We start from the raw sequence: 125,672 nt of genomic DNA on the forward strand, positions 1-125,672 counted from the left end.
CACACAGATTCATGTGATGAAGTTCAGTCAGTCAGGACTACACGAGATAAACCAATCCCCATTTCATACACGCCTTATCTGCATTCATGTTGTTGAACAATGCAGCATTAGTGTGCAGCAATAGGAAAACGAAATAAAGAGCTAGAAACTGCACAATAGCATATTCCATTGAAACTGAAGGGACAAAGAACCTGGAAAACAAAAGGCTGAGACCTCATACTTGCTCATGAACATGCTTTAGATATATAGCAATGATCAAAAATAAGACCCTTACTCTTAATGCTTCAGATAGATACTGAAATGAGGAAAAACTGTTAGTTTGAAACCTAGACGCTCAGAAAAAAAGTTACAAAGCTGTCATTGGAGCAGTATACGAAGATACAAAAGCTAAAAGGTATTTATTTGCACCTTATTTAACCCTAAATGGATCATATTTGTACTTTAAAATACATATTAGTACCTAAAGTGTACATAGTACCCTTTGAAAGGTTTCTGAGAGTGTAAATATGTCCTATTCCTCATCCAGTAACAAGAGATCAAGCTATTATTACACATTCAATGCAATTTATTCTCCCTATAACTGAAAATGTGATTACTGAACCTGTGTCTTTTCTCTTTTACTCTGTGTTATCTGCTGGCCTAACCCGATTTCTGACTATAACTGATTTTCCATTTTGACTGATCTAAACTGGAGCTTATTCTGGCCAAGAACCACCCACATAGACAGTCTGTCTGACCAACATGCAAAGTGACTGGCAGTTTGTTTGTACATGACTTTAGGGTCAGGAAATACCCAGAATATCAGTGTTGTAAACAAGACCATCTAAACCGAGACCAAGTCAAGAGCAAGACCACTGCACAGTCCTTTTTGTCGGCAACCATCCATTACGTTAATAAGCAATCTGAGCTACATTCAAGAGTGCTTTTTGCTGCCCCTTTTGACCCAAGCACATCAGTGAGGGGTAAAAACATTCGAAGGCACCTGCTGCAGAATCTCTTTGACATTGATGCAACAGAAATGGGCAGAAAGATTTGTTTTTAAGCTTTTGTCACAGATCGTGGAGCCAACATGATCAGTGCCTTACGAGGATACACAAGACTAAACTGCACAGCACACATACTAAATGTGTCTCTGTCCAGTGCATTTGGTCCTGCCATAATGGAAATGTCTCCAGAGATCGCTGGGCTTCTAACTGATAAGCTAAAAAAGTCACTGAAACAATCCGTAGAGACATGGTGGAACTCTAATTTTGACATGCTAAATTATATTTTGGAACAGTACAAAGACATCGCATCTGTGCTGACTAAGAGCAATAATTACGACAAAATCGGACGTATAAGCGCCAGCACGCTTAAGGTACTAGGATAATTCCTAAAACCCTTCAAAAACTTGAAAACCGACAACACAGCTCCAAGTGCCTCCCTGGTTCTTCCATGGTCTGTGTGGTTAATTGAGCACTGTGCATCAGCCACAAAACCCTTTATTATTAGTTATTATTGTTGTATTTATACATTTTCTTTCTTGTTTATTTCCCCGTCTACATACTGTAAAGCTGATATAGAGCCACCCAGCTTTATATCAAGCTGATGTAAAGCTGCTTTGACACAATTTGCATTGTTAAAAGCACTATACAAATAATAGTGACTTGACTTGACTTGACTTTTGTAGGAGAGATGTTAAAATCGACGTCTGGACATTCTTCTCAGGGATATTACATTGTTTGGTTAAAAAGTGTTAAAATGGCAACAAGCCAACGGTTTTGTGCATATTTTGCGTATCGTTTTAAATGACAGATCTTGTATTTTTTTTTCTCAGCGACACTTTTCCTACTGTGTTAACAGAAAAATGTTAAATTTTGCATTTTGAATAAAAATAATAAATAGGCTACGATTTTTGTACGACCTACTTTTCTTTTTTTTTTCACTGCGACACTTTTTCCTATGATGTCGACAGCAAATTGTTAAAAGTATCTTGAAAAAAAAAATAAAAACAAGAAATACTATTCTTGTTCAACCTACATTTTTATGTTTTATCTCTGTTTCGGCAGTGGAAATTGAAATGTGAGATTCTGGAAACGAGATCTAAATAGCGGGAACGGTCGGGTCGGGAAGAAAACTATTCTAAGCGGACACTGGGTGAACAAAGAGTGAATATATAGCAGGAGCGGGACTAAAAAAACAGTCCTGCGCAGTCCTCTACATAGAAGTATGATAGCCATACCAATGCTTTAATCTCACACCGTAGTATCACACATTATTCACATATAAATTATACAACACACTTGTGAGCAATTATTTACATAACCTCACAATGATTACAGTCACTACCACCTGATCTCAGTGGATCTTAGTTTTCGTTGCAAATGTTTTTCATCACATTGTTACAACAGACAATGAAAACCTAACATTAAAGTACAAGAGTCAAGAGCCCAACTAAAGCAAACACTAATCACAATAATGGTGGTTTGTTGAAATTTCACAATTTTTTCAGCATTAATTGCGGGTGCAAATGTGATTTTGATTCAATGCAATAAACAATGACCAATCAACAGTTTTTAGCATTGATTCAATGGTTGCTTGCTGTCAGGGACTAGAGAACTGGTAGGTATTTCAGAGAGCTGCTCGTATACAATGCAAGGCATTAATGTTTGCCTACAGAACCACCACTGGCTCTGCACCCCTTTACCTAAATTCACTACTTCAGACTTATGTGCCTCTAGAAGCTTGCCTTCTGCAGGTGAACGTCGCTTCATTGTTCATCCTAAAGAGACACACAATCACTTTCACAGACTTTTACATTAAATGTTCCCTCCTGGAATAACCTGCCCAACTCAATCCGAGCTGCTGAGTCCTTAGCCATCTTCAAGAATCTGCTAAAAACACATCTGTTCCATCTTTATTTGACCCTCTAACTCTAGCACTCTGTATTCTAATTCTATTCTTTAAAAAAATCAAGAAATAAATATTTTAGACTTGCACTCTATTCATTTACTGCTTGTTTTCTTAAAAACAAACTATCACTAGCATCTCTATTCTCTGTGTATTCTATGTAGGCCTATTGGTTTTCTTTTTGTTGATTATACTACTAACAAAAAGCAACAAAAAAGGCTTGTAACACTAGCTTGCTCTTCTTTTTCTATTCTATCTGTTTTCTTTTTATTTAGCATATCATTTTTAAAAACTACCTTGCTACGTGTACTGCGTTGAGCTAACTGAGACTTGTTATAGCACTTGCATATCATTACTCTTTTGTTGATTTTGATTGCTTCCATTGTCCTCATTTGTAAGTCGCTTTGGATAAAAACATCTGCAAAATGACTAAATGTAAATGTAGCCTAAATGTAAATGTTAAAAAGGAGATAATTTGTTATTCAAATAATAATAAATTCTTCTCTGAAATCTTATAAATCTCAGGTAAATCTAGCTTATTTTAAGGATGTTTTGATATTTACTACACAACAATACAAAAACATTGTTTATGTAGCATTTGTAGTCTATTTGCAAGGAAATCTGTGAATGTGCACCGTGTTCTTACAATCATAAACACAGATAAATGTCCTGTCCACAGAACATCTCTGCTATGGGTAGCTCAGAACACCAATAACAAACAACACATGGCTGAACAGGCGCATAAATGTGATTGAGTGCTGAGGTGATGCTAATGTCTGGCTGAAAGCATCTCTCTCTGTAAGGGATTATGCCTTTATTCAGAGTCTACAATTAATGTTCAAAATAACATATTACCATACTACTTTTACTATTTCTGAAGTATGCATGCATGTGTAATGTGTACATTATGAATATTTTCTGTATATGCATGAAATATCCAGATGGCCTACTAAAGCCTGCAGTGACAATAAATATTAGTGAGATTGTAGAACAGCAGTGAACATTAACAGATGAGTGGATAAAGCTTTCAAGTGCCCTGTGAGTCCTGAGAGATCACAAACACAGCAGACTAAACTGAGCAGAGCTGTGTTTTCTGAGAGGACTTTAACCGTATGCAGCAGGACGCAGGAGGTGTAGAAAGTTGTCAATAGGCTTTTTACTGACTCCAGAGTTTAGACTTTTCCTAGAAATCCCAATATATTCCACTTTGTTTTCTGAGTTGTGCTCGTAAAATTGTCTTATTTTATAAATACAATTTTTTCTCTATATTTATATTATTATTACAACCCAAATTCTGGAAATGCTGTTTTTTTTAAATTTGAATAAATTGAAAACTAAAAGAATTTCAAATCACATGAGCCAATATTTTATTCACAATAGAACATAGAGAACATAACAAATGTTTAATTCCAAATGTGATGCCTGCTACAGGTCTATATCTGGCCTGATATAGGTTTCCAGCTGCTGAAGAGTTCGTGGTCGTCTTTGATGTATTTTTTGTTTAATGATGTGCCAAATGTTCTCTATAGGTGAAAGATCTGGACTGCAGGCAGGCCAATTCAGCACCCAGACTCTTCTACTACGAACCCATGCTGTTGTAATAGCTGCAGTATGTGGTTTTGCATTGTCCTGCTGAAATACACAAGGCCTTCCCTGAAAAACACGTCATCTGGAGAGGTGCATATGTTGCTCTAAAACCTTTATATACCTTTCAGCATTCATAGTGCCTTCCAAAACATGTGAGCTGCCCATGCCGCATGCACTTATACACCCCCATACCACCAGAGATGCTGGCTTTTGAACTGAACGCTGATGATGCTGATTTAGCCCAGAGGACATGGTGTCTGTGATTTTCAACAAAAATGTCAAATTTGGACTCGTCTGACTATAGAACACTTTTCCACTTTGAAACAGTCCATTTTAAATGAGCCTTGGCCCACAGGACACGACGGCGCTTCTGGACCATGCTCACATATGGCTTCCTTTTTGCATGATAGAGCTTTAGCTGGCATCTGCAGATGGCACGGTGGATTGTGTTTACCGACAGTGGTTTCTGGAAGTATTCCTGGGCCCATTTAGTAATGTCAATGACAGAATCATGCCGATGAGTGATGCAGTGTCGTCTGAGGGCCCGAAGACCACGGGCATCCAACAGGGGTCTTCGTCCTTGTCCCTTACGCACAGAGATTTCTCCAGTTTCTCTGAAACGTTTGATGATGTTATGCACTGTAGATGATGAGATTTGCAAAGCCTTTGCAATTTGACGTTGAGGAACGTTGTTTTTAAAGTATTCTACAATCTTTTTACACACTCTTTCACAGATTAGAGAGTCTCTGTCCATCTTTACTTCTGAGAGACTCTGCCTCTCTAAGACATCCCTTTTATAGCTAATCATGTTACAGACCTGATGTCAATTAACTTAATTAGTTGCTAGATATTCTCCCAGCTGAATCGTTTCAAAATTTCTTGCTTTTTCAGCCCTCTGTTGCCCCAGCGCCAACTTTTTTGAGACCTGTAGTAGGCATCAAATTTGAAATGAGCTCATTTAGGTTTATAAAAGTGTAAAATTCTCTGTTTAAACATTTGTTATGTTCTCTATGTTCTATTGTGAATAAAATATTGGCTCATGTGATTTGAGAGTCTTTTAGTTTTCATTTTATTCAAATTTAAAAAATGTCCCAACATATCCGGAATTCGGTTTGTATTATTTTTTAAGTGCACTCCATTCAGTGTTATTTTAGTATCATTGAGATACTATTATAGTTTTTATGAATATTTCTAATCAGTTATATCATTTTTTATTTTAACTTTAGTTTATATAAGGTTTAGTAATTTTATTATGTGTTTTGTTATTTTAATAGTTTCAGAGACCTGTCATGCCACTTTTCAGAGCTTCAAAATGGCATTTATTGTTTTATTTATTTATTTTTTTAAATGCATGTTATCTGAGAGCTGAGATATTTGGTGAGCCCAAAATCGCTTACTTTCTGAGTGGGTACTACATTTGAATGTGAACCTACTTCACAACCCCTAAAAAAGTGTGTCCTATATAGCATGAATATGAGTAGTATGAATGAAATCTGGATACATCTGCCATGTTGTTACTGTCACATGACCTACCTGCGTCAGTTTCCATGAGGTGCGTTCGACTTCATGCAGCACTTAGCAGACCGATCGGCGGCTGACTTGAAGCAGTGCATGCCGGTTAGAAATTTAGTCCGACTTGAACCGGCGCCGACCACACGTCACTGTCACGTGTGGCATCAAAGTACCGCGATAGCGTTTCGAGAGCAGCCGGCTGACTCAGCCGGCGCAATTTCTCCAGAGCGACTGCGGGAGCGCTGATGACGACACAGCTGTTTCACGATTGGCCAAATTCACCACATGACAACAATGACGTGTATTTCGGGTTTATTCTGACAACTTCAGTCCCACTAATGCTCATATACGGACTTAATTAAATTAACTTTTCATGTAATCTTCATCTCGTAAGTCATGTTTATTAAAAGATTACAATTATTTTTACTCCAATCATTTTTTTGTTAATTCGTTTATATAGGTTTTGTGCATAGGTTTATTTTGGACCTTTTTCATACAGACCCTTTACAGTATTAAGCTGCATAACCTATTTAGATAATAATTTTGTTATGGAATAAATCAAGTGTCAATCTTACAGACTTTTAATATAATGTGGTCATCATGGATTCTGATTGATACTAATTGTCTAGTTGCTGGGTTCATCCATCTTCACTTGTGATTACTGCCAACAACTCTGGCTGGATGTCAACTTAATACAACATTCAGATCACTTTCATAAGCTGGTATAAATCATAATAGAAAGGCAAATAAATTGGGCTTATCCGTAGGCCTGTTCATGGTGTTCACGTATGAATGTTCATGGTGTTTTGTCTTACTAAAATGTGCTTACCTAACTGGAGAAATAGCAAAATAAGTAAACAAATATGTAACATCCTAATTCTTTTATCTGTAATGAAAACCACATTTAGTACATAAAATTATTATCTTCATATATTATTTTTATTAAGTTGCAGTAGCAAAAACACACATAATGAATCATACTGCACAAGTCAAATTTTCAATATGTTCTGTTTATTTACTTAAAACTTGTTTCTGTCGTGATGACACCCTTTCAAAATATTACATACATCTTAAAGGTTTATTAAAACAATACTTATTACATTGAACCTTTACTCACTTTCGTTGCTCATTGTGCTCAATTTCATACAACAATAACGGCATTTCTATAGCTTCCAGTTCGTCTGCAATAAAGCAAGCAAACGCCACGTGATCTGCCATGACTGAGGTAGATGCAGCAAACTACAAGAGCCCCGAAGTGTCCGACTTAACGACTCCGTTTTCAACTCCGCCCTTGACTGCAAGCGGCTACTCTCGTTGATCGCCGTCTGTAGCCGTGCTTCAAGTCGAACGCACCTTTCAGCTCCAGAGTCACATGACACTTATAGCTCAGGTGACTGGCTCAAAAACAACTGTCCAGAACTGCAGGCCATGAATAAAGACGGACGGATTTCAAATGGCGTGTCAGCAACTGAACAAATTAATAGATTATTCAACTTTGGCGAATTATATTTGTATAGAAAATAAATATTAATAATATAATTCAGCTAAGTTGACTAAACTGAATTATATTAAACCATCATAATCAGTTCACTTGAGATGCAATATCATGTTTATTTCCATGGCTGTGCTAAAACATAAAGCCCAGCACTCCCATGCTAATAGAGCAATCCCGCTCACACGTTATTATGCATATTTCAGTTGTCCTAGAAAATAGTGTCTTGAAAGATCTCTCACTGATCTAATGGGGAAAACCAGCATTGCACTTTATTTGGATTTCTTAACTGATTGGTGATGCATAAACCTGAACATATACAGAATTGTGTGTCAAAAACATAACAATACAAGCTCTTCCCTGCTGAAAAATGCTCCTTTAATCTGGTTTACAATGATCAGGCTGGTCTAGTCTGGTGGTTTTAGAGGGGTTTGGGGCAGTTGTCAGTTGCTCGGATGGGAAAATCATCTGAACAGCAGCTTGGTAAGCATGCATTACTTTCATGATATGACCATGATATGCCCTATGCTTTTTGGATATGTAAGCATGGGTAAGTGCATACTAATTCAATCTAAATTCAGATTTTACAGTGCTTACACTTGTAGTCTTAAACTAAATGCATGCAATTTAAGCACTTGAAGGACCTCGTTTAAACCCTGTTGAAGCCAACGCTGACTGGATCTCTACCAGTCTGTCCCTGGGCTGCGACTGAGCACAAGCCCGTGTGATCTTCCTCTGCTCAAATTGGGGGTTGTGTGTCATATGGAGCTCATGAGTTACCAGTGTTTTTGAAAAGAGGATAGACATGTATATGTTAAAAGTATCTGTTAAAGGGTTGTTAGGCTGCATTAGGTCAACCAGAACCAGGAACACTTCCCATAACACACAATGTACTTGTTACATCGTAAAAAGATTGACATCTACGCTAATATTAGTCTGTTTCTCTCTTATTCCGAGGTCAACGTAGCCACTCGATCCGGTCCGTATCCAGCCCAGATGGTCACTGCAGTCACCAGATCCAGTTTGTATCCAGATCAGATGGTGGATCAGCACCCAGAGAAGACCTCTACAGCCCTGAACGTCAGCACAGACCTGGACACCTAGATGAGCCCCAGAGACAGATCCCCAGTGAAGACACCGCCACTTAGACAGCCACTGGGAAAAGACCACTGAAACCAGTTGAGCCCTTACAATCTAACTTTGCTGTAGTTGGAATTGAACTGCTGGTTCATCTGGCCAGAGGAGAACTGACCCCCGACTGAGCCTGGTTTCTCCCAAGGTTTTTTTCTCCATTCTGTCACCGATAGTCTTGGTTCCTTGCCGCTGTCGCCTCTGGCTTGTTTAGTTGGGGACACTTCATTTCCAGCGATATCGTCGACCTGATTGGAAAGACACTATTTAAACTGAACTGAGGTGGACGATGACATCACTGAATTCAATAATGAAATGCCTTTAACTGAAAATTGAGTGTTTAATCTTGTCATTTTAGATTATTGACACACTATTTTCATATTTTGATATTGTGCAGTTGCTTTGACACAATTTGCATTGTTAAAAGCGCTATATAAATAAAGGTGACTTGAATTGACTATGCTGGAGGGTAAATCCCTGGCAGGCCTGGAGCCAGCAGAGATGCTGGATTATCTCTGCAATCTTCTGGAGTGAGTGACTGCGCTCTTAAACACACACACACACACACACACACACACACACACAAATGACTGCACCCAGACTCTAATCCTCTGCTGCATACAAACAGACTTCAAACCCACACACTACAGTGCTTATTATAGAAATTATTTCATATAAATGCAGCAGGTCTTTGCCATATCCCAGCAATGGACTGGCCGTGTATGCAGTCATCCAGGGAAAACAAACAGATAGACAGATAAAATATTTCAGTCTCAGAAATCCAATGAAAGTAGGACTATATCAAATTCTCTGCACACCTGGGAGGACTGTGTGAGAAGGGTTTGAGAATAAATGTTTTCATCAAACCTTTCTGGCATTCTGGTTCACTCTCTCGGCATCTGTAGGTCCAGAGCTTTTAGTATCTAAGTATCTAATCTCTGTACACAGTCCACGTGTTATATAGTGGCCATATCAGTGGAGTCTACAATGAAGAGATAAATATAATGGAAAAGGAACATAAGAAAATAATTTTGAGCCAGTAGAATTATTTAGAACATAAAAAAATTATTTTAAATGGTCTTTCTATTCTTTATGTACAAATAATTCCTAATAACTCCTATATTTTATCTTTTTAATTTTCTAGTGAAATGCAACCAAACACACAAAAAAATCTTAAAATTAACTAAAGCTGCTAAACGCAAATCAGTATATTAGAATGATTTCTGAAGGATCATGTGACACTGAAGACTGCAGTAATGATGCTGAAAATACAGCTGCAGATCACAGAAATACATTACAGTTTAACACATATTCACATAGAAAGCAGACTTGTGTTTTGCAAAAAGTGTTTTATGAAACTGAACACTGAGTCAAAATCTGCAGATTTGGTGTGTGCTTCTGCTGTTTGAGTGTCAGCTCTCAGAAATAGTGTGACAAGGAAAGATTTTGTGTGTAAGCAGCTGAAAAACAAACCCATAAATAGTACAAATATTACAAATCTTACCGTTCAAAAACTTTTGACTGGTTGTATGTGTAGGCTATGTATATATATATATATATATATATATATATATATATATATATATATATATATACCTTCAGGATATTAAAAAAAAATGTATATCCTGAAAAAGTTTTTTTTTTTGTAATTTATTTCAAAAAGTGAAACTTTCATATATTCTAGATTCAGTACACGTAAAGTAAAACATTTCAAAAGTTTTTTTTTTTATTTTGTTTTAATTTTGATGATTAGAGCTTACAGCTCATGAAAGTCAAAAATCAGTATCTCAAAATATTAGAATATTTACATTTGAGTTTCAATTAATGACCATCTCTAAAGTATAAATTCTGGGTATCTCTTGTTCTCTGAAACCACAATAATGGAGAAGACTGCTCACTTGGCAATGATCCAGAAGACGAACATTGACGCCCTCCACAAAGAGGGTAAGTCACAGAGGGTCATTAGCTGAGGCTGTTCACAGAGTGCTGTATCAAAGCATATTAAATGCAAAGTTGACTGGAAGGAAGAATTTGGGTAGGAAAAGGAGCACAAGCAACAGAGATGACTGCAAGCTTGAGAATACTGTCAAGCAAAGCTGATTCAAACACTTGTGAGAGCTTCAGAAGGAGTGGACTGAAGCTGGAGTCAGTGCATCAAGAGTCTCCACGCTCAGACATCTTCAGGAAAAGGGCTACCAAGCCACTTCTGAACCAGAGACAACTTCAGAAGCATCTTACCTGGGCTGTGGAGAAAAAGAACTGGACTGTTGCTCAGTGGTCCAAAGTCCTCTTTTCACATGAAAGTAAATTTTGCATTTCATTTGGAAATCAAGGTCCCAGAGTCTGGAGGAAGAGTGGAGAGGCACAGAATCCAAGCTGCTTGAAGTCCAGTGTGAAGTTTCTGAAGGCAGGGTTGATTTGGGCTGCCATGTCGTCTGCTGGTGTTGCTCCACTGTGTTTTATCAAGTCCAGAGTCAATGCAGCCATCCACCAGGAAATTTAGGAGCACTTTATGCTTCCATCTGCTGACAAGCTTTATGGAGATGCTGATTTCATTTTCCAGCAGGACTTTAGCACCTGCCCACACTGCCAAAACCACTTCCAAGTGCTCTGCTGACCATGATATTACTGTGCTTGATTGCACCACAGGAGTGAGAGCAGAAAGAGAAGAAAAGCACGTAAACATTAGAAGTGGGTCTTTATTATGGCAGCGGCAGGTATGCAATACAATTTTAAAATGTGTATTATAAACAGATATATATCGCGTATAATTATATACGACTAAAGCGCGTATTTTACTATTTTTAAACAATCAAATAATAAATAGGATTATACATTATAAAATTTGTTTGGAATAATAAGAATATATTTTACATAAGTGTTTTTAAATACATTTTACACAATAATAAGAATAAATTTGTAAATAAAATTCATTTTATTTACGGCACACAATCATGTGACTGGCCCCGTGAGCAGCGTGTTCTCTGGTTCACAGGATCACTGAACTCACTCCTCCTCTGGCAATAAATCACCATCAGAATCCATGAGTTTGATCACTGAGGTGATATGTAAATTACTGTTTACAGACGTCCATATGAGAAACAATTACCATCCGAATCGGGCTTATGAGATATTTTCAAGAGAAAGATGAGTAACAGTGGATCCAACAGTCCAGACGAGCTGAAGACTCAATAGTGCCTCAGCAGAGCCACAGGCTGAGTTTGTGCTAAAGGAGCCCTGACCAAGTATTGAGTGCATAAATCAACATACTTTAAAGATCCTGAACTTTTCTGTTTTGCAAATCCTTACTTTGATTGATTTTAGGAACTATTCTAATATTTTGAGAGACTGGATTTTTGACTTTCATGAGCTGTAAGCTCTAAAACTTTTGAAATGTTCTACTTTACATGTAATGAATCTAGAATACATGAAAGTTTTACTTTTTTGAAACAAGTTACAAAAAAAAAAAGATATATTCGAATATACACGATATTCAATTTGTTTGAGATGCACCTATGTATATGTATGTGTGTGTGTGTGTGTGTGTGTGTGTGTGTGTGTGTGTGTGTGTAAAAATAATTCATAACTCATATATTTTGTCTAAAATTTCTAGTGAAATGTAACATTTTTTTTTTGGTGAGATTCAACCAAAAAAATAAAAAAATCCTAAAATGAACTAAAGCTACTAAACACATTTGAGCTCTTATCACTTTATCATTTAAGCTCTCTGTATCTGGCTGTGTTTGTTGAGTAACAAGCTATGATTTCTGGCCAAATACCTTTGCCTTGTTGCAGCTCAAATATTTGTAAGCACATAAAAGCGAGCTCCTGCACTGGAGGTGGTCTTCAGGGCATCTAGTCCTGCAGGAGTCGGGTTGAGTCCTGACTGCTCCCGTGGGCTGCTTTTCCTTCAGATCTCTGTGTGGGTGTGTGACACGGCTGAGATGGATCGTCTTAAGATCACTTTGTCCACCCACTCGTCACTTTTATAGCTTACATCTGTTTCTTGCAAGACAGACAAATGTGTCTGTAAAAGAAAATGACTTCAGGAGAAAGCTTGTGCATCAGAAAACAATTCCTTTCACTTTTCAGACGGGCATTCTTGGCTATGCGTTTTTCTAAAGATTTATACACAATAAGTGTTTTTTAAAAGCTTTTTGGTGAGCCTTATGATTGTTTCCATCATTGTTTTTGCAGACCCCCTCCGTTTGCTGACCGTTCTCACCTCTATCAATAATACAGTCTCTCTGCCGGGGAAGAAGCTGAGCGCGGCTCTCACCAGGGCTTTGAACAGAAGGTCAAGCTCTCGAGGTGGTATTAATTAAATTCCCCCTCCTGCCCACTCGCTAACACCCACCTGCAAACGCAGCATTCATTAGCCCTCTGAGCCCAGCGGTGGCCTCACCTCTCCAACCTCCACAAACAAACACACCACCGTCAGACCCACACATGTGAGGACGCTCACAGCTGGACACAATCACAAGATACGCCTGTGCTATTTCATCTCAAGATTGGCATAAACCTGCAAACTCCAGACCAGTGAAAAAGGTGATGGATTTCTTTGAATAAGCAGTTGAAACTCATGCTCACAAGGCTGCATTTATTAAAATGCAATAAAATACAATAAAATCCGTAACATCCTGAAATATTATTACAATTTAAAAAAGCTGTTTTCTATGTGAATATATTGTCAAATGTCATTTATTTCTGAATTACTCTAGTCTTTAGTGTCACATAATCCTTCAGAAATCATTCTAATATACTGATTTGCTGCTAAATTATAGTCAGTTATTTATTTATTTTTTTGAGGGGTGGGGGTTCTTTGTTCAATAGAAAATACAAAAGAACAGCATTTATTTGAAATAGTTTTGTAACAAATGATTTTACTGTAAATTTGAATAATTTTAATGCATTTTTGCTGAATAAAAGTGTTAATTTCTTCCCTTTTCCTTTCTTCTCTTACTCTTTCAACTAGTCTCACCTGTGCTCAGTTTAGTCTCTTGATTTCTTTTATAGCATTTGTTTCTTGTTTCTAATGGACTGCCTTGTGTTTGCATTTGCCTTGTTTGTATTTTGATTCATTTGTTGTTTTTCATTACATTCTTAATAAACATCTGCTTGCATATAGTAGATCCTCAGTTTAACTACATCTTGTCTCTAGCAAAATGTTATGATTTTAAACACTATTTTTATAATACAGGTGTAAGACAAAAAGAAAATGCCATCAAAACCTTTCTGAAGACAGTCAGTTCCCTGCAGATATCCACTCATATAATGCATATGAATATATACAAACAAATTTCCAGAAGTGAATTTCTTTGTTATCTAACAGCACAAGTTATCAAATTTATGGACGACAAATAAATTTTTAGACTTTCTTTTGCTACTAGCTGTGTTTTATTTTGAGTCCTCTGGAGGATGCATATATATAATTGAGTCTCCGTCATATTCTGGCCTCTGGACCCCTTCTTCAACGCTGTTTCCCTTGGAAAGCATCACTAATATCTCAGTTGTCATGGAGTGGTACATTTCCCAGTGTTTGGTTAAAGCTTGCCAAACACAGTGTACACAAATACCGGGCTAAAGAGTGATCCACTGCAGATTTCAGGATAGGACTGCCTCTCGCCGCTGCCCGATATTCAGCTTCACAAACTAAACACTAGTCAGCTCTCTCAAAGCTATTCATTCCTATATATCCATAACAACATGCATCTGCTGATATTTCTGAAATGAAAATGAACCCTGTTGTCACATTTAGTATGAAAACCATTGCCGCAGGCAGGCAGGTATTTAGTATTAATTGCTTTCTGCGTGGACACATTTGCTCAGGCGTCTATTCTGGTGGCTGCGTGGGCAGATCGCTTACAGAGTCTATTTTAGTGAGAGAGAACATGAGAAAAGCCTTCTGTATAATTACTGTCATCTCGGCTGATGACAGCAGCTCCCACCGAGCGACGGATAGCTGGATTCATTCACTGAGGGAAAATCAGATCCTGCAAGAAGTGAAAAACACAGCTCATACAGACTTCTTCACTTCGACATCAGAGCATTACTTATCTAGAAATGTTTTCAGCTGCTTCCACACTAAATCTTTCCTTGTCACACAGTTTCTGAGAGCTGTCACTCAAACACCAGAAGCACACACCAAATCTGAAAAACCAGACACTAATTCTCAGCCTTTCACTCGGTTTTCAATTTCATTAAACACTTTTTGCAAAACACAACACGCAATTCTCTCTGTAACACACAGAAATCTAACAGGAATTAATATTATGGAAAAGGTGTTTGCAAATGTTTGCATGTTTCCAGTGCATGTACTATAATTCAGTGTGAGGTGCTATATATTTGGCTGGGCACAACTGATCAACAAATCTTGTCAGGAATCAGAAAGAGTCTTAAAGATATACAGTATTTCAGCCAAAAATAAAAATTCTGTCATCACTTATGTTGTTCCAAACCTACGGAGCCACTAAAGAGACATGGTGATGGTGAAATGATGAGATGGGAGGAAAGAAATATATTTCAATGCGTTTGTGTTCAATTGCAAAACTTTTGTAATGGAATTAATAAGAGGTGGGAAGCAATGCATTTCATTTGTTTCTTGGGGGAACACTATAGTTTTGCATGAAATGTTTTGCACAAGAAAGAAAATGTTTAGTGAGAGAATGCAAAGGTCCTCGGGGGAAAAAAAGAGAGAAAATTCATCATACATTGAATAAGAGAGAGAAATATGAAGAATAAGAGAGACAAACTGCGTCATGTATTAAGAATAGGTTCAGAAGTCTCAGCAGTGTCAGGGTCTGGGGAAGTTTGGGACGTTTGCCCATGTCTTATTACACATGCACCATTAAATCATCCTGATAGACACTACTACCGGCAAACAACACCACACAAGACTGCAAAGCCCCACAGACAGTGATACGGTCAGCATTTCCCACAAAGCAGGACGAGAATAAACAATCATTACGGATCTCAGACACGTGAGCGGCGGTTTCCTCTCACTGCTGCGGACAGAAAAACAAAACCACAACCTGAGGGCCAACATTACCCCCAAACACAACATCATGATGATAGATCTGTATAACTGCTCTTTGTTACTGTGTTTGCTTCTGGATTCACATCACAGTTCACCACAACAGACCCAGTGTAGAAATATCTGATCTTACTTTGCCTCATCTGAATATAATAGAGATGACCGAACAGATTAACCTCATGTCTGAATATACTTCTCAAAACATACAAAAGAGACAATGACAGCAGTTTGATGAGCATTTTTGAGTATGTAAACAATACAAAAATGCAAAGAATATTCATAATGGTAAATATCTGCATTAGGCCTAAAAACATATGAAAAAGATGATATGCAAAAGGGGCTTGATGGAGGAATTAACTGTAAGCTCTGTACGAGGTACTGTAATCTGTTTTGCCATTTGGATTATTATTCAGTGCAATGGCTGGAGTAAATCTTAAAGGGACCATTCACCCAAAGATAAATATTTTGCATGTCATCATTTATCATCCTCATGTCAGTCCAAACTTGAATGACTTTCAAAATATCACAGAAAGATATGTTGAAGAATGGTGGTCACTACACAGAAACTCAGGTTTGGAAGGAGATGAGGATGAGTAAATGATGACCGGATTTTCTTGTTTGGGTGAACTGTCTCTTTAAATGGACAGGCGTTCCAGAGAAGCAGAGAATCTGGCCATCTCACTACGCTTTAAATCAAGCAGCGGAGTGGAAGTTGCCTACAGTGTGGTAGCACTCTCTACATGATGACGAGCTTAGTGAGGGCTTCAGGATATCTGTAATAAGATCAGGAGGATGAACATGAACTTTAAGAGGAAACAAGAGAGAAACTATGCAGTCAGAATCAGTGGGGTTTCAGTGGGAATCAAACAGCTGCTTTTAACATGCTTGATATGTATTCTGTGGCCAGTTGGGATTGGATTTCCCTTAAAGGGATAGTTCATTTCCCAGGTGAAAAACAAGTGCACTTCCATAATGTACTTAAAGTTATTCCAAACCTGTATGAATTTCTTTCTTCTGTTGAACACAAAAGAAGATAGTTTGAAGCAATATTGGTACCCAAACAGCTGATGGTCCCCATTGACTTCAATAGTGTTTTTTTCTCCACACCATGGACGTCATTGGCTGTTTGGTTACTAACATGCTTCAAAACATCATCTTTTGTGTTCAGCAGAAGAAAGAAACTCATACAGGTTTCAAACTCAAGGGTGCTGCAGGGATGATGTATTATTGTAGGCCAAAACCTGGAAATGAGTTCAGCATGAGTTCACTGAAATGTTTTTGAATAGATTTTTGGTTAAATGCCTGAAACAAGGTCTGTGATGAACAGAAGCTCCAGGTATTTTAGTCTAGGGCATAAAATACACCAGTAATACCCCATTGTGATTTTTATAGCTTATACTTGTCATGAAAAAGGTGGTTGCTAGTGGCTAAATGGGATTACAGAGTAAACTCATCGACTCACTATAGTCACTTTAACAGCCTTGTTTTGTTAATAATCATCCTCTTACAAACTGTTCTAACCCAGCAAGACTAAAAGAGCTGTCAGAAGATGGAGACATTAAAGTCATTTCACCGCTGTGTAGTTTATTCTAAACTTAAATCGTATAGAAGAAGCATGGTCTGAAAGCACATTTACCAAATGTATAAAGGTTTGTTTAGTACATTGTACAAAAAAACTGAAGAAAATTTCCTTTGCATTTTTTAAGAAGTTTCATGTACAGACAACAATGCTTTGAAAATGATCCCCATTCACTCTGATCAGCCAAAACAACTAATAATGCTTTATATTTCCTGCCAGGCCATGGCGAAGTCACTATGTAGAGGAACATCTGTGCACATACACACATATGCCTACGGACTGAACACATAATACACCTCACTGTTTTCACAAATTCACATTTTTGTGGTTTACACAGGCATGATAACGGTGTCATTTTCAAAAACATAAACCTTGAAACCCATTTTTGTGTTTTCAGGCCCATGAATATCCGAGTCTTAGCTTTCCTGTAGCTCAAATAGTAGAGCACGGCGCTAGCAACGGCAAGGTCATGGGTTCGACTCCCAGGGAAAGCAAGAGTTGATCAAATGAAAGAACTGTAACTTGAATGCAATGTAAGTTGCTTTGGATAAAAGCGTCTGCTAAATGCATAAATGTAATGAATGAATGCATAAAATGTTCTTAATCTTTAGTTGAATGTAAATGTAAATGGTCCAATCAGCTGACTGATGCTTTAACCTAAGTCACCAAAGCTAAAAGTGCCTTATATACAGGGATGCACATAAGTGGTCCGCATGCGCTGTATTAATAAGTTCTGACAATGCATTTGTGTACTGACATGGATGACAGCTGTTAATGCACAATTACAATTTTAGATCGACAAACTGTACTCTTCAGATTTCTATTCAAATTGAAAGCATAAATCTAGGCTACCCGCTGCTGTTTTCAAAGCACAATGTAAAATTGTGACATTTCATTCACTGATGCTCTTCAATCGGCAGCGCTAAACCCCGAAGTGCATATACTTACTTGTCAGCAACCCGCCAGAATAGGCTCTATGCGCGTCACAATTCCGGATTGGCTTATACCGGCTGACAAACTTCCGGTTACACTGACCGCGAAATTCTAGCTTTCTTGACCGACAGCTGGTAAACATGGCTCATTTTTACACTCGCTGTCTTCAAGACCTACCTCGTCTGAATATCAATGATGTGGACCGACTTGTCAAGAAGTCATGCCCCACTCCCTCCAGCAAACGGGAAAGGGGATTTAAGATGTATATAGCCAGCTACATCGATAACTACGAGGGTAAGTCGTTAAGTTTAAATGTTATTATAGCAGCTAACGTTACAGTTAGCGTTAACTGAATGATTAGATGGCTGACGTTAAAGTTAGTTGTTTTGTTCGACTATGACTGACAGACTTGTCAGCTAACTTTCGATTGTGAGTTTGTGTGTTTTATTTTATAGAGATACTGTCAAGATACTGTGTAAAAATGTAACGCTACAGTCTCAAATTGTGTCTTCGTCATCCTTCCTCACAGTGTCAGTGAAAGACAAGGTGACAGGAGAGGTCAGCGTGAGGGCAGTCTGTCATAGATCCATGAAGAAAAGTGAAAAGCCACACGACTTGAGAGTAGGGTTATTGTTAGGGAAATGGTTAGGCAAGCTGATAAATTGCCTGTCCGCTTAATAAAAGTAACATTATCTAAGCAAAATAGGCCTGTATTACATTGTTACAAATTAATACATTTTCATATTTTGTCTGTGAGCCTCAGAATACAGCATTATGTTTCTTGTTAATGCTTTATCTGCCAAGCAATATCTCATCTAAGCTTCTATTTCTCCCTAGATGATGTTAAAGCACTCAAAACCTGTTGTTTTGGTGAGCAGCCATTGTTCCTGTGTGGCGGGCTGTGCCTTATGTAATCATTTGGTTGCACTACTTTATCAGACTGCCCACTATTCGCAGCTAAACATTCCTGCTGTTCCCCCGGTGCACAGACACAGAGCAGATCTGGCATAAACCAAGGACCCTGGTAAGTCATGTAACATGTGAACTGTACTATTACTGTGCATATATTTAGCTATTGTGATGCCATGCTGAATGTGTCTCTGATGTTAGGGTGTTAGGCCAGGCCCAGTTGGAGAAATGGAGTTTCGAAAACCCAGAAATTCAACAACAGACTGTGTAAGGTGAGATTCTTTACTTTGTATCTCGGAGTGGTTTTTGCATGTAACCCATTTTATGTATGTTGTGGCAGAAATTTGGTGTAGTGATTTTTTATTTAATCCTTATTTTTTTTTTACTGGTAATATTTTTCAGAAGTTCTCTCTACAAGGCACTGGATGGGGAACTGCCAGATCTTGCCATGTTGAGAGTATCAGAGGTGTACAATGACTTTCCCCCTTCACTTGCACCCTTGGTAACAACAATGGGTATGTCAGCTGATGTCCCGTTAGTCCAGTCTGCTTTTGGAGCTGTCCAGGCAGGGAGCGTGCTGTCATTTCAGCATAAACCACCAGCACTGAGGGAAGTCATCAACATCCCATCTGCCCCTGCCTCACCCTCCCTTCCCATCCACAGCTACAGGCTCGAACCACCATCCTGTGCCTATGTTCTATCAGAGCAGGAACATCTACACCTGAAGTCTCTGGAGGTGTCATTCAACATGGCCCACAGGATAGAAGCTGCAACACAAGGGCAGAGTTCGTGCCAGGAGTGGCATCGTTTGAGAAAGATGAGAGTGACATCTACTCGTTTCCACGAGGTATGCCATGTTCGTGGACATACATCTGCAGAGAATCTGGCTGAGAGAATTCTCAGGGGGACTGGCCAGACCACGCACATGAGGAGAGGTATTGAAATGGAGCCACTCGCTGTTAAAGAGTACTGCACTCTTAAAAACGTGAACTGTTCGCCCTGTGGGTTCATTGTACATCCTGATGCTCCATGGCTAGGTAGCTCTCCTGATGGAGTCATCTTTGATCCATCTGGGAACCCACCATTTGGTCTCCTTGAGGTCAAATGCCCCAATATCCAGAGCTATGTGGACTGCCCCTATCTAAAAATGTCTGGTGGTGCTTTGAAACTCAGGAGGCAGCACAAGTACTACTGGCAAGTTCAAGGTCAGATGCTCTTGACAGGGCTAGAGTGGTGTGATTTTGTTGTTTGTGCTCAGGAAGACATGTTAGTTGAGCGAATTTATAAAGATCTTGATGTAATGCACACCATTAGAGACAGAGCAGACCATTTTTTCTTTTACCACTACATACAGAAGTGTTTGCAGTAAGTCACTCCAATGGCCTTGGGCATAGTACCTTTCAATAAATTTAATCAGTTTCAATCGGTTCATTAATCAGTTTCAATCAGTTCAGTGAGTTCAGATGTTATTGTTAATTTTTGCAAATCTATACAATATCTGAACTGATCTGTTGTTTATGTTAGCAAGTCTATACAAAATGGAAATTGTTACTTTGTATACAGAACACATACTGTTATTGTTTTACTGTTACACTGTATACTGCTGCTGTTCACAGATATTTTTATACTGTTACATAACTGTCAATGTAAACTAGCATACAATAGTACAGCTTTTCCCAAAGTGCCCATGGACCATCAAGTTACTGTTGATGTGCTCTGAAAGGGATTTTGTGTACATATTTATTAATTTATTTGCTTTAATAATTGTGAAGGAATGTTGTAGGTAACTGTCATAATAAATGTAATTCATAAATATAACTTATGACTCAACATTTTAATAAATAGAAAAGACACTTAAAAATACTGTATCTTAGTCATGTCTTTCACCATTGTAAATAAAGATTTGAGCAGGTGGCAGAAGATTGACAGAATTAGAACTGTGTTGCTATTGCAGGTTTAACTATGGCTGCTCTAACAAAGGAAGGAGGTCAAAAGTTGGATTGTAAAAAAAAAATTTTTAATGAACCAACTGATCAAGAAGAATGTTAATTATCAGGTATCAGTAATGAAAGAATGTTGGTACGAACTATTTGTGGTTAGTCAAAAGGCAAGCAAAAAAACATCAGGCCATCATAGTAAGAAAATTAGACAGTTTGCAGAAAATATTTACAATATTTCAAACCATGCCTTGACAAGTGGTCCAATCTGATAGTTAACAGAATTATATGTTGCAAGACAAAAAAGATCCCAGAGACAAAAGCAACAAGCAAAAAATCTATTAGCCAATCATAGTAAGAAAATTAGAGTTTCCAGACCATATTTACAACAGTATATTTACAACATTTCAATGTGCCAAATAAAGACTTTAAAAGACTTAGTACACAGACAAGAATGATGCTGTGTAGACTCACTGAGCCCATGCCTTGACAAGTGGTCCATTCTGATAGTTAATGAGAAGACATGACACTGCAAACAGTTGGTTAATGCTACCAGAAATGGACAAGGGGATGACTGCGTCAAACAACTTATGTTCCTTCACCCGCCGGATCAGGCGTTCAACATGCACCCTGAGCCTGGCCACAGACTGAGTGTGTCTCACCACTCCGGCAGACATTTGTGTGCCCTTGGTCACAAAAGCAGGCCTATGGATTTTGCATGGTACCAGATTATCAATTAAGAAGCCCTTGTCCACCATTATGGCCATGTCAGGGGTAAGGACGTCGATGATCCCTGATTGCTTGAACAGCTCCCGGTCACTGATTGACCCCGCATACAGTCCAGAGACAAAAGTTACTGCACCATGAGGTGCCATTCCTATCAAAGCCTTGAAGGTGCAGTGAGACTTGTAGTTGGAAAAGACCTCACTCTGTAATAGTAGAGACGAAGGCGTTTGGCAGCGGAGCTCGGTACAGTCCAGGATGACCTGGGTGTCTCGGAAATTCTCAAATTCCTCTGGCAGGTAGGCTCGTACTCTCTCTTTCGGCAACCAAATTTGCACAGAACCTAAAAGAAAATAGAGGAAGTTCGCCCAAGTGGTTATGATGCGGCTCACTGTAGTCTGATGAACATGAAAGCGATGAGCCAGGTCTTTCTGCTTGAGGCCCAAAGCAAGGTGCATCATGAAGAGGAAGAATTCATCGATTGCAGGAAGTGCCCGAGTCTTCACATATAGCCCAGTCTCCCTGGTGACTTTGGAGCTGGTGACGCGAATCATCCTGTGTGTTGAAGGTTCAATCTGTTCCCAGAAGGCCATCATGTGTTTATAGGTTACAAATCTGAAAAAAAAAGAAAAAAAAAGTTTCCTTTAAAACATTTAAGGCATAACACATGGTACTGTAATTAGGTAATTACTACAGTCTTAAACTGATTCTCAGATAACGAAACTACACTGACTTAGCCCCAACCACCCCTCCTGCTCCCCCTCCCACACAAGCCACATACATACCTCCTGCCCACACCACTTTATCACCTTTACACTTTTGCCCACCCATTCCCACCCCTGCCCTTCACCACCCCCCCCCCCCCCTCCCCCACAACTGCATTTTACATAATTTTTTTGTGTTAATTGCTTACATAACATATGATAATCACAAAATGGTTTTACCTTGTGTAAAAGCGAATATCCTCATCAGACCCCGCGAACCTCTGGAGGCCAAAGCGGCTATTCACCATGGCCTGCTCCAGCTGTTTCCGCAGATCTTCTATCTCTCTCTTCAACTCCTCATTTTCACATAGTGATAAGTCTAGAGCTGCAGGCTCCGGAACTGAACAATAATCGTGTTCGACTGTATGTCCACGATCAATTTCCATTTCGTTTTCCTCCATATCTGATTCCGGTGTAGTGCCGAATTCTGACCCCCGCCAGATTATTACCCCCCTAGTATGGTTTAGGGTTAGGTGTGGGGGAGGGGTTAGGATTAGGGGTGGGGTTAGGATTAGGCAATCAGGTGGCGATTTCAACGAGGGGGGTAATAATTTGGCAGGGAGTCGAAAATAGGCACAACACCGGTAGCGGTGGTCGCTCTTGTCGTTCCCAAACACTTAACCTCGGCGGCTGCATTTGGCGTTCACGGTTCCACTCAAATACTGAAGGGACAGCACCTTTTTTCAGACGCCTCCTACTTGTTCCTCCCACAAAATCATCTGGTTTGAAATGTACACTGCATACCTTTGTGTGTTTCGTGATTTGGAAGTTGATCCTTCTAATGTTTACAATCCATTTTTTCCTGATCTCTTCCTTCACCGGGAAGGAATGAAAACTAGCACAGGAGTTGTAGCGTGAAGACACAGAGCACAGCGGGACACTACAGTGCTCCGAGGCTGCCTTCATTTGCTTTTGACGTCGGAAAAACGTATTTTCCATGGTTATGGAGAAGATATAATATAATATAATAATAATAATAATATATACATATATATATAAACTCGATTTAAAACTACGGCGTTATATTTGTTGTTTTAGTGAGGGGGCGTGACTCTCCCACAGCTGATGGTTTCTTAGTTACCATACAAACCGGAAGCGCCCTTGCCGGTATAACGTATGAGCGGAAATACATCAGAATTCTCGTTGCTTAGAGCCCATAAAAGCCTGCTGATTTTATGTTTGAAAATGATGATAATTCATATATATAAAAAAGCATTTTAATTTTAAGTTTACTATAAAATTTATTTTATTTTAAAATATAATAGCATTATCACACTTCATTATTTTATATATACAGTATATAAAAAAATGAACTAAATTATGTGCAATAATATTATCAATACAGAGTTCTGGCATGAAACTCTAGATGGCGCAGTCCGATAGGTCTAACTCAATCTGACCTAATGACATCATTACCACATGGCACGGCTGATTGGTCCAGTATCAGTAGCCAATGAGCTCGCTGCTCAACATTCAAGTATATGACAAGTGCTTGTTGTAGCAGTTTCTCAGCGTGCTTCAGAAAGCCTCCACCTTCCCCAGCTCCACCTGTATAGATCTGCTACGAGGTGATTAATGTATGCTATATGGGGGTTATTATATATACAGCAGTATTTCTTAAATGCTCACAGCAGCATGTTGTGGATGTGTTAGCAGTAGTAAGTCTCTGTATTTGTTCTGCCACAGCAGCAGCAGAGTAGCAGATCTATTCCACCAAGACCAAATACATTAATATTGTCATGTACATTACCATGACAATCCCTCCGAGAGTTGTCATGACAGAACTATTATTAATGTATTTTTTATAGTTATATTTAATGGGTCACACTATGTGCAGTGTGAGGACCAAAAGCAAATCTTCAGGTTCTCTTATGAGAACCAGGTTGAAAAACTGATGTGTACCCCTGCTTATATACCCCTAAATGGTATTAGTACCTTAAATGTACATATTAGTACTTTAAAAGTGTGCATTGGTGTCTAAAGTGAACATCTTTTGAAAGGGTACAGGCCAAGTGACAGTTTTGTTCCTTTTTTTTTCTGAGAGTATATAATATAAGTTAATGCAACCCCTACTGACTTCCTTGAACTTATTGAAATGAAAAGCCTGTAAGACTCCAAAATAGTCTGAATACAGTGCAGTCATATCCGAGTCTTAACTTCCTCACTAAGAAGTCACATTACTCTCTGCGCCCCTGTGGACTGAGAGGTCTTTCTTCTGCAGCCCTGCTGTGAGCCGCGGCCTTCATTACGCTCCGCTCTCACGCTGGCGACACACAGGGGACGGCACGCTTCTGCAGACCAGCTAATTGCTCCCTTCCAGACCCCGACTGAGCTCAGCTGAGGCGAGAGCAAAACAGCAGTGCTTATCGCCATAATGAAGAACATCTGCTCTCTGTCAGAGCTACAACAAAAGCCTTGCAAATGATACAGAGGCTGCATGCTAATATGCTTACTTCCCTATGTAGTAGGTGAAACAAATATGTTGAAATAGTGTTTGAATTCACAGTATTCATAAAACAGGTAAAAAATATAACCTGATACGGTCCCCAGTGAGATTCTGAAGTGCACTTTACTATCCCGTGAGAGGATTTATGAATGGCAGTGAAGCGATGCAACTCGGTCACATGATAATGACAATATGATTAATGTAGTGCATACAGATTGCTTTCATACTACACACATACACAGTAAACAATAAATCTGTGAAATAACACACATTTCCGTTAATTCTAAAACACAACTCAATAAAGTGAAAATTTCAAAATACAGGCAAAACAACAACAAAATACAGAAAATTTCCTCAGATATAGTACATTGTGCCCTATTTGTGTATATTTGAGTATATATAGCATACTTTTTAATGGTTAGCTATAATGTGCAGCATCAGGTCCAAAGAATAACTAAATCACCGAAGAATATTAAGAGATTCAGTTAAAATAGCCTAACACATCAATTGTTTTTATTTTATTTCCTCAAGTAAATTTATATTATTAAAAAGACTTAAATTGCCTCTTTTACTGAAAAGCAAGATGAAAAATATGGATTTAAAAAGAATTTAGCATTGTCTCATAGTGAGCTAATGCTATTCATTTCACTATATATATGAGTTATAAACAGTGACAATCAATGATCTTGGACACCGTTACTGTGCATTGTGCATGTATGTTAGATATGAATTCTGACACAAATGATGGTAAATTATTTCAATCTGACCACCTTAATATTCTATTGCTTCTCTGAAAAGCTTCAAACTGTCTGTTCAGCTATGTGCACTTTATACCTAAATAAATTAGTAGGCTATTTATTAGCAATGTGGAAAATACAAACACACCGAGGGAATATTTTCATCCATTATACATTTTCAATTCAGTTTAAATTCTAACCCTAAACCTAATCCCAACTGCTTTTCACAAGTTCACACAACCTGGTCTCACATAATTCCCTGTAATGACCACGGACCCTTAGCTCCGAATCTGTGGTGGCATCATGGAATCGCCGAATATTCCGTGATGGGCTCACAGAAGTGATACCAATGTAAGTCAGTGACAGGCATCAGCCGTGGTCCACGCACGGATCCACTGCTTCAATTGACATGTGTGGACCACGTAAAAACAGTGACTCCGATGCAGTTATATTTGTATATAAATTTATACTTTTACTCGAGCACCTAACCCACTCCTACCCTAAACCTACCCACCTCTGAACAATATAAAACACGTAACAGACAAAGATAAGTGCAGTCACAGTTATTTATTGCAAAAACTGACCATAAACAAGCAGTATAAAAGCATTACAAACAAGTCGTGTTGCATTCCAAGAAATTACAAAGTCTTTATGCGAAGAAGGGAGTAAAACATAAGGTTTTAATCAATCGTTTTGCCTCGGAAGACCAACATTAATACTTTTTGAATAAATCATGACGGTAGTTGTGTCTGTCTGTTATATCTTCTTTTTTATTGACAAATGGTAGGTTTAGGGGCAGGGGTTGGGTTACGTGCTCATAAATGTGTAATGTAATATAAATAAAACTGTTGTGGCTGTTTACATTGACAAATCGCACCCCAACATATATGCAATAATGACAATGTTGTTACCCAATATATAATTTAATTATGACTATAAAATTCTCAGTATCGCGTTGGTGAAACTTACATTGGTATCACTTCTGTGCGCCCATCACGGAATTTTCGGCGATTCCATGATGCCACCATAGATTCGGAGCTAAGGGTCCGTGGTCATTACAGGGAATTATGTGAGACCACGTTGGTTCACACTTACATATATTTAGCACAAGTAAGGTAATGCGTATTTGGCGAGTATAGTAATGCGTAGTTGGCGTGCTGTCCTGGGGAAGGGCTCCGGGCACAGGAATGGCCCCCAGAGTACCCCCCATAGTGTGGTGAGAACTCTAGTGATATCTCTTGAGTGGAGAAGGGGTGGTGGAGGGTTGCTGATTATCCGTCAAATTAATAGAGGTATGTCAGCTGCATTTATATCCGTGCATTGATTAACTTAAGTGCAAACCTCCTGTGTTAATTAGGCTAAGTATCTGATGCGCTCCTCCCGAACTTTGTTAGTAAAACATAATTTCAGGAGTTCACACTTACATATATTTAGGACGAGTAAGGTAATGCATAGTTGGCGTGCTGTCCAGGGGAAGGGCTCCGGGCTCAGGAATGGCCCGAACCCAGAGTACCCCCCAAAAAGCAATTGAGTTGGACAGCCTCCAGACTAAGAAACCCCCAAACTGAGATCTGGCGGGAGCTGGTTTTGAGAAGTCGCTTGTATGGTAATCTAATGGGAGGGCTTAAACCAATGCTCAACAATGTGCTCACTGCGTTGGAATGAGTGAGCCGATGGAGGCCCTGACCAAGGGTCCTGAGTTGCCTTGAGTGGAGCAGCTCACGGAGTCGGCGTACGGGCCCTGCTGGCCGTTAGCCCCTGCTAATCAGAGGACAGAGGGCAGGTAGCTGACCGAGAGGGCCCATGAAGCCTCCGACTGGAGATCAAGACTCCGGACGTCGTCAAGTGGGTCCTATCGGCTTGACAGGTAAAAAGAGTTTGGGACGTCCGACAAGGAGGACTCTCGCGACATCCGACGGGAGATCAAGACTCACGGCATCGGATGGATGAGCCTCACTTCCGGGCGGCAAGTATAGGAGCCCAGCCGGGAGAACTCTCGCCGACGTCTGACGTGAGATCAACACTCATTGCATCAGACGGGTAAGTCTCGCCGGGCAGGTAGGGAGAAAAGGAAAACCGGAAGGGGAGGGCTCTCGCAGCATCCGATGGGAGATCAAGACTCAGGACATCGAACGGGTAAGCCTTACCAGGCGGGGGAAAAAATATGTGAGGTTTGGCTCAGAGGTTTCGGACAACGTTCGGCGGGGGGGCGAGACCCATGGCATCAAACGGCTGGGCCTCGCTGACCGTCGGACAGAAGGTAAGGTTGGGTGGCCGCGAGACTCTCACCGGAAGGAGACTCTCGTTAAGCCTCGCCGGTAGGCAGACTGAAAAGCTAAGATTGCTTGACCGGACGGCTGTTGAAGCGTTCAACAGGGGTTCGGGAGATGACGGTGCTGTCGAGCGAGGCGAGTTCGGAGCTTTTCTTAATCTATTAGCTGCCTTGGCGGCTGGAGTGGATATAGGAGTGAGGTTGGCAGGTTTGCGTGGTGAAGAATAGAATGTGCAAATCCGCTTTGTTTACCCTCCGTGAGGACGTTGCGTCGGAATTAATCAGCGTTTGCCTCAGGCTTAAATACGAACCACTTTCCGATCGGAAGGATTGTTGGCACGGATGATATTTGCGTCTGAATGATAAGAGGATGGAAGCGACGCCAGGGGAAGCGAGGTAACCTCGGCATCGAGCATCGGCCGTGGCGAAGCCTGGAGCTCGGCGGCCGTGTCTGGCGGAGAAAGACCAATCATGGGGCCGGCAGATTGGCCGGAGGATCCAAAAAATACTCAGATCTCATTGTTTGGACGGGACGTGTTGAGTCTGTGATGTAATGGTAAAAGGTACAAACCGAATGCTGATTATCAGTCAAATGAATAGAGGTCTGTCAGCTGCATTTATATCCGTGCATTGATTAACTTGTGTGCGAACCTCCTGTGTTAATTAGGCTAAGTATCTGGTGCGCTCCTCCCGAACTTTGTTAATAAAACATAATTTAAAGTTAGGGTCTGAAATAGATTCTATGCAAGTATCAAAATATGTCAGACCACATTTTATAAAGCAACAAATGTATGTAGTATGTGTAAACTGTCTTCTGTAGTTTGGTTTGGGTTTATGTCAACAGCTTTTGTATGCAGAGATAAGAAAGGAAAAGTGCTGTGTACATGTGTGGTGCTGTGTTCAGGTCTGATTGACAAAACAGCATCTGAAGCACTCTACGAGACTCTTAGTTCATTCAGATGTGTGAATCTGGCAGTTTTGCTTCAGCAGAGGAAGGACTGTTAAACTGAGGACAGAAATGTGAAGTGATTTCTCCAGCTGCTCTAATATATTTCCGCTAACTGCTGGCGCAGCGACTCACAGTCAGTCTGAACAGCACTTGCTGAGAGAGCACTGGATTTGTAAATGAGTTTAACACGTCCTTCAGCAGCCTGTCCAATCACCAGCTAACACCCAGAACACACACACACACACACACACACCACACAAACTCATCGTTCCTCCAGCATGCAGCAGGCCATCGCGCAGCTCTGTGTCCAGCTTTAGCAAATATCCCACACAAATGAGCTAGAGGTTTTGGAGACTCGAGATGTGGACTAGAATCAGTTCTGATATTGTTAAGTATCTTTTATCTGCCATTTTTCATTAAATAAATTGTGAAATGATGCAATAACACGATTAAAAATGTAGAGACAGTGAATCAGAATTGAGGCAAAAGCTTCTCAAGCTCAAATAAAAAAAGGGAGAAGCCTGATTTGAAAGAGATGATGATGATTATCTAATTGATTAATCTAATGATTATGATTATAATTAATGTAAGTGAACAGATCTCTACAACACACTCACTTGGATAATATCAACAGTTACTGTCACATATACCACAATACTTCAAAGTTGTAAAGCACAAATGCTGACAATCAAATCAATCAATCAATCAATCAATCAATCACTGTATAAGCTCTTCAGACAGCAGTAGAAAAGCCCACCACTGTTTTAATGAACCAAAAATATTTTACACTTCTCATTATAACAGAGAATTATGAAAACTAGTTTCTACCACATGAAAAAATTAAAATTGAGTTTCCATCTCACAATTGAATGAATTGTGAGAAACAGTTGCATTTTTAATTTCGGTGGAAACTAGTTTACATTTAAAAGATCTTGTTGTGTTTTGCATCATTGCTTTGGAAAGTCAAGCAAAAATCGAAATCTCAATAGAGATTTAATTCAGAAAGTACATTGTTTGTTTTACAGTGGTGTAATGTTTTTGAGCGAATGCAGTTATATATTTTAGTATCTTTTTTGCTGCTTTGCACGTATATTAGCAACGTGTACTCTCTACTCTCTTGACTACATTTCTGAATAAATGTATCTGAATACAGTTTTACTCCACTTCATTTGGAATGAGAGCAGCCTTTATTCATTGCATTTATCAGGAACTGTTTCTGATGTGGAAGAGGCGATGTCTCCATCTGCAGGACACTGAAGCGACTGGATCTTCTGTGTTTAAACACACTCTGAGCGGTCACAGATCCACTCCATGAGTGTCAAATCACAGGTGTTTCAAACATCAGATGAGAACATGCAATTTATCTTTATATTTATTACTTTATATTCTGCTTTACTGAGGCTTGAGTCTGATCCTGGTCACATGGCATTCAGGGATGTTTAAGAGGTTGTTGTGTCCATCTGGATTTATTGAGATGTTCAAAATGTTCTCCTCACAAATCAACTTTTTGATTTTTTGTCTTGGTTTTTACCTGTTATGAGAATACATCACTCATCCTGCATGCAATACAAGCTAGTACCATTGGATATTGGATATTTTAAGGCTTTCACTCAATATTGGCAAAGGTGACTCGTAACTTTTAATTGGAGTCATTGTCATGGTGAGTTTCCACTTTAAAGTCCAGGTACAACACAAAGTCAGTGCAAAGACTTTACTCTGTTCAATGTAGACTCTGAAAATAGGATGCAGCTCTTGACTTTGCTCTCAGAGAGCAGCCGACTGATGCACTGACGCTACGATCCCCCCCTCGATGGTCCAGTGTCCACAATCCATAAAATAATGAGGTGAAACACTGATCTGCTTCACCAGTCAATGGAATATGCATATAAGTATAACATCAATTAACAGTGAGTCATAATCTACTCTCAACACATCATAATCTTTCAGAGTGACTTTGGGAATATGAGATTATAGCTGCATGTTTTTAGATCAACACACACACACACACACGTTTGTTTTTGTGAAGAGTATAGGGACTCTCCATAGGCGTAATGGTGTTTATACTGTACAAACTGTATTTTCTATCGCCCTACACCTAAACCTACCCCTCACAGGAGACTGTGCATTTTTACGTTTTACTTAAACAGTGCCACAAAGTGAGACGCGCAGAAATGATATACATGATATACATATAGCTTTGCTTCACTGCACTCTTCAGAGTTCAGTGTCAGCATTTTCCATTCTTTGTTCAGTTTCTATACTGGAAAGGGCTCTTGGTAAAAGCTATTGAAGCCTGAATCTAACCTTGAAAGGACTCTTTTTCTGTTGACTTTGTTATTCTTCTCGTTAATGAACCGGAGGTCCTGCCCATAGGCTTACTTCCACGTTGAAGAAACATTTGGTTTCATTAATGTCTAATTTGTGTAAGTTAATGAAGAGTCATTCTAAAACACTTAACATGACGTCATGCATTAAAATAGTGTTTAAAAGACCAAACTCAACCTGGTCTGTACATCGTATGATTTATTAATAAGGTTTATTGCGTTTTAAAAACACTGTTTTGCTTCATTAAACCACATTAAGCATTTTCCTTATAATGGTTTCTCTGGGAGAAAAACATTTATTAAAAGCGCTGCATTCTTCTTCTGGACTCATCTGCTTGTCTGTACATTATATACTCTCTTAATAATGTGTTTACGGAGTTTAGTCATTTAAAAACAATATAGTCTTTAATAAGCCACGCTAACGGTTTTCTATGAGAGGAAAACGTTTAAAGCTTAATTACGTTAAAAAAAAAAAAGTTTGTCTAGACAGACTTTGATGTTGGCATAAGAAAGCCTAACCTGAACATTTAATTGTACACGCTTGAAGTTTAAACATATATCTGTCTAAAACAGTTTTAAAGTTTAGATAGATAGATGATAGATAGATAGATAGATAGATAGATAGATAGATAGATAGACAGATAGATAGATAGATAGATAGATAGATAGATAGATAGATAGATAGATAGATAGATAGATAGATAGATAGATAGATAGATAGATGATAGATAGATAGATAGATAGATAGATAGATAGATAGATAGATAGATAGATAGATAGATGATAGATAGATAGATAGATAGATAGATAGATAGATAGATAGATAGATAGATAGATAGATAGATCCAACAGAAGCTCTACACACAGAATTCTGCAAAATGATTCTAAAATTACAAAGGAGAACACATTAGAGCACAGCCTCACTCCGGTCCAGTTAGCGGCGGAGCTGGAACCGCAGAAGAAGAAGAAGCGGAAGAAGAGGCGTGTCTGTGACGTCACGCGCGTATCGTCCAGAATCAAGTATGGCGGAAAGGTAGTGGCTACTCACACTTTACCGGTAAAAGCGACATCGGGTAGCAGATATCTGCACGATTCATCATTCTCCGTCTTCAGCTCACGCGCACACATCCCATCTCCTCGCGCAGTCTCTCTGATCTCCGCGGAACTGACAGAAACATGCCTAATATCAAGATCTTCAGCGGCAGCTCGCACCAGGACCTGTCTCAGAAGATCGCGGACCGTCTCGGGCTGGAGCTGGGGAAAGTGGTGACGAAAAAGTTCAGCAACCAAGAGACGTGGTGAGTCGTTTATGGAAATCATCCGAGCGTGTTTTATGTTAGTACTTAAACATGTGCCGTTGTTTTTCCCGGGCCGCTGGGAGTTGTAGTTCAAACGGTGGCTGCCAGCGCTCCACGTGGGATTCAGAAAACTACAACTCCCAGAAGCCCGTGCATCTGCACGCGAGGCGATGTCTGTGTGCCTCAGTTTGGACGCACATTTTGTGACTAACATTGCCAATAAATAGCATTTAGACACGTATGTAGGAATGGAAATATATAACTCCGTCGATAGTTTATTATACCTTTACCAAAAACAACCTTTCAGTCATGCTTCACTTATGATCGCTTTAATGATAGTCTGGTCAGTGGAGTGTTTAGTTTGTCTTTATTATTATTAGCTGCAGGGTTAAAGGGAAGAATTACTTCTCTGGATTGATCCCGAGACATTCCCCGGTTATCTGATCAAGATTAAACACATACAGTGATGTTATAATGTCTCATCATAATACACATCGCAGGTTATCCAGCTTAATGTAATACTGTAACTATTTCAATTAATTTATTAATGTAACTGATTAACTTACTTTGATTACAAATTTCTAACGAATGTTTTCATCTGTTAATTATTTTCTCATTGAAGGTGAAGAGGGTAAAATAACTAACTAATAGTTATCACCTTACTATCCTTGTTGATTGATCACATTCATAATTGTAAACATTTTTTGTATTACAAGCTTTCTAAAATGTTAGGTTTAAATATGCAAATGAGGCATTATTTAATGAAATATGTGCTAATTTGCATACATTTCTAGAACAAAAATCTAAGCACTGGATGAAGTTGGTTTCAAAATTCTTGTTTCATTTTATTGACATAGAGTCCAATGTTTTTAGACTCATTTCTGTCACTCCATAATTCAGAAAATACTTAGAACGGACAGAAAACAAGATATTTTCACAATTTTTGGGGGGATTAAAATGTTGTATATAATCAAGCAGACAGGAATAAAGATGTAAGTTTGGTGTGTGTAAGTGCTGCTGAAGTGGAGATTTATGGCTCAGTGTAGGACAAAACACTCATTTTGAGGAAACGGCCTTTAAAAATATGTATTGTAACTGAAATCTATTGACACAGATAGATAAAGTGCTATAGAAGAAACACTTAACAGCGTCTTTTAGATGTTTTCTTTCTACTAGTCTGAAAAAACACTTTATGAAGAACCCCAAATCTCAAATTTGACAGGCTCAAAATCTCTCCTTAATGCAGGCGGGGTTATATAATAATAATAATAATAATAATATAGATTGTTATAATTTAATTTTAAAGCACAGCCACCACAAAATCAGTCTTTAGCACCTCTTCTTTCTTTGAGATTGTTCTGATGTTAAATACAGATTTATTATCATAAGATTAATAGCCATGAGACTGTTTTTGAAATCAAATCTTTGCACAGCTATAACTGGAAACACCGGCATCTAACAACGCCTTGGGGAAAATAAAGCATATCCATACAGGAAAGAAAACAGTTATTGAATAGGCATGTGTCCTAAACTTGTCATATTTTAGAGCAGCCAATGCAGTTTAGGAAAGAAATCAATCAAACCTGTTTGTGTGTGAAAATATTCAGATGTAACCCTCTTTGTAATCATTAACATTTTTATTAGAAACTGTAATTTAATTACACAATTTTCTCAGTAACTGATTAGTAACTCTTATTTTGTAATTCAATTCTGTTCCATGTAACTAGTTACTCCCCAACACTGGGACAGGAGCTCCAAGATCACATGATATTATAATTAGAGTGCTTTGATATTGTGAAACAAGCGCATCTTCTGTTAGTTATCCGAGTGTTGCAGTGAGAGGATGTAGCGGAGGTGTTCACTAACCAGATGTGCTTCTGCAGCGTGGAGATCGGAGAGAGTGTCCGTGGAGAGGATGTGTATATAGTGCAGAGCGGCTGTGGAGAAATTAATGATAATCTTATGGAACTTCTGATTATGATAAACGCCTGCAAAATCGCATCGGCCTGCAGAGTCACAGCGGTCATCCCATGCTTCCCGTACGCCCGGCAGGATAAGAAGGACAAGGTGGGCTGTCTCTAATCAAATCTGTCAGTGAATGTGAAAGGAGGACAGTTTTTGCTGTTGTTGGGAAGTAGGTGGTGTGGATCATTGTTTTTTTCACTTATTTCCTGCAGAGTCGGGCTCCCATTTCTGCCAAGCTGGTGGCAAATATGCTGTCGGTTTCTGGTGCGGACCACATCATAACCATGGACCTGCATGCGTCTCAAATACAGGTGTGACGCAACACTCACACTATATATCACAATAATAAATATGCACAATATTATCATGCACACTTCAAAATACAGAGGATAATTATTTACTACAAATTATTCTGAATTTTGAATGCATTTTAAGAATGCTTTTCCCATCAACTGGTCACAATGCATTAATCTTAGGTAGATTCAAGATTGTTATTCATCACATACACAATTATACAGAGTATGACCAGCAGTGAAATGTAGGTCAATGTCAGTATTTCCAGTATTTAATGTTGTTCAAATCAAAAGTTGCAGCTGTGTTATTTAATGAGCTAACGTGAACTAAGAGTTGTATTTTTTAAACAAAGATTAATAACTTCTGTAGCAAATACAAATGGCTCATTGTTAATGCATTAACTAAGGTTACTAATGAGATCTTATTGTGAAGTGATGCCTATTGGTCTTTATAATTCTTTTGCACTTTAATCTGTGTAAAATATTTAATAGCATAGTTTTTTTGTGTGTATTTCTTTATTGTATTTACATGTTCAGTTATTTTTGTTAGAAGAAAAAAGTTATTAAACCTGTTATACTGTATTGACAACGCTAAATTTGAATATCGTGATCATACCGTGATAAAAGCATTAGCAATTAATCACATCTTGAAACTTTGATACACGCACACAAAACTGTGTTTTAGAACAATGTGCTGATTACAATGCAAACATGATTTGTTGTTCTTGATGGTGTAGAGTATTGATTTAGATGTCCCGATTTGGTATTTTTATTGCATTCAGTGAATATAGTTTTAATACAAAAGCTATTGATATTTCTAAAAAATGAACAGTAAACATCAGTTTACAAATGGTGAATTAATAAAAAGAAATTAAGAGCCACAGGCCTGTATTTTAAAACCTATTCTTTTTTTTGTAAATCATATAGTGAGACGGCAGAAGATGAAAACACCGCGCGCGTCGTCCGCGCTTTAGTATGTGTGTAGTAAACAAAACAGTGCATCCGCCATTCATTCCACAGATTTATAGCATTACTACAGCATTTCAGCTGAGCATTACGAATCACGCGTATGGCTTTGTTCTTGGTTCTCATCAACAGTATCTCCGTGATAAACACTGAATGAATGACAGGCTTTCTGTTGTAACATCGCTCAAGGTACATAAGGGTGGCATCTAGTGGAGAAGACTAATGATAAGATACACGTTAATCAGATCTTGTTATCAAGGGGTCCTATTGTGCTCTTTTACAAAGTGATTTTGTTCTGGGGGTGTACTAGAACATGCTCTCATGCTTGGTGGTTTGAAAATAGCATTATTTTTCACATAATTGACATTATTACAACACCGTTCTCCCCAGCCTGACACAAACGGCTCGATTAGTTCCAGGTTTGATGAAGGCCTGCCTTCCGAAAAACGAAATGTGTTGTGATTGGTTAGCGGTCCCAGTGCGTTGTGATTGGCGAACAGCTTAGACGGTGTTTCAGTATTGCCCCGCCCCTTGCCAGAACAGCAAGTTCCTCAATATTGCCAAATCAATTTAGACCCCGAGAATATTGAACAAGAGGATCGTGCAGAACCTTTGCACGCACGTATATTGCAAGACATATTAAAGTGGTAACGTTATTTACTTTTATTTTTTTTTTGGCTAAATCACGTTTTAGATGGATGTCAACAAGCGGGAGAGAGCGGGGTATCCCCGGTAACGCTGTACACGAAACAGAGCAAGATGAAAGATGCAAGAATCAAGATGAAATGAAAATGACATCCATGATTTTCTGTAAACAGTCGTTTTCTATCAGAAATACAGGGATAAAAAACACCCGCACCGGGTTTTGATTTTGAAACGTGCAGTGCTCAACTAAGCGTTCTCCCCACCCCCCAACCATTCAGATTTCCGTCGGCGGGATTTGTCTTTGTGATGTCACAAATACAGGAAAACAACTTTGTAGTCCAACATTTTAATAAATAATATACAGTATGTACTTAAATAGAATACATTTAATAGACCAATGTTTAATATTAAAGTTATGAAAAAGTGGTTTGAATGAATGATTCAGTGATTCCCACAAATACTACTTTTGTGTTTTTGAATAAATCTCAGTGACAAATCCATTTTTAACAGTCAGCTGTTATAATCGACTCGAACGTTATCTGAAGCGCCAGTAACTTTCAAATAGTGCCGTCAAACGATTAATCGCGATTAATCACATCCAAAGTAAGTTTGCTTACACAATGTGTGTGTATGCTGTGCATATTTATTATGTGTATATAAATACAAACACATGCATGTATATATTTAAGAGAAATATTTTGTTTATATATAATAAAAACCATTAGAATATAAATATTTTGTATACTATACAGAATGTATACTTGTATGTGTGTATTTATGTATACATAATAAATACACAGTACACACATAATGTAAACCACTTTTATTTTGCATGCGATTAATCGTTTGACAGCACTACTTTCAAAAGATGACTTCCTATTTTGATCACTACCACAGACATCAATGTTTAAATCTGAGCTATAAACTTTCATCCCAGTATTTCTGTGATAATATGAAGGACTGTAAGACAGAAATAATACCGTGTAGCTGAAAAGACTGTTTGTGAAGCTGTTTCCTGCCTAAACATGCTAACTATCTGCTCTGTGTGTCAGCGGCAGTGTGGATCTTCCCGTGTGATTTTCTCAAAGATTTAATGGACTCGGGCGAATCGTTGTCATTTAGTAATTAGATGGTGTGGGTGTTTGGTATTGCGATCTTTTAACGATTAATCGTGCAGCTCTACTGCATACGGTTATTCAGCAATCACACGACCTGCATTCAGTCTCCTGCTCTCCGTGGGAATCAAACCCATGGAGCTACTGCTGTTTGAGCTGCAGGAAGGCATTTCTTGGAAATGCATGAGATGATGTAGGAAATGAGCTTAAAGATCCAAAATATAGTGATTTTGCTTTCTTCCTTGTTAGGGTTTCTTTGACATTCCAGTGGACAATTTATACGCAGAGCCTGCGGTTTTGAAGTGGATCAGAGAGAACATCCCTGAATGGAAGAACTGCACCATCGTGTCTCCGGACGCTGGAGGAGCCAAGAGGTCTGGAGGCGTCCCGTTTACTGCCTGTTTAATAGGGCTGTGCAATATGGACAAAAAACCTATTGTGATTTCTTTGATCAATTTTGATTTTAATCACAATTTTGACACACTCAGACATGCTTTACAGTCAAATGCATTCAATGTGAATTTCCGAAAGAAAACCAATTAGAGCTTTATCAAAATGCTGTCTCTAGAACAGACATAAGGCAAAAAATTGCACACCTCAAATGATGATTTTATGATGATTTCGATTAATTGCACAGCCCCTAGTGTGTGTCGTGGAGGATCCCTGAGCTCTGTTTCTCCACTGACAGGGTGACCTCGATTGCAGACAGGCTCAATGTTGACTTTGCCCTCATTCACAAAGAACGGAAGAAGGCCAACGAGGTGGACCGCATGGTTCTGGTGGGAGACGTGAAAGACCGGGTGGCCATATTGGTGGATGATATGGCAGACACCTGCGGCACCGTCTGCCACGCTGCTGATAAGTAAGAAGCTAAAGAAAATATTAATGAAGTGTTATATGTATCGCAGATTTTGTGCTTCAGCAGCCGTAACACTGTGTGTGTGTGTGTGTGCAGGTTAATATCAGCGGGAGCAGTTAAAGTGTATGCCATCCTCACCCATGGCATCTTCTCTGGACCAGCCATTTCACGCATCAACAACGCCGGCTTCGAGGCTGTAGTTGTGACCAATACAATTCCTCAGGAGGAGAAGATGAAGCATTGTCCCAAAATACAGGTTTGTCCCGTCAGAATGCTTGTTCAACAGGAAACAATGGATTCTGGGTCTGTACTGAATCAGCATAGACTAGTCTCTTTTCACTTTAGTGGAGAAAAAAAAAAAGAGAGAATTTAATACAATAACAGCAAAAGTATTTAGTTTTTTCAGAATTTTTTTTTTTTTTTTGTAATTGTATTTTTGTCTTTTGAAATGTAAGACAAAACAGTAAAAAGTCAAATTTGGGTATTTCATTTATGCAATGGTAAAAAAATTGCATGGGGGGGAAAACTTGAAATTTGGTATTCGGCCCATTTTGTTAAGCTTCGGCCAAGAGTTTTTGTTTCGGTGCATCCCTAATCTATACCATTTTAAAACTCATTAAATATTAGATCACAGAATAAAGTTTGCTTTGCTGCCTGCGATCGCATCAAGAATCAGCCAAGAAACACAGTGCAGTGGTTTAGAGGAGAATGAAAGCAAATGTGCCTTAAACCGTGATGCAGCCTAGAAAACAGAAAACCTGAATGATGTGTGATAAAGAAATGTCTTCTCCATTGGCATGGTGTCACGCAGATTTTCTTTCATGCTAACTGATCTCTGCAGGTCATCGACATTTCCATGATCCTCGCCGAGGCCATCCGCAGGACCCACAATGGCGAGTCGGTGTCCTATCTCTTCAGTCACGTTCCTCTGTAACGACCAAACCAGAGCTGCCTCGTTCATCTGACCCAAAGACAGCCGAGCTGAGGACTCCAGCAAGACCTCTTCAGCTCCGTCCTCACGTCTTTCACAGTCTGTTCTACTCAAATCTGTTACAATCTGAGACTGTGAACGTTACAGAGCTTCCCACGGCCTCATTTATTTATTTACATCCGTTTGCATTCATTCCTTTGCTGGAGAAAAGTGAAGTCACATCATGAAGAGATGGAGAGATGGACATCCTTCTTGAAGAAAATTGGTGGACACACTTTTTGAATTTCAAGGTTTAGTTCCCTAGATGAAAGCGGGTTTAGCTTGTTTTCTATGCAGGCTTAAGAGTAGATCCTTAACAAAAATCTGTTTTATTTCACATTTTGATTTTTCATGAATGTTTTTAATAACTTTATATGAACATTTCTATAAAAAAATCATTTTGGTTACATTATGCCATTCTGATTACCCTCAGATTCCTCCTCTGTGTATTGATTTCATTGATATTCTTGACTGAATCGTTTGTGTTTCAGAATACTAGGCTAAGTTTAATATTAAACTGCTTTGGCATTATTTTGTGTTCACGTTCTTGAAACATTCGCAGTTCATTTATTCTTCTTTTGAATGCATTCTGCTAAAAGGAGATCTGTATTATTTGACAGCAAACGCTGCTTTTGTTAATCTGTTAAGAAAGTAATTTGTGGAAGTGCATGTGCACAGGTTACAGGAAGTAAAACAAACATTAAATCAAGCCATAAAAAGAACCAGAGGTGAGTAAGAATGAATGAATGGTGTGTAAGATTTATAAACGTAATGTTGATTATAGAGGTTTGCAAAGTGCAGATGGTGTTAAAGGGTTCAACTATAAGACACATGCATATATATATATATATAATATATATATATATACACACACTCACACACACACATGTATGTGTATATATATATGTGTGTGTGTGTGTGTGTGTGTGTGTGTGTATATATATATATATATATATATATATATGTGTGTGTGTGTGTATATATATATATATATATATATATATATATATATATATATATATATATATGAATGTGTGTGTGTACATACATACATACATACAGTGGGTGCGGAAAGTATTCAGACCCCCTTAAATTGTTCACTTTGTTATATTGCAGCCATTTGCTAAAATCATTTAAGTTCATTTTTTGTCCTCATTAATGTACACACAGCACCCCATATTGACAGAAAAACACAGAATTGTTGACATTTTTGCAGATTTATTAAAAAAGAAAAACTGAAATATCACATGGTCCTAAGTATTCAGACCCTTTGCTGTGACACTCATATATTTAACTCAGGTGCTGTCCATTTCTTCTGATCATCCTTGAGATGGTTCTACACCTTCATTTGAGTCCAGCTGTGTTTGATTATACTGACTGGACTTGATTAGGAAAGCCACACACCTGTCTATATAAGACCTTACAGCTCACAGTGCATGTCAGAGCAAATGAGAATCATGAGGTCAAAGGAACTGCCTGAAGAGCTCAGAGACAGAATTGTGGCAAGGCACAGATCTGGCCAAGGTTACAAAAAAATTTTCTGCTGTACTTAAGGTTCCTAAGAGCACAGTGGCCTCCATAATCCTTAAATGGATGACGTTTGGGACGACCAGAACCCTTCTTAGAGCTGGCCGTCCGGCCAAACTGAGCTATCGGGGGAGAAGAGCCTTGGTGAGAGAGGTAAAGAAGAACCCAAAGATCACTGTGGCTGACCTCCAGAGATGCAGTCGGGAGATGGGAGAAAGTTGTAGAAAGTCAACCATCACTGCAGCCCTCCACCAGTCGGGGCTTTATGGCAGAGTGGCCCGACGGAAGCCCCTCCTCAGTGCAAGACACACAAAAACACCTGAAGGACCGCAAGTCCTTCAGGTGTTTTCTCGTTTGGCTCTCAGCGAAGGCGGTCGCATTTTTTCTCTCCCTCCCTTCCCTATCCTTCCCTGCTTGCCTCTTCGTGTCGTCTCACTTGAGAGACTCTTTCTGCACTGCACTCCAAACTGAAAAATATGGATTTGATCAACTGGTCTCTCAACGAAATTGACACCATCTTCTCGATGAGAAGCCTGGGATCGGGGAACCTGACTGCCCTGACGGAACGTTCGCAGCTGGCTACACGATGGACGCAGGTCGTGTGTCTGGCAGCTCTTTCCGTGGAGGACACTGAAGACATCTACCTATTCGGAACCACGATAACGGGTTTTCTGCTGATTGGATTAGGCTTTGCTCTGTTATTTTTAGAATTCAGGAGACGGAACAGCTGTCCAAAGCCTCAAGGCTGCCCGTCATGAAGTAGTGGGCAGAGCGGTCAGCACTGTCTGAGACTATTAACCGCAATACGGATACCATCACGGAGAAGCTCACGGTTAAAGGAAAATTGATGATTTGGAGACCAGAAATGGACTAAGAGAGTAGCTGTGAAATTGGAATGCGCCCCTACTCGCCCCAAGACCAAACAATCTTATCTTCTTTGGCTCTCCTAACCAGCGCAACCTCGGACAAGGTCGAAGCTGGAAAATTTCCCCAGGAAGAGCACTGCAGTTAGACTCTCTTGCGTTCCTCCCCCCTTCCAGACACCTGCTGTTGTTGACTCGGTTGGGGTCCTGATCAAGGCTGTCTCCATGGCAACCTGCAGTGTCGCTTTCACAATCTGCGGACTGAGGCAACTTGATTCGAATGCCAGCGTGCCAACTTCCCAGGCCACACATACATACACACACACATACAGATACGCACTCACCTCCCAAACCCCCATCCAACGCCTTCGCCGCTTCGTACCGCCATTCTGATAGGCGGGTCTGACCGGCGCCGGAAATGGCTGCAGGACTGGATGGCTGCTTGTCGGAACTGGATTAACCCCCCCATCCCACGTTGCAAGTCATGTGTCTCCCCTGTTACTATGTGCTTTTTGTTGCTGGGGTGTTTTTTCTGTTCTCACACTGTACTCTCATAAGAATATAGTCTGTGAATTATTTTTTTCTCCCCCCTCTCCTCATGTCAAGCTGTATCTTTTCTATAATTCCTACATTTCACTGCTGGTTATACTCTGTATGATTATGTATGTGACAAATAAAATTACTTACTTACTAGATGGTGAGAAATAAGATTCTCTGGTCAGATGAGACCAAGATAGAACTTTTTGGCCTTAATTCTAAGCGGTATGTGTGGAGAAAACCAGGCACTGCTCATCACCTGTCCAATACAGTCCCAACAGTGAAGCATGGTGGTGGCAGCATCATGCTGTGGGGGTGTTTTTCAGCTGCAGGGACAGGACGACTGGTTCCAATCGAGGGAAAGATGAATGCGGCCAAGTACAGGGATATCCTGGACGAAAACCTTCTCCAGAGTGCTCAGGACCTCAGACTGGGCCAAAGGTTTACCTTCCAACAAGACAATGACCCGAAGCACACAGCTAAAATAACGAAGGAGTGGCTTCACAACAACTCCGTGACTGTTCTTGAACGGCCCAGCCAGAGCCCTGACTTAAACCCAATTGAGCATCTCTGGAGAGACCTAAAAATGGCTGTCCACCAACGTTTACCATCCAACCTGACAGAACTGGAGAGGATCTGCAAGGAGGAATGGCAGAGGATCCCCAAATCCTGGTGTGAAAAACTTGTTGCATCTTTCCCAAAAAGACTCATGGCTGTATTAGATCAAAAGGGTGCTTCTACTAAATACTGAGCAAAGGGTCTGAATACTTAGGACCGTGTGATATTTCAGTTTTTCTTTTTTTATAAATCTGCAAAAATGTCAACAATTCTGTGTTTTTTTGTCAATATGGGGTGCTGTGTGTACATTAATGAGGAAAAAAAAAAGATTTTAGCAAATGGCTGCAATATAACAAAGAGTGAAAAATTTAAGGGGGTCTGAATACTTTCCGTACCCACTGTATAACGTTATATGAATGTGTGTGTGTGTGTGTGTTGATGCTTCATAATAAAATACTATTTGCCGGAAGCAGAGCATCACGTGGGCGTCTAATGCACTGAATAACGGAGGGGCATCTTTCTCGATGATAGAGACGACTCGCATCCGTCAAACTGCAGGCTTTACATTGCTTCTTCATTTATCCGAGTCTGTCAAAATAACGCATGTTTATTGTGAAAGTGACAGTAATTGATTTCCTGAGGACTCGGCGCTGAGAAGCTCGGATTGGAGGTAATAAACGGACTGTCTTTTCTCATTTCAGCCGATGCATCGCAGTTAATCTGTTCTGTTTGTCGTTTTACAGGAAAACATTACAGAGACATTTCCAAAGGTAAGGCTGTATAATAAGGGCAGGATGGGCTGTTTGCGCCGATCAATATGCATCAGGGAGGGATTGTTTTTTTAAAGCCAATGCAGTTTCATAATTTAAAACAGTGTATGCATAAAAAAACAAACACACATTTGCACTGGCATTGTGCTGTTATTGCTCATTTCTAAATCGCTTTGTATAAAACTAAAGCGTCTGCTAATGAATATAATACAGAGAGTAATCTGAACAGAAAGATCAAGAGAAGACGACTAAACTAATCATACAGGCTAATATTCAATACTATCGGCCATACAATCATGTCTCTTTTTGTAAATAATGTCTTTTTATGCAGTTATTGTTCTATGTATTATATTAAAAGCCACACATAATATAGTCTCTTTGTTTTAATTGGACAGACAGAGTCTGGCAGACTAATATGTTTTCAATGTTAGGATTTGTAAAAATTAAGATAACATTTCATCACCTTTTGGAGATCACAGATTTCTTTGCAAACTGATTATGCTCGTATAACTATATAATCAACTAGAATAAATATATATGCATTTTTGCAGTAAAATCTATTCAGTAATTTCCTGTGGCTCCCTCTGGTGGACCACAGCAGTGAAAAGATCTTATTGAAATTCACGAATAATCTTTTCCTCAGAAGGACTTGTTCTCCATATGTACAAAGTTTAGATTCGTTTGGAGTTTGTGCACACAAGATATATGCATATTAGTCATAATGGGCCACACCTAATACACGTGTCAGATCATATCTGCTACAACAGATCCAAATTCTTGTGATCACTTCTTTTCCAGCATGGTCTAGTGCTGACATGTGCTATGTGTGGCCGAGGAGCTACAAAACATAGGGTTTTATCAAAACAGAACAGTTGTGTTTTGTTATAGATAAATATAATGATTAATACAGGTTTGCAGTTATCAGTCAAAATGTAATGTAGCTTATTATAGCATCACCTTTGGCCTGTTTTCACAATTTGATACACACTTGTTTTCACATGATATACAAATATGTCCCATTTTGGACTGGTAGGCCATTCAGAATTTATTAGCTGCTGCTGTTGGCCATGTTTGTAGGTTTATTGATAGATTTTTTTATAGTTGAGTCATATTAGAGGATATGCCACCCAGCAAAGAAGATTCATACCTATTTCAAACTTCACAGATCATTTAGTGACACCATAATTAAGGAATTTTAATTGTAAAGCCCCCTATAGGTGCAATTTCAGTTCAACTTGGCGAGCATCCGCAGAATGTCATATGTGTATTAATATATTTTGTTGGGCTTGAGAAAAAAATATGGTTTCTTGCCCTTATAAGGGTTTCAGAGTTATGATCCAAAATGCAAATTGCCTTCTTATAGCACCTCCTAGCATTAGACGGATGCATGTCTGTGCACATGAGATGATGGGACCATCTAAGACTGACGCATTGACTTCTTTGGATAAAATCCGCTGGACAAACTACACTCATGTTTAGTTATCTCTAGTGTTGCAGCTCTCACTGATGGTGTGATAGGTTGCACTCTGTGTACTTGACATTACATTACTTAAGTTAAAGATTTCACAGACAGATAAATGTGGGGAAATAATCTCAAAGTTTCAGAGCTACAGACATTACAGCCACCGCACTACTAAATAAACAGCTAGAATCTGCCACCTTCCACAACACATCTGTATTTAATTAAATGAATTTATACAATTATTATGGGCCATCTGAAGGCTTTCAGGTAACATGCATACATGAATGAATAAATACATTTGTCTCATAGATAATAGAATTGATAAATTGTATATAATAGTAAGTAAGATAGCCACTGATTTACAGAGTACTTACCTAAGACAGTGCTGGTAAGATAAGGTAACTAAATGGGGTAGGGTTAGTACCTGGTTATTGCCTTATTATTGTAATAACATTAATAAGCACATATATGAGGAACAGAACTGTAAAATAAAGTGCTACCAAATTTTCATTTTGGGGTGAACTGACCCTTTAAGCTTACAAAGCTTTTGGCAAACGCAGGCCAGTGTGTTTATGATTATCATAATAAATGAAAAACAATGTGATAAATACTAGTTTGCAACATCAAGAAGCATAACAAGCTGTTGTACGTCAAAAATAACGAAGCAGATGACCTCTTGTATTAAAATAAGGTGCACAGCAAGAGCAATCATTACTGTAATGTGACTCTGGACCCCTCACTCCCCGCAGTGTCAGAGATGGGAGGCGATTCGCAGGGAGCCGCTCTGGAATCAGCAGACTCTTGGGTCCGGTTTCACAGCTTTCTGCACGGAGGGACGTCGAGTCTGATCTCCACGCTGACCACCGTCATCACCTTCCCTCTGTACAAGACCGTCTTCCGTCAGCAGCTGCACAGCACGGCGGTGCGAGAGGCGGTGGCTCAGTTACTCAGCGAGGGTCCGGTGAAACTGTACCGCGGCGTGTTACCACCCTTACTGATGAGATCCCTGAACGGGACACTCCTGTTCGGCCTCCAGGACACCTTCCTGCAGCGGCTGCGGCTCTGGGGCTGTGTTCCCAGCACTGCTCTGCCGGCTCTGGCGGGTTTGGGTGCAGGTGTGCTGGAGGCCGTGGTCTTTACCCCATTCGAGCGCGTGCAGAACGTCCTGCAGAACAGCAGGAATGACTCCAGCCTTCCTACATTAAGAAGCATACAGCACAAGCTAGCTTCGAGGCCGTTAGCGTCAGGATACTACGCTGCCTTCTTGCCCATACTGGTCCGCAATGCCTTAGGGAGCAGCCTGTATTTTGGGCTGAAGGACCCCGTGTCTGAGACTCTCAGGGCTTGTGGCTGTTCTCCTGTAGCATCCTCCTTCATTACTGGTGTGTTGAACTCAATGGTGATCAGTCTGCCGCTCTACCCGCTCTCTGTGCTGGTGGCTAACATGCAGGCTCAGGTGGACGGAGGAGGTGGAGGGGTTAGAGGCAGCTGGCAGCAGCTGTGGGACGCCCGTCAGCGCAGGCTGGCTCTTCTGTACCGCGGAGGATCGCTGGTCATCTTCCGCTCATGCATCACTTGGGGAATCACCACTGCTATATACGACCAGCTGAAGAGGCACTCCAGATGATCACCAAAACCTCAGCTCAGGTTAATACTCCATGCTGCTTTACAACAAACTTGATGGATTTCAGTTTGGCAGGGATGTTATTTACTGTATCTCCAATCTACTGATGTATGCACTGGTGCAATAGTGATGCGAGATACTGTATAGCCAATGTTAAGGATTGAAGCTGTGCAGTTGCTCAGTTATATTAAAATGTGAAACAAATACATATGCAATTAAGAGAAAACCCGCCTGTTTTGGTTCTTCTCAAATACTTTTTTTTTCTAGAGCCTGTGAAACCTTGTGTCGATTTAGTTTTGAGCTGTTTGTATTGTTTTTAATAAATAAAATTGAAACATATTTCACTTAAAGGAGGTCAAAATTAATTTGTTTCTTCATCAGATTTGTAGAAATGCATCAGTGTCTCAGCAATGGAATGGGTGCCGTCAGAATGATCCAATAATCAATAATCCACAAGTAATCCACACCACTCCAGTCCATCAGTTAACATCTTGAGAAGATAAAGGGTGTGTGTTTGTAAGAAACAAATCCATCATCAAGATGAGTCCATAATAGGTGTCCATAACCCATAATAACTCTTCCTCCAGTGAAAAAGTGCATCTGCTGTTGTCTCTCTCATCAAAATCCACCCACATATTTGTTTAGAGCTGTTTTGGCTTGTAATCGGTGCTTGATCTGTGCAGATTTCTCTCTTGATTCGGACCAGACCACTTTGAGAAAGCAATATTATGAATTTGTGTTTTAGCCGCAAGCAATAGTCTGAAGTTAAAAACATTTTGATGGATTTGTTTGAGCTTTGGTCTTCTCCGGATGTTAACTGATGCACTACAGTGGTGTGGATTACTTGTAATGTTTTTATCAGACTCTCATTCTGACGGCACCCATTCACTGCAGAGCATCCATTGCTGAGACACTGATGCAGAGACACATTTATACAAACCTGATGAAGAAACAAACTCATCCTGATCTTTGATGACCTGAGGGTGAGTGCATTATAAGCAAATGTTTATTTTTGGGTGAACTATTCCTTGAATTGTACTATATTGAAAATATGTGTGATTTTCTACTTTTTTATGTAGATAAAATTAAGTTTTGGTCTAATTTCCATAATAATTTAGTACTAATTTCAAATGGAATCAAAGATTTGAAATAAGGTCTTGTAAGAGAAACAGTGAAAGTCCTGTTGTAGTTTTTCCAGTAGGAAAGTAGAAAATATCAACTGCAATATTTAATATAAATGGTCTCACTTGTCCTCTAGAAACACGTCCACTGCTTTCACAATAATGTTAGTTTATAAGTATTCACACTCGTTTACTGTTACTTCACTGCGCCGCAGGTTCGTCCAATCACAATGCAGAAGCGCTGCGCTTTATCCAATCAGAATACAGTAGTGAGAGATTGAGCCAATCAGAGCGAGCGGATAACATCTGTGCTGTTGTGCAACGGGCTGTATTTAAAGCAGCTGCCCACCTTGAGCAGCACAGAGATTGAATCCAGCATATCTAGTGTACTACAGGTCCGAGACCAGCGCCAGGTGAGGCTCTTTAAAACACAATCATATGTTCATTTAATCTGGGAGAGAGATTCTGCAGTACTGTATCGATTCATATCATATTATTTTACATACTGTTCCAAATACTATTAATGCAGTCTAAATAAAGACGGGCGTTTCTCTTTAAAAGTGTACAGGAACATTATACAATTGATGCAATATGCGTTTAATTTCGTTATACATTTAATACGCATAGTAATATGGAGGGAAATATCAAATCAGGACAGCATATGTTTGTGATCACCTGTGAATGCAGTATGCGTAGTGTGTGTGTGTGTGTAGTGTGTAGTGTGTAGTGTACTTGATTAGCGCACTAGTTTGTGGCGTCGAGCGCTGTGATAAGGTGTGTGTGTGCCTCTGGTTTGCGCAGTCTGTTATTAATTCTTATGGCGCATTAATACGCTATACACAGTTAGACAAACCTAGAATGCGGCGTTTCAAAAATTCAAATGTTTCAAGTATTTGTAAGTGTTGCAAAATCCCAGAGATTTGGCGCGAGTCACGTTGGGTGTGGTGAAGACGGGAGGAATTTATCATGATCATATAAAACATGGCTTCATGCAATAATCATGTGCACACTGCCCTACTAAGATCATTTCTTCTTTGTTTATAATATTTGTGTGTGCATAAGATTGTTCTGATATTCTGTACTGATATCTGCTGATGAAGGTCAACACATGAATAACTTGATTTGCTAAACTAAAATGTTTTCAAAGCTACTGTGTTCACTTATCTCTTTTTTTAATGAGATCAAAAAGTGAACATAATCCGGCCCTTGAAACTATTCAGTCCTGTTTGTTAAGTGATGACTTGAATAAAACAGTTCATTCAGTATATTGTGTGTTGCTTAAAACCAAAGACAGTGTGGCAACATAAAGCAGGCTTACTTTAATGAGAACTTGTCTGTTTACTTGGCAGTAGCTGCACTGGGTGATTTTGTGAAATTACTTCCTCTTGTGCAGATCTCTCTGTAACTTTATCTGTTAAACACACCAGCATTAAGCTCCAGCGCACTCCTGGTTTCTGTAAATATGCAAAAAGCGAGGAAAACCACCCATTTGAGTAGAGTAATTTTATGCCAGAGATTTTACTGTAGCTCTGGCTGATAAGAGCTTACATAAACGCTCACCTGAGGACAGGGTGTGTCGACGTGTCCATACACGGTCACCAAAACTTCAGCTCACACCTTTGAGGAAACGGGTCTTGCGTGGTTAAACGCACTTCTGCTTTTCAGAATGTGGTTTAACCACGCTCGAGATGCCGTTGCATTGCATGCTTTCTATGTCTTGAGAAATATTCGAACAGCTAAAGAATCACAAACACTGGCCAAACACACATTTGTATTGACCGTTATTGCATTAGAATGCCAATAAGTTGATTGATTTGTTTTGGTTCACAAATAGTTTTATTGAGGACGATATAAAGCAAACATTGCCTGTAGAGACGGACACTGCCATTAACATTCAATGACTTGAATTCTCACAGACTCTCCAAAATGAGCGACAACCCTGTTAAAGAAGAAGTGCAGAAGTTCGACAAGAAATGCCTAAAGAAGACGAACACGGCAGAGAAGAACTCTCTGCCCACTAAAGAAGGTGAGCGGGTTTGGCAGCCTCTCCTTCATTGTTCACAGCTCACCCTTGCACAGTCTTGTGCTGATCTGACACAGCAAAGCAAACACACACACACACACACACACACACAATTCTGCACATACTTCAGAGATAAGATCGTCTGCCTTCTTCACCTGCGGCTGAGCTAAAACTAAAACAAAGGACAAAGGAATGGATCACTAAGAAAGCTAGTTATGGATTGTAAGCTTCATTAAGGAATATTATATTATTATAATTCTTAATTATTATAAAATGTATGTAACACTCCTTACAGGTGTAAAATATAACTGCAGGGAATAAGAAGATCAGATCCAGGCACACTCCAGTATATGACTTTGTTTGCTTTCTTCAAGCATTGCCTTTCATATTATGCAGGGTATCATATTATTTCAATTCAGCAGGGTTATTATAGTTTAGTTATATAACTAAAATTAAACCATAAAAAAGACTTGGAATAAAATAAACGCTAACTAAAATTAATAAAAAAAAAAAAAAAAAATTGCGATGTGACACTTACTCCCGAAACGCTCCAGTGCTTCTGCTGCTTCCAGTCGCCCCAAGCCTGCGCCGACTCAGCAGCCTGCCAAGCCAACGCCGGCCACTCCCGAACCCCGACCTCCTAAGGATCGGCAGGAGGGCGTTCCCCCTCAGCAAGACGCTACCCCTTCCCGAAGCGCCAAGGACCCCGGCCCAAGATCGCCTTGGATCCGGCGCCTCCGAGTCTTGCTACCACCGGACCACCCCTGCTAATGTGCCTCTTGTCACCCCGCTCAGCGCTGGGTACAGAGGGAAGTGTGTTATTGGTTCCCCACGCGCTCTAGAGCCCGGGCGTCCGACCTCTGTGATTGCGGACAAAATAAAACGCATACATTTTCAAAAAGAGAGCAAATTTCCTCTTCTGCCTACCATAAGCGTCCTGCCCTTATTCAGCCAGTCTTTAGAGCCTATTCGACCTCTTGACACGCGGGCCGAGGCCTGGCAGGCCATCCCCGGTGTGTCAGAGTGGGTAATGGCTACGATAAGACAAGGTTATTCACTCCAATTTGCTCGAAGACCACCACGCTTCTGCTGTGTGATCGCCACCACAGTGCGCAGCGAGGATGCTCAAGTCCTGCGCGCAGAGGTGATGAATCTGCTGGTAAAGGGAGCCATAGAAATTGTTCCTCCAGCCCAGAGCGAGTCAGTCTTCTACAGCCGCTACTTCCTCGTCCCCCCCAAAAAAACGGTGGCCTGCGACCTATTCTAGATCTCAGACTCCTGAATCACGCCCTGGTAAAAAGGTCGTTCAGGATGATCACATTGAAACAGATCCTATCGCAAATATGCCCAGTGGACTGGTTCATGTCACTGGATCTGAAAGAAGCATACTTTCACACCCAGGTAGCCCCCCATCACAGACGATTCTTGAGATTCACATTCGAAGGGGTGGCATATCAATACAAGGTCCTGTTTGAACCATTGCAATCCACGAGCCTCAGATAACTCTCATTTAAAACCGCCCTCCTGTTAGCGCTGGTGTCGGTTAAGTGGGTAGGAGACCTACAAGCCCTTTCCGTCAATCCTGCTTGCCTGGAATTTGGGCCTAACGACTCCAAGGTCGTCCTGAAACCAAGGCTGGGTTATGTACCTAAGGTGCTCTCCACTCCGTTCAGAGCCCAGGTCATAGCGTATTCCGAGCTTTCCCCTTCGACGGATGACCAGGAATTGTCCCTGCTCTGCCCCGTCAGGGCCCTGAGGGTATACATTGAGCGTTCTGCCTCATACAGGAGATCAGAACAGCTTTTTGTCAGCTTCGGTAACCGCGCTAAAGGTCCTGTTACGAAGCAATTTCCAGGTGGTTAGTGGATGCTATCACCCAGCATACTCCTCCTTGGGCTTGCAGTGCCCCATTGGAGTCAGAGCCCATTCCACCAGAGGCATTGAAATATGTGAGGCGGCCGGCTGGTCCTCGCTGTCCACATTTGTAAGGTTTTACAACCTGGACGTACCTGCCTTGTAGGCCAGAGTCCTTTCTGCTTAGTTCGCCGCCTCCGGCTAATTAAGCAGTCTTATGGGTTCACCTGACCAACATTGTTTAAGTCCCTGCTTCACTTGGACGGTCCATATTATATAGACACCAAGCTTCAACTATACAGGACGAGACCCAGGCCACGGATGACCCTGATGGCTCAGCCTGTGCTTGGTGTATTTTATTAATTCCCCTGGGTCTTACTCCCACGTGAGTCATAGTTTTGAGTCGTTCCCCGTCATAGCATGGCGTGATTGTACTGGTTCCCATACAAGCGCCTTACAGACGCAGTACTCGTTCCCATATCTCAGGGAACTGAGGTTACAATAGTAACCGAGTACGTTTAACTTTATGTACTTAAAACAACAAAAACTGAAGTAAAAATTCCTAAAGACTATATAGACATATACATATAAAAACTCATAAACAACAAAAATACAAAATAATTTCTCAAATGTATTAAAATAAACAGAAAATTAAAAATTGCTTTAATATATGAATAAAAACTACTAAAATACTAAAATAACACAGTCTTCAGGACCCAGATGCTCAGAGCCACATCACCAGATGTAACAATAGTAACAATTTAAAAACTTTATTTCTTTTTTACATTAGTTTTTGATCATGTGTGTGTTTTGTTGCTGTAGGTGCTGTTCTTAATTTGTTTCTGGGATGTTAGGTGTTTTAATGTTGTCTGTAAGATGTGTGAAATAATTATTGTATTGTTTTATTATATCGTTCAGCTCTGTTGTCGTAGCATTGCTCTATAAATAGACTGTAGTGGGAAACATCTTCCATTGGAAACATTCAAATGGTTTCCACAGTATTTGTTTTGTATGTATGTGTTTGACAAAGTCGTCATTTGTTCTTCTCCTGCAGTGGAGGCAGTTTTTACTTCTCACTTTGCATGTACAGTTTCCTCAAAGATAAAAATGAGAAATAAATAAATAAACAGGGAAATAGCTTGCAGATCTGGATGCGCTGGCATTGTAATGATAAAGTAAAGTGCTCTAATATAACTCGTGCTCTCTAACAGTGTCTGCCATCTTGAGTTTGTTCAGTAACGAGACGTTCTGGAGGACTGCAGCTAACAAACACTCTCCAGATCCTGAAGAGCTATTTCTAACATGAATGTGCAAAACATCTTGTTATGCTGCTTCATAATGCATATCATATTATTTTAATTTATTATCATAATCACAAACACACTGGGTGGTAGCAAACAAATAGTTTTACCGTTTATTGCATTTTGTTGTTCTAACGAATCATAACTCTCGCGCATTCGTGGAAAATAGTGTTGAAAAATAAGGTGGATAAACATGAGCTCTCAATATTTCAGTTACTTACTACAAGGAATTACTTTGCATTATAAAACGGAGAGTTCCGGTCCTTGATTCTGATTGGTTGAGCCGTGTTCGAAGCTGTTGTGCTGTAGTTTACATCTGTGTTGCTCGGCAACCACTTTGTTGCAACCTCAACTGTTTCTGATGAACTACGTTGTTTGGTGGAAAAACAATGTTTTTATTAATATCATTGCATTTTATTTGCTCTGTTTTATTTTGTGAAACCTTGCTACATATATGGAATAACCGCAATAAAGCAATTAGCCTCAAGAAGCCATGGTTTACACTGAATTTATAACAGTAAATAATGCCTAATAATGCCCCTTAGCTGTTATAAATGCACTATTAATAAAACACTATGATCTGGAACAGGTAGCATTCATGGCATTTATCATCTCATGCCACGCTTTACCCTGGGTTTACATGTTTTAGGTGTTAAGCTGTAATGAGAGGGGAACAGCACTGCTTCTCTTGACGCTCTCATGTGCTGCTTTCACAGATATCGAGCAGGAGAAGAAGGCTGGAGATGGGAAATGAACGCAAGCCGGTCCGCTCTCCTCCTGGACCCCTGCTCCGCTCCAGCATATACCCAATCATTTATAAATCTACTGGCATTTGTAAAAGCGTGTGAACTGCAGAATCATGTATGTAATTGGAACCATGGATATTTTCGATCTTCTGATCATGTGTGTTTTCGAGAGGAGATGATGATGCTGTGGCAGTTAAAGAGCACATTTCTGTATCTGTCATCACCAGCTAATGGCTGCTCGCATCAATCTGCTGCCATTCTGTGCTGGCTGTTCTTCAAATAACATGTGAGATCATATTTTTGTTTAATAAATGATCATAAAAACTTGTTTTGTGAAAAATTATTATTTTTAGTGTACAGTCCTTGTCAAACGTTTAGAAGCATTATAATTTTAAATCTGTTCTGGGCTGCATTCATGTGCTCAATAGTAAAAACGGTAATATTGAGAAATATTATTGCAATTTCAAACAGCTGTTTTCTATGTGAATATCTGTTAAAATGCCATTGATTGCTGTTGAATTTTCAGCATCATTGCTTCAGCCTTCAGATATCATATCACAGTTTCCACAAAAATATTCAGCTGTGTTCAACATTGATAATAATGAGAAATGTTTCTTAAGCAGCAAATCAGTATATTAGAAAGATTTCTGAAGATCATGTGACGCTGAAGGAAAAACCCATTTAATTACTGGAGTAATGATGCTGATTCATTCAAATTCAGCTGTGCATCACAGAAATAAATGACATTTTAACAGATATTCACATAGAAAACAGCTAATGACAGTTCTCAATTTGACTGTTTTTACTGTATTATTGAGCAGAAGAGATGTCATCAAAAAAAATATGTTTCTTAACATTTGACGAGTACTGTAGATGTTGTTCACCACTCATTGGACTGAGTGAAGGTTAGTATAATTAATACAAATATATTTACAACATTGATATAATACTCATTCACAAAGGATCTATAAGTAAAGAACACATAATCAAACCTGAAAATGTCCACAGTCGATAGAAAGTCACTAGTTCTGAATGATGTGAAGGTCAGTAAATTCTGACCAAATTTTCATTTTCCAGCTGCTTTCACACATTTTCAAAACTTTGCCTCTTTTTCCAAAACGTTACACACAAATCCAAGAATTGCACACAAAATGCCTCACATCTCTTTTAAAACGAATCACTGCATTCAAAACATCACAAACACATCTCAAAAGCAAACATTTGCAAACACCTTTGCTGTAATATTACTTCCTGTTAGATATCTGTGTGTTACATAGAGAATAATGTGTTGTGTTTTGCAAAAAGTGTTTTATGAAATTGAAAACTGATTCAGAATCTGAGAATTAGTGTCTGGTTTTGTAGATCTGGTGTGCTTCTGCTGTTTGAGTGACAGCTCTCAGAAACTGTGTGATAAGGAACGATTTAGTGTGGAAGCAGCTGAAAAAACAAAAACTGTAATAGACTATTATAGCCTTTGGTAGTGTAGAAGATTTTTATTAGTCAAAATATCATATTATTGCATATATGTATTAAGCTATTTTTCCATTATAATCATATGCCTGTGTGTCTGAGGATGAAATGTGCTGACCCTCGAGATAGGACACATATGTAGAAATACAAAGGGGACTCTTTCCATACTATAAACACGGCTCACACGTCGAGGAGCCCCTTCTCTCTAGGGAAAGAACATATGTATAAGGAATATTGCCAGAAAAGGAAAAATGCACATGCATGAAATGTTCTGAACAGACCTCGAGGAAAGACTATTTAAAGAGAACACAGAGAACATTTGGGAGATCTTTTCTGCAGAAAACTTCTCGGCTTTATTCTCTTTTAATAAAGTCTATTTTCTGGCATCAAAACCCAGGCTCTGAGAGTGATTCTTCATAGAAAAGGGAAACCACCACAGTAGTTGAAGGAGTTTGTCAGTTACTTGACCTTGATAGTCCACTTTTATTGTAGCTGTGTCACTAATGTTATTTGATTTAGCACACCTTCACTACTGAACTCCAGGGAGCTCTCACTGATAACTCACAGTCTGTAAGTCATTATCTAACAAGTTTAGAATGAGTTACTGTCACTTGTAGATCTAGAAAAGCAGAAATGCAGGTGGCAACATATTGCAGTCCGCAGGGAAACTAAAGACATTAATCTGCATATTCAAATGTTCCAGATATTCCTCTCTACAGGAAACCGCATGCGCCTGTGCAGCAGAGCTCATCAAACAACACACTGAGAGACAGCGGAAGATAACTCTGATGAACTATTGAAGACATTTGGCTTCATCAGACAGGAATGTGTTTGACAGGCGAGTGTGGTCATGTCTGAAGAGAGCAGGATTACTATCCTATCACAAACATGGTTTTGGCATTCACCTAATATCCATGTGTCTCAGTGCAGGGTGAACTACGCTTAACTTTAACACGTAGAGGTTTGTTTAAAACGGTATCCAAACAGTGGTGACACAGTTAATTACAGGCATTGCTGATATCTGAAACATGAATCTAGTGGAAAATGGTTTCAAGAAAGAAAAAAGGAAAAACTATTTAATTTTGTATGATGTACAGTATACACCACACACACACACAGTTGCTTCACTATCCTTGTGGGGTCTCTCATAGGCGTAATGGTTTTCTACTGTACAGACCGTATATTCTATTGCCCTACACCTAAACTTACCCCTCACAGGAGACTGTTTGCATTTTTAGATCTTCAAAAAACTTCATTCTGTGTGATTTATAAGCTTGTTTACCTATGGGGACCTCAATTTAGGTCCCCACCGTGACACAAGTCCCCATGAGTTTGTGTGTATTCAGGTTTAAGTCCCCACCGGTATATAAAAACAAACACACACACACACACACACAGTCTGTGTCTGATGATGGTTTGCAGATTTGCTATACATATTACAGGTCTTTTTATTTCATTTATGCCTAACTTTCCTGTCCTTTGATTCAGCATTTTCCATTGATTTCTCCTACTTGTGTCTCCTTTGACTTCCTTGAATTTTGCGGCCTGCAGTTGTTTCTGCGGAGCGTGAAGCTGATCGTGACACGAGTCTCTACATGTTCACTGCTCCTGCAGCGTTCAGCGTGATTGATTTTATCTGACTCTGATTATGCCACATCATCATTTACAATGAAGGAGAAATAATGCATATTGTTCACTATATGGGATTGCAACCAAAGGTGGCCCCAGTATTTGGACACTTAAATCCCACATTAAAATGCCTGAATGTATGTATATACAGCGGGTAAAATAAGTATTGAACACGTCACCTTTTTTCTCAGTAAATATATTTTTAAAGGTGCTTTTGATATCAAATTTTCACCAGATGTTGGTAACGAACGTAACGACCCAAGCAATCCATACAAATAAAACAAAACAAGCAAGTAAGTTCAGGAATGAAGTTATGTGTGATAACATGGCAGGGAAAAAGTACTGAACTACTGAAATGTATTTAATACTTCGTACAAAAGCGTTTGTTGGTAAGAGAGCTTGAAGCTGCCTCCTGTAGGAGAAACTATGGCATGCATTGCTCACGTCTTATCTTCAAATCTTGAAGGTTTTGTGGTCTCTTCTATGAACTATTTAGCTCTTATTTTCTATTGGATTCAAGTCAGGCGATTGGCTGGCCGTTCTTGGCTTTATTTTCTTTTTCTGAAACCAGTCGAGAGTTTGCTTGGCTGTGTTTGGGATCATCTTCTTCATCCTGGTACTGTAGGTGTTGGAACTGAAGCAGCTAATATTAATTTCCACTGACGAGGGGCAGGATTGCTTTCTAATTACTGACTGATTTCTGCTGGAGACAGACTTCTTTAACCTCCCTTTCTTCATGTGTTCAATCCGTTTTCCCTGTGTCAGTCCATTACACAGAACTTAATTTCTGAACTTATTTGTTTAGTTTTATTTGTATGTATGGATTACTTGGGTTGTTAATGACATCTGGTGAAAATTTCAAGTCAACAGCACCTTTAGAAATATATTTACTGAGATAAATGGTGACGTGCTCAATACTTATTTTACCCGCTGTATAAAGATGAGACTTTACAAAGTTTGGTTTTGTTCTGTTATGCACATGGGGCTTGAAACACAATCAAGGCTGATTATGTAACATTTAGTGGAATTTTTGTTTGTTTAAATGCATTCAACTAACAATACACACTTAAAGACTCAGACCAGCCCTTGTTTTCTCTGTGTGTGTGTGTGTGTGTGATGAATAGCCAGAAGTGTAATTAGGAAGCTGCTGGGTGCAGTGAGGAAGCTCAGTCTAATTTTGTGCTGGATGTCCTGACCTGTTATAGATTTATGATTGGGTTATTGAACCCCAAAGCCTGTTGTATCATACACTCTAAAAAATGCTGGGTTAAATACATCCCTAAATATTGGACAGAACACATGCTGGGGTGTTTTCAACCAACAGTTGGGTTAAATCTATAACCCAACCTTCTGGGCAGTTACCCTGCCGCTTGGGTAGTCGTTGGGTTCATCCATATTTTACCCAGCGTTGGGTTGTATTTAACACAGCATTGAGTGTATTTAATACACACTTTGATAGTGTAGAGTTTTTCATCCAGTCAAAGCTCTTTTAGTGTAGTTTGTTTCTCTGTGTGTCCTTTTATCTTACACCTTTAACCCTATGATTATAAGGATATCAAATCAAACTCTAAACAGCAATATTGGAGATACTGTCCTTCACGCTTAATGCAGGCAGTCTCTGAAGAGTGGCTTATTCCTCAGACCTTTTGGGAAACTCCAAGTCAATATCAGTCTCTGTGATTCATGTCCCATTGCTGGATGTCCTTCCGTCTTTCCTACTCTGTCATCTTCTTTAATCACTCTTCTCCTTCATTGCTGTAGTGTTGTCTGTTTTATTTCCGCCTGTGGTTTTAAACCTTCTCTTCACCCCCTGTACCCTCTTAGTGGTTAGTTACAGACATTAAGTTTTCACACCTGTTCTACAGTATAAACACAGGAAGTCATGCACATTTATGTAATCTCTACATCAATATCATTTAAAGCATTTTAAGTACTTTCATATTCAAGCATATTTGGCATCAACTCAAAAGCAAGCAAAATAAAATACCATTGAAACCGGTGAATAGCAATATCATAAATCTGGTGTTTTTGGTCTTCTCAAGTATGAGCTATTCTCTTTTATGATATACTATATGAGCCTGATGTATCAAATATGATCCCCAATAAAAACACATGCAAACTTTCTTGTTTAAAGGTTCAATAAACCATCATAAAAACAAAGAATATTCTGACTATTATTTCATATGTCAAGCGTTATAGGGTTAATAAATAAATGTCTACTCTCCAGTAAGACTGACAGCATGATGGATTCATCATAATTCATCCTCCAGGTCCTGGAAGTGAGAAATAATGCCTGCATTTAACCATTTCACTGGCCTCGGTTCAGAAAAAAGGACACTTGGCAATACACATGATACACTTCACACAATTACACAGGCTACTTCCTTTATTCTTGACCTGTGAATATTCTGCATAGACCTACTGCATGTGTCAGAAAGCACCTTTTATAACTACACTCTTGGGGCGGTATGCTTTTATGTACAAAGGTGTATCTTTTGAAAACGTGCCGCCCTGGTGAGCTCTTTTGTCCTAGCTTTTTTCCTGAGAGAGGACACTGACTGCACAAGATATTTTCCCACAATGCAGTGCATTTCTTGTTAAAACAAAAAACATATTCTCCCAAAATGATATCTTCTAAGATCAGTTAAGGTCATGCGAGAAAAACGTAGCACACTATTGTTGAGTTTATTGTTGCATAATTGTTGTGCTGTTTCACATTCCAGGATGCATTGTATAGTGTGCAATATTCAGTAGCTGGTGCACTGGTATGTTTCAGTAGTATGAACGGAGAACACCACAGCCGCTGAGGAAGTTTGTGTCGTGCCTCCATCTACTGGACAGAGCGCGCTACTGCAGCCTTCCCTGCGACGTCATCCAGCAGGCGGGGCTACAGCTCCATATATGGTCCGTGGCGTTACTGCAATGGGCGGGACTTCGCATCCGATTGGCTCAACTGGTGTCCATCACATCTGGTCGATAGCAAACGAGCTAACTAGCTCATACCGCCGAAATACCGTGAAAGAAGCATAGCGGCGAGAAACCCGCGGCTTACTTATTTCAATTTATCTATTTTTATTTATATTTAAACATTAAATCGGTTATTTGCAGAAACCGGGACGGAAGGAGAGGTATGTTGATTATTGTGCGAGTACTAAGTTAATTGAAAGCGCTCAGCTTACACGCTACTAGAGAAACAGAAACATATTAGCTTCATGTAGATGCAAATAACTACACCCAACATTTCTGTGGCATTTAACTCGTTTTGCCTTAACATATTAGTATTGTTTAATGTCTACAGACTAATTAACTTGATGAAAACTTTTTTTCTATAAGTATATCCTTGTTAGTTCAAACAAACCTCATTTGTTTGCTGCTTTGTTTATTTGTTTTGCTAACTTGTGCCTTTGCTTTTGATGAACATTTTGCTAGCGCATAAAATCAGCCTAATATAACCCAGTATGTCAGTTTTTGCTCTATATATCATTATTAACCTTCAAGCTTGTGTAACAGATCTACATTTAACCTTTCTTGAGCATCTCTATAATAACTTATAAAAGAATGAATTAGTAAAATATTAGTGTAACATAATTTTGTGTAATGTTAGATGTAACAACAGCAGTAATTATATGAAAATATGAATACTGTTTAAACTAAAACGGTACTATTTACACAGTTTTTGTATTTAAGAATTATTTTTAATTTATTATCTAGCTTATCCCTTACGTAAATGAAGAATCAGAATCAGAAAGAGCTTTTATTGCTAAGTATGCTTGCGCATACAAGGAATTTGTTTTAGTGTCATAAGCTTCCAGTTCACTGAGACAACAACAACACACACAGACAATAAAAATAAGATAAGAATAAAAACATAAACATATAAACAAAACAAAAATAGAAACATAAATGATTGTATATACAGCTGTGCAATAGATGATGGAATGGGATAGAATAGAAGGAGATGCAGGGATGTACAAGGATGAAGGTGGTAGCAAATAAATATACGGTTATTGCATTGGGGGGTATTGGGGGCATTTAACATAATCCAACATTTCATAAATTGGATTGCCTGGGGGAAGAAACTGTTCTTGTGCCTGGTTGTCCTGGTAATTGTGGATCTGTAGCGCTGGCCAGATGGCAAAAGTTAAAAAAGATGATGACTTGGATGTGAGGGATCCAGAGTGATTTTCTGAGCCCTTTTCCTCACTCTGGATGTATACAGTTCTTGGAGGGTGGGCAGGGGGGCACCGATAGTCCGCTCAGCAGTTCGAACCTTTCTCTGTAGTCTTCTGATGCCTGATTATGTAGCTGAGCCAAACCAGACAGTTATTGATGTGCACAGGACAGACTCCGTGATGGCAGAGTAGAACTGTTTCAGCAGCTCCTGTGGCAGGTTAAACTTCCTCAGCTGGCGAAGGAAGTACAACCTTTGTTGGGCTTTTTTTTTATAATGGAGTTAATGTGAGTGTCCCAATTCAGGTCCTGAGAGATGATAGATTCCAGGAAGTTGAATGACTCCACTGCAGTCAGAGTGCTGTTCATGATGGTGAGTGGGGGGAGAGCAGGGGGGTTTCTCCTGAAGTCCACGATCATCTCCACTGTTTTTAGCGTGTTGAGCTCCAGGTTGTTTAGACTGCACCAGACAGCCAGCTCCTTAACCTCCTGTCTGTAAGCAGACTCGTCACCATCCTGGATGAGGCCGATCAGTGTGGTGTCGTCTGCAAACTTCAGGAGCTTGACAGAGAGGTCTTTAGATGTGCAGTCGTTGGTGTAGAGGGAGAAGAGCAGTGGGGAGAGAACACAGCCCTGAGGAGCTCCAGTGCTGATGGTGTGGCTGTTTGACATGAATTTCTCCAGTCTCACTAGTTGCTTCCTATCTGTCAGAAAGCTAGTGATCCACTGACAGATAGAGCTAGGGACCGAGAGCTGGGTTAGTTTGGTCTGGAGGAGTGTTGGGATGATGTTGAAGGCCGAACTAAAGTCCACAAACAGGATCCTCAAATAAGTCTCTGATTTGTCCAGGTGTTGCAGGATGTAATGCAGTCCCGTGTTGACTGCATCAGCCATGGGCCTGTTTGCTCGGTAAGCAAACTGCAAGGGGTCCAGTAAGGGTCCAGTGATGTCCTTCAAATAAGCCAGAACCAGTTTTTCAAATGACTTCATGACGACAGACGTTAGAGCCACAGGTCTGTAATCATTAAGTCCTGTTATCTTGGGTTTCTTTGGAACAGGGATGATGGTGGAGCGTTTGAAGCAGGAAGGGACACAGCTTCAGTGATCTGTTGAAGATCTGTGTGAAGATGGGGGGCAGCTGATCAGCACAGGTTTTCAAGCAGGCTGGTGTCACAAATCTACAATAAAACTCATTCAGATCTTCAGCAAGTTGTTGATTCACCTCAGTGCTGGGGGATGGTGTCCTGTATTTGGTGATGGCTTTCAGGCCTTTCCACACTGAAGCGGAGTCATTGGAATTTAACTGATCTGAGTAGGTCCTTTTAGCCACTCTAATCTCCTTATTCTGTGTGTTCCTGGCCTGATTGTACAAGACTCTGTCCCCATTTCTGTAGGCGTCCTCTTTGGCTTGACGAAGGCGTCTGAGTTTTGCTGTAAACCTTGGCTTATCTTTGTTGAATGTTACATAAGTCCTGGTGGGAATGCATATATCCTCGCAGTAACTGATATATGAAGTTACAGTCTCTGTGAGCTCGTCGAGATCGGTGGCAGCAGCTTCAAAAACACTCCAATCAGTAAGGACGAGACAGGTTTTTTTAAAACCCGCTCTGTCTCGTTGGTCCATCTCTTTACAGTCTTTACCACAGGTTTAGCAGATTTAAGTCTTTGCCTGTAGGTTGGTATAAGATGAACCAGGCAGTGATCCGAGAGCCCCAAAGCTGCTCGTGGAACTGAGTGATATGCGTCCTTTATTGTTGTGTAACAGTGATCCAATATATTGCTTTCTCTGGTGGGACATGTAACATGCTGGCTGTATTTTGGCAGTTCACGTGAGAGATTTACTTGTTTAAAGTCCCCAAGAATGATTAAAACAGAGTCCGGGTGTTGTTGTGATCAGATCAGTGAGTTTTTGTAAAGCTGTGCTCACGTGCGCTTGCGGTGGAATGTAGACACTCACGAGAATGAACGAGCAGAACTCCTGCGGTGAATAGAATGGCTTGCAGTTAATGAAGAGCGTTTCTAGATCTGAGCAGCACATCTTCTTTAACACAGTTACATCTGTACACCACCTCTCATTGATGTAAAAGCACGTCCCGCTGCCGCGCGATTTCCCCGTTGATTCTGCGTCGCGATCTGTTCTGATCAGCTGGAAGTTCTGAAGATGAATCGCGCTGGAATGGCGTTGTTCAGCCAGGTTTCCGTGAAACACAGAGCAGCAGAGTTTGAAAAATCCTTATTTGTCTGGGAGAGCAGAAGGAGTTTGTCTGTTTTGTTGGGTAGAGAGCGGATATTTGCCAGATGGATGCTAGGCAACGGCATTCGAAATCCGTGCTGTCTGAGCTTCACGAGCGCGCTGGCTCGCTTCCTCCGTTTGCGCGTCCTGCGTTTGATTAGCTGCGCCGCCTACTATGTCTAGCAAAACATCCGAATAATCGAAAACTGGTAGGAGATTTTGTGGCGTGTTCTGCCAAATGTTCAGCAATTCTTCTCTGGTAAAACTGATAGAGTTTGAGAAAAAACAGGAAAAACTAACAAAAAAACGAAAACAACTGGATAGCGAAGCACCATGGCTGCCGTGCGCGGTGCCATCTTATATGAATAAGCATAGTTTTATTGTAGTAAAAGTGTAGTAACCATGTTTTTTTGGCATATTGATTACCATTTGTATAACCACAGTTTTACTACAAATGCTTGTAGTATAAATGGTTAAACTATGGTTAGTGTAACAAAACCATGGTTAATTTGTGGCTACCATGGTTTATCTATAGCAACCATGTTTTTTTGGTTTAATTTAAAACCAAAAACTCTATTCTAATTCTATTTTATCTCTCTGTCTTCTTATTTATCCCTCTATCAATTGCATATTTATTTTCTAACTGCTAGCTTTTCTTGGAAAACTAACACTAGCTTTCTTTTTTCTATTCTATCTACTTGTTTCTTAAAATAAATAAATAAAATAAACACTAGGTTTCTTTTTTTCTGTATTCTATCTACTTAAAAAACAAACAAACAAAAAACCCACCTTTGTTATGTGTCCTGCGTTAGACTAACCTTGTCATAGCACTTGTATGTTGTGGCTCTTTTGTTGGTTTTGATTGCTTCTATTGTCCTCCTTTGTAAATTGGTTTGGATAAATGTAATTTGTAGTAAAACCATGGCTAATTTTCATAAGGGCTACGTCTGTTGAAGATTACTAACTAATGCAAAATGATTAACTGGAGGCATATGTATTGGTGTACATAAAAAATTAAATAAACTGTTAGGCAAAGTCCTAGTAAGAAGCTTTGAGAAATGCACATAGATATGTTGTTTTTCTATTTATTTTTGCTTGCTTCTTTTTCCTGACACGCACATGAACCTCTGTCATTCCAGGAGAATGGTCGTCCCTGATGGTGGAAGTGTCATCCAGCCAGAGGACAGCAGTGAAGCAGACGAGCTGATGTCCAGCTCAGAGCCGGAGTTCGGTCCCAATCTGACCACGGTGGAGCTGGAGGAGGTGCGTAAGCTGCAGGAGCTGGTGCACCGTCTGGAGGTCCAGAATCAAGCCCTGCGCAACAGGGGCAGCAAACTGGTGCTGGGGGCCGCCAGCAACAGCAACCTCTCCACCGGAGCTAGCAGGAATAACCTGCACGGTGCCATGGACACTTCTCCCGGAGCAGAGGATGCTGGGAACCTGGCAGGCAGCAGCAGCAGTGAGGACATGTCTCCGCTGCCCGAGGCCTCCAGGCCGGAGGAGGAGGATGGGTTCTTAGCCTCCAAACAAACACTGGGACGCTTCGACCCGAGTCTGTCTCCGGATCTCTGTGAAGTGGACACGCTGGGAGCGAGTGGTGCGGGTATGGACCAGTCTGCCCTGGACGAGGTGGATGAGCTTGACTTAGAGACATGTGCTCAGGCTGAGGATGAAGACAGTTGGTGGGTTTATTCATCTTTTTATTGTAATCTCACATAGCTAGGGATGTAACGATTAGCGGTTTGGTGATAAAATTCCCCACGGTTAGTATTACCAATATCATATTTTAATTATCGTTAAAACTGTATTTGATTACCACGATTTGAACAACTGAGGATAAATAAATACTGTCCAGCATAAAGCACAGGTTTAAGTAACAGTCTGGCGTGCGCACAGCAGCAGAGTAGTTTTGTGTGAAAACATGGTGGAAAAGTTGGGAGGATTTAAAAGAGTGCTAAGGGAATTATACAAGTGAAATTATATGAATTAATTATATGAATGTACCTCTGAAGATTCTGACTGTCTTCAGAAAAGATTCGATGGATTTTAGTTTTGATCTTCACTCCGTGTAATACCAATTAATCGTGTTCTTAATCGCAATGCTGCTTTATCCATGGAGGTTACGGGAAACAGCTGTAATTCTGCTGCTCCAGAAGCGCCACCTGCTGTCAGAGAGTGGATTTACAGAGACTCCTATTCAGCCTGTGTGCAGTTTCTGTCTGGACGAAAAAAGGACTGAATTTGCATGCCCTGCTGTAAATTCTGACCAGTTGATGGAAAAGCTTATGTGGATTCTACACATTTAAATAATTTGGATAAGGTATCTAAAATTATTAATTGAGCAGATAAAATACATAATGTATTAATCGATTATCATTTTGACTTAACCCTTTTCTTAATTTAAAGGCTGAAATGAGAAGTTTATCATTTTATGACACTTTTGAAGCTTTATTTGAACATTTGGTACGTGTTATTAGATAAACTGTTGTCAGTCATGTTGTCGTTTAAATCCGGACATCATTGATAATGTTATTGTTTTAGTGTTTATGCAAACAAAAAGTCATTTTCTTTATTGTTTGTTGATTATAAATACAAAACTAAACGTGTGTGTCAGTACTTTTTGATCATTTCCAGCACATTTGAACAGTATTATGACAATATTGATAGCCGTGATAATTTAGGTGCCGGTAATCGTGATGAGAAATTTTCATACGGTTACATCTCTACACGTAGCAAAAAATGTCGCTATCACAGTGTGTTTTGTACATTTAGTGAGTGGTTGTGCTATGTTACTTAAAGGATCAGTTCACTTCAAGAATAAAAAAATCCTGATAATTGACTCACCTACATGTCATCCAAGATGTTCATGAAAAGTAATTAAGTTTTTTTTAAGGAAAATATTCCAGGATTTTTTCTCTGGACTTCAGTGGTGCTCAACGGGCCGAATGTCCAAATTGAATTTTCAGTGCAGCTTCAATGAGCTCTACACGATCCCAGCAGAGGAATAAGGGTCTTATCTAGCCAAACGATCGGCCATTAACATGAAAAAACAAACAAAAACATTTATGCACTTCTTAACCACAAATGCTCATGTTGCACTAGCTCTGTGATGTACTTGACATATTGTGTAAACGCATTGGAAAGGTCACACTCGGGTTAGTTCAAAATGTTTGGGTAGGGCGAAAAACTCCATCTGATTTTCTCCTCCAACTTCAATATAGTTCTACATTGTTGTTTTACCTTTTTTGTGAAGGGTGTTTGACTGACTTTCTTTGTTTGTTTGGTAAACAATGGGTCGGTACTTCTACGTCATGCCACTGCGTAATGTTTGAGGTCGAGCTAGTACAAGACGAGCATTTGTGGTTTAAGCATTTTTTTTTACAATGGCAGATCGTTTCACTAGACAAGACCTTATTCCTCGGCTGGGGTCGTGTAGAGCTCTTTGAAGCTGCAGTGAAACTGCAATTTGGACCTTCAACCTGTTGAGCACCATTGAAGTCCACTACATGGAGGAAAATCCTGGAATGTTTTCCTCAAAAACTTTAATTTCTTTTTGACTGAAGAAAGAAAGACATGAACATCTTGGATGACGTGGGTGAGTAAATTTTTATTCTGGAAGTGAACTAATCCTTTAAGGCTGCAGTACACTACACCACTTTTAAAATAGGAACAATCACTAGGCATCGTGCACTTGCACACTTGAAATGGTTACAGATGAAAGCTGAGCATCATACACTAAATGATTGAGGATCACACACACTCCCAGTATTTCTGGTCATTCCCAATCCAACACTACAAAGGCACACAGAAACATGCTTCATTGCTAGATTCATGACAAATAAAAGCAACGCTTTAAAATTGGCTCAAAAGCAGAGTCTGTTGCATTAACACACTACACCGTTTTCTGTGAAATCTGTCAACTCATATCTTCAGATTGGCTCTGACTTTCCGCGTCCACTCGTCCGGTCTGCAAATCGGGACAAAATCTGTACAAGACTTGTGTAATGTATTCCATCGTAAATGATTAGTTCACCCAAAAATGAAAATGAAGTCATCATTTATTCACCCTGTTGTTGCTTAATTTTAGTATCACTGATACCTTTTAGTAGGCTATCACCCATGCGACTCGTGTTCTCGGGTTTGGTGAAAAACAAACCAAATTTAACGCATTATTTAACAAGAAACCTTGACTATTAGTCAGGTGCATTACTAAGATGCACATGGTTTGTTCTTGACTGGCAATTTCTCAAGCACCATTTTTAATATTTAACTACACCATGAGCATGCATGACTCGCTGGATAGACCAGTCCAGCAGCGTTGACTTAAATACAGCTCATAACTATAACTATACATATCTCATAACTAAAAACAGGCTCAGTGAGGAAGAGTAACAGCAAGAAAATTTGGTAACACTTTTACTTACTATTACAATAACAATAAATGATCAGAAGTCAGAAAGAGCTTTATTACCAACTATGTTGTTTACACACAAGGAATTTGGGTAACACTTTCTTGTTACATGTTTCATGTACTTACTATTATAATAACAATAAATTATGCATAATTACATGCAAGTAACCCTAAACCAAATCCTAACCCTAACCATATATTAACCATTAATTAATATTACTCAGTAATAACACTGTAACAAGGACCCCTTAAAATAAAGTGTAACCAAAAAATTAAACGTTTCTAAAACTGAAACCAAAGGTGATCTTATTATTAGTATAATAAATGTAATTATTAGGCTGTAGGCTTAGTTCATTCTGCATTGATTTGTTGAATTTATTACAGAATTTCCAAAAGGCGTTAATAATAACAAGCAGCTAATCTCTGTAATGCAGCTTTAATGTCCATCAGAATAATCCAGCCAGTGATCCTGCAGCAATTAGCCGCTCCATATGTCCATATCTGTAGCGTGAGGTTAATAGCACTGGGGCCGTGTCTGAGGCGGCAAGCGGCTTCTGGTGGATTTAAGCTTCATGTGATACTGCTCAATCTGTGACGCTGAAAAGAGAGGATTGTTATGAACCGGATGGTGACCAGGGCAGTTTTTAATAGGATCTGTTATATAAAGCTGTGGCGTGTTGTTTTGTTTGGGATGCTGCTCTCATTGTCTCTCATATCTATTGAATATGAAGTTAATAAAGTAAATATAAGATGTTCTCAGAGAGACTTCTGAAGACTGTTAAACACTGACGATGCCTGTCTGTAGGTTTAGGCTTAGGGCCTTGTCAGTCTATCCCTTCTGTTAAGGCGGCATCAACTCTCTAGTGATGTTATTATTACTATCCGTTTGACAGGAGGAGCGTTTGAGAGACCTGCTGATAAACAGTCATTATATTTGCTCTTCCATGTGTGGATGCTGCTAGTGGTCCAGAATTAAACATGCAGAATGCAGAGAAGTATAATACTTTAAATGCTGAGCTGTCTCTGCTTTCAAATAGCATCAGGGATCATTTTCCATTATTAGTTTTATCTCTAAAAAGGACCTGGATGTTTGTTGTGTCTGCCTTAGAGAGCAGGGCAGCATTTATTGACACAGCCGCTCATGATGGATGGATGCTTCACAAATGAACTTCAAGCGTTTGTTCCAGTAAACACTGTCCATCCCACATAAAAGAGCGTTTGATTCCTCTTCTATTTACATTTGAGCAACAGTCATGTAGAGGAACGGTTCTGGTGCTGTTTTTATGGGGTAATTAAGTCTCGGTGACGAGTAAACACTGTGCTTTCTTCAGGTGTTCAAGCATGAGTCCAGCTTCATGTGGAGCACAATAACAACATGTGCATTGCTGTAAATGCACAATAATCTGTTATCTCAAACAATAAAACATAACATAATAGTGGTAGATCTTTGATGTAGTCTCATTTCTCCTCCCAAACTGATTTGGCTGTCACTACAGGTTTATTTGCATGACTGAGTTCAGTTACAGGTCTTCATTGTTCTGTAAATGTGTCCTGTTTTTCTCTCTTTAGGTTGTACGTTTCACCAAAGAAGCAGGTTGCTGCTGAACTGGGGCCTGATTCACCGCTCAAATGGTGTCGAAAAGTTCTCGATCATCCCAGTCCAGAGACTGAGGTCGCCTGTCGGACGCTCATCAGCCGGCTAGACCAAAGTAGGGAAACTTTACTAGATTTGTGAATACATTCATGTGCAATAGAAGCAGTATTTTATGTAACTGATGTTTGTTGTATGCACATGAATACAGAATGACTGAATGATTTATGAAGTCAGAGCGCTTTAACACCTCACTGAAGCATTACCGATGTGCGCTTTTCCAGGGAAATAATGTCCTGTGACATGTTTCTGCTTTGCACACTGCTGATTTACTGTATTTTCAGCTTCTGTCACATGAATCTGTCCTATAGAAATTAATACTTTTATTCAGCAAGGATGCTGTAAATTGATCAAAAGTGATGATAAAGACATTTATAATATTACAAAACATTTCTATTTCAGATAGATGCTGTTCTTCTGAACTTTCTATTCATCAAAGAAACCTGAAAAAATTCTACTCCGCTGTTTTCAACATAATAATAAATGTTTTATGAGCAGCAAATCAGCATATTAGAATGATTTCTGAAGGAGCATGTGACTGATGACGCTAAAAATTCTGCTTTGAAATCACAGGAATTACTTGCATTTTTAAATATTTTAAAATAAAAAACTGTTATTTTAAATGGTAAAAATATTTCAAAATGTTACCGTTTTTGCTGTATTTTGGATCAAATAAAAAAATGCAGGCTTGGTGAGCAGAAGAGACTTCTTTAAAAAACTAAAAACCTTACAGTTTAAAACGTTTGTCTGGTAGTGTATGTTAGCCTATAGTTTGAAGTTAAAGATATTAATATTAATAAGGTGAGTCTGAGATGGTTATTTGACAGTGATTTCACATTTCTTGTTTGTATAAAGGCTTAATACAAATAAAAGGTGAGCATTAATTTATTTGTGCTGTTTTTTCCCCCTAAAATATGATATAGTTTTATAGGAGGAGTTCATAGACTTGGCAAATTCATTTTTCATAAGCTTGTAGGTACAGACATCTGTTGTGGGCATTCTCGGCAGTTTTTATGAGGCTTTTTTTAATAGTGTTCATATCGATATCAGATTTATATTGTATCGAACGAAATTAAGAAATATATCGTGATATAAATCGTCCAGCCCTACCCAAAAATGACAATTCACTCGTCGTTTGTTGAAATCGCATTCTTTCTTCTGTGGGATGTTTTTATTGTATTTGACACTTGTATTTTTTGAATTGTTCTTGCCATGAAAATAGCCTAAGATGCTGACATGGCATTAAATAAAAATATACTACTACTACTACTACTCTTCTGTGGGAAGTAAAAGAAAATATTTTTGGAAGTGTCACTTGCAGTCTTTTTTATTGTTTTTTGTTCTATTTATTGATAATTTTTGTTTCTTTGAATCTCTCAACATTTTACAACAGTAGCCAGGTGGTGAAGACAAGAAAAAATAAACTAAACTTGCACTCTCCACTACCTGCGACGTCACTTGCATTCGACACGTGTGGTCTTATGGTTTTCTACGGGAGGAAAACGCTTAACGAGAAACTTTGCGTTAGCATTGCGTTCATATTCTGCTGTTCTGTAGCCACAGATTTGCGGGTCTTGTCTTTTTCTCCTACAGATGACTTGCAGGACCCTGTTCGTTATTGTATTAAATTAGTTTTAATCGTTTAACCACCACAGCGTCTTGTCTCCATTGGCAACGCACACGTGTCGAATGCAAGTGACGTCGAAGGTAGTGGAGAGTGCAAGTGATATTGTAATTTACTTTATTTTTTCTTGGCTTCACCACCTGGCTACTGTTGTAAAATGTTGAGAGATTCAAACAAAAAAATAATCAATAAATAGAACTAAATAAAGAAGACTGCAAGTGCAAGTCTGCAGCCAGAGCCTTCTCCTGCCAGACAAAAAACCTGTGGTTAAACGAGATAAAACGAGCAGACTGGACAGAAACGATCGTCAAAAATGCTTGCGTTTGCAGCGCACACTTCTTATCTTTTGTTGTCTTTTGTTGTTATTAGGTGCGTCTAAAGATTTCTTATGCATCTCAGTACTATGTCGTTTATGAAATAATGTATGAGTGCATGTGTGTAATACAACTAGCTGGCGATTTATATGCTTAATCATTGTGTATACATTGTTATGAGTAATTGTGGCTGGAATAATAGTGTAGCTGTAAAAATAGTTGCCTGCTGAAATTGAAATATATACATCTTCACGACTAGATAGACACGGTGAGTTTGTCTTTACTATAAAAAGGGTCTATTTCCAGTTATTTATTGCTAATGCATTATTGTTTGGTTTGTGTTTTGTAGCGTCTAGGTGGAAGAATGTGTACAGTAGCCCATCTCAGTCCAGTGAAACTGGCGTCTCGGCGTCCTCGTCTGCTGGGTACCTCAAATCAACTAACAAAACACTACTAACCTCTGGCAGCTCAGGTATGGCATTAACCCCATTCACTGCATCACACACACACACACCCTCGCGGGCGTTCACTGGTGTGGACGGAGCGGCTGTGACTGTATGTGTTCAGGACACACAGCAGATGACAGGATCAGATTTCATGCATGAGGTGTTTGGCAAACATTTCTGGCTGGCACACTCCTCTTGCGTTGTCTTCATCTGTGTGTTTTTATGTGTTTACAAACCTGTTTGGCGTGCAGTGTGTGCTTAAGTCACAAGTAACCGCCTCTGCATGAGTTTCTGCTGTTTAATGAACCTCGTTAGTATCTAGAGATAATTGAATTGCTTTGCTGCATCAGTGTGACTCACTTGCAGTATTAGTGCTGTGTGATATGGAGCAAAAATCATATCTCTGTATTTTTAGACAGAATGGCGGAAGAGATTGGACGTAGATCCACTTTTGGATGCAACCCGTTTATAATAATCTTTACAGAGGAAATGGTTTTGCTGCTCATCTGATCTTTTAAATCAGAATAATCCTCAAAGAATTGAACTAGGGCTGCAACTGATTATTCTGATAACTGGTTAATCAATCTATTTGATTAATCAGTTAATTTTAGCCATATTTTTTCTGCATTTATAAAAAAAAAAAAAAACATACATATATACACACTTATTTTACATCCTTCCCAGTGTTTTCCTTTTTAACAGTATACAAATATTAAAACAAATAGTTATTGTATCTACAGTATGTGGGCTGTGCTATACATTATGTGGGGAAAAAAGGGTCAATGAATTTGTTTGTAGAAATGTGTTAATCACCGCTTTAAAGTTACATGACTGGCAAATGTTTTCTGTGCACTGTGTGCAGACACAATTAATCAATCACATTTGTTGACAATTGTTTTAGGTAACACTTTATTTTAAGGTGTCCTTGTTACGCATGTTACTATTGTAATTAGGGATGCACCGATACCATTTTTTCAGAACTGATCCAACCTGATACCAAAACTTCTGAGTATTGGCCGATATTTTCCTTAATGCATGAATGACATTTCACAGGTAGCTATATTCTCCATCTGTAAATGTTAGAAAGCCATGGAAATATTTCCATTTTGCTGTCAGAACTGCATAAGCTTTAGCTAAACTTCACAGACTTCGAGCACACATGCGCGCCAAACAGACAGAGCGCAATGAAATAGGAGCGCAATAATTCTGACTAAAATATATATTTTGCTGAAATATTTGTAGTTGGACAATACATGTGACGTAGAATTTTAAACCTACAAGTGTATTTGTATGATAGCTGTGACTGTAAAGTGACTGTAATGGGGTGATCAAAATAAACTTTTTACTTAATTAGTCTGTGCATTTTTATTTTCATTTTTAGTTTAGTAAATTTAACTTCTGCTTTAAATTTAGATTGCGATGTTAGAATGTATGTGATTTTATACCGTATACCGCAAATCAGCCAAAAAATACTGATATGAATTTTTGCTCATATTGCCCAGCCCTAATTACATGCAAGTAACCCTAAACCAAACCCTCACCCTAATCATATAGCAAGTACATTTATTTAATTAATATTACTTAAATGTATAATTACACTGTAACAAGGGCACCTTAAATAAAGTGCAACCTCTTTTTATTATCCATTATTAGGCGTTGCAGCCCTGTTATTGAGTGTCTGTTCTGTTGTTCACAGGGTGCATGGGCGTTCCCTCTGCTCTCAGCTCACAGTCGTCTATTGACAGCGAGTTAAGCACCTCAGATGACTCCATCTCCATGGGCTATAAGCTGCAGGACCTGACTGATGTTCAGATAATGGCTCGTCTGCAGGAGGAGAGTGAGTATTGTTCACCTGACACGAATCCAGAGCGCGAGAGGTTTCACCGCGGCATGCGTAATGCAAATAAATGTGGGATATGGAAATGCTTTCTGTTCTTGAATGTCCTTTGTTTGTTTTAAACTCTGCTTCAACGGCACGGTCTGACAATGGTTCAGGCAAACTGTAGACTCCTGTTATGTGTATTGAGAACACTTTTGGGGATTAACTAGAGTCTGTTGTGTAACTATTGGGTGAAAGCTCAGAAGTTTCATTATTTGACAAACATTGAGTTTGTAAGGCCCATACGGTTTGACACTCTTTACTTTTTAAAACCCTTTTCTCAGCATTTCCTGATGGACAAAATAAAACCCTGCTTGACATTTTTCCCGTTGAATATCAGTTTTTGCTCAGAAAGAACACTTCACATTTAAAAACGTTGATCTGTCAGTTGTAGGGCTGAACGATTTAGGAAGAGATCAGAAACATGTTTAGCAGAGCTGGGCACCAGAATCAAGAGCTTATATTTACAACAAAATTCATTATCCATCGTAGAGGATTACATTTCTTAAATATATTGTGGCGGGAGGAGCCAACGACAGACACAGTGGGCGTGGCGTCAAGCCTCGGAGAGGTTTTTATTAAACAAAATATTAAACTAAAGTGTCCAAAGGGGGAAAAGTGTCCAAAATAAACGGGGATCTGGTGTCCTCGTTGTGCTGCAGGGCTGTGTAGGAAGGCAGTGTTCAGGAGGGCAGGGTCCAGGGAAGGGGCGGAGTCCGGTGGCCGCACGCGCTCCCCTCTCGGGGCCGGGAGCGAGTGGCGGCGGCGTCTCTGGCGCGGCTTCGTCCATCTTCGGGATCCCGGCACTTCTGGGGGACTCGGCGGCTCGGCATCCTAGCCCGTCAGCCGCCTAACGGGTGCGGCAGTCCTCCTCGACGCTCCCTTCCTGGACCCACGAGGACACCAGCGTGCATGCACGGGGGAGAGACCGGTCTCCCGAGGAGAGGCGCGTTCGGCATTTAACGGCGGCGGTGATGAGGCTCTATTCACGTCAGGTGCGCCTCATCACACGCCGCCAGCCCTGGCTGTTTCAGCGCCCCTCCTCTCTCACACACCCACTCCTGTCGGGAGCCTGGTGAAGGGTGGTGAATATGGGACGGGGTGGTGATGATGGACGGGGGGAGGCAGCCGACTCGTCACAATATATATTTTTTATAATAATAATATGCTAATTTATTAATACAATTATAAATTATATAATTTCACAAATTCTAACAATTTAAGGATACAGATGTTTGAACGGCTAATGATAAAAGCAAAATTGTGATGCATAAACAAATGCTATCAGTTTTATAATGCCATTTATGCTTATTAATAGAGAAAATAAGCTTTCAAACATGACAGATTTGTTTTCACGTCAATCACACATTGTGTAGGTAACTATAAGGTTTACTCTGTTCTTCTCCTTATCAATCAACATGTTCATTATAAAAAAAAATATTTTTTTAAAGACAAATTAAAAAAACGTCAGTTAAATCAAAATTTGACATTAGTCACACAAACTACAAAACTTTATATTAATTATTATTAACAAGGTTAATAATTAATGGGGATCTAAGACCATTAGAAAACACAAGCTATCTATAAAAAAATCTTCATAATCTCTAGATATTTGTCAAATTATCCATAAGATAAGTGCAGCCTACATGTGGTGAATGAAGTTCGAGGTTACGCCGGTCATGTTCGTGTTGCAAATTGTGCATAGTCCTACACCACATTTATTTTTATGAATATTGTCCGTTTCGAAGTGTTTGTATCCAAACAAACAATATTTGTAGATTCTCTCTGCCCCTGTAGCCTATTGTTTTGTGCTTGCACAGCATCATGCAGCGTGTAGACTTTGATCAGAGGCGCCGGCGCCGCTACTTCCGTGGCTTGCAGTTTGTATAAGTGGTTCTCAAACTTTTTACAGCGGCGTACCCCCTGGGGCATTTGAGTTTCTTCTGCGTACCCCCTGGGGCATTTGAGATTCTTCTGCGTATCCCCTGGGGCATTTGAGTTTCTTCTGCGTATCCCCTGGGGCATTTGAGTTTCTTCTGCGTACCCCCTGGGGCATTTGAGATTCTTCTGCGTATCCCCTGGGGCATTTGAGATTCTTCTGCGTATCCCCTGGGGCATTTGAGATTCTTCTGCGTATCCCCTGGGGCATTTGAGTTTCTTCTGCGTACCCCCTGGGGCATTTGAGTTTCTTCTGCGTATCCCCTGGGGCATTTGAGATTCTTCTGCGTATCCCCTGGGGCATTTGAGATTCTTCTGCGTACCCCCTGGGGCATTTGAGTTTCTTCTGCGTATCCCCTGGGGCATTTGAGATTCTTCTGCGTATCCCCTGGGGCGCTTCTGCGTATCCCCTGGGGCATTTGAGATTCTTCTGCGTATCCCCTGGGGCATTTGAGATTCTTCTGCGTATCCCCTGGGGCATTTGAGATTCTTCTGCGTATCCCCTGGGGCATTTGAGATTCTTCTGCGTATCCCCTGGGGCATTTGAGATTCTTCTGCGTATCCCCTGGGGCGCTTCTGCGTATCCCCTGGGGCATTTGAGATTCTTCTGCGTATCCCCTGGGGCATTTGAGTTTCTTCTGCGTATCCCCTGGGGCATTTGAGTTTCTTCTACGTACCCCCTCTCTTCCGCTTAGACTGCAGTCACACCTTTTTTATTAAAGAACAACATTTGCACCCTTAAATTGATTTACTGCTGCATTTTTTTTTACCTTTATAGAGGCAACGGTTTTCTATCCTTATTTTATTGTATGTAATGTTTTGTCATATTCTTAATATTCCATTAAGTGTATTAGTAATATAATAAATAAAACAGTAGGTGGCGGCAAGTCACTGTCTTAATGAGCAAGGCGTCGCGGCGTTCATTCATTCAGTAACGAATCAAAAGGCTGTAGTTATGAAAGGGTTATTAATTAAAGTGACTCTCCATATTAAGTGCGTCTCCAAGTGCTTGGAGACGCACACCAGATGTTGCGGATTTCGTTGGAACTATTATTTCGTTACAAAATATAACAAACTATTTTGATATTGTGTTTAAAATGTAGGCTACGTTTAAAATGTTCACTTAATATCACCTTTTTTGTCGAACTGTTGTATAAAATCAGTCACATTTGCAATCATTTGAATATTCAAGGACAATTGCATTCTTTCTCGTATTTTAAACATGAAAAACAATAACTCGCACAGGGTTATCAAAGAGAGTTACTTAAATCAAACTCAATTTACAGTCGGTGTCAATATTTGCTCTTCATGATATCAGTGCTACAAATCTACTTTAAAGATGAACAGCAGCGTGATTTGCTAAAGCAGCATACTAAGCGGGCATCCTATCACATGCACGGGATGCAGTCAGGTTTGACCGCAAAAGATGAGGTAATTTAATTGGATATCATGTATTTGACCATTTACGGCACTCCCATTTTCCTGTTTTTATATTAGAAGTGACATTTTGAAATTTGACATTTCAGAAATGCATGTTCGGTTTTAATGTTACTTTAGTTTAGGGTAGAATTAAATGAATGCCAAAACTCTTTTATTGGCGTACCTCCTCCATCACCTCATATAGCCTACCCCCAGTTTGAGAACCACGGAGTTAGGCTAAATAGTTAGTCGCAATTATTTTTTAAATGATTTTTAAAGTTTAAATACAGTTCTTATAAAGTCATTATCAAGTCATGCGATTGGAGACTGATTTAATTTAGAGTAGGCTATTCGTTCTCAACTCAAAAAGTCAAGTCATTTTCTTAATTTATTCGTAATCTTTAAATTTGCAAATGCAGTAACTCAAGACCTCCACCTCTGATATTTACAGCTTTTAAAGTGTGGAATGTGAGATATTCATCATAGATTTGCTTCGGCATCTCAATATTACTTTGCGTACTGGCCAAAAAATAAAAAACACAAACCTAATTGTGCAGTCTGTCCTAACACTGAAAGAGGGCAAAATCTAGCGCTGCAACTCGCTAACTGAAAGAAAAAAGAGGTATTTAAAAAAAGATAAACTTTCATGTGCTTTTTTTTTTGTTGGAAACCGGCAGCTGGCTTAGGCTATTCTAAGTCACGGTTGTTGAGAAGCAGCGTTGTTTAAATTAAAGCCAAAATATATTATTTGAATTTTTGAGTGAAAGACACGTAGAAGGGTGGGGGCACACTGGGGGCCAATATCAATATATTTCAGGGGGGGCAAGTGCCCTCATGGCCCCTCCCCTGGCTACGCCACTGAATAAGAACAATATAAAACGCACTAAGGATTATTGATTTGCTGGGTTCATGAATATTAATCAGGTTGTCTGCGTTCGCTCGAACTGATTCGCTGAAATCAAAACAGGGAGGATAATAGGTGAGTGCCAGCCAATGAGATTGCCGTTTGCGCTTTAGGCCCGCCCACTACCGGAAAACTGTTGCAGTTTTGCATGACGCAGTTTTTATAAACAATGTTTATAAACCATGTATGTATGCATAGTTTAATACAAAGGACCGAAAACTATGGATGTAACGATTCACGATTTGATTCTCATGATTTTTTTTTAACAAAATGAGATTGAAGACATTATGCCGTAAATGAAAATGTGTAATTTTATTGATTTATAAAGGTGTGATTTTTTTCATTTTATTTTAAATTCTACAAATATTTTAAATTAATTTTATTTGACATCCCTAACGTGCTAAATTGTAGATACACCTATATACTCAAATACACTTCAAAATCCTAAATACATTAGTTTGCTTTGACTTGTAATAATGATACTGATGTTATACCATCTGCAGTTTCAGTTTACAAGCTGCAGTCCGCATATTTTGCCTCTGTCGCCATCTCTGTGCGGATGAATCTAATGTTTTGTAACCATTAAAAAAACATTTTGTAACCATGTTTGTGTGGATACTGTACTTAGCAATCACAGATTCTAGCCGATGTCTTAGAATATATAACCCAAATAAGAATTTTCACTAGATATTGTCATCTGAACAAGTAACAAGTCTGCCACTTTTGTTCTGAACAACTGAGGGAAAAAAGCATTACAGTAAATTGCGTTACCAATGGTAATTAAATCTAAAGATCAGTTAATTAGCTCATGTCATATCAAACTGTGCATATTATTATTATTATTATTATTATTATTATACTTTGTTCTCAAATTATTAATGATAACAACACCAGCATTGTGTGACTGTGTGTATATAGTGTGTATTAGCATGGAGCTATCAATCTGTATAGTCTAATATCTAATTGTCCATTTGAATTTCATATGAAGAAATTCTTTTAAGCCAAAAGGAAAATTATTCTCCCTTCGAACTGGCTCTCTATAAAATACAAATCTTGTGTAATCCCAGGCTATCTGTAATTAGATGCACAGTTAAAACTGGAATATAATTTAATTTCAGTCACGTGTTTCATAAACACACAATCCTTTCCGGATTACAATCCGGCATCAAAACGAGAAGTTTAATTATTCTAGCTGCTGTGAGAAAAGGCTATAAACGATGCTTCACATGCAGGATCCTCGCATGCGATAGCCTACTAGCCGGGAAAACTTCATGTTTACAGACGTGACGTAATGATGCAGTGCCATGCTCGAATTTCCCGTGGAAACCTCAAAAATTAGAAAACATTATTATAAGTAGGGATGCACGATATTGGATTTTTGCCGATATCCGATATGCCGATATTTTTCAACTCATTTTGACTGATACCGATATTTCCTTTTGTTTGGAAACAACACCAAATCTCTCCTGTGCAGAAATTATAAGCAAAATATTTTTCATTTTGGTTAGTTTTTAACAAGAACTTATTTGTTTATTAAATCGACAAAAATAAAGTTTTTTTGACATTACATTAAAGCGTTGAAAATAACTATAAATAAACTATATGTGACCCTGGACCACAAAACCAGGGTCGCTGGGGTATATTTGTAGCAATAGCCAAAAATACATTGTATGGGTCAAAATGATCGATTATTCTTTTATGCCAAAAATCATTAGGATATTAAGTAAAGATCATGTTCCATGAAGATATTTTGTAAATTTCTTACTGTAAATATATCAACTTCATTTTTGGTTAGTAATATGCATTGCTAAGAACTTAATTTGGACAACTTCAAAGGCGATTTTCTCAATATTTCGATTTTTTTTTTGCACCCTCGGATTCCAGAGATGCAGTGTTAACCCTAACATTTTATTTTAAGATTTAACATTTGTAGATGGTCTAAACCAAAAGAGTTGTAAAAATTCTGAAAATCTTTTAGAGCTCATGATTTAAAAAAAATAAAACGTATTACACATTAATGAATAAATCAGTATATATAAAATTATTTAATTCACAAGTGTCATGTTTGTGATTTTTTTTTTTTTTTTTTTCATGTAAACTATAGTTTCTGAACTTTAAATCAAAACATACTCATTGTTTTATGACATAAATTACTGCTTTATTTAATCAGAAGCACAGTCTAAATGTTACTTGTGTAGGCTATTTTACTTTTAATTTAATTAGAAGTAGGCCAACAGCGCCCCCTACAGATTAAAGCTCCTTACAGAACGGGCGTTAGGACCCGGGGGAGGCTGTCACTGCTGCTGCCGCTGCACGTGCTGTTACTGTTTACTCTTGGTGTGTTCGACTTGAAGCAGCGCTGCACAGAAGGATCACTTTATGACACTGAAGTACCCTGAGAGTGATTCAAATGCATCTCTGCTCTCTTATCGCTCTCACGGAACTTTGATGACGTGATCATTCTGCACAGCGCTGCTTCAAGTCGAATGTGTGTCAAATCACACACCGAACGCGTCATTCTGTACATGCTTTCACTGATTAAATGCAGGATCCAAAATAATTAATCTAATCATTATTCAGACAAAACTTTGCTTCAAGAATGAGCCACACTGCTGACGTGATCTAATCACCAGCACACCCTGAGCACATGTGAGTTAATGTATTCCTCTTATCGGCAAGACATATCGGCATAATTTTTCATATCGGGCCGATATTTACATTTAAAGCCATTATCGGCCGATTCTGATATCAGTCCGATAATATTGTGCATTCCTAATTATAAGCTAACCGTTGTGAATCGGGCTAAAGTAAGGTGATAGTTTTGAACACTGGCTGGTTATGTACTTGCTCAAATATTGATTTTGGATCATTTTTAACCAAAAAAAGTTACGGACTGCAGCTTTAAGCGTTATCTTATACACTGTGACCTGTGGTGGTGTTTTTCAGGTCTCCGGCAGGACTACGCCTATACCTCGGCCTCGCGCCGCAGCTCCTCCGCCTCCCTGCAGTCTCTGCGTCGAGGCACCTACAGCGACCAGGAGCTGGACTCCTACAGTCAGGAGGACGAGGAGGACGAGTGCTGCTCTCTGCCGCAGCGGCTCCAGCGCTACTCCCCTTCACCCCACGGCTCGCCCCGCTGCCTGTCACCCAGCACACTAGCCGAGTACAGCCGCCCGCACATGTCCCGCCGCTCGCTGCAGGGCCCGGGGCCCAGGAGTGAGGGTAGGCCACTGTCCATCACACATGAAATGAAAGGCAAATTTGTTAGGGCAAATTACTTGTTCAACAGAACTGATTGTGATGCTGATTGATGAACTAAATAATGGATGCACTGATCATCCAGTGACCTTAATGCTGTGTTGTAGAACAAAGAATTATCATGTGAAGTGACATACGGCCAAGTATGGTGACCCATACTTGGAATTCGTGCTCTGCATTTAACCCATCCAAAGTGCACACACACACACCGTGAACACACACACAGCAGTGAACACACACACACCGTGAACACACACACAGCAGTGAACACACACACACCGTGAACACACACCCGGAGCAGTGGGCAGCATTTATGCTGCAGCGCCCGGGGAGCAGTTGGGGGTTTGGTGCCTTGCTCAAGGGCACCTCAGTCGTGGTATTGAGGGTGGAGAGAGAGCTGGACATTCACTCCCCCCACCTACAATCCCTGCCGGCCCGAGACTCGAACCCGCAACCTTTGGATTAATGTGTTTTCAGATCTTTACATTATTGGTGCTTTTCCACTGCGTGGTACGACTCTGCTCGGTTCAGAACAGCATGGCTCAGTTCGGTTTGCGTTTCCACTGCAGTTTAGTACCGCTTTTAGAGTGGGTGGGATTATTCATTTATTATGTCGTTATAGTTGCGCCACCTCTACTGCCGTGACTCCTGAAAAACTTTTTAATTCCGCGTCGCTCCATCAAACTCTCGCTGGATCCGCTCCTCGGCTATCAACGAGAGGACAGTCTGTACTTCCTCAACAGACAACGAAACAGCCATTTTTGGTTATTAAAAGAAAGGTGCGCTCATTCAAAACAGTTGCGTTCAATCCTTCGCTGGCTGTGCTGATTTAAATTTAGCGGGTCTGTTGTGTTTCGTGCAGCAAGTTCAATGACGCAGGCAGAGATGATTCTCTCCGGCCAATCAGTGATCAGCAGAGTTTACACGTCACGTTTTTGTAATGGCTCGCTTGGAACCTCGGCCGAGGTGGTACTAAAAATAGTACCAGGTACTGTACCCAGTGGAACCCCCCCCCTCCAAAAGTGTGCCGTGCTGAACTGTACCGTGCCGTACTATGCAGTGGAAAAGCGCCATATATTTCTGAAGTTAGCTAAAGACATTTATGCTCTAAAATGTTCAAATATGTGATCATGGCCCACAAAACCAGTCTTAAGTCGCATGTATTTGTAGCAATAGCCAACAATACATTGTATGGGTCAAAATTATACATTTTTATTTGATGCCAAAAATTATTAGGATATTAAGTGAAGATGATCCATGAAGATATTTAGTAAATTTCCAACCGTAAAAATATCAAAACTTAATTTTTGTTTAGTAATATGCATTGCTAAAGAACTTCATTTGAACAACTTTAAAGGTGATTTTCTCAATATTTAGATTTTTTTTGCACCCTCAAATAGCTGTATCTCAGCCAAATATTGTCAGATTCCTAACAAACCACACATCAATGGAAAGATTATTTATTCAGCTTTCAGTATATAGTGTATACATCTCAATTTCCAAAAATTGATGCTTATGACTGGTTTTGTGGTCCAGGGTCACATATTAGTAAAAAAAAAAAAGATAATTTTCCATCCTCATTTTTTTAATCTCTGTCAAAAGCACTAATTTCAAGGGGCATTAACTCCTTCAGAAACACAAGTAAATGTCTGACGAAATTGAATTGTTAAAACTCCAATTAAAATATTTAGCAACAGTTCACTTAAAGCCGTTATATAATATGCATTATAAAGGTTTTGTATTACTCATGCCTTATAATGCAGTATATGATCTCATGAATAATTGTACCCTCAGTTATAATACATTATAATACTTAATTATTGCTGCACCTTTAGAAAATATAATGCATTAAAACACATGGCAAACAAACCTTTAAAAATGAAAACTTTTAAAAATATTTTAACTTTGTTACAGTTCTTACAATATAAATCTCTTATGTATAAATACAAGGACATTTTGATTCTCCATTTCATGACCCCTTTATCATAGGAAATCAGATGACAGTATCAGAAGTAAATTAGAGTTTAATTTACTTTAAAAACATACTGTAACTCGACTAACTTGAGCTAAGACTTGAAACTCAGCGTAAAAAAAGGCTCATTAGAATGGCCTGAATTTACACCGCAATCTTGCCTGTTGGGTAATCAGAAACTAGCAAGCTGAGAAGCTGGATAGATATTATTATTCCTAAACACTAGGGGTGTAATGGTACACAAACATGACGGTTCGGTACATACCTGCAGGGTTCGTATGGCTTCGGTATGGCAGGGGGAAAAAAATAAACACAAAATTGCTGCTGCTTTTATTTTTTAAATTAAACAGTGGTTTACTGTACAAATTGCTCCTTTAAATCAATTCAATATTAATTACAATTTTCTTAGGGATAAAGATCTTCCTCCGCTTTGAACTATAGTGAACTCTTTTGCATTATAAGGTTACAATTAACAACAGAGCCCAAATTTAATTGTAATTTTATTTTTAAATATAATCAACACTCAACTCAAGTTGTATGCAACATGTAAATTACACAATGCAGTTTTTAGATTAACTTCTAAGTTATAAAATGTCTATTTGTTGTTGAAATATATTCATTGACACAGTGGCAGTCAGAACTTGTTCAATAACAGATTTATTTAAACATACATTAAGAAAGAGATCACCACTAGGTAAAGTAAAATGAGTTTATAGTGTAATATTTAGCGAAATGCTCCTCTCTAGACTTCATTTCTCTTGTGAACTAACAAGCTGTGGACACGGATGACTTGTAAATGAAATGCTACGTGACATTTGGTTCACAAGCTGTTTTATTGACGTCTCTCTGCGATTGAAACACTGGTTGAGCGATTACGTGAGGCATGAGATTTTAAAACTAGTAGTAAAGATGAAGGGATGATCATGCTGCTGTTGGGACTGAGGCGTTTATACAGCGATCTGTCTTTCCACATCAAACTTTTTGTTTGAATTTGAAAGATGAGACTTTCTTATCAAAAGTAACAATATATAAAACTGAAAGTTTCCAGTGAATTTCCACTTTTGCGGTGGCTAAAGCTACGCTGTATTTGTTCGTTACACATGAACCGAAAGACCTGTACTGAAGATTTTCGGTACCGTTACACCCCTACTGAATACTAGAAGAACTAATGATAAAATGGAGCCGAATTACTTGAGTCTGATCTTAACACCTCGAGTGGCACATTTCAGCACAAAAGCACAACTTTTTGAAGATGCTGTTATTGACTGTGTTGGATCTGACAGCAAAGCTGCTACTCGCAGTAAAGCACTGTTACTAATGTCACGTATGAAGAGATCAGTTCAGAAGTCATAAAGGATCTTAAAGCAAAAAACTACTTGTTTAATTCCACGGGTCAGGATAAACCTTATAAGTGGACCTTGCATGATGTGACCCCTTTAATGCTGATTGCACTCATGTGGAGAGGAGAGGACTCTGCATGAGTGTTGTGAGTGTGTTAAGCAGGCCGTGTGTGTGGTTTCAGAGGAGCTCAGGCACAGCATGCCTAACCTGACCCCGCGCAGCAGCCTGCAGTCTCTGGAGGCAGTCAGAAACAGCCGCAGCATGGAGGCTAATTTACAGAGCTCAGGCAACCGCACGTCCCGTCTGCCCCAGTCCCCCACAGGTTGGTACCCCGCTCCTTCACCTTCATTCCTCTTCAGTGCTCATCACCCACAAATTAAAATTCTATCATTAATTCCTCACCCTCGTGTCGTTCCAAACCCATAAGACTTTCATGTTCGGAAAAACGGATTAAGATATGTGTGACCCTGGAGCACAAAAGCAGTCTTAAGTTGCTGGGGTATATTTGTAGCAATAGCCAACAATACATTGTAAGAGTCAAAATTAATGATTTTTCTTCTCAATTTCAAAGCTCAATTTCTAAAATTTTACACTTATGACTAGTTTTGTGGTCCAGGTTCACTTTTCTGATGAAATCTGAGAGACCCTCCATAGACTGCAATCCAACTGAAATGTTCCCAGGTCCAGAAAGCTAGTAAGGACATCGGTAAAACAGTCCACGTGACATCAAGGGTTCAACTGTAATTTTATGAAGCTATGAGAATATTTTGTGAGCAGAGAAAACAAAAATAACTTTATCCACACAAAAAGTATTCTCGTAGCTTCGCAAAATTGAAGTTGAACCACTGATGACACGTGGACTGGACCTGGGAACATTGCAGTTGTGTTGCGGTCTATGGAGGGTCAGAGAGCTCTCGGATTTCATCAGAAATATCTTAATTTGTGTTCCGAACGCGAAGGTCTTACTTGCTTGGAATGACATGAGGTTGAGTAATTAATGACTGAATCTTAATTTTTGGGTGAACTATCCCTTTAACACTCTCTCATGATCACCAGCGTCCACAACCCCCTGCACGTGTGTGTGTGTGTCTGGTTTCTGTGTGATCACTCCCTCACTCTAAACCATTGTTGAACTGACAGTACGCTGTTGGGTCAGTTTCTCCTCCCATCCCATCCTTTCTCTCTCTCTCACGCCGTTAGTCTGTTCCTAAAACCTGTTTAACTGGTCCTGGCAGTTTGAGAAGTTCAGAAGATAGCGTCACTGTCACACAAGTCATGTGTTCAGCAGAAGGTCTGGACTAAATCTCAGCTTTCATTGGCCTAAGAGGCCATCTGACAGACATGTCACAGCCAATCACAGTTTAGTTCAGCGTCATGTTTTGGATAATGTTTAGTCCATGATGGTTTTCTTCTTCTGTGAGGGGGTTTGGCGTCACAACGGTTTTATTTCCAGATGGACCATTAAAGAACGCGACAGGCATCTCCTAGAAATCCTGTAGAATTCATCCCATCAGATGATGACTTTGAAACTCCCAAAGTGTTTCCCATTTTGTGTGCCTTATGCGTCTAACGTTCAGCAAACCATCCATGGTGGAGACTTAGACTAGCAACATCCTGGTTTCCTCAACAAAAACCAAAATGATTTTTTTCATGGGCTTCTGGATTATTGTGAAAAATAAGCTCTGTGAACAACAAAACTTTGATTCTCACATGTTCAGCATAATCTTCACAAATGGAGCTGGGTTTTGACATTTCATGATTCAATTTGATTCTGACTTACAAGCTTTCAATTTGATTTTCGATTCATTTCAATTCAATGTAGATCATTCTGGATATATCAGGTACAGTACAAACCAAATTTTCTCAAGGAAAAAGAAATCTCTTAACTAAAACTGTAAAATATACACGAGAGTCAGTTGGTACTACATTGCTATAACATTAAAAGTTAAAATGTGCTTATTTATATACAAATACTTAAATTACACTCATTGCAGTTTTTTTTATAATAGTAAACATTACATAATTATATTTCTACTCCAATTTGTTTAAACATTTAAGTGGTGGCTGTCATAAAAACAACGGATTTATTCAAACTTAAATTAAACATCGAAGAACAGTAAAAATTACAATTAATATATTATATGGGGCATATATTTAGCAAAATGCTCTTCTCTAGAGTTCATTTCTCGATCTGACTAACGAGTTTATGGTCACAATGTTTTTTTCATATTGTTTAAAAGCAGTTACATTGACGTCTTTCTGCGGTTGAAACACTGATTGAGAGATTATATGAGAGAGGGTACGGATTTCAGCAAATTGTAGTCTTTTATCATACCTTCAGATATTCATTCATGTTTATTTTGCACTGTAACTGCATTAAAGAGATGATCTTTAATGCAGAGGCCTCGTAGTAAATAAAGGCCTTGTAGCTTCTCATTAGCCGCCGGGTTTTTGGCAACAAGGGAAAACAACACACTGGATTTTGTTTACACAACAGTAAAGAACGCTTACAAGGCTGTACCCCGCCCCCACCTCAGGTACTCGGACCACATCACTGTTATGCTAATCCCAGCATACAGACCACTTCTCAAACTCGCCAAACCGGTTCAAAAGCAGATCACAGTATGGCCAGACAATACCACCTCAGCACTACAGGACTGCTTCCAGGACACAGACTGGAACATGTTTAAAGCGGCAGCCACCTACAACAACCACACAGACCTGCATGAGTACACTGAAACTGTGACTGCTTACATCAAAAAGTGCACTGATGATGTGACAGTCACCAAGACCATCACCACACGTGCAAACCAGAAGCCATGGACGACAGCAGAGGTTCGTGGGATGCTAAAGACCAGAGATGAAGCATTCAGATCAGGAGATAAAGCAGCCCTCAAAACAGCAAGAGCCAATCTGTCCTGTGGCATCAAAAATGCAAAATGGTCATATGCTCAAAAAATCAACAATCACTTCACAGACAGCAGAGACACATGGAGCCTGTGGCAAGCCATTCAGACCATCACTGACTACAAGCCCCCGCCACAGGCCTGTGATGAGGACACATCCCTCCCCGATGCACTCAACCACTTATGGTCCTTATGTTAGAATGCTGTTCATTGACTTCAGCTCGGCATTCAACACAATAATCCCACAACAGCTCATAAATAAACTAAACCTGGTGGGCCTTAACAATTCCCTGTGTAATTGGATCCTGGACTTTCTAACCAGAAGACCTCAGTCAGTCCGTGTCGGCCACAACACCTCAAGCACTACCACACTGAGCACAGGTGCCCCACAAGGCTGTGTGCTCAGCCCGCTGCTCTTCACACTGCTGACCCACGACTGCACTGCCAAGTTCAGCTCCAACCACATCAAGTTTGCTGATGACACAACAGTGGTAGGTCTCATCAGCAACAACGATGAAACGCACTACAGAGAGGAAGTGTCACAATTACACAATGATTTTCCTGTGGACCATGCCCCTTTTCTTCTGTCATATATAACAGCATGTGTTTATAGGTAGCTGTCCCTTTAAGACCGAATGCACAGATCCAATATAATGATACACATGCTATTTCTTTCTAACTTGTTTTCGTTCACTGAAGATGAGTGACTGCGTTATCGAGAATGATTGAGACGTCCATTTTCACATAATTCTGTATGTATGCGTCTGTTCAAACACAAGGAAATGCGAATGAAGAATGAACTCGGTGTTCACGCGCGCTTCTAAATCTGTGCGCGGGCGCCGTGTCCGGCAGCTGTGGCCACAGAAATCAGCGCACGGACCGTGAAATAAGTTCTATTCGCCTCGTCTTGCGCTGGAATGGCTTAAAATGTAAATTGGCAAGATAAAACACATACAAATGATAAACGTTCACCGCCTAATTAGCACCAAAACAGCATTTGTTTCAATAGTGTAATAAAATGGTAAGAATGTGAAATCTGAGACTTTTTCTTAGCAAAAACACACCATAAAGCTTTGCTAATTAAAATGCAACTTATTGGATGGGAGGTGTGCTACAATGTTCCGTTCATTAACTGTAAACAGGCTAGACTACTACTATTGAAGAATCAGTAATGTTTCGTAAAAATGAAAATCAATTAAAATCAAGAAATCTATTTTTGACCCAGCCTTATTCACAAATGAGCACAACTTTTTTGTATTTTAAAGCCTAAGTACAATTGCCAGAAGTAACAATGCTAAATGTAGGCTATAAAAGAACACCAGTCACGTGACTTCAGTGTCACCAGCATTAAGGCCCAAGTATACTTTTTTTTTTTTTTTTTTTATGCATACAGTCGTATACATAGCCTTTCAAAGTATAGACCATTTGAGGTGTACATGAATGCAGGCGGTCGACACATACACTTTAAAAAGTGTCGTCTTTCTCCAGTGTCTGCTCTGTTTTTCTCCAGAAGTTATAAACGATCAAAATGTCTGTACTCATTCTTTCATAACTCTCACACAAGCGTTTGCCAATGCTCTGTTGTTGTTGCAGTCGCAGCATCTTTTTAGTTTCGTTTTCTACTGTGAAACATTGGCCTGGGCAAGTGCTGCCACCTTGTGGAACAACTGATTAGTGCAAAACCAAAGTATTGTGCATGTGTGACCTGAAAACTACGCAGTTACAAATGGTGCGCATACAGAGAATGCACATACTATTCTGGTGATGAAATTTGCGTTACGGATACTGTACACTCACCCTCACGTATGCGTAAAAACAGAAGTATACTTTGGCCTTTAAACTCCTAAAAGTGGACTAGTGAGTAGATCAGACCTGTTTGGTATGAAGACGTTTAATGTCCCTACAAACCTCTGTTGTCCCAGTTAGCAACAGCCTTTTTCAAGGCAAGTAAAAGCTTTAAAAAAATCACAAGGGGAATTTACTAAAATAAAATAAAACGCAAAAACATCTTGAGCTTGTGTTTATAGACCTTGATTTAGGCATTTAACCAAAAACTCATTCAATAAACCTACTGACTTAAATACAATGCAAGCAGAAGTGCTAAAATACTAAACTCATTTCCAAATTTTTGCCTACATAATCCCTGTGGCACTCAATATCAGAGGTGTAGTTTGACTTCATCTCTATTACTAATAGTTGGGGTGGTGATGGCGCAGTGGACAAGACACATGCCAATGTGTCCCTGAGCAAGACACTTAACCCCTAGTTGCTCCAGAGGCGTGCGACCTCTGACATATATAGCAATTGTAAGTCGCTTAGGATAAAAGCGTCAGCTAAATGAATAAATGTAAATGTAATAGTTATGTGACATGAATGTGGGTTAGTTTCAGCCTACAGCCAGCTCGTGTCCTTTGGGAGTTTGGTTTAGAACTCAATGCTCAGTGCTCAATGTTTAGGCTCTGATCTCTTCAGTGCACCCAAAGAAGAGTCCATCTTGTGTCTTTCCTCCTGCTCTTCTCTCTGGATATCCTGGGGCTGCTGCGTGTTATCAGGTTTCCTAGCCTCATTGAGTGCCCTCTTGTGAGTGCGGAGAATAAGATCTTTTACACACACCAGTCTCTCCTGGAGGTCGCCCAAAGTTTTCCCTCAGGGAATAATGTCTTCAGTCACTCGCTTTGAGACTGTTGCCTTGGACAGAAGCTTGTTCATCAGATGGCATCCAGCTTTTCTTGAGTATTTCACCACAACCAAGACATCTTCCAGCTCAACGTTTCCCTCCAACGGTCCTGGTCAAAAGTGAGGAACAGATCAGGGTTTATTAAGGAAAACAACTAATGTGAAAATGTTCTCATGTGAACAGCAACTGAAGAAAACTTTACGGCAACAAGTCAACATTATTGAAATAAAAATGTACAGAATCATGGTAAATATGTATTTATTAAAGGCACAAATCATATTAACTGCTTTGTCATAATTGCATCACTGAATTAGATCATGTTTGTGAATTCCTGGAAAATCTCTCACAGACACAGACACATGTCCTCATAAGTCACCTTCTCCTTGTAATATCTATCATACCCATGTCATACAAATTTGTGTCCTCATATGTCACAAACACATGCATTTTCCAAAAGTGTCTCTTGGTTTTCTTGTCCAGTGCTGTACTTCTGAAGCATTAGGGATTTTTGTGGGTTTTCTGTAGATGGATGCACTTGAATATGTTAAGCTGCAAAAAAGGGATGCATTCAGGAACATTTTTAATGCACAATGCCATTTTCTAAATCATTTTTAGGAGCATTTTGGAAACTGTTCTGCACGTCTTTTAAAATAAGGGCTATGTTTCTGCTTGCCTGGGCAGAATAATGGCTTGTGATTCTGTCACTACAGCTATGAACCTGTTTCTTGGATTTTTGTCAGTGTGAAAGTCTCTTACACTTTATGTAAAATTTAGACTGTTGGGTAAAACACACAATCTTGTATATTTTCAATGTTCGTATAATTGCTGTGGGTGTTTGTGATTGGCTGCTCTTGTAGGTGTATCATCTGCGAGGATGAGGGCTGATGGCCAGTCCCCTCTCTATCTGCGGACTCCCATGAAAGCCCTGAGCCCCGTCAGCTCTATGTCTGCGCTGCGACAGCAGGCCAAAGGGCCAGCGAGTGCCCAGGGAGGGATGAGGAGGGTGCAGTCGCCCGGTCCCAACAATGGGGCATCATACTCCGGCTCCAGGACTGCTGCTGTCGCCCGGCAAACACCAGGAAGAGGCTTGACCCCCACTTCACCTTCGTCCAGAAGCAGACTTCCACAGACGCCCAGGAGGTGAGTCAAGATCAGCCAGGGGTGAGTTTCCCGTACAGTATGGCTGTCCTCGACTAAGGATTTTTCTGGTCGACTAGTAGTCGTTCATTTTAAGCATTAGTCGACTAATCACACATTTACTAAAGTGCCCCTATTATGCCTTTTTGAATATCACCTTTCATGCAGTATGTGAACACAAACTTTCTGCAAAGTTGTGAAGCCGAAAGTGCACGATATATAAAGTTCGCCTAAATGAGTCTGTCAAGGAATTTGAATTTTATTCTGTTACGGCTGTACGTCACAAAGTAACACATTTGCATAATGTCCACCCATGGGCTGTCATTCGCGCTGTACGCAGTAAACCAATCACAAAGGACTGCGCCATCTGACCAATCACAGCAGCGAGAGCTCACAGAAAGGAGGGGTTTAGAGAGACTGATTCATTGAACTGCGAGTCGTTTAGGAATCATTTAGAAATGAGGTAAAATTAAAGCTATTTTTTGAGAAAACTAGTGTTTTTTGACCTTGGATGCATGTAAACCTGTTTTAGGAGACTCATAAAACAATATTAGCAACCTTAAAAATGGCACAATAGGGGCACTTTAATAAACCATTTAAATCATTATTATGAGCCTTTAATAAGCGCTCAAACACACGCATAAAGCTTGCCACAGCGCACCGGCACAAGTAATGATTATGAATGTGTCAGGGTTAAACAGTAAGGAGACTGCATTAATATTTTGATAAACTAGTGCTGTCTTTGTTTTCGGGTTAAGAGATGAAGTCGGCGACACTGACTCATCTCCGCAGTGGATGCACCTGTATGCATGTTTCATACGGATTACATAATCTGAGAATATTTGTTTTCCATTTAAATTGTTTCATTGGAAAGTAGACATTTCACTCTCTATAGAAATATTTTTTTGCTTTCATTACTTCACAAAAGCCCAATGTTTTGTATAGTGCACACAAACAAACGTAAAGTCTTTACAGATTCGAAAGATGTATTACTCTTATCTGTATGACCAGAAATGAGGGAGTATTTTAAGAGCAAGTGAGCGCACGACGCCTTCATCTGTCCTGCAGTGAGCGCTGTTCAGATACTATACTCCACAGACACATTTCTCTGGGTTCACATTAGATTAACAGGGCCACTGTTAATGGAGTAATAACTTCTGCTATTTAACCAATTAGAGATCTCTGAGATGCTGCTGTATCGAACATGACACCTGATGACTAATTTACAGTTTTTTGTTCCTGTAATTTAGCTTAATTTGATGTTTGATTCATCGTGAAAGCTCTGTGGAACTAAGGTTAGTTTTCTCTGTAGCAGATCACTGGGAATGACCAAACCGTGCGCTCCCATCGCTGATGAATCCTGGAAAGAGGGATGTTACTGAAGCCCTGAGAACTTCAGCTGTTTTCCTCCAAATCCATGAAAAGCTGCAAAAGACACGGCAGAGAAAAATCAACTCAAGAGTCCCTAAAACCGGAGCCTCCATAATGAGAGGAACAACGGATCAGACACAGTTTGTGTTCAAAGACTACAACAAATTGTAATATTGGCTTGATTTTCAGATATCAATATACTTTTATTTTCATGAGAATGGGGAAGTATGAGAAGTTGAATAATGAAAAGGTTTGATGTCCTGTAATACTTGTTTTTGTGAAACAATGTGTGGGATTTAATTCCTAAATGCTGTGGAGTAACCTGATGTTGATTTTGCATGTTTATCTATTTTTAGAAATGAAGGATATATGATTATTTGGGGGGGTGAGTTTTTAATTTGATGAAGGAATTGTTGTATTCTGTAAAGCAAGAAATGTGTCTTTTTTTTGTATCGCCAAGACATAAACGCAGCAATAGTTTTCACAAAACTTGACCTCCGAGAAGACAATTTTAATATTTTTATGTTAATGTGCCAGGTGCATTACTACTGCAACACTGTTCCTTAATTCAGAGAGTGCTTGACTATACATTGTGATGCCTGTATAGTGGAGGTGTAAATATGCACTAAGCCAGTCAAATTGGAAATATATGAGTATGCAATGATAATGGAGTGCCTCAGAAAATCAATAAATCAATTTCAGCAATAAACCAAACAGAAGAGCTTCTTATTCACTCCTCTGCAGGGCAAGTAACACACACGGCTTTATGTTATCAGAAGTAGCCAAAATGCATTTGCAGTACATGTTTTGTTTGAAGGTGTAAATACAATATAATGCTAATAAATGCACTGTAACTTATTTCGGAAGAAAGCGCGATGTTGTCTATGAGGTGACGTATAAGCGTGCTGCGCGTTCGCTCTGCCCCTCCCTCTGCTGTTGTCAACGAGCATTCTGATTGGCTGTGGCTTAGAAACGAGTACTCTGATTGGCCGAGGCAACGAATCGAGCAGCGTGATTGGCTCAGGCCTGGAAAAGAGCGTTCGGGGATCCTCAATGTACAGGCCGCAGTGGTGCTACCGTTGGAAAATTAACGATAATAAATCACGACAGATTCGCGGGGATCCGAAACTCTTCAACGCTCCGAAGGCAGTCGCGGAGCAGGTAAAGCGCTTTGGATTTGTGCGGCAGGTCTGTGAAACGGTCGCCGGCGGCCCTGTCGGCCTCAAGCGCGAGGAAGCGCCCAGCGCTCGCGCCTAAACTAGTCCCTACAGCGGTCACGCGCCGCGCTTTTGGCGCAAAATCAGTCATGTACGAAGTAAACGCAGAAAGTACATCTGGGCGTCGTGTTTGTTTTATATTCGGCTTTGTGTTGTAATCGTTTACGCGTTGACACATTAGGTAGCTAATGCTATTAGCCGTTTAGCATGTAGTGTAATGGCGGAGGGCAAGATGGCGCAGTAACGCGGCTGCATTTGCGCAAGCTTTTAACTGCGTATAAACTGGTTTCTTCGGGTATATTAAAGTGGATTTTACAACCTAATATTGTATTTTGTGAATGTTTCTAATTGTATCGAGTCGATGCAACGATAGTAACTTAGTTTCGATGAAACTCTTGTCACGAACGGATCGGTTATGCTCAATTGCGAAGAGTACTATGGCGAAGGCTGGCCTCATGAATATTAATAAGGACGTTCTGACGTTGCGCGGTACAGCGTAATAGCACGTAAAGCATTAATATTCATGAGTCAAGCCTTTATCGTAGTAGGATTCGTAAATTCTCCTCCGGTATACTTTGACTAGTTTATCATCATCATAATCACTGATCAAAGCACTGACAGCGATTTCACACTCTTTCTCAGACACTACAGTCGTTTTCTGAAAATATTACGTTCTAAACTTATCTTCAAATAGAGATGAATGACGTCATGTTGGAAATCCCCTCACAGAATTGTTATATTATTATTATTATTATTATTACTAAAGTCTAATGTAGTCTAATTATGGCCAACCTGTCAGTAATTCAGTTCTTATTTTACTGCATTTATACTTAATGTTAATAAAAGTGTTATAATGACAAGAATTCATTGAACTTTCTAAATGACTCTGTCTCACATATATATATATATATATATATACATATATAAGCCACGTTTTCTTCTGCTGCATTGCTTGTATGCATTCATCTAGGTTTTAGGAATTTTTTTTTTTCTCCAAATTTTATATTTGGAAACCCAAACAAGAATTTGTAGTAAAAATCTCCCTCATATTGCATAAAACATTATGAACATAATGTTTCTTTCTTTGTTTCTTTCAGACACTTTCCTCCCAGATGCCAGATTCACAGATTTGCTTAATGTTTGTGATGCTTTTACGTGAAGGGAACTACTGTCAGATGTGAAGGTTTGTTATATAGAAATACAAGCGATGGTTAAATAAGGCATATTCATATGAACTCATTGTGATAGATTTTCTGTCATTTGGTGTTGTATGTTTACCACACAGCAGTCCTTTATTCATTGTAACTCTTTGTGTGTTTTACAGTATTGTGGAACCGTCACAGATAATGGATCAAGGTGGAGGGATCCTGGAGCTTCACAAGGATTTAAAAATGCCCCACACAATGATAATGCCAGATTTTGGTAAGGAACCGTCACCGAAATAGTGAGTCAATTAATTAGTCGATACTTGGTCAGTTTTCAGTCATTGCACTGAAGGATGATTTTGTGTTCGTTTGTTTATGATTTAACATAATTAAAAGTTTTTCAACTTCCAGCTGCCAATGGACGTTTGTATATTGATGAATGTAAATAAACAGTTCATTTGATTTTCAGCAATTTGATGTACACTTCATTTTGCTCTCGTTAAACTGTGCTGTGTTTGCGTAAGCACACAGGGTCATCACTTAAAGGATTAGCTCACCTAAAAATGAAAATTGTCATAATTTACGAATGATGGTCCTCTTTTAATAACAACTGCGTTTTATTACAGGAGTGACTGCTAAATTGTTTCACGAGTCACTCCTGAAATTGCTGATTGACGAAGATTTGCTATGATTGAATACATTTTTTGTAGTAGTCATTTCATAATAGTCCAAAAGCACAACATGTGAAAAGAACTTAATCAGGGAGTGGAAATGGTAAATGAGGTAATGAGCAATCCTCTGCTGCCATCTACTGGTTATAGGTGTACTTTCATGTCATTGTCATTTGAAAAGTGTTTGTTTTCCACCATGTGGCAGTAATCATCCACTTAAGCTTGGCACGTTTTTCATGTTATTCCATGAGTGAAAATGAGAAATGTAGATCCTCTTTAAAGTGATCTTTACTGCAGAGTTGGGAAACAAATAAATAACAATAAAGTGTTAGACAACGGCCCCCAGTGAAAGGGATTAAAGGGAGTGTTATAACAACTGAAATTGGGATTGGGGGTCACACCTTTTTTGTTTTTCGAGTTTGTATCTTTGGTTTCTATCTCTCCATTTAATATCCATGTAACCAAATCCATTCATCATCTAAAGCTATCATGTCTCTTCACATGACATGGTTTAAGCTGCTGAGTTTATATTAGGGATGCACAATATTGGATTTGTCGATATATTTCCTTTTGTTTTGAAACAACACCAAAAATTTTTTTTTCACAGAAAAATGCAGTAATAACCCTAACATTTTGTTTTAAGATTTAACATTTGTAGATGGTCTAAAGAGTTAAAAAAATTCTGAAAATCTTTGAGCTCATGATTTTTAAAAAATAAAACGTATTACACATTAATGAATAAATCAGTATATATAAAATTATTTAATTTACGTGTCATGTTTGTGATTTTTTTTTTTTTCATGTAAACTATAGTTTCTGAACTTTAAATCAAAACATACTCATTGTTTTATGACATAAATTACTGCTTTATTTAATCAGAAGCACAGTCTAAATGTTACTTGTGTAGGTTATTTTACTTTTAATTTAATTAGAAGTAGGCCAACAGCGCCCCCTACAGATTAAAGCTCCTTACAGAACGGGCGTTAGGACCCGGGGGAGGCTGTCACTGCTGCTGCCGCTGCACGTGCTGTTACTGTTTATTAGGGATGTGCATCTCCATAACTGAGGCCGATGCGATACGCATCTCGATGCATAGCTAATGATACGATACATTGAAGATACATATGAAGCAGCTAGCGATGCGATACGATTCACCCCTATTACGATGCAGTGCGATTCAATTCAACACAATGCGATTCGATGCAGTACGATACAATGGGGAAAAATATGATCGCTTTTATTTCTTCGGTTCCGACAGACAGCAAATCATAAATTAACTTGTGTCTTCTGACTTCTAACGCCTCGAGGCCTGTTTCATAAAACAAGTTTTCCAAATAGGCCAGGCTTATTTCAGTTAGTCTGACTCACTGTCAAATGATTTGGTTCCATAAATCTAATTTAACAAAGATCAACCTCAGTCACTGTGGCTACCTGGTTCAGGGCAGGCTAAGCTGAGCTCACTGACCAATAGGAATGCAATGATATTAACACTGATTCTCTCAATACTATCATAGCCATGCAACCTGTCTCTGGTTTTATAACAGCTGTACCTTTTGTAGTTAGGTACAGATGGCATTAAGATTCAAGATTTTTATTCGTCACATACACAATTATACAGAGTATAACCAGCAGTGAAATGTAAGTCAGGTCCGCTCCAAGGACAGTGCAATTATAAAGTATACAAATATTAAGAATAAGAAAAGTAGAAAAAATAAAAGATAAAAAATATAAATGTGCAGGTCAGTATGTTGTTGACTTAAATAGTAATATAAGAGGAATGTGCAAAAGAGTTGTCCAGGGTATTTAAATAGCAGCAATATGAGGTAGAGAGAAATTATGAATAGCTTATTGATATGGTGATATTTACATGGAGTCAAGTGATGTTATGACACAGAGTTAGAGTTTAGGAGCCTGATGGCCTGGGGGAAGAAGCTCCTCCTAAGTCTCTCAGTTTTTGCCATCAGGCTACGGAAGCGCTTACCAGATGGAAGCAAAGTGAATAGACGGTTATCAGGGTGATTAGAGTCCTTGATCATTTTAATAGCTCTATTTTTGCAGCGTTTGAGGTAGATGTCCTGCAGAGAGGGGAGAGCAGACCCTGAGATGACCCTGAGATGCGCTCAGCTAAGCGCACAACTCTCTGTAGTGCTTTGCAGTCCTGATTGGAGCTGTTTCCATACCACACTGAGATGCACTGAGTCAATACACTTTCTATGGTCCCTGAATAGAAAGTTTTCAGGATTGCTGGTGAGACCCTGAATTTCCTCAGCTGTCACAGATGGTACAGTCTTTGCCTGGCTTTCTTAACCTGTGTTTGGATGTGTGTAGTCCAAGTCAGGTTCTCGGAGATGTTTACACCGAGGTACTTGATGCTACTCACCCTCTCCACAGGGGTCCCACTGATCATAAAAGGAGTGTAGGGCTGCTGCTGTCTCTTCTTAAAGTCCATGATCAGCTCTTTAGTTTTCCCCACATTCAGAGAGAGACAGTTGTCCTGGCACCATGATGTGAGACTCTCTACCTCATCCAAGTATGCGGTCTCATCGTTGTTGGAGATGAGGCCCAGAACCACAGTATCATCAGCGAATTTGATGATAGATGTGGAGCTGTGAGAGGACACGCAGTCATGCGTGTAGAGAGAGTAGAGCAGGGGACTCAGGACACAGCCCTGTGGGGCTCCTATGTTCAGGGTGATAGAGTTTGAAGTGAACTGGCCAACTTTCACCACTTGAGGTCTGCCAGTGAGGAAGTCTTGAATCAAGTCACAGAGTGAGGAGTTTAGGCCGAGGTCAGTGAGTTTAGATGCCAGCTTGATGGGGACTATAGTGTTGAAAGCTGAGCTATAATCAATGAATAGCAGCCTTACATAATTCCCATTGTTGCTGTCCAAGTGTGTGAGGGAAGAGTGGAGGACATGAGAGATGGCATCATCAGTAGATCTGTTTGGGCGATAGGCAACTGAAGAGGGTCCAAAGTATCAGGGATGGAGGAGCAGATGTGGCTCTTTACAAGTCTCTCAAAAACCTTCATGACTATAGATGTGAGGGCAACTGGGCGATAGTCATTCAGGCAAGAGGGTTTATTGTTCTTAGGCACAGGGATAATGACAGATTTTTTGAATGAGGTGGGAACCACGGAGGTAGCAAGGGAGAGTTTATTAGAACATTACAATCTAACATTGCTCTATAAAGCGTTAACAATCACTAAACTAAAAGTTAAAATCACTAAATTAAAATACATAAATTTTCATATCATGCCGATGCCGATATTTACATTTAAAGCCATTATCGGCTGATTCCGATATCAGTCCGATAATATTTTGCATGCCTATTTAATATGGATTCATTTTAAGACACCTTTATGATTTTCTTTTAGATTACTTGTGTTTTGGTTACCTGTACTTTCAGTAGAGAAACAGAAACCATTCATGTTTCATTAAAAATATCTTCATTTGTGTTTCGATGATTAACCAAAGTCTTATGGGTTTGGAACAACTTACGTGTGAGTAAATGATGACAGAACTTTTTTGTTTTGTTTTTTGCGTGTATCCCTTTGTATGGAAAGAAATACCCCGATATTTATCAACCACTGCATTGAAAGACTTTTCAAGCCTCACATACAGTCAAACCTAAATTTATTCAGACACCTTCAACATTTCTCACATTATCATAGTGTATTCTTTATAGTTTAGAAAATAGTAATAAAATATGACAAGAACTTAAAACTTAAACTATGTCAGAACAAATTAATCTTGATAAAGCCAGATAACTTTGATAGAAAGGTATGTAATGAATTCGGTTGAATAGCTATCAGCTGTTAAATTTAAGTACACAATTAGATAAAACCAATTTAGGTCGACCAGTTACCAAGCAATGCTTAATTTTGTTCAGTTTGTGGTGTAAAAAGGTCGCTTTAGCAATTAAAGAAAAATACTTAAAACATGGTCAGGTCAAAGTGTTTAAATTTTACTGGTAGTCAACTCTATGAACAATTTTTGGGTGTAATGTGTCACAGTTTACTTTATTTTGCTGTCCTCAGTTACATAAATTAACTATAGTGTCCTGCACCCACTAGTAAAAAAAAAAAAATATCACAAATTAAATCTGGTGTCTGAATAATTTTTGGTTGGACTGTACATCCAGACATATGTACTGTGATGTTCCTCTGTGCAGTCGCAGGGATGGGAGGCCTGGCCCACATTGACGGCGAGCATATTGTGGTGTCGGTGCCGGAGGCCGTGATGGTGTCGGATGTAGTGACGGACGAGGGCATCATGCTGGAGACTGGCCTGGAGGCTGAGGTGGTGGAGGGGCCGGACATCTGTCACGAGGACGTCATCACCACCGAGGTGGCCATCCAAGAGGCTCTGGGCGGCACCGCTGACCTGATCGAGGAGACGGTGCCTGATCAGGTGTTTGTGGCCGACCTCATGTCTCCTCATGATCAGAGCCCGCTGGACCACGACCTGGTGTCTGCAGAGGTCATGGTGACGGACACGGAGACGGTCATCCAGGCGCACGACGCCATTAAAGTAGACGATGATGAGGAGGAGGAGGAGGAGGAGGAGGATGCGAAGAGCACTTCGGAGGACTACCTCATGATTTCCTGTGAGTTTGCTGTTACATGGATTGATGGATCAGGGCTTGACACTTACCTTTTTCACAAGCAGTTTCTAAGTTGAAAAATTTAGGAGCGCTTTACTGCAAATAGCCCGACTTGTTTGCAGAGGCTATTTACACTACTTCCGCCCACCAACGTGTGTTTGGGATATTCAACATTATAAAAAACGGCTATGAATCACCAGCTCCACTGGCGCAGATGGTAAAGCGCGTGCTGTGATCTTTTTGACGCGATCAGCCCGGGTTCGAACCCACCTTTTGCCAAGCTTTTTTTTTCTCCCTTTTCAAATCTCATATCACATCGTAAAGGCATTTATTTTCAATTAAAAATTAAGGAAATAACCAAAAAGTTGAAAATAAAGTATCGGTTAGGGTAGGTGTAGGGAGGGCTTTATTGTACCAATAAGGTGGCATCCATTTAATAATTTGAATTAAAATGATAATTTACACTCAATGTGTTATTATTGTGTATTGTTTTATAATGTAATACAGTACTGAAGTGCAGATAATTGCCACTTTTTGCAACAAGTAATATAAATAGCAGAAATATTACTTGTAGCATAAATCCTGCTATTTTCACTTGGTGTAAATAGAATCCATCGCTATTGTAAATAGCATCTATCGCTAAGAAAATATGCTATTTTCACTTAGTGCAAATAGCAGCTGCCTTATTTAGGGTGCAATGCAAATTTGTCAAATTCTGTGTTTTAGCTTAATAAGGGGATATAAGGAGACATTTACACACACAATTATTTAATTGATCAGAATGCAGAAAGTACACAAGGTTTTTAAATAATTGTACTTCAGACTCTATTTAATAAGCAAATTATGTAAATATTTATAGTCCTATTAAATAGTATGTACATTAGGTGTGTGACGTATCAAATTTTCACAATAGTCGTTGAAGCTTTTGTCATATGGTTTATAACAATATATAATTAACAGAATCAGCATCAGCACCCTCTAGCACCCAATGTGCGTTTTCATTCAGCGCGTCTCCTTCACTCGTTCCGCCTTTCTTCTCATCTGTGCTCATTTAAATAAATCGTTTTTAAAGTTCAATAATCATATGAGGCTGTATCGCTGTTTTTCCATAAATAACTGGAAGAAATGAATAAGTTTGTTATAGGTTACTGTGTAAGTTAGGCGGTTTAAGAAATTGTATTCGCACTCCTGCTCCTAAATACATTTTCCAGTTCGTACACTAATGCTTGCAGTGTCGAGCCCTGTGGATGGATTGATTGGATCCACAGCAGAGTTTGATGTTTGGCTTCTTTGCAGTGGATGAGGTTGGGGAAAAGCTAGACATTGGAGACGCACCTTTAAAGATCACCGCAGATGTGGGTCAGGACGACGATGGCTCCAAAGAGTTCAGCTCAGAGGTCATTAAAGTTTACATCTTTAAGGCAGATGGAGATGAAGATGTGGAAATAGGTAAGGAACACATTTCACATCAAGTTGATTGCATTAAGACTGCAACAAACAATTATTTTGATAATTGATTATTATTAGAACGATTAATCGAATAATTGTTGATTATTTCATTTTCATTGAAATAATATTTTTCCCCACTAATAAAATATTTTATCATTAGCTAGCTCCACACTGGAGAGCTGCTTTATAACAGAAAATCAAGTTGTAATTCTAACTGAAAGTGAAAGAGACACTGAGTCTGGATTTTCATGTTTAATACTATAAAGCTGCTTGATTTAAGGTTATTTACAGCATAAAGTACTATTTAAAAAATTGTGACGTTTACTGGAGTACCGAACTGCAGAGCTCGTGCAAACACCCACATCACTATAATCTGATGCGTTCTTTTTTTTGTTAACAACTGTTTATTAAATTTTATTCTGTGGAACAATAGTACAAAACAAAAAGCAGCTGTACAAATTTAAAACCCACCCCAACCCATCACACCCCTTGGTAGACTCAAAAAAAATAAAAATAATAATAAACACATTAATTAATATTAATAGATAAACAAATAACAATAAAATAATTTTTACAAAAATTTTTGAAAAGAAGACACAACATTAAAAGCTGAATGCCATGAATTTACAGTTTTCACATTAGATCCATGTATAGGAGAAGTAGAGAGTTCCACTGAGATAATGTCCCAAATACACCGTCCAGCTTCATCTGTCCATTCTGTGAGGAGGATTCCAACGCTTGACCAGCAATATTTGTTGCTGCTGTGAGAGCAGCTAACAGTAAAGATCTTTGTTGGACAGACAAGGTGAAGTCCCAAAAGTCATTCATGAAAAAATGGGTCGGAGTCAAACATATCTCAGTACCCAACAAATACGATAGGTCCTAAAAAGGTGAGAGAGAGGGGCACTCCCAAAAAAAATCAAAAACGTGTCTAAAACTCCTTGGGAACAGCGATTACACTTAGGAGAATATGGCAGATTCATATAAAAACGTTTCATTGGAGTCAAGTAAACCCAATGAATCATTTGGTGATTAGGGTTTTTAGAAGACAATTTAAACATACCCCATACCTGATCGGAAAATAAAACATGCACATCCTCATTAAGATTCTTAGCCCAAACAGTAATAGATAAAGGTACTGCCTGACAAAAGGTTATTATTGTTGGATATAGGTGAATGCCTATGCCATTTTGTAGCTAGTTGTGAACGTCTTTCAACATCCCTCCATGTGGAGAGGAGATGGTTTACAATGGGACCAAACCGAGATTTACACTGTCTAAGCGGAACTCCTGACAAAACAAGATGCTTCAATTTATACGGATAAACAATAGATTCCTCAATTGCTCTCTAAGACACAGAAGCGTCAGGATCAAACCAAACTGCTAAAGGGCGGAGGGAAAAGACTTGAGCATACAGTCTAAAATTAGGGAAAGAAAGACCTCCATGTAATCTACATCATTGTAAGGTGGTCAGTTTAATACGAGGACGTTTCCCATCCCATATATACCGTGAAACACATGCATCTAGTTTATTCCAGTAGCCAACCGGTGGAGCAAGAGGAATCATGGAAGAATTGATACGTGGGAGAACATTAATTTTAATCACCGATATACGAGTCTGAAAAGAAGTAGGAAGACGAGACCAATTTTCCAAATCTGAGGATACTTTGGCTAGAATACATTATAGTTTTTTGAGACTATTTCCTGCAGGGAAGGAGAAACATCTATCCCCCAAGTACTTAAAGTTTTGAACCAATGGAATAGATATAGAAAGGGACATGGAATCAATATTAGAATTGAGGGCAAGTAAACATGACTTACTCCAATTAATTTTAAACCCAAAGAGAAATCCAAAATGGTCAAATAAATTCAACACATGAGGAATAGACTGTGACGGCTTCTCCAAAAACAATAAGATATCATCAGCAAACAAAGAAATATGATGATGAGTATTCCGTATATTTATGGGAGAAATAGTTTCAGATTGTCGGACTGCTTGAGCTAAGGGTTCCAAGGATAGGGCAAATAACAGAGGAGAAAGCGGCTACCCTGATGAGTACCTCGATGTATAAAGAATGGGTTACAGCGAACAGCACCTGTGAGAACGGTGGCTGCTGGATTGCCATAGAGAACATTTATCATATTTATGAAACTCAATCCCAGACCCAGATGCTGTAGAACCGCCCATAAATAGTTCCATTCTAGCTGGTAAAAAGCTTTCATCGCATCTAGAGATAATACTGCGCAATGGGAGGACAAACTACTATTTGAATTAATAATATGATATAACCTGCGTAAGTTATCCGAAGCTGAGCGAGATTTAATGAATACTGTTTGAACATGATAAACTAGCCTATTCATAAATTTCTCTAGATGACGAGATAGTACTTTAGCATATAATTTAACATCAGTCCCTATCAAAGAAATTGGCCGGTAACTAGAACAGGAAGTCGGATCTTTATCTTTTATTAACAAGAGAAAAATAACAGCTATATTAATAGATGGGTGAAATGAGCCTCGAGTAACTGAAAAACGTATCATATCTAACATGAGGGGGCCTAAATCCGACCAAAACCTAGTATACAATTCGATTGGAATGCCATCTATTCCTGGGGATTTCTCCTTGTTCATAGATCAGATTACTGACTCCAGCTCCTGAAGAGAGATCGGTTCAGCCAGGTATTCTGAATCTGAATCTGACAGCCTAGGTAAATCAAGGCTGAACAGAAAAAAATGCAAAAGAGTCAGGGTACAATTTCAAAATCTGAAAACTTCAAGAGATAGCTTGACAAAACAGAGAAAAAATAGGGTCAGGAGTACAAGGGGCATAAACTGAGAGAAATACAATATTCCTATTCTCCACTATTGTTTTTATATGTGTTATTCTACCATCTGTATCACAACCTTTGTCTAAAATAGTAATATTTAAAGTTATTAACCAATATTGGGACACCCTTGGTTTTAGTATACGAAGATGAGTGAGATATCACTTCATAAAACTTATTATTACACCTGTGTATATCCTCCTCTTTCAAATGGGATTCTTGAACTAACACTATATCAATCTTTCTTCTTCACAAAAAATCCAGAAAACCTGTAAAATTGTGAGGGCCATTTAGGCCATTAATATTACAACTCAAAATATTAAGGTCAGTCATAGGTATCAAACAGAATTACTGCATAATAAGACAAAATACAAGTTTGAAAATAAAACCAGTTGATTCTACCATTAACCCCCCCCCCCCCCCCTCACCCTCCCCGTTACCATTCAAAAAAACATAAACACATTCCCATGAACTATGGCAGATCAAACCAAGAACAAACCTTGATCTGCCAGCACCCCTTAATATGGTCCGTGGCGTCAACAAAACCCTGCACATTACTGAAGCACCAACATTGGCCCCATAGTCACATATGGACTAGGTAGTATTTATATTTAAAAAAAATAAATAAATAAAATCAAATAAAAAAAATAAAGAAAAGAGAGATACAGAATACAACTAAAACAAATAAAATATCATAATCAGTAAGCGATACTGTATGCACAATGAACTATGAATTAAGAAGTGAACATTAAAGTGAACAGAGAAAGACACAGTCACCCAACCATTTAGAGCAGCTCTTCTCCGATTAGACAGCAAATGTCCAGCTGAAGTTCACTGAGAGTTGGTGGATGAAAGGGATCTGAGAAAAACTCTTGCTTCTTCTGGGGAATATAGCAGTTTAGGTTCACCTTTCAATTCAATTCAAGTTCATTTGTATAGCGCTTTTTACGATACAAATCGTTGCAAAGCAGCTCTACAGGAATTTAAGTTTCCACAATATATTTATATATTGCAGAACCTTAATATGTTTGATTTATGGCAAAATTTGGTAATTCTGTATGTTGTCTGAGCGTTGGCATCCTCCAAAGTCCTCTGAGGGGTTGGCATCATCTTTTCTCAGGTGTTCGTTCATCTCCGATCATTGTAGGGTTGGATCCAGACTGAAGCTTCTGTCATTCCTAGTTACCACGGGATGTTAATCAACAGAGAAACAAATAGAGACATAATTAGTGTAGCTGCTGTTCCATCTAAGCAAAAATTATTTGTTCAACCCAAGCTAAAGAATAATAATAATGTACATTTGATCAGATATAACTGCAGTACAAGATTATAAGATGCATTATGTGAATGCTTGGCTAAAGAGATGTCTTTAATCTAGATTTAAACAGAGAGAGTGTGTCTGAACCCCGAACGTTATCAGGAAGGCTATTCCAGAGTTTGGGAGCCAAATGTGAAAAAGCTCTACCTCCTTTAGTGGACTTTGCTATCCTAGGTACTACCAAAAGTCCAGAGTTTTGCGACCTTAGGGAGCGGGTTGGATTATAGCGTGGTAGAAGACAAGTTAGGTACGCAGGAGCTAAACCATTTAGGGCCTTATAGGCAAGTAATAATATTTTGTAAATGATACAGAACTGAATAGGTAGCCAGTGCAGAGACTGTAAAATTGGAGTAATATGATCATATTTTCTGGTAAGAACTCTAGCCGCTGCATTTTGGACTATCTGTAGCTTGTTTATTGAAGATGCAGGACAAGCAGCTAGCAGTGCATTACAATAGTCCAGTCTAGAGGTCATGAATGCATGAACTAGCTTTTCTGCATCAGAAACAGGTAGCATGTTTCGAAGCTTGGCAATGTTTCTAAGATGGAAGAATGCTGTTTTTGTAACATGGGAAATATGATTTTCAAGTTGCTGTCTAATATAACACACAGATTTTTTACTTTAGAGGACGTGACAGTGCATCCGTCTAGTTGCAAATTGTAATCCAAGAGATTCTGTGTACTGTTTTTTGGTCCAATAAGTAATATCTTTGTCTTATCTGAATTTAAAGGATTAGTTCACTTTAAAAAAAACTTTTGCTGATAATTTACTCACCCCCATGTCATCCAAGATGTCCATGTCTTTCTTTCTTCAGTCGAAAAGAAATTAAGGTTTTTGATGAAAACATTTCTCCATATAATGAACTTCAATGGGACCCAAACGGTTCAAGGTCCAAATGACAGTTTCAGTGCAGCTTCAAAGGGCTTTAAACGATACCAGACGATGAATAAGGGTGTTATCTAGCGAAACGATCGGTCATTTCAAAAATAAATAAAAAAGTTTAAGTTTTATAAGTACAAATGCTCGCCGCGCTCTGTTCTGTGATGCGCGTTCGGGACTTCACGTAATACGCAACTACGTGGAAAAGGTCACGGTTGACTTAGGCGGAAGTACCGAGTCAGTGTTTACAAATGTGCGGAAGGAGGACCATATACACATATTCAAATGTCTTTGTGTCAGTTTATCGTTTAAAATGACCATTTCGTGTGCGTATCCTGGGTGTTTTAATATTAAAAAGCCTACTGACTTGGTACTTCCGCCTACCTCAACCGTGACCTTTTCCACGTCATTGTGTATTACGTGACGTTGCGAACGCGCATCACAGAACAGAGCACGGCGAGCATTTGTGCTTATAAAACTTAAACTTTTTTTATTTATTTTTGAAATGACCGATCGTTTCGCTAGATAACACCCTTATTCATCGTCTGGTATCGTTTAAAGCCCTTTGAAGCTGCACTGAAACTGTCATTTGGACCTTGAACCGTTTGGGTCCCAATGAAGTCCATTATATGGAGAAATGTTTTCATCAAAAACCTTAATTTCTTTTCGACTGAAGAAAGAAAGACATGGACATCTTGGATGACATGGGGGTGAGTAAATTATCAGCAAAAGATTTTTTAAAAGTGAACTAATCCATTATTGGTCATCCAATCTTTTACATTTTTTACACAATCTATTAGCTTAGATAGTTTAGAAGTTTCATCTGGTCTTGTTGAGATATATAGGTGAGTATCATCAGCATAACAATGAAAACTAATCCCGTATTTTCTAATAATATTACCAAGAGGCAACATGTATATTGAAAATAGCAGAGGACCTAGGACAGATCCTTGTGGTACTCCATACTTTACTGCTGATAATTGTGATGACTCTATTTTAAATGAACAAAGTGGTAGCGATCGGACAGGTAGGATCTAAACCATCTTAAAGCCTGTCCTTGAATACCAATATAGTTTTGTAATCGATCTATGAGTATGTCATGGTCTATAGTGTCGAACGCAGCACTAAGATCAAGTAATACTAGCAATGAGATGCAGCCTTGGTCTGAAGCAAGAAGCAAGTCATTTGTAATTTTAACAAGTGCAGTTTCTGTGCTATGGTGAGGCCTGAAACCTGATTGAAATTCTTCATAGAGATAATTTTTTTGCAAGAAGGAGCACCAATTGAGCAGACACAACTTTTTTTTTAAATTTTAGACATAAACGGAAGATTTGAAATGGGTCTGTAATTTGCCAGTTCAATAGAATCTAGTTGTGGTTTCTTAATAAGAGGCTTAATACCCGCCAGCTTGAATGGTTTTGGGACGTGACCTAAAGATAACGATGAGTTAATAATATTGAGAAGCGGTTTTTCTGCTACGGGTAACAACTCTTTCAGTAATTTAGTAGGTACAGGATCTAATAAACACGTTGTTGGTTTAGATGCACTGATAAGTTTATTTAGCTCTTCCTGTCCTATAGTTGTAAAGCACTGCAGTTTTTCTTTGGGTGCGATGAATGAAGCTGAAATACTAGATGCAGTAGAATATACATTTGATATTGTATTTCTGATGTTATCTATTTTATCAGTAAAGAAATTCATAAAGTCATTACTATTAAACTGTGAGGGAATATTTAGATCGGGTGGCGTCTGTTTATTTGTTAATCTAGCCACTGTGCTAAATAAGAACCTTGGATTGTTTTGGTTATCTATGAGTTTGCGGATATGCTCTGCCCTGGCAGCTTTTAGAGCCTGTCTATAGCTGGACATACTGTTTCTCCACACAATTCTAAAAACTTCTAATTTAGTTTTTCTCCATTTGCGCTCAAGATTACGAGTTTCTTTCTTGAGAGAATGGGTATAACTGTTGTACCATGGCGCAGTACATTTTTCTCTAACCTTTTTCAATTTGAGGGGGGCAACAGCTTCTAATGTATTAGAGAAGATAGTGCCCATGTTGCTAGTCATCTCGTCTAGTTCATGCGTATTTATGGGTACACAGAGCAGTTGAGATAAATCAGGCAGGTTATTTGTGAATCTGTCTTTGGTGGCTGGAACAATAGTTCTGCCCGGACGATAACGCGGAGCCATATAACTAATATCAGTAATAGGCAGCATGCACGATACAAGGAAATGATCAGTAACATCGTCACTTTGAGGTACGATATCTATATCAGTAAGATCAAGTCCATGCGATATAATTAAATCTAGCGTATGATTAAAACGATGAGTGGGCCCGGAGACGTTTTGCTTGACTCCAAAAGAGTTTATTAGGTCAGTAAACGCAAGTCCTAACACATCATTTGTATTATCAACGTGAATGATAAAATCTCCGACAATTAGCAGTTTATCAACATTAACCAATAGATCTGAGAGGAAATCTGCAAATTCTTTTAGGAAATCTGTATATGGCCCTGGCGGTCTATACACAGTAACCAGAGCAAGAGACAGGAGAGATTTCTTTTGCATATCTGACAGTGTAACATTAAGCAGAAGTATTTTGAATGAGTTAAACCTCCTGTATCCTGTTTTCTGAGTAACATTGAGAATATCACTATATATTGTTGCAACACCGCCGCCACGACCAGTCTGACGGGGCTCATGTTTATAACAGTAGCTTGGTGGAGTAGACTCATTTAGACCAAAATATTCATTTGGTTTAAGCCAGGTTTCAGTCAGGCAGAGTACATCAAAATGATTATCTGTGATCATTTCATTTACAATAACTGCTTTGGGTGCGAGTGATCTAATATTTAGGAGCCCAAGCTTTAAAAATAGTTTTTGTTAATTTATTTTGCGTTTTTCTGGTTTAATCACGATCAGATTTTTTCTAGATCCTGCATTAAATGTATATTTTGACCTCGCTATTCGGGGAACAGACACAGTCTGTATAGATTGGACAACGCAAGTACTTCTATCTTTTAAGTGGGTAGAACAAAAGTCATCATGGCAGTTATTTGAGAGTTGGCTTACTAGTCAGATGGAGCGTAGCGTCCTGGAGATGTTGTCTAACAGGAGTTCCGCTCCGACTCTGCTGGGGTGCAGGCCATCAGCACGGAAAAGCCTAGGATGCTCCCAGAAAATATTCCAATTATTAATAAAGAGCAGTTTCTGTTCTTTACACCATGACAATAACCATTCGTTTAAAGCAAACAGTCTACTGAACCTTTCGCTTCCTCGTCGATACGTGGGAAGCAGCAATTTTGCTGCACCTATTGCGATCCTATAAGTCCACAACGTGTTGCTCGAGCGTGGCAACGCGCCTATCGTGATCTACGACAACTTTCTTTGTTCTCTCATCTCCCCTGTAAGAAGATCCAGTTTAGAGCATAGCGACTGAACAACTGACGTGAGAAGCGAACTCGTTCCGCATCGCCGTCAACTCGGTTCTTAGAATGTCCTCAAAGTGTGTAACACTGTTCGCCATCTTGTCCGTCATATCGCTCGCGGTCAGTGCATGCTATCAGGTAAAGCACCACCAATGAATAAAACTTAAAACAAAACGAAAAAAATCAGCAAAAAGAGGCCAAACGTACGGAGCTCTACTCAAGTGTGACTAGGTTCATGAGCACGTGTCTCTCTGATGCTTTCTCACCGCTGTCAGGTCTTGTGTTTATTTTGTTATTGAGAGCAAAGCGCAGCATATATTTACATATTCATCCAAACACCGCTCAGTAAAACATTTTCCTCAGTAAAACAGTCAAGATTTTTAGCGATCATTGATGATTCATAAATTGCAAGTCAGCGGCTGCCTGTCTTTGAGAATTAACAAAAAGCTTATCTGGGAACACAAAATGAATCGGGTATTGACGATGAGGTCTTATGAAGTGAAACGATCGGTCTGTGCAAGAAACTGAACATTGTTTACAACATTATTCCCTGTAATCCAGAGCCTCAGGTAAACGGGGAAATGTTATTATTTTCCGTAAACTGATTCTTTCAGACAGTTTGTTTCAATAAACTGGTTCAATTCATTAGTTCATTTACGTAATCATGCAATGGCGTCACATAGGGCTGGGCGATAATTTATTGACGGTAATTATCGCAATATAATTTTCCCCGATAAAACCATATGAAGAGTTCGATATAATGTTTATGCGCCAAAAGCGGAACGAAACAGCGTGACTCATTTGAATCGCACCACACGGAGCGTTTATCCGCTCGGATCGAAGTCGAACTGCCGCGCGGCGCGAGCTCACTAGAGCAGATGCGTTTACTCGGTCACGCAAGCACTAAACAGCGCTGTGAGATCCAGTGTGAAGCGCTTGAATTCAGCGATGAACAGAAATGACTTCATAATTTAAACTAGCCAAACAGGAGAAACACTCTGTGCAACGAGACAGTCAGAAGGCTTTTCAATCTACAAATCGCCATCATTTACCATGGATTTACTGTAGTAACACTCACTGCACCACGGTATTGTGGCAGAAATGTGGGATATTCACACTGAATTTTATTACAGGAGTAATGGTGTATATAATTATAGTGTATTTGTGATTAAGCTGTAGCATGTGTGCATTTATACTGAAAGTTTTCAGACTACTGTTTTTCATACAAATAGGCTACCTAAAAACCATATAGTTATATTTTTACCATGGTATTGAGGTGCTATATGTGTGGTTTAAACTGTCTTTATCATGATTTAAATGTATGCTACTATGGGAGACCAATGTTTAATACTAATAAAAAAAACACTTGGTCAGAATAAATTAACCATATAAAACTGAGGTTGCTACAATTTTTACAGATGTTACTGATTTTGATAATGAACAAAATTTAACCTCTGCATCCTAACTCAAGCTACTATCAAATGTGCATTTCTAAGAGACAAAAAAAGTGATATTATTAATATTATCTGGCAACCCAAAGCTGTTCCTTGATTTGAAACAATATGACTCATTAGAACATGCAGAAACTAAGAAAATATATATATTTTTATTTAGATATTTATTTTGTTGAGGAAAATGTAGTAGTTTCTACAACTTTCACTTTGGATCAAAAATCTGGCTTTAAACTTGAAAGAAATAAAGATTTGACATTTATCGGGATAATTATTGATTTAGACTGATATGAAAAAAATAATCGTGACACTGGTATTTGCTCATTTCCAGTCGGAGTGACTGTCAGGCGTCTGAAAGTGAGTTTTGATTGAGTTTCAGAAGCTTCAGTTTGATTTGGTGAACTAGTTCATGTAGTTCGCTAAAACGAGCTGGTTTAAAAGAATGATTCGTTTCGTCTGGATTACAGGTAATAAAGTCGTAAATAGTGTTCAGTTTCTTGCACAGACCGTTCATTTCACTTCATAAGACGTCCATATATCGTCAGGAGCGATGGGTATTGATTTTGCATTTCCTGTGTATGCTTTTTTGACTCTCATAGCGACGGTAATGACTCTGTGTGGATTGTGTTGTAGGCAGCACAGAGGTGGTGGCAGAGAGTGATTTTCACAACGGGCACACGGTGCTGGAGCCGGCGGGTTCAGGCAGGCTGCCCAGAGAGAAGATGGTCTACATGGCTGTAAAGGACGTCAGCCAAGGAGAGGAGGATATCAGTGAGTTCTCCATCTCTCTTTAAGAAGAGTAACAGGTGTATGCAGCAACTCAGAAATGTGTTATGTTTATGCTGTTCTCTGTTCTGAATGTAGACTGTTCAGAGATGACTGACCAGGTGTATATGGAGGTCATAGTTGGGGAGGAAGAAGCTCCTGCTATCACTGAAGCGCAGCTGGAGGACACACCGGTTAACAAGACCTTTGTTCCTGCTGCCTGGGCGACTGCTTATGGTCCTTCACTTTATTTATATTGCACACAGAGATAGAAATTGCTTTATATAAATAGACCAAAATTGAAAATTGTAGCTGAACTCAGTGTAGCATAATAGTATGGTACTCCAAACATGACTGTATTCAAAGTCTTGTGAATGATAGCTCAGGGTTAGGTTTTGACAAAATTCCTGGCAAACTTAAAGGAAATATTTAATTTAAAATTTCAATAATTTAACAATATATCGCATGGTTCTCTGATGATGGTTAATAGTCACATGACATTACAGAATTATTTTTTTTTTACATATAGGGCTGCGCAATTTGGTAAAAAAAATCATGATTTTTTTTTTGAGGATGTTCACTTTCAATCTTTCCAAAAAACCAACTAAGGCCTCTTTTAGACTAAAGAAAAAGAAGCAAACACACAGAAATAGTGTTTGCATTGTTTTTGTAGCTTTACTTTAAAGTGAAACGCAGCACATCAGACTGAATCACAGCCTTTTGCAATTTGATGTATTTATTGCAATCCTATTTATTTATTGTAATTTAAAATTTTTACCACTGAATTATTAGGTTTGCAAACTCACAACTGGGAAACCCTGCAATAACTTTAGAATTTTCGTTTTTGGCTCTCGGTCACTATCGGTCATCTAATTTAACATTCTCATTTCCATTTAGTGCATTTATAGCGTGTAAATGTCCGATCCAAACCCCTTACCAGTCATGGCTTTCCCACAGGAAGCAGTCTTGAAAGCAAGAATGGTGCAGCCACTCCCTACCTACAGATCACTGACAGCATCAGCACAAGCCGAGCACTTAAACAAAAGATCAAGAAGAAGAGGAGAGGAGAGACACGCCAGTGCCAGACAGGTATGATCTGCTGCTAATTCTAGGAACTTTTTAGATGAACATAAACTTCAACTGAACACACGTGACCTGGACCACAAAACCAGTCTTAAGTCTCTGGGGTATATTTGTAGCAATAGCCAAAAATACATTGTATGGGTCAAAATTATTGATTTTTCTTTTAAGCCAAAAGTCATTAGGATATTCAGTAAAGATCATGTTCCATGAAGATATTGAGTAAATTTCCTACTGTAAATATATCAAAACTTCATTTTTGATTAGTAATATGCATTGCCAAGAACTTAATTTGAACAACTTTAAAGGCTCAATATTTAGATTTTTTTTTTTGCACCCTCAGATTCCAAATTTTTAAATAGTTGTATCTCGGCCAAAAATTGTCCTATCCTAACAAACCATACATCAATGGAAAGATTATTTATTTCAGATGAGGTATAAATCTCAATTTTGAAAAATTTACCCTTATGACTGGTTTTGTGCTCCAGGGTCACAAATGTTCCTGGGCTCATCAGTTTATGCTATTTCAAAAAAAAAAAAATCTTCCTAATATTTCATCTTTCACAGTGTCAGTTGTACTGTATGACTTTTTTTTTTCTGAGTTACCTAGAAAAATACCTTTTTTTTGTCATTGTTTTTAGACTACCATTGTAGGTAATGCAATCTCTGTAAAAAGCTGAAAAAGTAATACTGTAATTTAACCCTTGGCGACCCAAGTATTGATATTAACAATGTATTTTCTTTCCCTTTAAATGTGTTTTTAGGAAGCGTGCATTTATTCAAAAACAAAACAAACTCGTCTCATATAGGAGTGAATGATATGCTAGACACTATAAACTAAATGAATTTAACACCCAGTATACTGTACATTGTGGTTCATCATCTTTAGCACAGTTCTCATTTTCATGCATTTTTAAGCTTTGCCAGTGGCAAAAAGCAATGGGAGCAATCTTGAAGAGCTCAAGCACAGTATAGGCCTTGCCACACTGAGCGTGATGCGAAAAAGCGAGGCGAATCACCAACGAACGGTGCTTTCACACCGAGCGCAAAACAATTGTTCGCCTTCTGCTAATTCACGCCTGCACGCTAGGTGGCGCTGACCAACAATGCATTTTTCTGTAGATATGCATCTCGCATATGGGTTTAACATCTAAATTAAGGTAAACAAAGTTTGGTTCTACACCAGAAACACAAACTATCTATAATGCTTACAAGAATGGGCTACATCCTAAAATATAATTAGAAGTACAATTAGCATCAAGCTACACTTAAAAATGGATGTAATTAATGTATTTGCTTACCCACTTTAAACCATCATCGAGTGCTTGTAATAACTTCAGATTGTGATCTATAGTTGATTTTGATTCTATAATAAGCACATGCACTCTGTGTTTAATAACGCTACACTGCTAATATTAGTCATAAACATACTTTATTGCTTTAAAAAAATACCATGAGCTGCATTCAAAACACATACAGAAAATATATTGTCATAATCATGTCTATTTGCTTTCATATTTCATGTGTAGAAAAATGTTTCACTCTATTTTTTTAATACGGGAGATCTATAGAGTGAACGTGCTCTGACTCATAACACTCGCGCATGTGTTCTACAGATCACATGATTCAGTGGAGAATTATTAGAAATGTTATTCTGTATAAATAACATGCGAGAAGAAATCTGTTCTGAAATACCAACGATAACAAGAACTTAGCATCCTGTCTTCTCTTATCCGGGATTCTCTTCTTCTGTGTTTGTTTACACTGGTTTTCGAAACAGCGCCACCATTCTCACCCTTTTGTGCAACAGCAGCTGCTCCGGTAATGTGATCTAAGCTCAAATCTGATTGGACGGCCCGTGTTTTCGCATTGTGAAACTGAAAAGATTTGTCGGACTGGTTGGAAAAAACATTAGCATTTTCGATGCGTGAATGTTCGCGGTCTATGTGGAAACAAGCATGTCATCGCGTCCGATATTCATTATGCTTTTTCGCGCTCAGTGTGGAAAAGCCTTAAGACACAGTTGAGGCATCAATTTGGTCATAACAACCTTATTTCATAACAATCTTGTGGCACATATCATTGTGGGCTAAGACTGAAACTTTGTGTTCATCTCACACAGAAACAAAAACTGTAGTCAAATTCTTGCATGTTGTGAGAAATTGTTTTACTTTGAAACTTGGTGTTATGATACATTTCAGAATTTTCACTTCTGTTATATGAAGTTTAAATGTAATTTAAGTCCTTTCCTTAAAGGGGTGGTTGATCGTGATTTCACTTTTTTTAAACTTTAGTTGGTGTGTAATGTTACTGTTTGAGTGTAAACAATATCTGTAAAGTTACGACGCTGAAAGTTCAGTGGAAATTAATTTTGTCTTTTTAAAAAAAGTCTGTTTAATGCCTACAATTACAACTGGTAGGGACTACTACGAGGTACTTCCCGGTGACATCACAAACCCTGCAATTAACATAAACCCCGCCCCCAGGAACACGCAACAAAGGGGGCGAGGCTATGTTGCCCGTAATGGTAAGGGGCGTGACATTTCCAGACAACGTGCAATACGCGGTTAACGAATCACAATACACTGGGCCAGCTAACCAATCTGAGCCCATTGTGTATTTAGGAGGGAGTGATATCATATAAACAGGAAGTCAACCGGCTATTCAAATGACAATGAGACAGTGGCGTAGAATAAAGGTAACATATATAAAAAATAAGACATTTAAAAAAAAAAAAATAAGCATGAAGACATGTTACACTGCATTCCATAAACATAATCAAGCCTAGAGAAAAAGCTGTCAACCACCCCTTTAAATCTGAACAACTGTTACAATTTCACTGCACTAGGTGTCTGAGAATTAATGTTCATGTAATAGAGCAATAACTGCAAATAATAATGATAGATTTAAAAAACAAACAAAAAAAAGAAGTTCTTGAAGGGGTCAACGGATGCCCATTTTGGTATGATTCTTTAGGGTCAACATACTTTGGATAAAATTTTTCAATGGTACTGTAAAAACACACCCTTTTTACCCAGTCAAAAACAGCTCTGTTCACAGCGAGCCGTTTTGGTGCATGTCCCTTTAAATTCTAATGAGCTCTACTCAGCCTCTTCCGTGGGGTGAGAGCCGTTCTCTGAGACTTTTAATTTTAGCCACATTCGTCGTGGAACTTGCTAACTAGCACATTATTAGAAAACACTATTTGCAAAGATTCATAAAAATTCATTAAAAATGTATTCGCGTGAACATAGACACGTTTAGGTAGATCAGGGGCGCATTCTCTTCAGAAACAAAAGTAATCCACTGCATCTTCAGCGGCTCGTATGTCAGGAGTAAATGACGACTTCTATGTTCATTATTACATCCAACAACAAAACACACCTGTCTCTTTGGAGACATTCTTGTCTACATCTGCTCCGACGGTGAAACAATGGCGGACTGATGACAGCTCACTCAGTTTGTTAAAAGACCGGTCAATCAACAGTTGTGGGAGGGGCCTGGGTCTAAGTGACGCCACACAGCCAAGAATCTGAGAACGGCTTGATCTGAGACGGTGCTTAAGATTTATTGGGATTTAAAAAAAAAAAAAACACTGGGTGGATTTTTATCACTATAGGGTAGATGTGTACACACACTGCCAACACACATTTCAGCTCAAACAACATGTAAAAGTGAATTTTGCATCCGATGACCCCTTTGATGGTGAAGTTGACCCCCTGTCTGGTCATAAAGGCTCCTCAAAAGTGGATGTTTAAAAGGGAAGTTGTCCTTTCATTTGTGTTTTTTCTTGTTGGTTATCCTGTCTCACAACAGAAGTCTATGTCCAGCATGCTTTCTTTCTGTTTCAGCTGTAATCATCGGTCCCGACGGGCAGCCGCTTACTGTCTACCCCTGCCACATCTGCGGCAAGAAGTTCAAATCACGGGGTTTCCTGAAACGCCACATGAAGAATCACCCGGACCACATGTTCAAGAAGAAGTACCAGTGCACCGACTGCGACTTCACCACCAACAAGAAGGTGAGTTTCCACAACCACCTGGAGAGCCACAAGCTGATCATCAAGAGCGAGAAGATCCCGGAGTACACCGAGTACACACGGCGCTATCACGAGGCCAGCCCGCTCAGCTCCAACAAGCTCATCCTGCGCGACAAGGAGTCCAAGCTGCACAAGTGCAAGTTCTGCGAGTACGAGACGGCCGAGCAGGGCCTCCTCAACCGCCACCTGCTGGCGGTGCACAGCAAAAACTTTGCGCACGTCTGCGTCGAGTGCGCTAAAGGCTTCCGGCATCCGTCGGAGCTCAAGAAGCACATGCGGACGCACACGGGCGAGAAGCCCTACCATTGTCAGCTCTGCGACTTCCGCTGCGCCGACCAGTCCAACTTAAAGACTCACATAAAGAGCAAACATGGCACCGACCTGCCCTTCAAGTGCGGCCACTGCCCGCAGGCCTTCGCCGACGACAAGGAGCTCCAGAGGCACACGGAGATCTTCCAGGGCCACAAGACTCACCAGTGTCCGCACTGCGAACACAAAAGCACCAACTCCAGTGACCTGAAGCGCCACGTCATCTCGGTGCACACCAAAGACTTCCCGCACAAGTGCGACGTGTGTGAGAAGGGCTTTCACAGACCCTCCGAACTAAAGAAGCACGCCGAAACGCACAAGGGGAATAAAGTGCACCAGTGCAGGCACTGCGATTTCAAGACGTCGGAGCCTTTCACGTTGAGCCGTCACATTCTGTCCGTTCACACCAAGGACTTGCCGTTTAAGTGCAAGCGGTGCAAGCGCGGATTCAGGCATCAGAATGAACTTAAAAAGCATATGAAGACACACAGCGGTCGCAAGGTCTATCAGTGCCAATATTGCGAGTACAACACTACGGACGCTTCGGGTTTCAAACGGCACGTCATATCCATCCACACTAAAGACTATCCGCACAGGTGTGATTATTGCAAGAAGGGTTTCAGGCGGCCGTCGGAAAAGAACCAACACATAATGCGGCATCACAAGGAAACCCTGCTATAACGCTCTTTCTTTCTGCTCCACAGCTACATGTGTCATTTACGGCCCTCTTATTTAATGCAGTAGTTCTCAACTCCAGTCCTCGGGACCCACTGCTCTGCACATTTTGTACAGAGAGGTGCTTAGTAGGTTCTTCACAGCGATGCCATAGAAGAACCATTTTTGGTTCCACAAAGAACCATTCAGTCAAAGGTTCTATAAAGAACCATCTCTTTATAATCTGAAGATGTTAAAGGTTCTTTATGGAACCATTTAGTCAAAAATGGTTATTCTATGACATCGAGAAGCACCTTTATTTTTAAGAGTGTATGTCTCTCTTATTTAACGCACCTGATTCAAATCATCAGCTCGTTAGGAGAGAGATCCATGAACCGAACTGAGTGTGTCAGATAAGAGAAACATACAGAATGTGCAGAGCATTTGGTCCCCAGGACTGGAGTTGAGAAGCACTGATTTAATGTGTAAAGAAACATAAATCACAGCTGAGGCGGGTAGAAGTGGCTAACAGTATGGTCTTGCTCAAAATTATCATGTCACACCTCTCACGGTCTTTGAAGAAAACAGTCATTCAGGGTCTCAGATGCCTATATTTTTATACCCACTTTGCTTAAATGCTGTTAGCAAATCGTACCCTCTATTTTAAAGGAATAGTTCACCCCAAAATTAAAATGTACTCGCCCTCATGTTGTTCCAAACATCACCTCTAGAGGATAAAAGACGTTTTGCAGAGCGTTCTTTCATTAACTAATAGCACCTACTGATCAGTGTCCATCAGGCTTCAAAAAGGATGAAAAAGCACCATAAACGTGTCATAAAAGTAGATTTGTGCACTTTTTGTGTTCATTTTGGACTTTGAGAGCTTCTGCTCACTGTAAACCTTTGTATGGAAAAAGCAGCACAGTGATTTTGTGCTCCATGGAAGAAAATGGCATGGGTTTGGAATGACACGAGGGTGAGCAAATGACGAGTTTTCTTTTATGGGTGATCTATTCCTGGTCAGAGCATCATTATAGACCTTAGTCAGGATAGACGACATATTGAATTTCACAAAATGAGGCTAAACGTACAGTCTTTATAAACCTAGATCACATGTCATCTGAAAGCTGTTTAATGAAGTTTTTGGTCTACTGAAAGACGTTTAATCAGCTGTACAATCGGTATGTTGTTAAACAACATTACAGTCTACTGATTCCTCACTAATTAAATCCGGTCCTGTCCTGACTAAAGTCTATCGGGACAGACACTTTCCTTTTCTCTCCAAAGTCATTCAGTTATTAGATGTATTTTACCAGCTTGTATGTCCAGGTTTTACTGTACCTTTTACCGTTTTATACCCATCATGATGTTACTTTGAGCAGTTCTGTTGTGGTATCTGAAACTGTACGATTTAAACCAGTGCGTTTCTCCAGCGTCTGCTCTCTGCGATCCCGGTGTCTTCGGCCTTCCTCAACTTTGTGAATACCACTACAAAAGTCAATGTTTGTGTAAAAATGAAATGTTAACAACACGGCGAACGTGCACATACTGCCAATTATTTCTGATCTCTTGAGTCATGCCTTATATGTATATTTTTTTGCACTGGATTGAGTATGAATCGATTGTGAATATTTTTAACAAGTTTCAGTTACGCTATTATAGATGTATACATTAACAAATGCAGATCACATTAAGAGCACCTTTAGCTTTTATAATGTCACTTTGAGTTATTTATTTTTAGCGGGTGGGCAAACGTAGACACGACATCCTAAAGCAGCAGCCATCCTTCAGCCCCTTCCCAGCAGTACTTGTGTGTAAAAGACCCCAGCCATTCCTGCCTTGCTATGTAGCTCTGTTGATCTGCGTGGCTATGACTGTGGTTCACAGCAGCTCTCGTACCGCACAGGGTGGATTTGGAGGGGCTGTACTTCCTGTCAGTCATGTTTTTGTCAGACATCATAATCTGTAATGCGCACTCTAATGTCGTCATGTGTAAAAACCTTCGTTATAAGCTCCGTCTCAGAAGAAAAAGTATTTTAAATTGAAATTGAAAGAGTCAGTGATTTGCAACAGCTTTAAAAGGCTTAGTTCACAATAATTCAGATTCTAGAAATTACAAGACGCCACTTCTAATGGTTCATCATCTGGACAGATGGAAATCTCACTGAAGTTACAGCGTAAATGGATGTAGTAGATTTAGCTTTATGCATAGTTTAATTGGTTGTATCAAGTTAAAACAGTGTTTAACTGATCAAGTGCTTTCAAAGTAATCATACATTTGATCCCTGGACTCAATCACACGAATCACTCTCATTCATGAACCACAAGGAGAACTGTGTGTAATTAATAACCATTCTTGCGTAAATCGATGCACTGAACAGACGCAGCAGTTCACATAATCGTTTAAGGACTCACAGATTGGTTCTGCTGGTGTTTTGTGAATGAGGCTCTTGAAATCTGTGCGGGAGTTCGTTTGGCAGGCATCGTCTACATAATGCAGTTTGTTACATTCTTCATGCAAAATAAAATTCATGCATTACAATTATTTTCTGACAGGTGGACTACTGGTGAGAAGGAATCAAAATAAATATTTCTTTCGAGAAGCTTTTTTTTGTTTTCAGAAATGGGTTCACACTCAGGTATTTCCTTGACATTTAGCAAATAGCACTTTTCAGATGTAAGAAATTAACACAGTCTAAATAAATCATTCAAGGAAAATCATTTTAACCTGCTTAAGTGTTGTATTATGCCATTAAAGTGTAATTACACATACTGTATTCTGTTACTGTGTGCGTCTCAATCACTTCCCTATCAGTGTTAGGGCACTCATCAGGGGCTTTCTCAATCACAGAACAATTCTGGAACATTGAGTCCCTAAAAATCCCACAGTCCACCACAAAAATCAGGACGCTCACTATGTTCCCTTAACAGAAATGTGGATGGACAAAACACAAATTTCATGAGCATACTCAAATATGACAAGATTTAAAGACAAACCTCTGTTTAATTACAGTTTCTGCAGGTCTCCAAATGTCTCATTCACCCTTCCTCAAAATAAAACAAATCTTTATTTAAATATGAATTGCATTAAATGTCACATGCGCTGCAAAACAATGAACGTCTTCCTCACTATTTTTGTCTTGTATCTAAACATCTTTAAATCAAGATGCATTTACTTCTTTTTTTTTTTTTTTTTTTAAGTCTTGTTTTCTGAAAAAAATGTGTGTAAAACGAGGACAAACATGTCAGTGGGGTATGAAACTGGTTTTCCCTTTGAATTAAGCTCATTTTTCTGAGCCCATTGGCAGGTGTTTGTTCTAGTTTAAACTCAGATTTGACCAGTTTCTCATGAAACAAGATTTAAGACGAGAGTGAAAATACAGTGTGTCCAGAAAATACAGTAAAAGTTGTTTTCATGTTCTAGTGGTCGGGAGCAGAGCTATTCAAGCCTTAAGCCATTTTTGTTCCACTTAATTAAAAAGTAATCGAGTATTTTCAAACTTTGAAGAGTGGCAACAAGACATTTTGCAAGACGTTACATTTAGAGAACACGTTGATAAATTGTTCTGTTCGATTATTTGCTCAGCCAAAATACTGCAGGAATATTTAACTGAAGAAAGGCTTTATGATGATGAACTGTAAGCTGCATAAAAATCATGCCAGGAGGATATCAGTTCTGCCTGTTGATAAACATCACTGGTTTAGCAACATGAGTATGTGGCCATGAGTCATGCCACTGGAAAGTGAGTCCTGTGTCACAATGTGTGGTGAGCCCACGCTCCTTTACAGTGTCTGAGTTCATGTGCATGATGAACAGATTCAGAGCTGATGGAGACGCTCTTTGAGTGCTTTTTGTTTCATACGTTTTGACAGTTCTTAGGATCATCTCCAAGTTTAAACATGCTCTGAACTCCCAAACGCACGACTATCTGTTCAGACTATCCTTAAGGCTTCTGTAGATTTACTCGAGAGCATTTCATACCATGTGCTCTAAAGAACATTTGTGACCTTGGACCACAAAACCAGGCATAAGGGTCAGTTTTTCAAAATTTAGATTTATACATCTGAAAGCTGAATAAATGAGCATACATCATACCATTGATGTATGGTTTGTTAGGATAGGACAATATTTGGACGAGATATAATTATTCGAAAATCTAGTAAAAAATAAAATATTGAGAAAATCTCCTTTAAAGCTGTCCAAATGAAGTTCTGAGCAATGCATATTACTAAGAAAAAAAATTAAGTTTTTGTATATTAAAAACTTTTAACACCAAATAAAACTGGGACTGCTTTTGTATTGTAGGTTTGACTTTCTGCTTTGTATTTTACTCATTTTGTCCATCAGTTCAATGTTGTAGTTTATTGTTTTTGGCAAGCGTATTGATCTCATAACCCCTATACAAATGCTGCTCCACTGACAGTTAGGTTGCTTTACAAGGTTAGCCATTAACCACAGTAGTGTATTGTTGTCATATCATTACCTCGTCATAACTTCCTTAGGAGATTTAATGGTCAAACTTTTAAGAGCTTGTCCCCTCAGTTTCTACTGTGCTCTGCTGGACTAATGTTCTACCTATTTTATCTACTGTTGTTGTGTCCACCGAGAATTCATATATATTTAAACAGTACCTGAGGAGATTGTGCAGACACTGGTCAGAAATCTGAAGCAGAACACACATGAAATGATTTAAAGCAAACAATACAGGAAATAGCTCAAAATAGCATTGATTCTGACCCTGGTGAGGTGTGTGAGGAGGAGTGGGCAACCTATTATTCAAAAAGTCAGTCCATTTTATGTTGTGGTTTCTGAGTGAGGCATTTAAAGAGAATATATGTAGGCTTGAGAGAAGCAGGTGTTGAAGTGGCATTAGCTGATGCTGTTTTGACTCCAGAATGGTTAGTCTTTATGGCTCGGGTGATTGCCACAAGCTAAATGTGTGTCCATCAGGAAACAACTCAGATTCTGGACTGAAATCAAGCACTTTTGGGGGAATCTGTGTCAGTCACACAAATGCCACTGAGATGAAAGAGAAAGCAAACATACCCTTCAGACATTTAACTTAATTTATTATTTGTATTAACTCATTAGTGATAGACCCTTTTTCTTGAATTTAATCAATTGAATGTAAAGAGTTAGATAATCCTTTATATCCTATGTATTTGAACAATGTGATTACCATGAATGTATTTTTTTGTAAAAAAAAAATTATTCTACTTTTTAGTATATGTTATGTTTGCAGACACAAAAAATACAATACATATCGACAGCATCTAAAACAAATAATTCAGATACAGAAGTTTATGAATCCTTAATATAATTGATCATCAATTGAATAGAATCAACTATTAATTAACTATATATAATATTTAGGCCTATAGAGAGAGATATTTGTTATGTGTAATAACATCATTGTTTTAGATGCTCGTAGCACATTCATATTGTACAATTCAGCATGGTACCTTTTTGTACCTGTATATGAATAGCTGCATATAAACAATGAGAGACCAGTAAAGCCATTCTTAATGGTTCGTGAACACATTAAAAATAATTAATATTAAAGAAATGTCCATGTATAAAATGAAGAGATGCTTAACATTAAGAGACACTTACTATTACTAGTTAATGTTTAATAAAGGTCGGTCTAAAGCACTTCATTAATGGCAATCCAGTATTTTTTCTGACCTAAAGTGTAAACTGTTTATAACCATTAATAACTCTAATTCTGGTTTAGTGCTGTACATTAGTGGTTAACAAAGGATGAAATACACAATCTAACTCTTTACATATGAGCAATTAAACATTAATAATTGGTTAAATACAGTGTTAATAAATGAAGAACTCACTATTTGTATTTAGCCCATTAATGCATTAACAATGTAGCATCTACAGTTATAATCAATTAATTAAATATAATAGATTGCAAGTGTTTTAAAAATGCTTTGTTACTGTGTACCTTTAAGTGTCACTGGGAAAGGTGTAAGTCAATATATGAATAATATATATATTTTCAGAGCACTCGTTATGAATTCGATCAGTTGATCTCATAGCCAAAACTAAGCTGAAAATGTTACATTTAATATTCTTTATTGCTTTAAAACATGACCTTACACACAAAAAGACCACAGTGAAGCAAAAACACTGACAAGAACTCAAAGAACTAAATATGAACACGTACAACAAAAATGAAGCACAGTGACAAATCTCATTTTGGCAACGCAACTAGTCTGACAGAAAATATGTCTGGAAAAAAAGTATAAACATGACGATATTGTTTGTATTTTATAAAAATAAACATGTCCCATGCTATATTATACTCTAAAATATACTATTTGTCTCTGGCACATACTACTATAAATCATAAGATACATGTGATTTCTCTTTAAAATAAAAAGTTATTTTGAAAAAATATTTGCAATGTTAGATTTTCAGAATGACTTTAAGCTTCACAAATATTTAATTTTTTTGTTGAGCATAGAATAATTATACTTTTATACTGAAATTATTGTAAAACACTAGATTGTATCTGATCTTTTAATGATATAAATGAATCCAATCCTAGCATTAAACAGTCTATTAGTTGCTGGCTTGACAGAGCCTACTTCATTCAGTTCTATTTTAATGTAGGTATAACATGCAAGAGACCAAAACAGTGAGATGTTAATTGTTTAAATGTCACAGTAGAGCCTTATATGGATTATAAAACCATAATTTAACCATTTATATCCTAGACTGGAAGAGGAGACAGAAAAGTTTTCAGACATAAGACAGCAGTTGGTTTTATTAAAATACATATAAAACTATTCTGTGTGTGTGGATGGGGACGGGGTAATGTTCTCAAAAGTGCACAATGGATGATATCACATGAAAATCCAAAAAATAAAGTGTTCTACATATAAGACATTTCAAAATATGGGATAGAAGAAAAACAAAGCAATATTCAAAAATTATTGTGAAACATTGGTTATCCGTGTACTTATATAGGCTATACTTGGAAAGAAAATGGTTTTGTGTCATCTACACAAGCATTAGCTTAGTGATTGCTCTAAATTATGCAGATATCATGAGCTCAGCCCACTCCTCCGGTATAAAAAATGATGCCACTGTTTGCCACTACATGTATGAGGTATGGATCTGGATGAGCTTGTGGGGGTGAGAGTGAGTTTTTTCCATTAGCAAACAGGAGCGCCTTTTTTCATCTTGGTCTCAGCTCAACCATTGTATCCTTTCAATTAATATTCAGGTGAATTTAAATCTGCTACATTGTCTGCCCTGGGCAGGTGTTTCCTTCCACTATCTTGTTAGTGGGCTCTTGTGTTCATAAATATGCATTAAAAAAGTGTCAATTCAGACGCTTACAGATACAAATCCAG

General features: G+C 39.1%; 5 protein-coding genes across 8 annotated transcripts; all 5 read left to right on the forward strand.

Annotated features, from left to right (window-relative positions):
* Positions 1-32,173: 32,173 nt before the first annotated feature.
* Positions 32,174-40,042, forward strand: prps1b (phosphoribosyl pyrophosphate synthetase 1B). The gene is made up of 7 exons (XM_079438386.1): positions 32,174-32,515; positions 34,399-34,582; positions 34,693-34,791; positions 37,749-37,873; positions 38,188-38,361; positions 38,455-38,614; positions 39,200-40,042. Exons 1-7 carry the CDS (start codon positions 32,394-32,396, stop codon positions 39,290-39,292), a joined length of 957 nt encoding a protein of 318 aa, XP_079294512.1. The 5' UTR covers positions 32,174-32,393; the 3' UTR covers positions 39,293-40,042.
* A 3,247-nt stretch (positions 40,043-43,289) lies between these two features.
* LOC306883286 (solute carrier family 25 member 53-like) lies at positions 43,290-47,015 on the forward strand. Its single transcript, XM_079438445.1, has 3 exons — positions 43,290-43,483; positions 43,557-43,583; positions 45,795-47,015. The coding sequence occupies exon 3, from the start codon at positions 45,803-45,805 to the stop codon at positions 46,670-46,672; it is 870 nt and encodes a 289-aa protein (XP_079294571.1). The 5' UTR covers positions 43,290-43,483; positions 43,557-43,583; positions 45,795-45,802; the 3' UTR covers positions 46,673-47,015.
* Positions 47,016-48,118: 1,103 nt separating this feature from the next.
* tmsb1 (thymosin beta 1) lies at positions 48,119-56,236 on the forward strand. Its single transcript, XM_079439122.1, has 3 exons — positions 48,119-48,203; positions 49,707-49,816; positions 53,685-56,236. Exons 2-3 carry the CDS (start codon positions 49,717-49,719, stop codon positions 53,720-53,722), a joined length of 138 nt encoding a protein of 45 aa, XP_079295248.1. The 5' UTR covers positions 48,119-48,203; positions 49,707-49,716; the 3' UTR covers positions 53,723-56,236.
* Positions 56,237-59,749: 3,513 nt separating this feature from the next.
* Positions 59,750-93,175, forward strand: LOC306883039 (SLAIN motif-containing protein-like). Of its 3 annotated transcripts, none has more exons than XM_079438101.1 (9): positions 59,750-59,941; positions 64,356-64,898; positions 69,197-69,336; positions 71,566-71,688; positions 73,359-73,499; positions 80,749-81,024; positions 84,555-84,695; positions 90,814-91,096; positions 92,406-93,175. In XM_079438101.1, exons 2-9 carry the CDS (start codon positions 64,360-64,362, stop codon positions 92,473-92,475), a joined length of 1,713 nt encoding a protein of 570 aa, XP_079294227.1. In that variant the 5' UTR covers positions 59,750-59,941; positions 64,356-64,359; the 3' UTR covers positions 92,476-93,175. The 3 variants fall into 3 exon arrangements, with proteins under 3 accessions (XP_079294227.1, XP_079294229.1, XP_079294228.1); XM_079438103.1 differs by having other exon boundaries at positions 59,785-59,941; positions 90,814-91,117; XM_079438102.1 differs by having other exon boundaries at positions 59,785-59,941; positions 92,409-93,175.
* A 260-nt stretch (positions 93,176-93,435) lies between these two features.
* Positions 93,436-121,074, forward strand: LOC306883037 (zinc finger protein 711-like). 2 transcript variants are annotated; one of them, XM_079438094.1, is made up of 9 exons: positions 93,436-93,625; positions 94,779-94,864; positions 95,006-95,103; positions 99,670-100,104; positions 101,398-101,550; positions 112,085-112,222; positions 112,316-112,453; positions 113,174-113,305; positions 117,148-121,074. In XM_079438094.1, exons 3-9 carry the CDS (start codon positions 95,028-95,030, stop codon positions 118,323-118,325), a joined length of 2,250 nt encoding a protein of 749 aa, XP_079294220.1. In that variant the 5' UTR covers positions 93,436-93,625; positions 94,779-94,864; positions 95,006-95,027; the 3' UTR covers positions 118,326-121,074. The 2 variants fall into 2 exon arrangements, with proteins under 2 accessions (XP_079294220.1, XP_079294221.1); XM_079438095.1 differs by having other exon boundaries at positions 93,493-93,625; positions 95,006-95,125.
* The last annotated feature ends 4,598 nt before the right edge of the window (positions 121,075-125,672 follow it).

This window comes from Barbus barbus (genome assembly GCF_936440315.1).
Source record: "Barbus barbus genome assembly, chromosome: 17".
In the NCBI taxonomy this organism is placed as follows: domain Eukaryota; kingdom Metazoa; phylum Chordata; class Actinopteri; order Cypriniformes; family Cyprinidae; genus Barbus; species Barbus barbus.

Coding starts and splice junctions, on each gene's coding strand:
- prps1b (XM_079438386.1), top strand. CDS start 32,394: ATGCCTAATATCAAGATCTTCAGCGGCAGCTCGCACCAGGACCTGTCT. Junction 37,874..38,187: donor GACGCTGGAGGAGCCAAGAG/GTCTGGAGGCGT, acceptor CTCCACTGACAG/GGTGACCTCGATTGCAGACA. Junction 38,362..38,454: donor GTCTGCCACGCTGCTGATAA/GTAAGAAGCTAA, acceptor GTGTGTGTGCAG/GTTAATATCAGCGGGAGCAG.
- LOC306883286 (XM_079438445.1), top strand. CDS start 45,803: ATGGGAGGCGATTCGCAGGGAGCCGCTCTGGAATCAGCAGACTCTTGG.
- tmsb1 (XM_079439122.1), top strand. CDS start 49,717: ATGAGCGACAACCCTGTTAAAGAAGAAGTGCAGAAGTTCGACAAGAAA. Junction 49,817..53,684: donor CTCTCTGCCCACTAAAGAAG/GTGAGCGGGTTT, acceptor CTGCTTTCACAG/ATATCGAGCAGGAGAAGAAG.
- LOC306883039 (XM_079438101.1), top strand. CDS start 64,360: ATGGTCGTCCCTGATGGTGGAAGTGTCATCCAGCCAGAGGACAGCAGT. Junction 81,025..84,554: donor CCCGGGGCCCAGGAGTGAGG/GTAGGCCACTGT, acceptor GTGTGGTTTCAG/AGGAGCTCAGGCACAGCATG. Junction 84,696..90,813: donor TCTGCCCCAGTCCCCCACAG/GTTGGTACCCCG, acceptor CTGCTCTTGTAG/GTGTATCATCTGCGAGGATG.
- LOC306883037 (XM_079438094.1), top strand. CDS start 95,028: ATGGATCAAGGTGGAGGGATCCTGGAGCTTCACAAGGATTTAAAAATG. Junction 95,104..99,669: donor AATGATAATGCCAGATTTTG/GTAAGGAACCGT, acceptor TCCTCTGTGCAG/TCGCAGGGATGGGAGGCCTG. Junction 101,551..112,084: donor AGATGAAGATGTGGAAATAG/GTAAGGAACACA, acceptor ATTGTGTTGTAG/GCAGCACAGAGGTGGTGGCA.